The sequence below is a fragment of the Gigantopelta aegis genome, unplaced genomic scaffold (genome assembly GCF_016097555.1).
Source record: "Gigantopelta aegis isolate Gae_Host unplaced genomic scaffold, Gae_host_genome scaffold1924, whole genome shotgun sequence".
NCBI lineage: Eukaryota > Metazoa > Mollusca > Gastropoda > Neomphalida > Peltospiridae > Gigantopelta > Gigantopelta aegis.
In genome coordinates, this window is record NW_024537373.1 from 68,409 (window position 1) to 209,867 (window position 141,459).

At 38.1% G+C, this 141,459-nt stretch overlaps 4 protein-coding genes across 4 annotated transcripts; 2 read left to right on the forward strand and 2 right to left on the reverse strand.

Annotated features, from left to right (window-relative positions):
- The first annotated feature begins 3,091 nt into the window (after positions 1–3,091).
- On the forward strand, positions 3,092–4,782 carry LOC121367220 (adhesion G protein-coupled receptor E2-like). Its single transcript, XM_041491330.1, has one exon. The coding sequence runs from the start codon at positions 3,151–3,153 to the stop codon at positions 4,780–4,782; it is 1,632 nt and encodes a 543-aa protein (XP_041347264.1). The 5' UTR covers positions 3,092–3,150.
- A 6,707-nt stretch (positions 4,783–11,489) lies between these two features.
- On the forward strand, positions 11,490–15,514 carry LOC121367221. Its single transcript, XM_041491331.1, has 2 exons — positions 11,490–12,827; positions 13,598–15,514. The coding sequence occupies exons 1-2, from the start codon at positions 11,490–11,492 to the stop codon at positions 15,197–15,199; spliced, it is 2,940 nt and encodes a 979-aa protein (XP_041347265.1). The 3' UTR covers positions 15,200–15,514.
- Positions 15,515–21,085: 5,571 nt separating this feature from the next.
- Positions 21,086–26,018, reverse strand: LOC121367218 (adhesion G protein-coupled receptor F5-like). Its single transcript, XM_041491328.1, has 2 exons — positions 25,921–26,018; positions 21,086–22,717 (listed from the first exon to the last, which is right to left on the reverse strand). The coding sequence occupies exon 2, from the start codon at positions 22,634–22,636 to the stop codon at positions 21,104–21,106; it is 1,533 nt and encodes a 510-aa protein (XP_041347262.1). The 5' UTR covers positions 22,637–22,717; positions 25,921–26,018; the 3' UTR covers positions 21,086–21,103.
- Positions 26,019–51,177: 25,159 nt separating this feature from the next.
- LOC121367217 (CD109 antigen-like) lies at positions 51,178–120,710 on the reverse strand. Its single transcript, XM_041491326.1, is given in 37 exon segments — positions 51,178–51,519; positions 52,473–52,560; positions 55,373–55,475; positions 56,517–56,664; positions 57,319–57,428; positions 57,931–57,993; positions 58,888–58,919; positions 58,922–59,036; positions 61,268–61,479; positions 62,296–62,473; positions 64,677–64,751; positions 65,471–65,627; positions 66,559–66,640; positions 67,562–67,738; positions 76,083–76,221; positions 77,072–77,200; positions 78,439–78,540; positions 79,547–79,660; positions 81,513–81,630; positions 96,761–96,926; positions 101,469–101,526; positions 103,373–103,540; positions 104,050–104,199; positions 104,851–105,042; positions 105,202–105,264; positions 105,936–106,034; positions 108,649–108,876; positions 109,557–109,784; positions 110,406–110,520; positions 112,970–113,054; positions 113,742–113,781; positions 114,374–114,499; positions 115,107–115,177; positions 115,344–115,497; positions 116,487–116,512; positions 118,379–118,536; positions 120,661–120,710. Coding segments are annotated over 37 exon segments (4,326 nt in total). The 3' UTR covers positions 51,178–51,512.
- Positions 120,711–141,459: the final 20,749 nt, after the last annotated feature.

Sequence of the window (141,459 nt, forward strand, 5' to 3'; positions counted from 1 at the left end):
TCCGTCCGTTAAGCCGTAATTTCAAAGTGCATCTCGAAGAGCTGAGCACTGTTAGAATGTTACATTTTCTGGCAAAAAAGAACAAGAAAAAACTCCCACAAATAAAACAAAAACAATCAACTACAACAATTAAATATGCGAACTGATCTAGTGGTTTTCTAAATGAGTTCCAGGCGCATAGTTGTTTCGGTCATACTGTTTTACATATTTATATTTCAGTATTACTAGACGAGAAATCAAAATATATAGCTAGTTTAGCTTTTTAAAAACAGTTTCTGTCGTAACTTGCTTTGTAGGACTTCAAAGTCTACAACACAATTCAAACTAGTTAGTCAGTTTTTGTTTAGTTGGTATTGGATTATTCGCTCGTTATTTCCATCGAATATTCGAATACCATTTTCGGACCGAATACTGAAGACAGCAGGTCGACTCGCCTCAAAACCAACTCGCCCCTACCAACTGGCCCCAGCGGTTGGTCAACTCGCACCACACTGTTTAGTCAACTCATATCATTACCATATTATTTATCAATATACCAATATTTTAAGCAATAATGTGCATTAAATATTGTTGAATATGCACACCAGTCGGAGTCCAATTCTTTTAAGGAAATAAGTGAAAAATATGACACCAAAGTTGTAGACGTCCATTTTTAATTTTGTCACAATTATTTATGGACATTAAAGTTTGGGGCGAGTTGTTCAAACATTGGGGCTAGTTGACCAAACACTTGTGCGAGTTGGTAGGAGGCGAGTTGGTTTTATGGCGAGTTGACCAGCATTCCACAATTCATGTACACGCGAACGACACACCTGCGCAAATTATCATTGGCTATTTGGTGTCAAATAAAGGTTTATGAACGATTGAGTCGACAAAAAAACCCAGTTGTTTCTAGAGAAAACACAGTGCATGTACTAGGGTAAGCTTACGGGCACTAGATCGCCCGTGTTGTTCTGTTCTGATCATCATTATTTATAGACATCATAAATCCATTATGTACCCCCGCCTGTTACCGACCACGGTCGGGCTGCTGGTGCTCCCTTGCACCTGCCAGTGCAGGCGGTCCCTCCTCCTTCCCATCCCCACCTTTCCTGTCCTGGACAGAGGAGCCGGCCAAGGCCAGCGTTTGTGCCAAGGGCAGGCGTGCGCTACAACAGTTTGCTCTGAATGTGTACATAAAGCCCTGTGACCTGACCTGACCATTATGTACAATGCACTCCTCTGATGCAGGGACTGCATCACAGAAGCCTATTGTACAAATGTTTATGACACAGTTGGTATATATTATTTACAACTATTTTTAATTTGGACACTTCATAACAGTAATCAATAGGATTGCAATCACGAGGTAGTGACGATCGATGGTCGACTAGATCTGTGAATAAAAGCTGTAACACCACAGGGTTCGTGTCATTTCTTACAAGGTTCATCATGATGACATATGCTATAAAAGTAAATTCTGGAATTTCTCTAGGAATGGATTTTCGTATCTTATTATTAGCAGTATCATTATCATGTACACTATGTGGAATTGTTGCTTCTATAAACGACGTCGCTAGATACACCAATGACGTAAGACCAACATCGCTCCAAATGACATCAACGACCAATAATGCCGTCACTGAAAACATTCAGGACTTTAAAGGTCCGATTACGTCACCGTCCTTCATTACTCCAACCCCCTTTCATCCGACAACTTCCATGTCACCTCTAAAAACATCCAGCCCTTGGGATCACATTACAAATTACTTCAATGATTTCGCAAGTCAAGTCGTAGCACTGAATTCAGAGTTTTGTGGACATACGTGCAACTTCAGCCATAACGTCAACACAAACGGCAAAAATGCCAATTGTGATGACTGCAGCTGTAGTGAGAACTGTGAACAAACTGGAGACTGCTGTCCTGATCTTGTTCTTCTTCGCAACCAAACATACCAAACATATCCGGGATGCATAGAAGATAGGCTGCCAGTGACCACCAGTGCCATGTACTATTTAATGGTTAACCGGTGTCCTGACTCCTACAATATGACACATCAAAAGACAGATTGTGAAAAACCATCTTATACAGACTGGTCAAGTGTAGTTCCGCGCACTAACATTACATCAGGCACGTCGTTCAGGAACATCTACTGTGCCCAGTGTCATGGACAGAATAACACCCGCAGCTGGACCACATCAATCACGTGTTCCTCTTTCGACAACACACTACAGGAGGCCACATCACTCTTGGAGCTCTTCAGTGCTACACTGGATAGCAAGGTCTGCAATATTCATTGGGAACCACCGTATAGCGTGTATCCGCAAACATGTAGACAAAGAATGGTAGATGAAGTCATAGGCCATTGTAACGTGACTGGTCTCTGGAAACATTATGACAAGAACATCGCACGTGCCTGTTCCATGTTCTCACACGTGGTATTTGGAACCCATAGGAACATTTTTTGTTACATGTGTAACACCGACATTAGTTGGTATCACATCTTACAGCTGTGGTATTCCGACAGGAACGGGATCATGATGCTGCCTTTAACGGCTCTGATTGATTTTGACAACACTTTAGAATACACACATCGCAGTTACTCAAAAACTACTGATTCGTGGTCAAACATGAACAATAATGGATCGATGATTACATATTTAAAACAGGTTGGTTTTACTACTTATGCTTGTTTCACAAGACGCAAAACATAGCCAGAATAATAAAATTCGACTATAGTGTCTTAATCAATATGCAAGCGTATATACAATGCAAATCTATCTATTACATTTTAATATCAGATTGTAGGTATGATCTGTATTTTAATACCTGAATATATATTTAAAACGCTTGTATTAGTATTTCTATATTACACTTTGGATAACTATTGCACTGCATCACAAGGTATTTTAATGTCATACATTGAACATTTACTTTATTATATCTAACGATGATATGAATTTGTTCTTTAACTCCCCTCAAGTTTACTGCAAAGGGTAGGTGATATTTTGTTTAACTGGGGTTTTTTTTTTTTTGGTCAGAATCCAAATGTAAATAGTCATGTGCTTATCTATTTCATTCTATTTTAGTGTCATAATATATCGGTCTCGTGTGCAGAAGGAAAACAGCTGGTTAACGACCAATGTCACAGTCTGTTCTCTTCGTCCAACATGTACGGGTACCGAGTGTGTTTCCAGACCAACATCACGATCACGAACCCGCTGACATCTTCCTTGGATTTAAATGAATTAGCAGAGAACCACTTCCCTCGATTAAACTATAGAGTAATACGAGTCGCTAACGTAACGTCATATGTTGTAGAAATACAAAACTGTCTTCACAAAATGATGTACGCTGTGGTGCGCTATATTATATTTGTTTATTCGCTGAACTTTCTGAACCGGGATGAATTTGAACAAGAACTCATGGGAGACGAGCTGATACTGACAAACTCTAGCGTGCACGTTCAATACCAAGGAGGATGTAACAGCAGACCAACGCAGCCACTAACAAGAGGTGACGAGTATCACTGTTCTACGCAGTTTGTCCAATTTGTCTTCCCAAAGGAATTGCCGGTAGAAGCATATGGCATGAACATATATCAGCATGCCCGATACATTCAGTTAAGTAAGCAGATCATCTGTCCAAGGGTTGTTCTGAATTCTTCAAAATACATTATCCATCATCGTGACAGCATGTCTAATGGTGGAGAAAATGAGATCTCTACATTTCCCGTTTTAACTCTTTTAAGCACTCAGACTATTCTAAAAGACGGAGATTTCCAAGATCTCGGTAATGGATCTGTCGCCATCTGCGTTAGTGACTACATGAATGCTACTTCCCAGGCGTCTATTCTGTGTAATAACCAACATGGTGTGACAAGTACATTTCTTGGTATCTTTTCCTTTGTCTGTACCTCGGTGTCATTGCTATTTTTAGCATTAACATTTTTAACATATTGTCTGTTTGTAAGTATGCGAACAATAGGTGGCATGTGCAATATGGGACTTGTATTTACATTATTTTCTGCACAAATTGTGCTTGAATTTGGAATGGAGCAAAACCAAGATGTCGTTGGTTGTCAGGTTATTGGGATTTTTATTCACTTTCTTTGGTTGGCGGCAGTGTTTTGGATGAACGCGTGCACGTTTTTGCTTTTTCTCAAGTTATCATTCCCTCTTAAGAGTAGGAATTTCGGTCACAATGTGACGAAAATATTTTGTCTTTCTGCCTTATATGCCAACGGGACTTCTGCGTTAATTGTTTCGTTAAACACAATTGTAAATATTGCGACCCGGGGTGATATTGGCTATGGGGGAAATATTTGTTACCTTAATACCTATTTTTCTCAAATATATTTCTTCAAGATTCCAATAGGAATCATTGTAATTGTAAATATTGGTTTGTTTATCTTCACGGTGTGTAGAATTCGACGCAATGTTTCAGTAAGCAGTACACGAGAGAGTAAGATCAATCTATTTTCGTGTGTTAAGTTATCCGTCATCACTGGACTGGTGTGGCTCTCCTCATATCTGTATGAGATATTCCACATCACAGCGTTTGCCTACATCTTCACACTGCTTGTTGGTGCACAGGGTGTCCTTTTCTTTGTCGCTGTTGTAGTTAACAGAAACGTGCTGTCGCTTTGGACCAGTTTCTTTGTGCGAATGAAGAACGGTGTTTTTAAGGGGCATAAACATTCAGACAGGACTACCTCATCTAAAAACATAACAAGACTCAGTAACATTTCACATAGCGATAGTTATGAACTTACAATAAGACGTTCGAAATCAAGAGTGTAATTCGTCTCGAAAAGGTCATCGTTAAGACATAAGACGTCGACAGACTAAATTAAGATCTGTTGGGAGATAGCTTTTCCTAATTTTTAATGATTATGAATGTACCGAGGAACTGGATAATGCTTTCTAGCTAAGATTTCACTTATGTGTTATGTGTATTCTGCGACATCAAAATATCAAAATTGTCCCATTAAAATAAATATCATTATCAGGTCACTTGCTATGCCAGAGATAGGACTTGGGATATATGTTTCCGAACCTCTTGTTGGATATGGACACGATAATAGAGTTCTACGTCTACGTCAGCGACATTTAAAAGTATTTTGTAACTGGGGAATGAGAAAAGCTGTGTTCCAATTAATTGTCCCATATAGAACCTCGGCATGTTGTCATTCTGAAGCACTGCACAATACATATGTGACTAAAACTGCTAAACACAACATCCCAATCAGCATAGCTGTACATCTGTATATCTGTATGATATAAATACATAATATCACCCCTCATCCTTAAAGTCAATTACAAACAGATTGGGGATTAAGCTCTAAGTTTCAATTGTAGCTGGTATTTTGATATTAGTTCAAATTAAGCTACAGAAATTTACCGGCCAGATGAAACAAATGTTTATGACAACAAACACTGACACATTTATCACAAATTGCAGGATTTGTAGTGTTAACTGTATTATTAAACGTTGGGTGTACTTCGAACATTGAACCAGTGAAATTGTATTTGGTATGGTATAGGCTACTGCCACCTACATGTAGACCTGAACCGAAACTGATTTATGAAAGTTATAATAGATTCTGTATGCCATAATGACCATTTCAAGATCGGGACCCATTTTGAAGGTCACATGTGATTATCCTGGCGGCCATTTTGAATTTTGCCATATGTCAAGCCTATTTTTCTCTATTGTAGGTACTATATAGCCTTCAATCAAATGATTTAAAGGCATACTGTCACGGATTTAAGGAACTTATTTCTCTAAAATTGGATAATAAATAAAAAGTACATCTAGCTATCGCATCACCGTATCTGAACCATGATGGATTGAAATCCATGTCAACCCTCTCAGCAATTGTAGTTTTTGAATTATGGACCATTGCCATAATTCAATTATTTTTACAAAATATCATTAATAAATGGAGTATGGTGGTTATAAAGATGGTTGAATAAAGTTCATTTAGGTATACATCAAATTAGTTTTGTTTAGGTAATACTTTGTTAGACCATTAAATAGGTTAGTGGTCTGTGATAATATGCCTTTAATACAGTTTTAAGTTAGTTTGTCGTGTGACACGTATATTTAATATGTACCGTCCGCCAAGGAGGCTCAATCCTACGAGACAAACACCCCATCGAGCGCTCCACCGACGGAGCTAAAAGTTAAAGTTTGCTTTATTTAACGACACCACTAGAGCACATTGATTAATTAATCATCGGCTATTGGATGTCAAACATTTGGTAAGTGTGACATGTAGTTTTAAAGAGGAAACTCGTTACATTTTGTCCCATTAGTTGCAAGGAATCTTGTATGCGCACTTTCCCACAGACAGAAAAGCATATACCACGGCCATTGATCAGTCGTGATGGACTGGTTGGAACGAGAAAACCCCAATCAGTTGAATGGATCCAACGACGTGCTACCGCCGTAGGCGAGCACTCAACCGACTGAGCTAGATCCCTAGCCCAGGGCCCGTGCTTATAAAACGTTTAGATTCCAGAATGACGTCACACGCATGCAATTTGTATGGTGTAAGATATTAGTGTCTTAGTCTCTATGAAGAGTCTCGAGTCTAGACTCTAAAAGTGTTATAAGCACCAGGTCTGATTCTAGTTGAAGCATGATTTTAGGATCGTACCTAACCGGGATACAATGAAAAACCAAATGGTGCAGAGTAGTAATTATAGGGGTTTTATCAAGTAGACAAAAGGGGCAGTTGTAAACTAAAAAGACACGTTTTTACTTATTTTTCGGGGTGGGGTGCAAATGCCTTCTCGTCCTACGCTAGTTACGGTTATGAATTTCACTTCACATGAAGCTATAAAGGAATGTCACAGAGAAAAACATATCTATCAGTTAAGTAACGGTGAATAAAATATACAAGCGGTAAAATCTGCAAACACACGATACAAAAATACGATAAGAAAACATAGCAACGCATATACATGTATTAGAAAATGATAGAAAACGGTACTGCAAATGTAAATAAAAATTATCCTAAAAAATCTTTAAAATAGTAAATTCAAAAGAAACAATGTCTAGTATTAAAGGTATTTTTACGTATTAAAAAAACAAAACAATATTGTTATAAAGATGAGGCAGGTGATGATGATGATGAAGAAGATGATGAAGATGATGATGATGATGATGATGTCGATGTTGACGACCTAGCTACGGCTGTGGACTCAAATGACTTTTCATTTCATTTTCATTTCAACTTATGTTCGTGTTTATATCTAATTAAGGTTCAGGCATGGGATTTTTAATCCAGATACCGACTCCAAACCCTGAGTGAGTGCTCCGCAAGGCTCAATGGGTAGGTGTAAACCACTTGCACCGACCAGTAATCCATACTATCCTGCCTGTGGGAAGCGCAAACAAAAGATCCCTTGCTGCCTGTCGTAAAAGAGTTGCCTATGAGGCGACAGCGGGTTTCCTCTAAAAACAGTGTCAGAATGACCATATGTTTGACGTGCAATAGCCGATGATAAGATACAAACTCAATGTGCTCTAGTGGCTTCGTTAAATAAAACAAACTTTTGTATATATCTATATAACATGCATGTATATATAAAGTCGTTTTGACCATCTGCATATATGTTCCTCTGATGTTAACGAATGGTGCCCACAAGCGTAAGTAAAGTTCTGAAGGGATGACAGTCCTGACATAATTGGTGCAGATTATTCAAACGGTATTGATGAAATTATTTCCATTTTTGTAATATTCCTTTATCATTTTTATATAAATTTAATTTTGAGGTCGTTTCAGTGAATTTTTTTTTTTGTAATATGATCATATATGTGTTTGTAACTTGGAAGATGAATAAAATTCCATATAAATTGTGGTTTGTGGTTTTTTTAAACTATATTACAGAAATTAACTAATTTTATAGGTTTTATTTATTTCAAAATTTATAAAATGTAATTTCCCATCGCCTCAGTTTAATAACGTTTGTGTTGCCAATGTATATACGGTCAAGATAACTTTTTCTTACATACGGGTTTCCATATTTGCTTTTGATTGTTTTATTTTTAAAAAATTATTTTGTTTTATTTTGCAATCATATCCGTAACGTGAGGTCAATTTCGATGTACAATCTGACAACTTTCGCAAAAATTTTGATGAATGATTGAATGACGAGAATCCGGATTGATGACATGTAACTCGAACTAATACCACTTTTAAAGAGTATATTTAGTCATATAATATCCATCATTGATGCATTTGCTTTAATTTGATACCCAATGTATTTTTCGAGCTGTGGTGTTGTTAAACATCCATTCATTAAATATTTGTTTGAGGTGCAAAGTGTTGTTCTTCACCAGACAGGTAATAGATTGAAATAATTCATATAATATAACTATAATAGTCAATATACGTGAATGTTAACATATGCTTTGATTAACGACACCACTAGAATATTTGGTTAATTATTCGTCTCTTGGATGTCATTTTCAAAGTTAGTTTATGCAAATACATGTAAATGTTGTTTGTTTTTTTGCTTTTTTTTTGCTTGTTTGTTTTGTTGTTTTGTTTTGTTTTGTTTTCTTTGTTTTGTTTTGTTTTATTAAATAAACACTGAACGATACTCTAGTTTACCCATTTTGATCAACATTTGTTTTTCGCTAATGAGTTTTGGCAATGCAAATAGAGAATAATACATCGTGGCCATTAGATATCACTTATCTTACGAATTGTTTTATAACGTTTTTAAACGAGTTGGAAGATAAATGTTTAAACAACGCGTCGTAAGGTAAATGGTATCTAATGTATACGAATGTAGTGTTCCAGTTCTTACATTTTCCGAAAAACTAGGTTTTAAACACATTTAAATGTCTTTTTCTACTACAAATTATTTATAGCCTTTGAGCCTGTAGCTAACTTACACGTCTAATCAATTTCAGGTTAACTTATATTTCACCGAAACAGTTATTCGTGTGTATTTAAATTGTTATTACTCGTATATTTATTATTGTTATGTCTTGTCATAAATAATTAATGGTGTTTTTACCCACGGGTGAGTACAAAACAAATTTAATACTAATATTGAAAAAGACATTTCTACATACACTCCTCGTCCCCAGGGCATGATTATGCGCGGGGTTTAATTTACTACTGACCGTTAAATATGCACGCATAGGAGAGTTGTCATTAACTGCAGTCATCATAATTTGACATTAATCAGTTTGACTCCAGTTGTTAAGAGAATCCCATGAGGTGAGTACAGCATGGTTAATATGATCAATATGGCATGATTTAGCGCTGTGGTAAGGCACTTTATTGATGTTAGGAAGTGGTGTTAGTGCTAATAGTGTCGGGTACCTCCTCTAACATAGGGAATGAATGAATGAATGAATGAATGTTTAACGACACCCCAGCACGAAAAATACATTTGCTATTGGGTGTCAAACTATGGTAATGCAAACTAATAAGGTGATGATCAACATCAATATAACAATTCAAGATTTAAATAAAAACAGTGTAAAGACTGTGCAAAAATACAAATATCACAGATAGATACTGACGTTTACTCAAAATTTCAATTTCTGCTGTATTGGCCATTCTCAAAGAGAATGTTACACCCCTGCACCACGGTGAGGTTACAGCACGCGCAGGGGCGAACATAGGGAAATAAGCATGCTTGACAAACTGATAAAGCAGAAAGGGATCTATTATATGCACTTTTCGATATAATAGAGAGAACAATACATATCACTGTTTTTGATGTGCCAGTCGGTGTGTGTGGGGGGGGGGGGGGGGGGGGGGGGCACTGGTTAGGACGGGACAAACACGAATGTATCGAGGGAGAAGAAAGTTAAAGAAATATGTGTATTTTGTATTCAGTAAGTAAACAAAAATTGTTGCAAGAAATATACTGATAAAAAAAAAAGAAGTTATACAACAATGTTTTAACTCTTAAAAAAAAACTATTTCAGTTGATGATTGTTTTTCGCCAATACTTAGGATAGAGAAGCATGAGAAAGCCCCAAAACCTGACCTGATGTTAATACTACGTATCCAAAAGAGGTTGCGGTAGGAACAATGTTTATCCAGCTTAACAGAACAAGAACATTTTACAGACTTTATAAAATAATGAACTGTATGTAGTTGCATGTTACAACGGCCCACTTCCCGGGGGATATAGAGACAGTAGAAAATAGGCCGGCAGAGGGAGAACAAAACCGAGATGAACAATCAAAAGAGCGTTTGCTCTCTTAATGTGTGTGGTCTTAAATCAAAACTTTAAAGAGCCATAGGTATAATAGGCTTTCATGACACTAATCTTTGATTCGGTTACATACTCAACAATGTACTCGCCGTATCTTATTATTATTATATTTTTTATTAGTTATTGTTTACGAAAATGGAATTGTACTGGAAGTGGAAGTGATCTTTTACTCAAGATTCCTCCTGAAAACACTAATATTTTATCAACTTTTTGAAGCTGATATTCTGCAATTAAGCAAAATGTGGATGAAATTACTATGTGGAGATATTAACGCACGGACTAGAATACTGCCAGCCTTCGTAAACGTCGATGCAGACACACTGCGTGTTATTCAGTTTGATGAAATTGTACAAAAGTATATGCCAGATGTTGAAATATTAAAAAGTTCAGATATAAATTTGGAAAGAACGTTCAGGATGTAAAGACCCACTAATTATGGCTTTACTCGTTTATGAAGTGACATCTGGTTTAGGGCGTGAGATGTAAAGATAGTAGTACAGTCGATTACACTATAGTACATCTAAATGTGAAAATTTTGAGGTGAAGGATTTTAACAGTTTATATTCCGATGTCATTCTTCAAATATATGTGTAGTAATACTCGAGGCGAAAAACAGACAATTCGACACCAGCAGCGCGGAAGTAATTCATCCCAAAAAGTGGAGAAAAGAGTTAAAGGAAGAATTTGTGGTTAATAAATGTTGAACTTGATGATATACAAAATACTCGAACTTGTAACCAACACAGTATTGATAGTATCGTTTAAAGTATTAATTTTATATTTCTGAACAGTGCGAAACGGTAAGATGGTGAGTATATGCAGGTTGAGTTATGTATTTTAAAAATAAGAAATTAAATTTATTTAAAAAAAAAAAAACCTAGGTGCAATTTTAAAAGCACTATTTAAAACTAAATATTTAAAATGTATTTTAAAAATCCCAAGAATTCTCTAAAGATCATTTGTGATTTAAAACGCTTTACTGTTGATTTCCTTTGGGATCATTTAAGTTACCCGGGGCATTCCGTTGTGAATGTCTATTATTATTATTATTATTAATTGTATAGCTGTGTCCTTGTCATTCCCGTCAATTCACAAAGCAGCATGTCAACCGTTTAGAAGCACCTCTGATATATCTTGTTTACAACACATTTACCTTGAAATATTAATACATTAGAGTATACAATCTACTGATTACCCAGTAAGTATGGTTCCAATCACACTTAAAGTTGCCAATATTGCTATATTAGTTGGAAATGATTAACGTTCCACACATCAGCGAACAACACACCACACAGTTTACTTCTGCTGCACAGTTCATCATGATGAACCATGTTTCAAACGTCAACGCTGATATTCCTATTACCATTGCTCATTGTGCCGTTTTATTAGCACTGTTTGCATCATATGAAACATTTGCTGCTGAAGATGCTGCTAAGCATATAGATGATATAAAAACCAATTCACGCCTTGTGGCATCGGCCAATGACAGTGCCATGAACAGAGACCTTCAGAACTATATAAATTCTACAAGTTCTTACACTTCCACCATGACCTTGCCTCAAATATCCCTTCCTGGAAAAGATCCAGTTCCTGGAAAAGATCCACTTCCTGGAAATGATAACATGGATTTTGTTTTAAGACATATGCAACAACCTCTGCCGCGTAGCCTCTGGGATGACGTCAAGGACCTCTTCAACGACTTCGAAAGTGACGTAGTAGCAATAGATTTTCTATACTGTGGACCTACTTGCAGATTCAAAACTGGACTGAAGCGCTCTAGAAAAAAAGGACAATGTGATGACTGCAGCTGTAGTGAGAACTGCCAGCAAAGTGGAGACTGCTGTCCCGATCTTGTTCTTCTGTACAACCAAACCCATCAGAGAGAAAAGTATCCGGGATGCATAGGAGATGAGATACCTTTGACTAAAGACACCAAATCCTACCTGATAATAAATTGGTGTCCTAAGTATTATAACGTGACACATTTAAAAATGGCTTGTGAAGAACCACCATACACAGACTGGTCAAGTGTTGTTCCACACTTTAACATAGACTCGGGCACGTCGTTCAGGAACAGCTACTGTGCCCAGTGTCATGGACAGAACAACACCCGCAGCTGGTCTACGTCAATCTCTTGTTCCTCTTTCGACAACGCACTGCATGAGGCGGATTCACTATTGGTGCTATTCAATGCTACAGTGAAAAGCAAAGTATGTAGCATTCATTTTGCTCCACCGTCTTTGGACACGCAGACTTGCAAAGCAAGGCAGGGTGCTGTTATAGATAGTTGTAATGTCACTGGCAAATGGCGATTTTATGACAAGAACATCGCAAAAGCTTGTTCTATGTTCTCACACGTTGTGAATGGAACATACAGGAATGTGTTCTGTTACTTGTGTAATACAGATCTAGATTGGCATTCAATCTTAAGGCAGACAGTTTCAGATAAAAGCAAGCAAGTGATGACAGCGACTCTGACAGCTCTGATTGATTTTAGCAACACTTTGGAATCCCAGCATCGCGGGTATTCACAGGATGAGATTACGCCAAATCTAAACAGTAGTAAATGGTTGGTTGCATATTTGAAACAGGTTAGTTCTATAATTGTAATGAAATGAATATTATGAATAATAATGTCATAAACTGTATGAATGTTGTGCATTAATTAATTAATAAGTGACTTCGTGTGCAGTCAGTCCTTTATAGAGCATGTGTAATTTATTAAATAAAATAGGTCAGTGCAAGAAATACTTTCGCTGTCCAAAATGTATATTTGATACATTAATTATTATTGATTTATTCTTGATATGTCATTTTGTGTGTGTGTATGTGTGTGTGTGTGTGTGTGTGTGTGTGTGTGTGTGTGTGTGTGTGTGTGTGTGTGTGTGTGTGTGTGTGTGATTTTAAAGTGTTTTTGTTAGCAAATATATAAAAAATATATATAAATTGTGTATTGCAAATTATATCGTTTAAACAATTAATACAATTTGTTTTATTAATTCAAACTTTTCCATGCACATATATAGATGCACCTACGAGTGGCGCATAATAAGGCTATGTTATGCAACACATTTTAATTTGAACTTATCATAATTCTTGTTTCTATCAGTTCAGATATCGATATCGGACTGAGCAGACAATTCCATCAAGATCTATATTAGTATTTAGAATATAAATAAAAATCAGTTCGGGATATTAACATTGGAACGTAAAAACCGCAATATATAGTGGTTCAAATTTAATTTCAGTATTTTAAAATGTATTAAATAGCATGTTAGTATCGGAATCTCGATAATGATATTTGTTATATTTAACTGCATTGTCAGTGCTTTGTTAATGCTATTGTCTTATTGCATTTCAGTGTTCAAATCTGTCAGTCACATGTGCAGAAGGCAAACATCTGGATAAGGACCAATGTCGCAGTGTGTTCTCCTCGTCCAACATGTACGGGTACCGTGTGTGTTTCCAGATCAACATCTCGATCACCAACCAGCTGACATCAACCAGAGATCTACATATGTTGTTTTTTAACCACTACCCTGGAATAAACCGTAGAGTCATACAGCTGACTAACATAACGTCATATGTTCTGCAAATGCAAAACTGCCCTGACAAAACTATGTACGTGGTGGTGCGCTACATGATGTCATTTTTTTCAATGAGTTACCTAAAAAGAGATCAATTTGAAAGAGAACTTATGGGTGACACGATCATAAAGACAAACTCTAGCGTTTATATTAGGTACCAAGAAGGGTGTAATACAGAATCAGTGTCAGCATTAAAGAAAGGCGATGAGCATCACTGTTCTATGCAGTTTCACACGTTTGTCCTCAATGAACGATATCCAACAGGCGATTATGACGTGAAAATACAAAAAGGTGCGAAATACCTTCAGCTGAATAAGCAGCTTGGTTGTCCAAGAGTCATCCTGAATGCTTCACATTATAGTATCAATTACCATAACAGCACGTCTAATACTAATACGAACAAAGTCTTCACATTTCCAGTTTTAGTTCTTCTGAAAACCCGGGCCATACTGAAAGATGAAGATTTCCAGGAGCTGGATAATAGAACTGTTATCGTCTGCCTCGATGACTATATGAACGCTACTTTACAAATGACTGTTCCATGTATCAACGAACGTCTCGTGACGCAGACAACAATTCTTGGTGTTTTGTCCTTTGTTTGTACCTCAGTGTCGTTATTATTTTTAGCCATAACGTTTTTGACATATTGCCTTTTTCCTAGTATGCGAACAATAGGGGGAGTCTGTAACATGGCACTGGTAGCTACAATGTTTGCAGCACAATCATTTTATGAATTTGGAGTGGAGCAAAACGAAGATGTCATTGGTTGTCAAATAATTGGGATGCTCATTCATTTCCTTTGGCTGGCAGCTGTGTTTTGGATGAACGCGTGTACGTTTTTGCTTTTTCTCAAATTATCATTCCCACTTAAATGTAGAAATTTTGGTCACAATCTTATACAAATATTTTCCTTTTCTGCCCTGTATGTCAATGGGTCCTCTGCTGTAATTGTGTGCTTAAATATAATTTTAAACATTGCTTTCCTGGGTGTTACTGGATACGGGGGTAATATCTGTTACCTTAATACAATGTTTTCTACGATATATTTATTTAAGGTCCCAATGGGAATACTGATCATCATAAATATTTGTCTGTTTACCTTTACAATTTGTAGAATACGTCACCATGATTCGGTAACCAGTACACGGGAGAGTAAGATCAATTTATTTTCGTGTATTAAGTTATCCGTCATCACTGGACTGGTGTGGCTGTCATCATATCTGTATGAAATATTCCACATCACAGCGTTTGCCTACATCTTTACAATCCTTGTCGGTTCACAAGGCATCTTTTTCTTTTTCGCTATTGTAATGAATAGGAAATGTACTGTCGCTCTGGAGAAGCTGCCTTTTACGAAAACCAAAAAACGCCATTAAAAAACAAAAAGATCAAAACAATACTTCGTCGTCAAAAGACCAAACGAGTTTGAGTATGATATCACTAAATGATACTAATGAATTTGGAGTACGTCCAAAGTTACAACTTGAGTCTTTGTAGCATAAGGATAAACACTTTTATACGGATCTCGGTACTTGTTAATTTAAGATGATATGGTTTCTGTTAAAGTTTTAAATACCACCTTTACAAATGTTTAAGTAAATAAAACTATTATGACAGTTGCATCGTTTTAAGGATTGACTGTTATTTCTTTTACGTTCATCGAGGTATGAACAAAACAAATCATGCGCAAACTGTCTGAATCGGCGAAGCCGTTCTCACATAAGTTTGCACATGATTGTATTTTAAATCATACCCAGATGAACGTAACAGAAATAACAGACAATACTTATAATTCAATTTGAATCATACAGGCTAATAATAGCATTAAAACGTCATACTTTAGTTTGAATTATGTTTTATCCATAAACGCACAATAAGACAACTTGCCCATATGAAATGACGTCATCAGATATGAAGTAACCTGACGACGTAAATTTTATGTTCATACAAAATGAACAAACTTCCGTTGCTACGTCTGGACTAATGCGATGACGTTACGTTGTAATGGATGTAACAGAAATTTAATTATTTAGATATATCCACTACTCCAAAGGATTTGATTGGCACAAGGACAGCACTGGCCACATCCATTGTAATGATAAAACAATATACCTAATTTATCAGACCACTACAACACCTGAACAGCATATTTAGAATGCGCTAGCCTCTAAAGCGAAATTCAGAACTTCAGCAGTTTTGTATACCTAAAACTTGAGCCCGTATTTTCATATACGTATGTAATATAATTTCAAGTGTCACCTTTGTGACTCGTATGGATCCAATTAAAACACATTGTCACATGAAGATCCTCGTGTTTTGGTGTTGGTTTTTCTGTAACTCTTCTTTTATCTCGTTTGTTTTAATAGTTTTGTTTTATTTTTTCGTTTTTTTTCATTGCTAGATTCCCAAGACTTTGTGGCGGGAACGTATTAGGGTTATTTCTAGAATTGTTTTCCTGCCGTCTGATTTGATATTTTCTGGAAAAAGTTATTGGCCGATTAAGCTGGATTTTTTGGTAGGTAGTTACGTGCATCCGGTGGTGTGTGTTTGGAGGATGGGGTGGGGGGGGGGGGGGGGGGGGGATTGTGTAAAACAAAATGTGTGTATGCTGTGTATATTGGCCTCTATCGCGGAATATGTATAATTAATTATTGTCCGTTATTTCTTTTACGTTCATCGGGGTATGAAATAACAGACAATACTTATAATTAAATTTGAATAATACTTGCTAATAAAAACAATAAAAGTTATTACTTTATTTTGAATTATTTTTGGTCCATAAACAAAACGCTCAATAAAACAACTTGCCCATATGAAATAACGTCATCAGATATGAGGTTCCCTGTCGACATAATTTTTACGTTCATCGATAAATAAACAAACTTCCGGATGACGTTATATTGTAATTAATACAACAGCCATTTAATTATTTTTGATATTGTACGTCAGTTTTTATGAAAATTAAGGTTACAGCTGTTTTAGATTTAATTTCAACTGCCCATCTAAATAAAAGTGTCAACATACTCAATTAAACCACTGCCTGCTTACGAGATAATCGGAATTTCTAATGTTAACAATTTCAGGGATTTTGTTTTTAAAAATCTGAAAGTCAATTTCAATTCAAGAAGTTTTAAAATGACAAAATACACACTTTGGCACTTTTCATTTTTAAAGGTTACAGAAATACATTTGTATGTTAGGATATATATATATATATATATATATATATATATATATATATATATATATATATATATATATATATATATATATATATATTCATTTATCCAATAACTTACCCATGATATCCATGTGATAATTTATTGTATTCACCCGGTTAATAATGGTATGCAAAATGGTATTTAATTGTATATGCAAATTTGCAATATCTCTAGTTGCTGTCAATGGGTCATTTATTTACAATGCTATTTTAGACGTGCTATAGGATAAACAGTATTCGCTACTCATGTTGTTTAATACATATAATATCAATCTCGTCTAGTTACTTGGCATATGTCTCGGCAGAGCCTCGACAAATACCGATTAGCATAGACCATAGACTCGGTTGATATTTTCCATATTAAAAACACTCGTAACGAATCCTCTGTCTGTCGTATATTAGCCAACATATCCAGTGTAATGAAAGTATGTGATTTTTTTCAGATCGCATACTTTCAGAATGTGATAACTTTGCAAATTAGATGTAAATTAATCGAGGTCATGGCACTACGTTTATTGACATTTAAGCAAATGTACTACGGTGAAACTCGATAATTGACGTATGTATTCATAGTCATCATTCAAAAACATTTCAATAGCAACATTACGCTGAAAGCTGTCTAGCGTTCAGAAAATAATTTTTAGAAATGTTAAGCACTAGTTTATTTTTATGTAAGCCTATCAAAATGAGATCATTCAAGTTTAATGTCATATCCATTCAAAAAGACACCACTTCACATATTCTTACGTCATTTGAATATCTAGTAATGGCGGACTGGAATTAAAGTTGCGTGTACAGTTTACAAAAGCTCGTTTGGCTGGTATTTGATAGTTAGTGTGTGTGTGTGCGTGTGTGTGTGTACGCGCGCGCGCGTGCGTGAGTGGAATCCGTTATAACTATATTTACCCTAATAATAATAATAATAATATTATTATTATTATTATTATTATTATTATTATTATTATTATTATTACTATTATTATTATTATGCATTCATACATATACACATAGATATGTCGATATAGACAGACAGACAGACACATTTATTCGTACTTTAAGGTCATGTGACCATAGTACACAACAAATACATTTTACATATACTGTTTAAAAATAAAAAGACATAATCATATTGCATTGCACAATTCAAATATATGATACAAATATTTGGAGACATAACATTTTTGTTTTACATATCTATACACATGATATATGATATGCGTGAATATTTCGGGGATTATACATAATCCCTAAGCTAATCAGACATTACACATATTATCTAAAAATTATATAATCCCTGGTAATACGTATCCCCTGTTATCCCGGTCTAAAACCACACAATATGCTGGACAGGTTTAGTCTGTATACTATTGACAACAGAAGAAGAAGACTCTGTAAAAAAACCCAAAGGTAAAGCATTCATAAACAGAGGTAAAACATTTCAAATGCAAATCGTGAGTTAAAGGCGCAGACCATAGCTTTAACCCTTAAAAGAAATGGCATTAAGTTTAGTTGATGTACAAACCTGTAACTCATTTGGATAAAGTTACAATAGAGTGAAAGAAGAGTCTGTAACGTTAAAACGGAAAATGTCCTTAAAAATAGACTAGAACTTGAATCAATAAACCGCTACTTCTCAATGTTTTGGTATTCGAAACACCAGGATGACGAGAAACACTCCAGTTCTACGGAAATGGATAATCTAACGAATAAAGTATATAAGTAATGTTTGATTTCAATGATCATAAACCGTTCAAATAGTGAAAATTATGCTGTAGACTTCAAAAACTAGGATCTGCCCCTTTAAGAGAACAATCCCTACACTAGGCTGACTGGATGGAGAAAAAAAAGAAAGATGATACAAGAGCTATTTGGTGATATAGCTAAGCAGTGATACATGCGGTCTACTCAGATGTTAGGTAAGAACTGATATAGTTAGTTCATAAAAAGAGCTACTGGACATGGACTCTAGATGTTGTCACTATCAGCGAAAAAACCCACAAAAAAAACATGACGTAGCACACAACAAAGTACATCTCCTTGCCTGGACAGTTTTGTATTTCCAGGACATATGCTGTAATTTTGATGGTTTGTCTCCCCGCGTGTTCCAGGTCATTTAAATGAGAAATATAGTTCATCAATAGATGTTATCTGGTTCGTGATTGTGATGCTTCTCTGGAAACACACTCGGTACCGTACCCGTACCTGTGCGACCGTTATGGAGTTGTTTTCCTTCCGTGCATGACACTGTACATATTCCGACACTACTACCCCCCCCCCCCCCCCCCCACCATAAATGAATGAATGAATGAATGTTTAACGACACCCCAGCACGAAAAATACATCGGCTATTGGGTGTCAAACTATGGTAATGCAAACAAATAAAGTGATGATCAACATCAATATAAGAATTCAAGATTTAAATAAAAACAGTGTAGGGAACTGTGCAAAAATACAAATATCACAGATAGATACTGACTTTTACTCAAATTTTCAATTTTGTGCTGTATTGGCCATTCTCAAAGAGAATGTTACACCCCTGCACAACGGTGAGGTTGCAGCACGCGCAGGGGCCCTCATAAATTAAATAGCATTAGTGAAATACTGACTGAAATGCCAGCAAATATGTATTGTTTTCAGATTCTGACTGTGAAATACAGTAAAGGAAATATTACTGTACTGATATTAAATCCTTTAAAATCAATATCATTAACACAATGTTTTATAAAATATTTTAAAAAGTTTCTTCCAGATTCTGGTATTAAAATACTGGCAATAATCCAATTATCCACAAGGTGAAACCGAGCTACAAGTATTAAAAATAGATATATTTATTCAGAATATAACGTAGCAAGGCTTGTAATGAAGAAATTGTTATGGGTTAAAAGACGAATTCCAGTGTTCTTGAATTCAGTCAGTACTTTGACGAGCAGACAAGCTAGATCTTCACAAAGCCAGTTTTAGAATAATCAAGAGGCCACATTGTGACATTGTGAAGTAAAGAATTTATGAAAACTTTGATGAAAAAACCCCTCTGAAAATAAAAACACCGAAAAGATATGCTGTTCTATTATTATTTTTATTTTTTTAACACTAGAAGTATACTATGCTTACTTAAAGTATCATCGTGAAGCAGCATATTTTGCTTTTTAAACAATGTAAAAGGCATTTAGACACACAATATTTATTAAATTCTGTTTTTACAATCAATGAAAGTTGATTGTTTTTTGGTCTGTGATTTAATTTAGATGTTTTTAACAGCATTTTGGAATTTACAGTTGGTACAAGAGACAGTATCTTTATATTATATACTCTAACTCTAGTACATCCTAATGGTTTCTTTGGTAATACGTTATAACGTGTTCAGCACCATCTACGCAATATTTTAAGACTAGCCATCCTGAGTACTATGGTTGGACAGCGTGAGGGGTCACGGTAGGTTAACTTACTAAGCAAATTCAACAAAAAAAACATGGACTTTAAGTCAGGATGTCAGTACGTTTTCTTTATGTTTTAATTTGGTTGACCAACACGATTTTAATGTTGCTAAACATCAAGAGGAAATACGTTTTAGAGAGTCAATTACCAAGGTCAGATACAACAATTAATATGAGCGAGAATTTCCGTGAAAACGTCAGTTATTATGATTACATTAACTTACTGTGTATGAATGTTCTGTAATCTATGTTAGATATATGGAAAGTCTAGACGAACACAAAAAACTCAGCTTGAAGTAGAAAGAATAATTACAAGTATGCCGTTATTCACATGATGTTCCAACGCCATATAACCGTAAATAAAATGTGTTGAGTGCGTCATTAAATGACCCATTTCCTTTTATTCACATGACGAAACACACTAAACTTAAAAGCAGGTTAAGCTACATTAACTTAACTCTGAAAGATAAAAACGACATACGTACTATGTTCTAAATAATGAATGGTATGCCACCTAAATGTTCTCAGTTAAACTTTGTAAACTATATATACATGCATTAAAAATGTCATTTTACATTCAACAATTAATATATTGAACGCACAGCCAAAGGAAATTCGACACTGAGCTAATCTTTTCTTTTTAAAAAGCAGTAGCACGTCAGGTTCGCAAGGCAATTGTTCCAAAGCGACAATCCCTTTCTGTTAACTACTATAGCAAAAAAGAACAGGACACCCTGTGCTCCAACAAGGACTGTAAATATGTAGGCAAACGCTATCGTGTGGGATATCTCATACAGATATGAGGACAGCCACACCACTCCAGTGAGGACGGATAACTTAACACACGAAAATAAATTGATCTTACTCTCCCGTGTACTGCTTACCGAATCATGGTGACGTATTCTACAGATTGTAAAGGTAAACAAACAAATATTGATGATTATCAGTATTCCCATTGGGACCTTAAAGAAATATATCTTAGAAAACATTGTATTAAGATAACACATATTACCGCCGTATCCAATATCACCTCGGGAAAGAATGTTAAAAATTATGTTTAAGCAAACAATTAAAGCAGACGCCCCGTTAGCATACAGGGCAGAAAGAGGAAATATTTTCATAAGATTGCGACCAACATTTCTACATTTAAGCGGGAATGATAGTTTCAGAAAAAGCAAAAACGTGCACGCGTTCATCCAAAACACAGCTGCCAGCCAAAGAAAATGAATAAAAATCCCAATAATTTGACAACCAACGACATCTTCATTTTGCTCCACTCCAAATTCAAACAAGGATTGTGCTGCGAACATTGTAGCTACAAGTCCCATGTTACAGACCCCGCCTATTGTTCGCATACTAGGAAAAAGGCAATACGTCAGAAACGTCATGGCTAAAAAGAATAACGACACCGAGGTACAAACGAAGGACAAAACACCAAGAATAATTGTCTGCGTCACGACACGTTGATTGTTACACGGAACAGCCATTTGGAAAGTAGCATCCATATAGTCACGGAGACAGACGATAACAATTCCATTATCCATCTCTTGGAAATCTTCATCTTTCAGTATGTTCCGAGTTTTCAAAAGTACTAAAACTGGAAATGTAGAGGCTTTGTTCTCCTTAGTACTGGGTGTGCTATCATGGTAAGTGATACTATAATGTGAAGTATTCAGGACGACTCTTGGGCAACTAAGCTGCTTATTCAGCTGAAGGTATTTTGCACCTGTTTTTATTTTCACGCCATTTCTTGATATTGCAAACGAATAAGTGAAATTAAATTTGTGAAACTGCGTAGAACAGTGATACCCGTCTCCTTTCTTTAATGCTGATACCGATCCTTTACACCCTCCTTGGTACCTAATATGAATGCTAGAGTTTATCATTATAGCCTTGTCATTCATAAGATCTCTTTCCAATTGATCTCTGTTCATGTATCGTATCGAGAAAATGAACATCACGTAACGCACCACAGTGTACATATTTTTGTGAGGACAGTTTTGCATTTCTAGAACATATGATGTTATGTTAGCGAGTTGTATCACTCTATAGTTTATTACAGGGTAGTGGCTAGTTATTGTATGCATTAGATCTCTGGTTGATGTCAGCTGGTTGGTGATGGAGATGTTGGTCTGGAAACACACTCGGTACCCGTACATGTTGGACGAGGAGAACAGACTGTGACATTGATCGTTAACCAGCTGTTTGCCTTCTGCACAGGTCACCGGCAGATTTTGACACTGAAATAGTATTAGCAAAATACTGTAAATGCAGTACAAAGTAATTAAAGTAATATGTAGTAAGTTAAAAATACTTAAACAAAATGTGAACCACTATATACTGTGTTTGTATTTTATCAGTGGTTTGACTTTCGGGTGCTAATGTCCAGAACTGCAACTCTGAACTGTTATAGACAATAATTCCGTGAATATAAATACTTGCTACCATATAAACATTTTTGTGTGTCATAAATGGTTGCACTGATAGATGTTCATCTGAATGCATATTTAAAAACAAATAACCAAATTAATTTCATAAAAGAAATAATTTGCAAATGCATGATTCATCTATATAGTTGGCTACACAAATAATAAACAAACAAAACTTGGGTTATTTTTTATTTGCATTTATTATTATTATTATCGTGCATTTTGATGAACATTTATTAATAAAACTATACAGCATATTTGTTGACCTAGGACTTATAATTGGTGGAAAACAGAGTTTAATGTTTATCCTAATGGTAGTACTAAACCAAATAACTTCCGGCTGGGTCAAAGTTCGAGGTGCACCCAACTTTTGATAGAGAAGTGAACACCACAAGTCCTGTGATTGGTTATAAATGTGAGTGTGTTGGTTGTAAAAAATAATAGTTTCATCTGGGTAAAACAAAAGTGCAATTTTATTTCATCTAGTACCAATGTGTCAAGTAGCCTTGTGCTTGAAACATGTATGGGGTACTTGTAAAAAAAAGGACTCGAATTTTGTGCGAAACTAGGGTAGTCATAGACGCTACCCGTTATCTCAGAAACGAGCAGCTTCACCCCCATTTTTTTCTGATTCACTTTAAGTGTAAGGGGTGGTAGTATTTATATCCGTGGCGTTTATGTCGGTTGATACGTTGCAGGTAGGAGTTTTAGTCACATATGTTACTATTGTCGTCTTCGTGACGTCATCGATTGGCGCACTACGACCTTACAGGAACGTCAACCAAACGAGTTGTGTGATATAAATTAAGATCGATTATGAGTAATACATAGGATATCAAACTAGCTACCGTTTTGTATCATGTGTATGTCTCCCGTGAAATAATTTCCATTGTCATTCACTAAAGCTCGCGACAGCTGAACATTATTTCACTCGGGACATAAACATGATACGAAATGGAAGCTTGTTTAATATCATAGAATAATCACATGCATTGAAATGAATATGAGCAACCATAACTCAAGTATCATTGGTCTAGGGCATTATTGGAGTTACACGCACTCATATTGTAGTCCTGTAGTCATGTTAGTTCTAGGTATTAATTGCCATGGTAGCAATTGACCCCTCCGTATGACGAGTTAACCACGTCTCCCGTCACACGTGATGCAAGGTTAGGTCTCACTACACAGATGCTATATGCCATTGAAACCTATGTTAAACTGCCCAACTTCAAATCCAAATTGCTAATAGAATGGGTTCTCGTTGACACTAATGACATATACCATTTTAAAGGTTTTTTATACCTTTATTTATTTTGGCTCCAAAATTGACAACATTTCCGTCTCAGTTTTTTGCTACATGGCCCACTGTGACAGTACCGTGTGTTTTTAGGCATGGCAGAGTAACCGGATCACTCCGGGCACCTGGTCTTCTTCATACTCATGTGTGCAAAAGTAAATGCATAATATTTCAAAACCTCATGGGCAAAATGCAGCCAGAGGACCTGGCATCTGAAATAACCAGTCCCTTTAATTCCTCTGCAAGTACTAACAGTGAACATGTACACCACAACATGTGTCACAATTAGGAACTATAGTGGACCGTGATGAATGACCTTTCCCCCGGAAGTGAACCGTGTTGTGAGACCTTAGAAAATTTTTCAATAATGGCTGCCGATACGCATAGGTCCATAGCAAAATCAACCGATCTGCCGATTAAGATTTCGCCGTAATGTATTTTGAAATATTGTTGTTTAATTAAAAAGCCGACAAGAGGAGACATTCAAGTGTTTCATTACAGGGTACATTTACGATGACAACGTGATTTAAATCGACGAAACCATTTTTAGTTCAGTAAATGGAAGCACAAGAACCCGGAAGTGACGAACGTCGAATGCAAGCAAAAGATGATTTAAAACATCCTATTCTAACTTTTGTCAGAACTGACAAATTAAAATGTCTTGTTTGTTTCGTTTTTCTTCTTCTTTTGTATCTTAATTTTTGTTGTTGTTGTTGTTCGACTTTTGTATTTATGGAATCCCGATATGCCAAGTGAATAGAAGGCGCGGCGACGACCCGGCCCCGACTTGTTTAAAACCGCGGCGTCTTTATTTTCAGTCGGGTTGCATTAAATGTTTTGTTTGTTTGTTTTTTAAGGGGGGGGGGGGGGGGGCGTGAGCAGTAACATTAAAATACAAGGCGTGGGGGAATGCTATCAATGTATTATAATTTTATGCACGAAAGGTTACAAATCTATAGCAGGACACAGTCGCATGTGCAAAAATTATGCAAGCAGTGGTTTAGATTGTGGGATTCCGACGTTTATGTGGGTGCATTCTTACATAGCTGCACTGCTTGAACCAACCGATATACAGCACTTGCCCTATTTATGAAACCAAAGCCATACACGAAATTAAAAAAAAAAAAAAAGGTGAGTTGGTGGGGACCACATCTTTAGGCCTCCAGTTATGTATACATATTGGCCCGTCTTCGTTCTGATAAGACATATTAGGGTGCCCCATCCCCTCTTTATAAAATCAGGCTGTCCAGCACACCATTTTGAAAAGGTTGGACACAATTGGAAATGAAAATGTAGGACAAAAGTAGGAAAACGTAGAACAAAAGTAGGACTGAAACAGTACGTAGCGACATTATTCATGCTCAAAACACCTTTTTATGTGGTGCTCAGTTTGTACATGTATTTTGTGTTCTATCAAAAATAATGTGAATCTTATGTAACGGTCACGTTATACAGTTATTTCAAATTACTGTACACTATATTAATCAATATACATATTTGTATGGATAGGAATGCGGATGCACAGTAAAACAGAGTTAACATGATTAATTTAAGTTTGCCATAATGTATTATAGATTCTGAAGTTATACATTATAATCATGTTAATCATTGGACAATACGTTGGCTTTGAGGGTGTAATTTTAATATGTTGAGATTATATGATGCCACAAATTGGGAGATATATCTTGCTGCCAAGAAAAATTAAAATATACTTTACACTGCGTAAATTTGACCGCACAAGATCGCTGTATGGGGTGTAGCGTTGTCTTGTTGAACTGTCAATTCTGGACCGTGTTGTTGCATGAACGGCAGCAGTTCCGGTGTCAACACTTGATCACGGTATTGTGCGGCAGTGAGGTTGCCCTGGACGACAATCAATCGGGAACGACCATGGGAACAAAATGAACCCCAGACCATTACGCTGGCGCCACCAAATCTGTCGACCTCCTGAACACAACACTGCGCATAGCGTTCTCGCGGTCTACGCCACACCCGTGCCCTGCCATCAGCAAACCTAAGTGGGAAACGTGACTCGTCACTAAAGACAACGTTATTCCAGCGTCTCTGATTCCATCTAACGTGTCGTCGGGTCCATTCCAGACGTTGACGACGGTGAAATGGCGTGAAAATGGGTCCTTTGTATGGTCTCCTAGCTCGCAGACCAGCAGTCAGCAGTCGATTCCTGACGGTGGATTGTGACACCCGACCCCTGAACAATTGTCTGCTTGTGGACGCGGCCGTCTCGAACCGATTACGGAGATGACGTAATCTGATTTGTCCATCCTCTCGGCGTGACGTCACACGCGGATGTCCTGGCCTCGGACGATCCTCCACTACAACTGTCTGTTGCACACGGGTTCTGAGATTATGAATTGTCTGTCGGCTGCATCCTAGTGTGCGAGCAACTGCCGCAACGGATTGTCCTGCGTGCAGCCTACCCACAGCACGCTCACGTTCTGCATTTGTGAGGCGTGGCATTCAGTCACTAATTTGTCTCCAGAAATTTTAATGTGTTTTCCTGTTAAACAATACACGTGTGAATTGATTTGAAGGCATACGCGTTCACTGTGTTGATCACGTGACCATGTGCACGCTTTAGACGTGCAGAAAGGCAATATGTGCGTTTTCACTCCGCTCCGTCCGTGCAGTATCATCCATTATGTAACGCAAATTTCAACTGATTTCCTCCCATATAATTTACGATAAAAAATATGATTGTACAGTTTCTACTTGCGCTCAGTATATAATTCCCATAACTGATGATTTTTATAATAACACAATGAATATGCACACTTTAACAGCAATTCGTGGCATTCTCAAACAAAAAAGTAAGAAAAACTAAGTATTCTGAAGAAAAAGTAGGAAAAATAGGACAAAGACCAAAAAGTACGAACAAGTAGGATAGCTGGACATTCTGTAAAATAGTTGCCAATTAAGCCAGTACAACAGTGTTTAAATAAATTATAAACTCATGTGTTGTGGCAACAACTGTTGGGAATCAAACTTGAAGTTTCTGGCACCCACAACCCAATCTCACCTACTGTGACACAAAATGTACTCACAAAGCTTTATCTGTTCTAGAGCCATAGGCAGATAAAAAATAGTAATAAATATTATAAGACAACCTATGCCTACAGAACAATAATAATACAAAATAAAAATTTAATGAAAAACACGTACTAGTATATATAAAAAAGAGGCAAAATTATATATATATATATTTTATATATATATATTTTATATATATATATATATATACTCTTCAAAAGAAGAAACGCAAAACCACATTGTCGTAACATTTGGAGAATTGATTTAATTATTGAATGGTGAGTCCGATAATTACCAAATGTTGCAGGATTGTTCACAATTCACTCTAGTCCATTGTGAGTAAGTGATAGGACACACCACCAAGGTCAAGGTCATCTGGAGTCAATACCGGGTGTGGCCTCCGCGTGTGTTGACAACTGCCTGGCACCGCCTGCCCATTGAAGCAACCAGAGTACGGATGACGTCCCGGGGGATGGTGGCCCACTCGGCCTGCAAGGCTGCTGCCAGCTCGGGCAGGGTCTGGGGCTGTGGTTGTCGCTGTCGGAGGCGTCGGTCCAACTCGTCCCATAGATGCTCAATTGGGTTCAAATCCGGTGATGTCGATGGCCAAGGAAGGACATTAATGTTGTTGTTCTGTAGGAAAGCCGTTGTGAGACGTGCTGTGTGACGCCTGGCGTTGTCATGTTGGAACACTGCGTTGGCGTTGGCCATAACTGGAACGATGTGTGGCCGGAGGATCTGGTCAATGTAGCCCTGTGCATTCAGGTTGCCCTGCACGTGGACCAGGTCAGTTCTGCCAGTGTGTGAGATGGCTGCCCACACCATGACGCTACCCCCGCCGAATCTGTCCACTTCCTGCACGCAGTTTGCCGCATAACGTTCACCACGACGCCTATACACGCGACATCTTCCATCATGACGTCGGAGCAGAAATCGGGACTCGTCACTGAACCACACCTGTCTCCATCGCAGTTGAGGCCATTGTCGATGAATCTGGCACCACTGCAGTCGGAGTCGACGGTGTTGTGGTGTTAAGATGACACCTCGAACTGGACGTCTGGCACGAATTCCTACCTCACGTAGGCGGTTCCGTACGGTCTGGTCGGATATCCTGCGCAAACCTGGTATTGCTGCGGCTGTGGAGGTGGCAGTAGTCAATCGTTCCCGAAGGTGGCGTACCCGGATGTAGCGGTCCTGCCCGGGGGTAGTGACCCGTGGTCGACCGGATCTAGGGAGGTCACGTGTTGATCCATGTTGCTGGTAACGGTCCCACAGTCTGGAGATGGTGCTTGGGGACACATGGAATGCCCTGGCAACGGCCGTTCTGGATTCGCCTGCGTCTAGTCGGCCGATGGCATTGTTTCTCTGCGGTTCACTGAGACGTGGCATGTCAACTGTCGGCCAGATACAGAGGCCAGGCAAGCGAACACCGTGCACTTGTATACTGTCGGTGTTCAAGTTGCACGTGCAGACAACGCACGTGCAGTGGTGACATGGTTTGCACGTGGCTGCGTTTTTGCGAATATTCACATTTTGGAACTTTATTGTACAGTAGCTGCGTTTTATCGAATGTAACCGTGGGAATGTGTTTGGGACATGCAATGACCGTATATTCACAAAGCATGAACTGGTAGGAAACATAAAATCGGAGTTATAACCCATTTGTACCCTTTTGCGTTTCTTTTTTTGAAGAGTATATATATATATATATATATATATATATATATATATATATATATATATATATATATATATATATATATAACATGAAACTAAACCACAGATTGCGGTTCGCACAATTTGTTTAATATTTATTATGAGAATACTTCCTAACATTTTCTTTTTTCTCAAAGAGAGGCTCTTTACATATTAATACCCATGCAATCTGGTACAGGTAAATATATTTATTCAAAAATGTATCATTCTGTGGCATCCATCTCCAAATCCTCGAAACTTGTACAGTCAACTGAGCAATTAAGGCTTACATTTTGATGGGTGGTGTCAAACTGAACCCCAAGTCTTGGAAGTCTGAATTACTCCTTAGCAGCAATATGTCAAACACCAAAAAAACTACAAAATATTGTATTAAATGAAATTGTTGGAAGTGTTTCATTTTCAGCAGCAATTTCACCCCCTGCCCCAGTTTTTCTTTCACATATCAGTTGAAACTGTTCTATTATTTCTATCATTATGTTCTCAATAACGAGATGCATTGTAATTTGTTTAATAGTTTGTCTTGAGAATCTCATTTTCGACATCTAATCAATGACTCCACATCCATTAGTCCAGTTGCTGAAATTTATAAAAACAAACATGTTAAGTATTTCACATCCATTTGAAGAAGTACTGTAACTTAATTACATATCGTTGTATTAATTTAAAGTTTAATTTAATTTTAGGAAAACATTGTTTTAACAGGAAACAAAATCAGTGTGACTAAACAAAGTATAAAATTAAAAAGTATAGCAGTAAATTAAGGAAAGTAGTAAACAATGTATTTAACTTTGATGATGTTATTTGATTTGTATTAGAACATTGCACAAAGCTATATATAAGATGACATGTGGAAGAAGAAAAATGCCTATGCTTTGCTAAAATTTGGGGTATAAAATAATGATGAAAAACAAAACTACTGTCTCCAAAAGAAAATCATATTTAGGGTAGGTAATAAAAACAAAACAGATGTAAGTGTCTCATATAGGTGGTTATGGGTTTGAAATATTTTGAAATTAAGGTTAGGACATTACATTTCAAGCACATGACCATTTATAAACAGCAGTTCTTTTACTATCATTTATCTAAACATTAAAAAATATATCTATTAATTTCCAAGATTTTAGGGTACATAAGTTTAACCTCAGTAGCCTCTGGCAGAAACCATTAAGTTGAAGTTGAAAATTCTAAGAATAACAATAAAGGAATAATAAAATGTCTTACCAGTATTTATTATAAATTACCCAAGATTGGTAATTGATCTGCTGTTAGGTGAGGACTTGTTTTAATATATATTATGGTAAAATTGGGTTGTTTTAATTGAGGGGTGGGGTGGAGGGGGACTAATGGATAAGTTAAAGTTTGTTTTGTTTAAAGACACCACTAGAGCACATTGAATTATTAATCATCAGCTATTGGATGTCAAACATGTTGTACTTTTGACATGTATAGTCTAGAGTGCAAACCTGCTACATTAGTAGCCAGGTATCTTTTATATATATACACCACCCAACAGACAGAATAGCACATACTACAGCCTTCGATATACTAGTCGTGATGCACTGGCTTAAATCGAATCAAACCGAGAAACCGTAACCGGTAGATCTGTTCCGATTGCAACAAAATCACAATTATTTTTTCTCTTTTATTTTTTGCTTCAAAACATTTCAGGGTCCCTACATACAATTTGCCTAATTTATAACTTTCCAGACAATACTTCCTTATCCCCATAAAGCTCACAACCATATAGGCTACTCGCTCACCCCCCCCCCCCCCCCCCCACACACACACAAAAACACATACACTCACTCACGCCTACACACATGCAAACAAAAAGAAAATGAAAAAAGCTAAGACTTCCAAACGTTCCAACATGCTTGTTAATACTATCACTAATCCTAAACCTAACTTAAGCCTGAATTAACTGAATGCTGGAACGATCGGAAGTCTTGCCAAAACGTTTATTTTGGCCATTCGTCTGACTGTGCAGTTTAACAACGGATTCTTAACGACAATATATACATCGAAGACTGATTAAATGAGTCAGTAAATTCCATTACATTGGAGGGAAAGTGATTCTTAAACTCTTACCTTCGTAGAATTTATATATCAGTTGAATTTTGATGGATTTCGGCAAAACTTCACTTTCAATACCATGGGACGGTTTCGCAGGAAAACACTGATTTTACGTCAATCGTAGGCTCCGCATAGTTGTCATCGCTGTCAACACATGTCAGCAGAAGTATATGTTTACTGTGATTATAATTCAGTTGGAGGAGACAATTATTTTAACTAATTTTAATGCTAACTATACAAAAACGTTACACATCGAAAACAAATTATGTTGTCTAACCTAATGGCGTCCAAACAAAGTTTGGCCCGCGGTTTTTGAACCGCGAAACATGATTGGTTCAGCGCGGTTGTCAATCACGCCGTACGGAGGGGTCAATTAAGCGCTAATTTGTTACAGTGACATATTTTATTTTAAAAGATAAGCAAGCTATTCATTGTGCTGTTGAGATTTGGTGTAATGTTATCATCTTGTGAATATAACGTGCGATTTAATGTTATCATCTTGTGAATAAACGTGCTGCCGAGCTTGTAAGGTGTTGCTGAAATCAATCAGAGCTGTTAGACTCGCAGTAATAGGTCGCCTGATGTGGTGAGAGAACGCTTCTAAGACCAAAATCCAGTCTAGGTCCGTGTTACACAAGTAACAAAAAATATTCCTGTATGTTCCATTCACAACGTGTGAGAACATGGAACAAGCTTTTTCGATTTTCTTGTCATATGATCGCCATTTACCAGTGACGTTACAACTATATATAACTGCACCCTGCCTTGTTCTGCAAGTCTGCGTGTCCAAAGACGGTTGAGCAAAATTAATGCTACAGACTTTGCTTTTCATTGTAGCATTGAAGAGCTCCAAGGGGGATGTGGCCTCCTGCAGTGTGTTGTCGAAAGAGGAACACGTGATTGATGTGGTCCAGCTGCGGGTGTTGTTTTGTCCATGACACTGGGCACAGTATATGTTCCTGAACGACGCCCCTGACTCTACGTTAAAGTGTGGAACTACACTTGGCCAGTCTTTATATGATGGTTCTTCGCAAGATGTCTTTAAATGTGTCACATTGTAAGACTCAGGACAGTTAAAGATCACCAGGTAAAATTCAGTGTCTTTTACCACTGGGAGCTCGGACTCGATGCATCCTGGAATTTCTGGAACCTGTGTTTTGTTATGCAGGAGAATGAGATCGGGACAGCAGTTACCCGTTTCTTCACATGTGTCGCTACAACTGCATGCATCACAAAACATGTTTGCTGACATTACATCTGCTTTGTAGCTAAAGTTACAACTACGTTCACAAACATCAAAATTGATTGCCACTACTTGACTTTCAAAATCATCAAAATAGTCTGCTACATGATCCCAAGGAGTGGCTATTTTTCCATCTTGTGCACGGGAAGTCGTGGATGATGTTGGATCGGTGTAACTTGAGTTTTGAAAATCTTCAGTCATATCAACGAAATCTTCAGACGTAGAAGTATCTTGAGCAGCCGTGGAAGCCAGAACTAGCACACAAAGGATCGGTGGGTATATGCAATGTCTCATCATGACAGCGCAACTAGGTAAATTATGAGTGTGCCACAGCGATGATTTCAATGTGAAGAGAAAATGGGCTAGTAAGACAGTTATAAACAACAGCTGTGATGTTCGACTGTGGCAGAATAAGTAATTTTAGTTTGGTTGTATGTCGGCAATACCTCGTAGCAGCACAGCACAAGTCCTATATCGTGTGACTGAAATATCCATCTGTGGGAGACCAACTACACAAACACACACTTAACTGTTTAACTCCAATATCCAGTCACAGGTCAACTATATATCGTAGTAACGTTTGGCTCAAAAGTCCCATCATAACATATCAACTACGATTTGCCTGCATGGGTATTAGATTGGTAATTGGCTATACGGTGTCATGTTCTGTGATGTTCTGATTTACCGTTACGCACAAGTTCCTTTAATGCTAACATTATATTGACATGTTGGCTACGCCAAATGTACTTTGTGATTCCATAAAAATGAATTATATCTGTTCGAGTATTCATCACATAGGAGAAGCTGTTAGGAATTTTTTTTGTATTTGTTTTCTGGGTTTTTTGTTTTTTTGGGGTTTTTTGTTGTTGTTGTGTTTTTTGTTTGTTTGTTCTTGTTTTTGTTTTGTTGGCTTTTTAGGGGGGGTGGGTGGGTGGGGGGGTTGTTTGCTAGTACTTGACTCAAAAATTGAGATTGTGTTCTTGGTTCGATCGTAGCAATATGTCAGACCACTCCCCGAGCCAATGGAATTGCGCTGCGTGTTTCAATAAACCACTCTACACCCTAGAAATACAAAAGCAAGTACTAGACCACCCACATCATGATATTACTTGTTACCCGAGACCTTATATTTTATTGGATTTTTTTAAATGTCCAATAAAAGAGCACTGTAGTATCATGTTACGCCTTACATCGTCGTTAAATCAACAAGTTTTGTTTGTGACTGTGTTAGTAATTTATAACATAATACAGTGTATTTTTTTATTTTTCAGTTTCATCATCCTTGGCTCGTTGCCCATATTAGCGGCCATCTTGAACTCATTACAGTTAACTGGTATAAGAGAATGGAACTACTCTTATTGGATTATTTAGCCCTAAGACCATGTGGTATCCCCAAGAATTACTTTTCTGTACCGAATAATAAGGACGTTACTGCCATTTTCTCGATTTCGACCGCTGTATTGGTAACCAGCTTTGAGTTAGGTGACCCGTTTATCAAATCTAAATTTTGATTGCACCAATGCCTTCCTTGACCCTGAAAACCATGAGGTAGTTGCAAGAATTAGTGCCAAGTAATAAGCAAGTTATAACCATTTGCCTAATTCCCAAAATATCAAAATTACAATCTCCATACAATTCCATTTACTGTAGTGGTTTCATTGATTGTCCTTACATAAAAATCAACTAGTAATTGACCTTTGTGTTTTGGACAGCTTTTAATGTAAAGTTGCTGTTGAACATATGTATCAAATGTATCTTCAGGTAAATTTCATTGGATACAACTAGTAGGTTTACTAGGTCCATACACATACGAGACGGGGTGGCTGAGGGTGCAACAACCCTCCCACCCACTCCACCGCCATCTGCTGAAACAAATTCTCAAAATTGTGCGAAAACGATAGAGATTCTCGGATAAAATGAGCTGGCCTGAAACCTTTTCACCATGTTTTGTTTGCCATCATTCTACCCACAATATCAGTTGTAATCCACGTAAAAATGCGCAGTGTTTCGATTGCAACCCTATATACCTATTCGACAGTAATGCTAATATAAATAAGCGTTGTTATCCAGATTCGGGTATTTTCGTTTAATTCGGGCAAAAAGCAGCCTGCCCCCCAACCCCCTACAGCAATGAGATCCCGTACGCCTATGCCTAGGTCAACCACAACTGTCCCGTTCTTTAATAATTGCAGGCGTGATTTTGTTTCCAGCGACAAAAACAATCTGTTATTGTGTAGACATTCGTCGGTGTTGATAACAGGCATCGTCATCGCCTGAGCAATTTACTAAAATGGGTTTCCGTCGAGTATTGTTTATGTGTTTTTCACACCCTGGGGACAAAACAAAAAGAGTGTCGCTTTCCAGTAATACTGTTATTGCCAGTTCCACATCAGCGAATGAATAATAATATCTATTTACACAGGGATTTGTGTAAATGCATTCTACGATGATATTACATTCTGGTCGAATATGTCATCCCGTGCGATTTGTGCACAGCTTGTTTATTTAAAAGAGAGATATAACTAAATTTTGGTTTTAAATTTTAAAAACAAGTAGGACAATAATACCTCCGCACAGTTGTACCAAAATATACATTATTGTTTTGATTGATTTTTTTTTATTGTTTTCTTTTGTTTTTGGTGGGGGTGGTTTTGTTGTTTGTTCTGTTTGGGGTTTTGTCGTTTTGTAGTTGTTGGGTTAGGTGGACCGGTTTTTTTCCACGGGATTTTGGGGGCTCACGTAAAATTTTTTTTTTTTTTGGCGAAACGAAATGATATAACAATGGCTGTTTAAAGATTTCACACCGCCTGAATTGTCAGCTAGGGGGTTGCTGTGGGGGGGGCCACCTACTAAACTGGGGTGACCAACTCGACTTGGGGGTTTGCGCCACCAACATATAACAGCCACCTGTCCTTAACGTCATATAACACACGGCCAATGAATTGTCTTCTTTACTTGACTGTTGTATATATGACACAGCCAAATGGCACTAAGACGTGACCAGGCGGCAATTGGATCTATTATTATTATTATTACCCGGATCTCTGTCTCTTAATAACCGAGGGTTTTCATATTTAGTTGAAACGTACTACCCATGACAATTTGAAAAAAATAAGTCTGTGAAAAATTAATCTAACTAAAATGTTCGTTCACCTGGATTCTTCTAGATGGGTGGATACGCAGAGGGTTCACTTGGATCTCAGTCTAGATGGGTGGATACACAGAGGGTTCACCCGGATCTTTGTCTAGATGGGTGGGTACACAGAGGGTTCACCCGGATCTCTGTCTAGATGGGTGGATACACAGAGGGTTCACCCGGATCTCTGTCTAGATGGGTGATACACAGAAGCTTCACCCGGATCTCTGTCTAGATGGGTGGATACACAGAGGGTTCACCCGGATCTCTGTCTAGATGGGTGGATACACAGAGGGTTAACCTGGATCTCTGTCTAGATGGGTGGATACACAGAGGGTTCATCTGGATCTCTGTCTGCCTAGATGGGTGGATACACATAGGGTTCACCTGGATGTCTATCTAGATGGGTGGATACACATAGGGTTCACCTGGATCTCTGTCTAGGTGGGGGGATACACAGAGGGTTCACCTGGATCGCTGTCTAGATAGGTGGATACACAGAGGGTTCATCTGGATCTCTGTCTGCCTAGATGGGTGGATACACATAGGGTTCACCTGGATGTCTATCTAGATGGGTGGATACACATAGGGTTCACCTGGATCTCTGTCTAGATGGGTGGATACACAGAGGGTTCACCCGGATCTCTGTCTAGATGGGTGGATACACAGAGGATTCACCCTGGATCTCTGTCTAGATGGGTGGATACACAGAGGGTTCACCCGGATCTCTGTCTAGATGGGTGGATACACAGATGGTTCACCCGGATCTCTGTCTAGATGGGTGGATACACAGAGGGTTCACCCGGATCTCTGTCTAGATGGGTGGATACACAGAGGGTTCACCTGGATCTCTGTCTAGATGGGTGGATACACAGCTTTCATCAATCTTAGTAGAGATTGTAAAATGTATTGGCAACGGGAGCAGATTTGGTGTATAGGAACCTGATATTTGAATCACAACTTACTGTGTCACGTGAATAACATAAAGTAACAAATTTAAATCAAACGTATATCAAATTTCATTCAATTCTAAGCAACGAAAACGTGTGTGGACTGTGTGTGTGTGTGTGTGTGTGTGTGTGTGTGTGTGTGTGTGTGTGTGTGTGTTCATTCTATTCATTTCATCTTATTTTCGTGCTTATATCCAATTAAGGTTCAAGCACGCTGTCCTGGTTACACACCTCAGCTATCTGGGCTGTCTGTCCAGGATAGTGGGTTAGTTGGTAGTGGTTAGTGAAAAAGAAGAAGGTGTTGTGGTCTTACACCTACCCTCTCTCTCGCTCGCTCGCTCTCTCTCTGAGTCTGTGTGTGTGTGTGTGTGTGTGTGTGTGTGTGTGTGTGTTGTGTTTGATATCATTTTCACATGTCACGTTTGTGAGTCATATCGAGGCAATTTAAACATAATGATACTTGTTGATATTAACTTTTTGTTGTTGTCGTTTTCATGTTTTGTTGATGTTGTTTTAAACCATTCTTTTTATATTTTTGTTATTGTTTTATTAATATAATATTATATATTTCTTGTAGGGAGCGGGGAATAGTGAAATCACACATAGTTTTTGCACAACTAACGTTTTCTGTATATCTATAACAAAAGCAGATGTCATTAATAAACAAATGCTATATTTTGCACCCAATCACTTACAGAGAGATACCTCCCAATCAAATAGCATTCACGGATTCTTGGGCATCATGGAAGTTGTCTGAATATCATGTACCACTGAACAAGCGCAAATCATTTCTTTTCATCGACATACCCAAGGGCCTGTTCACTATTAACAACAGTACAAAGATGTTAAAGGTGTTGGTGTATATACATATTTATAAACTTACACTTTGATAGCCCGCCTAAATTATGTCGCCAAATGTTTAGTCTTGATCGTTCTCAGACTTTTGTCGAAAGAAAATTATTGAAATATTTTAATCGTCTGTCTCCATCAGCTGGGGACCACGACTGGTACACTAAAGGCCGTGGTATGTGCTATCATGTTTATGGGATGGTGCATATAAAAGATCCCTCGCTGCTAATCGAAAAGCTTAGCCCATGAAGTAGCGACAGCGGGTTTCCTCTCTCAATATATGTGTGGTTCTTAACCATATGTCCGACGCCATATAACCGTAAATAAAATGTGTTGACTGTGTCGTTAAATAAAATATTTCCTTCCATCAGCTGGGGAATGTAACTCAAACGTAACTCAGCGATGTGTCGCAGAATTGATCGCCCTCGATGCACCTAGGGTGATTTGTTTCCTCGTCCCAGCTACTTATCCATGACTGATACAGCAGTGGTCGTAATGTGTACTTTATCATCTATGGGACAGTCCATATAAAATAAACTTTCTTTAGAGGTAAATGTAGCTTGTGTTGCGGCAGTAAGTGTCCTCTTTCTCTCTCTCTCTCTCTCTCTCTCTCTCTCTCTCTCTCTCTCTCTCTCTCTCTCTCTCTCTCTCTCTCTCTGTGTGTGTGTCTCTGTCTCTTTCTTTTATCTGTCTCTCTCTTTGCCTATCTCTGTCTCTCTCTCTCTCTCTCTCTCTCTCTCTCTCTCTCTCTCTCTCTCTCTCTCTCTCTCTCTCTCTCTCTCTCTCTCTCTCTCTCTCTCTCTCTCTCTCTCTCTGTCGCTATGTGTGTGTGTGCGCGCGCGCGTGTGTGTGTGTGTGTATTTACCTATCTAACAAATCTTGAAATAACCATACTATTGTGTAACATACAAAAGAGCCGTAATCTAAAATGTGTTTTAAAATATCTATTTCCTTCCTTCTTCATCTGACAAGGTGGCAAATGTGGAAGAAAAACAAACACTTGGTTTTAATAAAACCTTTATTATTATTTAGGCAAATAAATATTAAATGCAAGAAGACGTAACTAAAAGTAGAAACAAACCATTTTGGTTTCAATAGTTTCCCAAGAGATGTTAAAAAGTGTTATGTGTTTTGTATTGTAGTTTCCCAAGAGATGTTAAAATAATATTTTTTTATTGCATGCTACGTAGATAAATACCGAGATACATTCAGTAATAAACGCTTTCCAAATACAACCAATCAATCGATTTTTAAAATACAATTGTCACAGTGTATCATTTGTTATAAAGTTGCCATTATACATACATTACAATGTTAACAGTAAAGGTTAGTTCATAATCTGATCGCCGATCCACACTTGAAACTGAATTGTAGGTCGACGCGTTGTGAACAGTTTCGCGTTGAACGAACGCACACCAGACGTGTCCTGCAACGCGTTAATTCTCAATTTCTTTACTGACTTTGAGCTAAGAGCTCATCAGTACAAAATAACGATATATACATACAGGTAAACAGTGGTGATGTACGTAAATAGATATAATTATATTATACGAGCTGTGGAGAGTACATAAAATGAACTATTAAATACAGCTATTTCTGAAATGTGTAGCAAGATGTAAATATTTACCTAAATTGTGCATTTGCTTAATATTATGTACAGTAAGCAGTTGACTAAATTTAAAGAGAGAAAGCTTTTTCCAATAATATGGCTTAATAAGTGAAATTATTAAATTGTTATATAATGGACAAATCAATATAAAATGATATTCATCTTCAATTTCATCAGCACATTTAAAACATTTTCTTTCTGATTTATCAATATTGAAACAGGTGCAAATTTACAACAAAAAAAACAAATTACAGGACTGAGCAAATCGACTACTTCTCAACCAGAGTCGGCGGTGAAGTAGCTTAAGTAGTTTAAACATCTGATATTATAATGCCTATTACTAACATTAAACAAGTGCATTCTAATGCATAGGCGTACGGGCTCCAATTTTTTGCATGGGGTAGACTGGCTTTTGCCGGAATTAAACAAAAATGTCCGAATCTGGATAACAACATTTATTTATATTAACATTACTACCAAACACCTACATATGGTTGTAAACGAATCACTACGCATTTTTACACGGATTACAACTAATTTTATGGGTAAAATAATGGAAATAGGTTTCAGGGGCCCATTTCACTAAACATCGTAAGTTTACGTCTGCTACTACAGTTATACCGGTCGTGCGTTTGCACGTGTTTAGCATCAATTTCACGCAGAAAATTACAACATTACGGGAGCTGGAATATTTTAAAGACAAAAGAAAATGAAATATGTGTTCCTCTAACTATATTTGTTGAACTATAATTGTAATAGGAATTGTGGTTTAGTCGTAGATTTACGTTTTCGTGCAAAAATAGGCTTACGATGTTTTGTGAAATTGGGTCCAGGTTAGCACATTTTGCTCAGATATCTCTATCATTTTTGCCCGAATCTGAGGGTTTGCTCCTGCCCCGTCTCGTACGCTTATTTTCTAACGCTTATTATTAAAACTAAATGTGGCTACGTCTGTTCTGTACAAATGTTGCACAGTGAGGCAGTTGGTGTATGCCAATTCTAAAACTTGATACAGTCGATAAAACTGAAATCGCGGTTTAAAACCATACAGTGTTCTTGCTGTGTAATCAACTGTATGTATGTATTATTATATGTCATTCTAAATGTTTAAACGTAGATTTTCTTCTTTGTTTTTAAATGTTTGGTCTTTATTTCAATAAAATACAGTGATACATCCTCCCAAAACAAGTTTTTGTCTTTTTTGTCTTTTACATAAACTGAATACAATTGTCATCACAATAGTATATTACTAAATCTCTGGTTGTCAAACCTGTTATAAACTAAAAGAGATTTTCCCATTTTTAGTTTGACCCAAGTCAATTTTAATGTTGTAAAATGTATACTATCTAAGAATTTACACCCATCTTTTTTTATATAATATTGCACTAATATTGCTAGTTTTATTCGATTGGGATCCATTTCCCATATAACATTAGAAAATTATTTTATATTTAACTTTCTTTCCGAGAAAAGAAAGTGCAATAATGATTCTACTTAAAATTATTTATTTTCTTGTTGGCAACTGTTTTAAACTACATTGTATTCTTCAAAATGTTGCATATTTATAGAAACGTTTACTACCCCTAAAATAGACTAAAATATTCGGTTCCCCTTTCTAGCTTCCATTATGATGGATGAAATAGCTATTTTGTAACTTTTTACCTCCAATCTATATCATTTTCGATTTCGAATCATTTATTTTCAAACCAGAAAAATCTCCATACATGTCTAATATACTTAAATAATTACGTTCTGGGGACCGAGGTGATCCGTCTAAAATAAAGGAGGGTTTTTTTGGAGGTGGGGTGGGGGGAATAGTTTTGTGATAATAAGAGATTTTACAATAGTGATTCTAGCCAAAATTATTTATTTTGTTGTTGGCCACTGTTTTAAAGTACAATGTATTCTTCAAAATGTTGCATATTTATAGAAACGTTTACTACCCCTAAAATAGACTAAAATATTCGGTTCCCCATTCTAGCTACCATTATGATGGATGAAATAGTTCATTTGAAACTTTTTACCTCCAATCTATATCATTTTCGATTTCCAATAATTTATTTTCAAACTAGAAAAATCTGCATACATGTCTAATACACTTAAATAATTACGTTCTGGGGACCGAGGTGATCCGTTTAAAATAAAGATGGTATCATCTGCATACTGAGATAGAAGACACTCTTCCCCATCACTGTCTTCATTTAATATCATTTTAATTTCTGATTCATAATGCTTCAATTTCAACACATATAATAAAAAAATGTATGGTGATACTGGATCGCCTTGTCTACAACCTCTTTCTAATTCAAAACTTTCTAATAAAAACCCACGTTTTCTAACATCCGCGACACCGAATGTTTACACAAGGTTTTGATCTACATTTTTTGTTGAACATTTAAAGATAAAAAATACCAAGAGCTTTATAATAAAAATCACAAGAGACGGAATCAAACGTTTTTTCAAAATCTACCAAAACCAACATACCTGGAATTTATGTTTCTGTGTAGTCCATTATGTCAAATATGAATCAAATAATGTGTTGCATTTTTAAAAAAAACCTGTTTCAGGTTTATTTAATTTCAATATATACAAGTAATAATTCCTAACTTTTGAGTACAAGACCTTTCATTAATATTAATTATAATTATAGTTAAGATATTGAACAATAAAGTTACCTTGATCAATCTAAAGGAACGTTTAAAATTGTAGCTTTCAAACCGTCTGAACTAGAATTTTTGTTATTTGTTTATTCTTAACAAACTCTAAACGTGCTTCACCATACCTAATTTCTCCCTCTAGACCGTCTGCCCCTGTATCTGATAGCTTATTTGATTTAATGTTATTAATGATTCTGATGTCGTGCTCTTGTTTGATGTGTTATGTTTAGAAGATGTCATTTGTTTATTCTTTCCAAATAAGCTCAACCATCGCGACCACACATTTCGGTTCATTACGATAGCGATAAAGAACAGGACTCCTTGTGCCCCGACAAAGAGTGTAAAGATGTAGGCAAAGGCGGTAATCTGGAAGACCTCATACAAATACGAGAACAGCCACACCAGCCCCGTGATGACTGACAGCTTGATACACGCTATTAAATTTATCTTACTCTCCCTAGAACTGCCTATGGAGCCGTGGTGACGAATTCGACAAATAGTGAACACGAATAAACCAACATTTACTATCACTATTACTCCCACCGGAATCTTAAAGAAATATATTTTAGAGAACATGGTATTAAGGTAGCAAATATTACCCCCATAGCCAATATCATCTTGCCAAGCAAAGTTATTAATTATGTTTAGACAAACAATGACAGCAGATGCTCCATTAGCATAGAGGGCAGAAAGAGAAAACAGTTTCGTCCGATTATAAACAAAATTCATGCATTTGAGTGGAAATGATAATTTGAGGAAAACCAAAAACGTGCAAGCGTTCATCCAAAACACAGCTGCTATCCAAAGAAAATGAATAAAAATACCAATAATTATACAACCAACGACATCTTCATTTTGTTCTACTCCAAATTCGAAAACTGTTTGCGCCGCGAATACAGTAGCAATGAGGCCCATATTGCAGACTCCACCGACCGTTCGCATACTAGAAAATGTGCAATACGTTATAAATGTCATAGCTAAAAATAACAACGAAACTAATGTGCACACAAACGAAAAAAGGCCAAGTTGTATTGTTTGTTTCACGAGACCGATGCTGTCTCTGGTGACGTCATCACAGAAAGATGACTTTATAAATGTAGTGTTTAAATAGTCACTGATACAAATGACCACAGAACCGTCTTTCGATTTTTGAAATTTGTCATGTTCCAAAACCGTCTGAGTGCGCAGCACAAATAAACTGGGAAGGTATTTGTTAATACCAGAGTACAACGTGTTGTTGTGGGCAACAATGACGTAATCAGACGAGCTTAACTCAATCCGCGGACATATGAGCTGCCTGTTAAGCTGAATGTACTCGGCACCTGAAGATACATCGACTGCTTTGGTTAATAAAGGGAGCATCAGTGTGAAGACAAACCTGGTAAACTGCGAGGTGCATGAGGAAGGGTGACCATGACGTATAGCTAGCTCTGAGGTGCTGTCACATTCTGCGAGGAACTGGACTTCAGATGTTGTCACTATCAGCTCGTCGTCCATCAATCGTCTCTCGAAGTCATCTCGGTTCGTGGGGAACAATGAATAAACGAACATGACGTAGCGCACAACAACGTACATCTCCTTGTCTGGACAGTTTTGTATTTCCAGGACATACGCTGTTATGTTGGTGGTTTGAAGGAGATCCCCGCGTGTTCTAGGCCAGATAAACGAGAAATATGGTCCATCAATGGATGCTAGCTGGTTCGAGTTTGTGATGTTGCTCTGGAAACACACTCGGTACCCGTACATGTTGGTTGAAGAGATCAAACTGTGGCATTGGTCGTTAACCAGCCGCTTTCCGTCTGTACAGGATACTGACATATTCTGACACTATATAAAATAAAACAAAATAAAATAAAATAAACAGCATAAGTAAATACCGACACTCCAGTAACATAAAATTTATATTCGTAAGATTCCGACTTTGAAATATTGTAAATCATGAACTAGTACTAGCAGTCGCGGATCCAAGGATTTTTAATTCCTTGAGCTGCCAAGTCTTTGAGGTTTTGTTTTGTTTTGGGGTTTTTCACTTAGATAGATACGTGGATCTGCAAGTACGCATAAATGTCATAACCCCCTCCCCTTCATAAAATCCTACACCTGCCATTAAACAGATATTACATAAAATATAAAAATTAAAAGAAATATTATTATCCTGAAATTAAATAAAATAAAATTAAGATTCTGGTACTAAAAACAATAAAATATATCCTATTGTTAACAATCTGGCTTTGAGATACCAGAAAATAAATACCGTTTTTCACAATCTGACATAAAAATGCAATGATATGTCATGAAAATAATAATCGGCAATTTGACACTGAAATACACAGCAAACTTGCCAGTCACTGATTTTGATATTTTGATACACGACTGCCATGATTCAGACTGAATGTCACCAACCTGCTCTAAGTATTCAATCATCGATGTACTGCTGTTGACGTTCGACTCAATGTCTGTGTTAGGTTCGTATTCCATAGTGTTGTCAAAATTAATCAAGGCCGTTAAAGACACGGCAATCATGTTTTTTAATCCGTCGGCGTCTTTCATGTCTAGAAGGTAATTCCATCCATACCGGTTGTTACAGTAGTAGCAGAAAATGTTTCTATAGGTTCCAAACACCACGTGTGAGAACATGGAACAGGCACGCACGAAGTTCTTGTCATAATGTTCCCAGAGACCCGTCACGTTACACTGTCCAATCATTGCACCGACTCTTCGTCTACATCTTTGCCTGTTATAAAAAGGTGGAGAAAACTGTATGCGACAAGGCTTGCTTTTCATTGTAGCATTGAAGAGATCCAAGAGTGAGGTGGCCTCCTGCAGTGTGTTATCGAAAGAGGAACACGTGATTGATGTGGTCCAGCTACGGGTATTGTTCTGTCCATGACACTGGGCACAGTAGATATTTCTGAACGATGTTCCTGATTCAATGTTAGTACATGGAACTACACTCGACCAGTCTGTGTATGATGGACTTTCACAAGATATCTTTAAACGTGTCCCGTTGAAAGACTCGGGACACCAAGAGATCATTGAATAGAACTTCGTGTTTTCTGTCACTGGGAGCTCGGACTCGATGCATCCTGGAATTATTGGAACCTGTGTTTTGTTATGCAGGAGAATGAGATCGGGACAGCAGTTACCCGTTATTCCGCATGTGCCGCTACAACTGCATACATCACAAAATCTGTGTCTTTTGACTACACCAGCTTTGTAGCTAAAGTTACAACTTTGTTGGCAAAAGTCAACGTTGAGTGCCGCTACTTGAGTTTCAAAGTCATCAAAATAATCTGCTACATGATCCCATGGATTTGATATTCTTCTCGTTGATGTAAGCAATGGATTGTTTGAAGTTGATTCGGAATGATTTGAGTTTTGGAAATCTTCAGTCACTGGGAAGAGGGGGGCAGAGTTAGGATCTTCACTGGCAGAGGTATCCTGTGCAGCAGCAATAGCAGTCAGAACAAGCACACAGATAATTGCTGGGTATTTGCAATGTTCCATCATGACAGTGCAACTAGGCAAAAGGTAAGTGTGTCGCAGCAAATATTTCGATGTGAAGAGTTAACAGAGCTCGAACCACGGTAATAAACTACAACTACGGCGTTCCAGTATGGTAACACAAGTATTTGTGAGTTGTACGGTAGCAGTGTCTCGTAGCAGCGCAACACATGTACTAGTGTATGACTGTCCTATCCTATTGTAGCAGATCAACTAAACACTATTAACTGTGTGGCTGGAATATCCAGTCAAAGTAGGACAACTACATATAGTACTTGTGTAGTAATACCGCTTGTCTAAAATTTCCCATCATAACTCGTCAACCATGGTGTGTGATGCTGTGCTATCAGCAATGGTATTGTATCAGTAATTGACCGTCCGTTATATAGGTGTCAGGCTTTGTCGTGTTCCTACTTACTGTTAAGGACAGATGCATTTAATTACCTTGTTGACACCTCTTCAGCTCCTAATGCACTTCGTACTTCGAATTAGACCGGTCCTGTTATTGATAACATATGGGGGAGTGGTGCCAATAGTGTCCCTTTGTTGTTTCTGTATGTCTGGGTTTTTGGAGGGGTGAGAGTTGTTGCTTCATTGTTTTCGTGGGGGTTTTTGTTGGTGTTTTTTGATGTGTTTGTTTGGGGGTTTTGTGGGGTAAGGGTTGTTTTGTGTTTTGTTTGCGTATTTTACGTTTGTTGGGGTTTTGGGTTTTGCGTTGGGTTTTTTGGGGGGGGTTTTGGGTTGTTGTTTTTTTTTTTGGGGGGGGGCGTGTTTGTTGTATTTATGTTTGCTTGTTTTTACGCAAGCCATCCACATACAATACATTTTAATTAAAGCAAGTATAATTAGAAGGGGTCAACAGACTAATCAGACGTATATCTCCCCCACGTCATCAATACTGGAACTGCCACTATATTTAGATATTCACCGTGTGTGTGTGTGTGTGTGTGTGTGTGTGTGTGTGTGTGTGTATGTGTGTGAGTGTGAGTGTGAGTGTGAGTGTGTGTGTGTGTGTTACCTTTTTGCAATGTTTCTTTAATTAATTTGCCTTGGTGGTATACCATTTCTACAGTAGCCTGTGTCATCTGAAAGAGCAAACAGTGTATCTTGATTACACTATTTATACATTCATGTACATATCTGTAGCTATAGGACTATGAAGACACAAACAAAGCAAAACACGTTGCAACATGGATAATTATTACAACTAAACAATGTAAGCTAACATGTGAGAGACGCGCAATTGGCATTGGCCTGTGCTAAATCTCGATTCAATGGGAGTTAACCAGCTTAATGAAATGCATTTCTTTACGAGTCCAAAAATAGATTAACATTGTGTTCGTGATAAAACGTAAAACGTGTATATTAGACATATCATAAAATTATTACTCGCACAGTGGTAAAGCGCTCGCTTGATGCGCGGTCAGTCTAGGATCGATCCGTGTCGGTGGGCCATTGAACTATTTCTCGTTCCAGCCAATGCACTGGTATAACAAAGGCCGTGGTGTGTGCTGTTCTGTCTATGGGATGGTGCATATAAAAGATTCTGAAATAGCCAAATGTTTGATATCCAATAGCCGATGATTAATAAATCAATGTGCTCTAGAGGTGTTGTTAAAATGTTTGCAGGTTTTCGTTTACGGATGAAATGAAGTTGGTTGAGGATATTTGGTATTAGTCGGTCAGGTACAGAAAACTATTTTACTAAGGCTTAATTTAAGCCGCGTTCACATGTCCAAAATTTACTCTCATGAGTAAATATAAGTATATGCATAGTTTACCCACGCGTGCACAAATATATTTGCGAAGCGTTTACATGACTACTGTTTAAAAGAAAGATACACAAAACTAGTTTACTAAGATTAGCTTAAGCCCCGTTCACACGACTAAAATTTACACTCATGAGTAAATATACAGATGTGCATATGATTAATTAATCATCGGCTATTGGATGTCAATCAGTTGGTAATTCTGACTCATAGTCATCAGAGGAAACTCGTTACATTTTTGCTTATGCAGCGAGGGACGTAGTCCGGTGGTAAAGCGTTCGCATGATGCGCGGTCGGTCTGGGATCGATCCCCGTCGGTGGATCCATTGGGCTATTACTGGCTCCAGTCAGTGCACCATCACTGGTATATCAAAGGCCGTGGTATGTGTTATCCTGTCTGTGGGATGGTGCATATAAAAGATCCCTTGCAGCTAATCGAAAAGCGTAGCCCATGAAGTGGCGACAGCGGGTTTCCTCTCTCAATGTCTGCGTGGTCCTTAACCATATGTCTGACGCCATATAACCGTAAATAAAATATGTTGAGTGCGTCGTTAAATAAAATATGTCCTTCCTTCCTTTCTCTTTAAAACCATATGTCAAAATTAACAAATGGTTGACATCGAATAGTCAGTGATTAATAAATCAGTGTGTTCTAGCGGTGTCGTTAAACAAAACAAACTTTAACTATTTTATCCGTCGTCAGTTGTTCGTTTTGTACAAATAACCCTGTCGCGTCTTTTTAGCAAAATGGCTGACCACATTAAAGAAAGAAATGTCTTATTTAACGACGCACTCAACACATTTTATTTACGGATGTATGGCGTCAGACATATGGTTAAGGACCACTCAGATTTTGAGAGGAAACCCGCTGTCGCCACTACATGGGCTACGCTTTCCGATTAGCAGCAAGGGGTCTTTTATTTGCGCTTCCCAGGGGCTCAGTGGTCAGTGCAAGTGGTTTACACCTACCCATTGAGCCTTGAGGAGCACTCAATCAGGGTTTGGAGTCGGTATCTGGATTAAAAATTCCATGCCTCGACTGGGATCCGAACCCAGTACCTACCTGCCTGTAGACCGAAGGCCTAACCACTACGCCACCGAGGCCGGTACCTGACCACATTAATAATGGCGATGATAAACTTTTTCGCTACTGGTTTCAAAAAAGAAGAAGGAACAAGCTGAGAAACACGTTGATTAGACGATAACGATTCAACATATTAGCACGAAGAAGGAAATGTTTTTATTTAATGACGCACTCAACACATTTCATTTATGGTTATATGGCGTCGGACATATAGTGAAGGACCACACAGATATTGAGGGAGGAAAACCGCTGTCGCCACTTCATGGGCTACTCCTTTCGATTAGCAGCAAGGAATATTTTATATGCACCATCCCACAGACAGGATAGCACATACCACTGCATTTGATGTACCAGTCGTGGTGCACTGGCTGGAGCGAGAAATAGCTCATTGAGCCCACCGACGGGGATCTATCCCAAACCGACCGCGCATCAAGCGAACGCTTTACCACTGGGCTACGTCTCGCCCAGACACATTGTTAAGAACCACACATATACTGAGAGGAATCCCGTTGTCGCCACTTCATGGGCTACTCTTTTCGACGAGCAGCAAGGGATATTTTATATGCACCATCTCATAGACAGGATAGCACATACCACGACCTTTGTTGTACCAGTCGTGGTGCACTGGCTGGAAATGAGAAATTGCCCAAGGGGCTGACATATTAGCATGAAATGCAGTGTAGACGAAAAGTGTCACAGATAGGTCAAACGACTAAAACTGGATGCTATAGATTACATCAGTATTTTCGAATGTTAAATGGACACACCCTAGTTTTAGCCATGAAAATGCACTCTAAGTTTAATTAATCTACAAACAAGTAACACATTGGGATAAAGTTACAATCGATTGAAACATGAGTCTGTGACTTTAAAAATGGTGAAATACCCTCGAAAAATAGATTAAACTCGACTTCATAACTGTTACTTCTCAGACGCAAATGCGTTTATAAAAATATGAGAAATGAATTTTGTGATATTAAAAACACCAGGATGACCAAAAACACTTCGAATGTACAGAAATAGATAATATAAACAATACAATTTCAGTAAAGTATGATTTCAGTTATCAAAAACGGCTGTAATAGTAAAAAAAAAAACATTTAGTAGGTCTAAAATAAAGTAAAGTTTATTTTTTTAACGACACCACTAGAGCACATTGATTACTTAATAATCGGCAATTGGGTTTCAAACATTTTGGTAATTCTGACTCGTAATCAATAGAGGAAACACAATACATTTTTCCTCATGCAGCAAGTGTTCTTTTACCAGTTGTGGTACACTGGTTGGAACAAAAAGGATTAGTAGGTCTAGGTCAACCGCATCTGGACCATCCTTCAATAATGCGGAGGTATTTTAATTTCCAGCGACAAAAACAATCTGTTATTTCGTATTAGTAACATATAGTTATTATGGTGAAAGCAATTTACTATAATGACTGACGAATTTCATGATAATATTTTGATGGCTTTCTGTCGATTATTGTTTCAAGGTGAGGATTGTTTAATGGGGTTTTGACACCTGGGGACAAACGAAGTGTCATTTATTAGCGTTTATGCTCCGACAGTTCCACATCAGCGAATGTATCTATTTACACATAGTGTGTGTAAATGTAATGTACCATGATGAATTATTAATTAGCTGAATATGTCCTCCCGTGAGATTTGTGCATAATTTGTTTGTTTTGATTGTTTAAAGAGCATATACATATGGTCCGATAAAAAGAGAGAAAAAACTTTTGTTGAAATTTTATTTTTCGGTTTTAGATATATGATAGGGTTACTAATACTATATGAGTCATAATATTTTGTCAGTTTTCTATAGATTATATACCTGTAACAAAATCATTATATAATTTCATTTTATCAATGGATTTTCCATACGTTGACAAGAATGATTGTGGCGTGTTTTTACATACTAAACATTGCTTTAAATTTGACCATAGAGGTCAGATACCATTGATACGATAGGACAGACATTGAATGGTTCTATTTCATACTCTCAGGTCAGGGCGCATGCTTCCAAACCTTATGTCAAAATAGCAGGGCGTGCTTAAGTTTCTCCAGGTGCATAGTACAGCTGTAGAATGTCTTTAAATGATCATCAAGTCTGTGAGATGCCAGAGTGTGTAAACGAAAACGATGTTTAATAAGCATAAACAGTGTATTCATCACTGATTTATATCTACAATACAAAGTTCAGTAAAAAAGCAATATATATTAAGACAAACAAGGTTACCAATGACTAAGTCCAAGACCAAAGTGTTTAACGTGCACATTCAGAGCAAGCTGTTGTAGCGCACGCCTGTCCTGGGCACAGATGTCGGCCTCGACCGGCTCCTCCGTCTTAGACAGGAAAGGGTTTGGGGGGGGGGGGGGGGGGAGGAGGAGGAGCCGCCTACACTAACAGGTGCAAGGGCGCACCAGCAGTCCGACCGTAGTCGGTAAGAGGCGGAGGGTGGTATGGTGCTATATAATTTGAAATATCCCGTAGGATTAAGCCAAAGGGAAATGGGTGTGCATTTTTGATGAAGGAAATTAGGCGTAATTTTGAACGGTTGGTCTGAATGAAAAGGTATGGAGCTACGTATAGGTTTCGAGTTTTAGTAGACCGAAAGTAGCTCGGTAATTAGAACCTATGGATGTTGAGGTGTCTCCCGAAGTTGTCCATAGAGCCCAAGGTTACCAATTTCGTGCATGTGCTTATATAAAAGTGGATTTGTCAGAATAAGTTACAGGAGAGTTTCAATACAAAATTAATTTACCTCTGGAGTTAAAGAACACTGCATCAATACCAAATTGATAACTGTGTTTTTCTTAGTATATAGAGGATATTCCATGTTGTTGTTTTTGTCAGATATGATTTATATCTCATCTCGTGAAGTTTGCAATCATATCTCACGAGTCGCGCTTGTACGACGAGTGAGATATGATTGCAAACTTCACTCGATGAGATATAAATCATATTTGACTTACAATATGAAATTTTCTATTTATTATATAACTTTTGGCAATTTACCTTTATTTTTAAAATGCCAGCAGCAAACTAGTTCCGGCTGAAGATGACACTTTCTACAGTGACGATAACAAATTTTAGAGTGAAATAATGAAATTTCCAATCTAAAGTGTGTTATCGTCACCGAGTGATTGATAACACTTTTATTTCACTGATATTTTAAGATATTTCCCTAAATGTTATATAATAAATGCGGTTATATCCATTCCAAATACGCACTACCACACAACCCCACCCCGAAACCCCAACCCCATCCCCATTTTGGACTCAACTGGTTTTATGAAAACACTCTTAAGTTTCAAACAAACAACATACTATTACATCTAGTATTTTAAAGTTGTTTTTTATTCTTAAAACCATTGGTAGATTATTGGTAATTGGTTAGATGCTGGAAATAACTATCACAAAATAACAACAAATTACTCATGATTAAAGCATAAATGTTCAGACACAGTACATTGAGAATATGATTCTGTTTTATTATTTCGTCGTTGTTGGGTTTTTATCACACAATGTTCAAGGCACAGGTACACACATACGTCATTCTGATCGCTGTTGTAGTAGATAGAAATACACACATGAACAAGATCAGTCATTAGTTCACCAATTTGAAAATGTTCATCTGAATGGTAGTGATATGAGATACAATTCTTCAGCCGTTAGTGTCTGAAAAGAAAACAGTATAATTTACAATAGTGTACAACCTGTGAATATATACTGAATTACACGTGTAAACCATGTACCGGCCTCGGTGGCGCAGTGGTTATGCCATGGGACTACAGACTGGTAGGTACAGGGTTCGCAGCTCGGTACCGGCTCCATCCCAGAGCGAGTTCTTTAGGGTTCATTGGGTAGGTGTAAGACCACTACACACTCATCTCTGTCACTAACAAACTAACAACTCATGGACAGATAGCTGAGGTATGTGCCCAGGACAGCGTATTTGAACCTTAATTGGATATAAGCACGAAAATAAGTTGAAATGAAAGTAAACCATGTAACTTAGCGCATGCATTATTCACGTTATTCCCACAAACCAATGATATCAAATATTATTACCCATATTATGGTTAAAAATATCTTGGTACATATCAAAGTAATACGTCCCATTAGGACGCCAAGTGGAACGTAACACTTCGTGACGTTATCGGTTGGCGCACTACAACCTTACAGGAACGTGTAAACAAACGAGATGAGTGATATAAATTAAGATCGATAATGAGTAATAAATAGTTTATTAAACTCGCTACCATTTCGTATCATGTTTATGTCCCTCAAGAAAAAAAATTCATTGTCCCTCGCTAAAATTATTCCAAACAAAACCATACTACAAAGTGATAAAGATTGAAAGAAAGTTAGTTGTTTCTTTTATATAAAGTTTGTTTGTTTAACGACACCACTAGACCACATTGGGCCAGTTGTGGTGCACTGGTTGGAACGAGAAATAATCCAATCCTTTTAATGGATCCAATGAGATGGTTCGATCCTGCGATGCACCTCAAGCGTAGAACTCAACCAACTGAGCTAAATCTCGCTTATTTAGACGATCGGAATTGGGCCAAACAAGAAACAATAAGGAATACTGTTGTAAGAAATACATTTAAAGTGAGTGCTCTTACCTCCTGCACTGTTCACACTCAGCACACACGTTGCAGATGTTCGAATCTTTCAGTAGTTGAGACTGGTAGAAGGCGGTCGCTTGGTTAGCTGTAAAATAGTTTCAATTTGACGTTATCATCACATAATGCAATTTCTAAATATTTGGAGTATTCATATCAAAATGCATGTATCGGTCGTCGTACATACACACCATATACGAACACACAACCTTTATAAAATGTAGTATCTCTACCTTAATAATTATTCATACATTTTTGTGTTTAAGAGTATTTCGAACGCATGTGGTTCTTTTTTGGCTATATGCATTTCTTGAACAATTGACTGCACATAGTGTTATGGGCAGTGACCGTCCACCATAAAGACAAAGCACAGACAATATACCGCCACAACATTGTAAAATATTTGTTTAACTCAGATGTGAGTAGACATGGCCTCAGATTACAGTTATCTTCCCATTCGGTTGTCCAAAATCCGGAAATTTGACCGCGCAAGTAGTCTGCTGTTTGACTGTGATTATTTCATGGCAGACAGCTATGAAGTGGCAACTGTTTGACTGAAGTGACAGGGTAGAACATGTAGTTTGTAAACATGTGTAACTTGTTTACATTGAAGACTTGTTTGTGGTAATTCCGGCCCATGCAAACGTAGTGCTTTTTGTGTAAAATGAGTGCACTCAGGCCAGGTTTAGAGGGTGTGTTTGTTTAAACCAATATGCTGGGAGAAAGAGTTGGACAACAGGGGTTGTCCTTTTCAGGGTATGTGTCCCCCAGGCAGGCAAAGGTACATACAAAAATCCACGGGCCTGCTGATATTAATAAAAATGTTATAGCCACTAAAGCTATATAGAAACATATAACGAAATTAATTGTGGTCTGAGGCCACATACGAGATTAACGTGTTACTTAGTTAATCGACCTGGGACCGTGTTGATAAAACTTTTTAGAGTCCAGACTCAATCTCTAATGACGTCGCACACATACAATTTGTATGGCGTTGTCATGACATTACTGTCTCAGACTCTATTAGAGTCTCGAGTCTAGACTCAAAAAGTTTTTATGAGCACCAGGCCATATTTAACAATGAATGAATTAATATTTAACGACACTCCAGTACAAAAATCTACCTCGGCTATTGTGTGTCAAACAAACGTAAAACCAGATTTTTCAAATGATATACATTATTAAATCTAATCCAATAACAATGAAATTATTTAGTGTAATCCTATATAATGACCGGCTTAGCTTATAATCGAATTGGTGGCTTTATTGTGAGTTAAAGCTAATAAAGAAAGAAATGTTTTATTTAACGACGCACTCAACACATTTTATTTACGGTTATATGGCGTCATACATATGGTTAAGGACCACACAGATTTTGAGAGGAAACCCGCTGTCGCCACTACATGGGCCACTCTTTCCGATTAGCAGCAAGGGATCTTTTATTTGCGCTTCCCACGTGCAGGATAGCACACACCATGGCCTTTGTTGAACCAGTTATGGATCACTGGTCGGTGCAAGTGGTTTACACCTACCCATTGAGCCTTGCGGAGCACTCACTCAGAGTTTGGAGTCGGTATCTGGATTACAAATCCCATGCCTCGACTGGGATCCGAACCCAGTACCTACCAGCCTGTAGACCGATGGCCTAACCACGACGCCACCGAGGCCGGTTTAAAGCTAATAATGCCAACAAATGTATACAAAAGTACACACATGGAATAATAAGAATTCTGTAAGTCTTTTACGTTAGTTAATTAGATAAACGAAAGATTCACGCTTCACCAATTCTTCTAAACTTATTTTTGTCAAGATATGCAATTATGTTTTTCTTTAAATAATTGACTCCGTAACTTACCAATGAAATGAAAAATGTTGTTAAATAAATATTTTATCAGTTTTTTGTAAATAATCATATTATGTCTGTTGTTTTATTAAAACTTAAATCTTTAATCGAAATATTATTGAAATTAAATAACGGCCCAAACAATCTGCATACTATTTTTATTGCTTTAAAGATTATTCAGGTTTTGTTTTTATTTGAATAACTGCATTAAATTTACCCAGAAATTAATTATCATTGATGATTCTAAAACCCAAAGTAGCTCGCCGATCTACCATAAGTATGGTATCTCACTCTATGTTCAACTTACTTGGCTCGTAATAATCGTAAGTATGGTATCTCACTCTATGTTCAACTTACTTGGCTCGTAATAATCGTAAGTACGGTATCTCACTCTATGTTCAACTTACTTGGCTCGTAATAATCGTAAGTACGGTAACTCACTCTATGTTCAACTTACTTGGCTCGTAATAATCGTAAGTACGGTATCTCACTCTATGTTCAACTTACTTGGCTCGTAATAATCGTAAGTACGGTAACTCACTCTGCGTTCAACTTACTTGGCTCGTAATAATCGTAAGTACGGTATCTCACTCTGCGTTCAACTTACTTGGCTCGTAATAATCGTAAGCACGGTAACTCACTCTGCGTTCAACTTACTTGGCTCGTAATAATCGTAAGCACGGTATCTCACTCTGTGTTCAACTTACTTGGCTCGTAATAATCGTAAGCACGGTAACTCACTCTGTGTTCAACTTACTTGGCTCGTAATCATCGTAAGCACGGTAACTCACTCTGTGTTCAACTTACTTGGCTCGTAATCATCGTAAGCACGGTAACTCACTCTGTGTTCAACTTACTTGGCTCGTAATCATCGTAAGCACGGTAACTCACTCTGTGTTCAACTTACTTGGCTCGTAATCATCGTAAGCACGGTAACTGACTCTGTGTTCAACTTACTTGGCTCGTAATCATCGTAAGCACAGTAACTGACTCTGTGTTCAACTTACTTGGCTCGTAATCATCGTAAGCACAGTAACTCACTCTGTGTTCAACTTACTTGGCTCGTAATAATCGTACACCCTGACGGGCGCTGGTTGTGACTTGGCGATCAGACCAGTTCTCTGTAGACTGATGGTTAGACATGTTGCTTTCATTCCAATCTGAATAATAGAGGACACAATGTATAGTTTGTACTATAAGAACTATTTTTGCAGGCATTGTATGGAATTGTTAAAGGTGATATCTCAAAGGTGCACAACAAAGTGTTTCCACCAAATTTATTTCTACTTTTTTGCCTTCAACTATATTTCCCACAAATATTACAACCCAGTAATTTAATTTCATAGTAGAAAATCAGTATTTTATTACAAACATTTTAATGGCTGACCAAGGGCAATGCGTGCGTTCATTTGAGGTGAACACACCATAACGTTATGCCAGGCGGATACGTTTGCTGTCTTCGTGCAACTCATCTGTCTCTGACGACCCTAGTCAGTCAACTTGTCAGATGTTTTTGGATTAGTAGATTTCATAAGACTGTTTATAATGTGATGACACAGTAAACTAGTTGCACTGAACGCGACTGCGTTTACACCAACATTACACATGTGATATTCTAAAGTTATTTATTCAACGATTGAGTGTAGGATCGACTAATTTGTAGTTATTTATTACAGATAAATGTCGAAATAGCGAAATATGGCAATTGTAACTACGATATTTCTTCTTTAACGTACACTGGAGACCATTGGTCTTTAAAGATCATTCACGTATAGCAATGCCACTCTGCTGGCATACCTTCAGTACCGTTAGGTGGTCCCATACCTTGTAGTAAAACGGTTATGGAAATGAAAAGTCTCTGTCTGTCTGTTTGTCAATCTCACTCTCTGTGTCTCTGTCTCTCTCTGTGTTTCTCTCTCGCACTCTCACTCACACTCACACTCACACACACACACACACACACACACACACACACACACACACACACACACACACACACACACAAACAAACATACACGCCGACACGTACATTGTGTATGCTCTTGCACATAAACAAATAACATATTCAGTTAATGTCTTAATACAGACAGATTCTTAATAGAGATGGTCGCTGGAGTAGGTTTCGGCTGTTATCATGCTCTTCAGCACTAGTTCCGTCAGTTAAACTGGTATACAGTAACCATTATTATTGAAATCGTTACCTCGTCAAAATACAAGATCACTTTTTTGTCCTCGCTCTCAGTTCTCTTCAGCATTGGAACGTCTCCAATACTCTCGATGTCGGCTTCAAATCCAGACGGCACTCCTATTTCTTCTACCGCCATGCCACTAGCCCCAGCTTTCAACCACCTGCCAAAAATATAGGACTTTTATTAATATTTTGACAACTTGAATGCAAACTAATTAAAGGTGAGGTGATGCAATTCGATGTCAGTGTATTTTTACTGTAACATAAACTTTTAGTGAAAACCAGTTAATGGTGAAGTGATTAACTGTGGTCACAATGTGTTTCAAATATATCACGGACTCAATGACCTTTGTCCCAGACAGCCAGTCAATACTTCTACATCCAATAGAATCAATGTAATCATTATCACCATCATATCAATGTAATCATCATCACCACCATATCAATATATTCATTGATATAATCATCACCGTCATGATCATCATCAACGTCATTGTTCACTATCAATATATTCATCAACCTAATGCATCAATATGGCAGTCATCAATATCTTTATCATTATCATTATTATAATCAACATCAGTATCATCATCATCATCATCGTCGTCATCACTATCAACATTCTCATCAACATCAGCATTATCTTCATCATCAGCATCCTCACAATGAACATTATCATCAACATACTCATCCTCATCAACATTATCATCAACATTATCATCAATATCATCATCATCAACAACATTATCATCAACATCATCATCAACAACAACATCATCATCATCATCAGTAACATCATCACCTCTATGATTTACCTTACACACGTCTTCACACTGAGACTATTGATGGTCTCCTCCAGTAGCTCGACCGTCATCTCAAACGACGGGGCCTCCACCTCGGCATCCGCGTGGAAGAACACCGCCACCTGGTGGGTAGAGAACGGTGTTAGAATCAATAACAGTAACAGTGTACATGTACCGCATAGTTACGTGGTTATTCAGATATTATTGTATTCAGGTACTACATTTATATCGAGTACAAGCATGAAAGATACATCAATCCAGTATGTCAAGTTCGGGTAAATAGTGTATGTATATATATATATATATATATATATATATATATATGTGCGTGCAGCGTGTGTGTGTGTGTGTGTGTGTGTGTGTGTGTGTGTGTGTGTGTGTGTGTGTGTGTGTATATGTGTGTGTGTTTGTGTGCATGCATGTAAACATACATGTATATACTGATATGCATAAAATGCACGTGTGTACATGTATATGGATGCATAAATGTGTGCTTGGTTTTGCTTATTGTGTTTGGGTTTTTTGTTTGCGTGTGTATGTGTGTACATTCTGGACTTATAATAGTTTATAATATGAACTAAATTGTTCAAATCTCACTGAAATCATTCAAGTGCAGCTACTTACATCAACTAGCGCGATGCCATGTCCTGTGGCAGTCACCTGCACGTTGCTTGGAATCGACGGAAGCTGTGGAATTATACAATAAATCGCATAACTATAGTACTACCAGTGTATATATTCACTTATAATAAATTACCTACATTAAGACTCCTATCGTCGAATGTCATTCTTTTATATTTCATTATACTTTCGCTATTCTTTAGTATCCACTTTAAGAAGTGGGTAGTTTTTCCACAAGTGGTGTGTGAGTTTATTGAAACCTATACTGGATTTTCCATTAGTATATAATGCTGGAATATGACATCTTTAGACTTATACTACAGTGGACGGCACTGTATACATATTAACCATACTAAAATACTGTATTCATGAACTGTATTAGAAGACATTTGAGTGAATTTTGGAAGTAAGCAGATTAGGTAACTTAACCTTTTACAATACCAAAGCGGTCCTGTAGTTAATATGATGATGGTCACAAGGGTAAATGAAGGATCTATTTATGGATGATTGCTCGCCACATTTCCCAAGTATAATTGAATGCATTCTACATATGACAATCTATCCTAGATAATCGACAGATATTAAATTCAGACTGACAAAGACATTTATTTAATTGTATACTGTACCCACCACCCTTTTATATTCACCCGTACAACACCAGAGGGGCATTTCACAAAACATCGTTAAGTTTACGTCTGCGACTAGCAGTTATACCGGGCATATAGTTACAAGTGTTTGGCATCTATTGCACTAAGAAAATTACATCATTAAAGAAAATGGAGCATTTTAAGGACAAAAGAAATTGAAATATGTGTATTTCTAGCTATATTTGTTGTACTATAACAGTAATAAGAATTGTGGCTTAGTCGTAGATTTACGTTTACGTACAAAACAAGGCTTACAATGTTTTGTGAAACTGCGTCCTGACCATTTATAACTGCTGGTAAGTGTACCACATACCTCGACCTTCTGCAGGACTAGCGCGTTCCTTGGTTGATGGAGAAGCTGTGTGAGAAACTGCCAGCTTTAAGATGAACCTGGATGTCAAAATTCTTGGCGTACGCCATCTTGGCAAACTGTGACAGAGCCTGCAGTGCCAGCACGGTGTCCTGGAACAAGCAACAGCATTGTGAATTATATTACACTATTTTGCGGTTACATGTGAGGCACTTTCTGCAGCTATTCCCTAATCAGGTCTAGTGCCATTTGTAATAATAGTATTTCTGTCAAACGAGCAATGAAACCATATGACATCACACATTGTTCTGATGCTATTGAGACTGCGGGGGCGGCACTTAGCCCAGTGGTAAAGCGTTCGCTTGATGCGCGGTCGGTCTAGGATCGATCCCCGTCGGTGGACCCATTGGGCTATTTCTCGTTCTAGCCAGTGCTCCACGACTGGTGTAACAAAGGCTGTGGTATGTACTATCCTGTCTGTGGGATGGTGCATATAAAAGATCCCTTACTGCTAATCGAAAAGAGTAGCCCATGAAGTGGCGACAGCGGGTTTCCTCTCTCAATATATGTGTGGTCCTTAACCATATGCCTGACGCCAAATAACCGTAAATAAAATGTACTGAGTGCGTCGTTAAATGAAACATTTCTTTCTTTCTATTGAAACTGCAATGTGTGCATATGTACAACGAATATTTCTCAGCGGCTTAATGTTATTTTCTCTCTTTAATTGTATTATATTTCCTTTTATTTGTTTTTAGGTGCCCCAGACGTCTTTAAAATTAGTATAATAGGCTGTCACCTATTTATATTTACATAATATTGCAATACTGATATTATGTAATTAAATATGGTGCTAATAAGGGGACGGTCCTGGGTTTGCTTCAGTTCTTACATGTTTCCAAATAACAGAACCTCTTTGACGATTACAGGTTCCAGTGTACCAAATCAATTCTTATTGTCGATAATGTTAACGTTTACTAATAAACTGATATAAGCAGCGCATCAACACTCCCGGGCAGAACAAAAATAAAATGTGTGGCCCGTCACATTTAATATATATATATATATATATATATATATATATATATATATATATATATATATATATATATATATATATTTATATATATATAGTATGTTATATATATATATATATATATATTACACCCCATTTAAGAGATTTGATGTATGTTTTTATTAACCACCCTAATTGTTGCTGAAAGCGGTAGTCCCATTTTAGGCGGTACCCCGCCCTGCTTTCCATCTCTAGTTACTGAGTACACTAGGCTTAGCTTTTTTTACTCCGTGAACATTTGTCGGTGCCCCTCTTACTTTGACACGGAACTTTCTTCTTTGGTACAGTGCAACCTATAGTTACATACTAAATACAGTTTTGTTATTGAGAATGTGAGTCTGAGTGTCAGTGTCAGTGTACCCAATGTGTTTCTGATTATCCTACTGTTTGTAACATCTCAAATTTCACTTCACTTCCTTGTACGTACAGATTTATTAGAAGGTAAACTGCAGTTTGCATTACTACAAATATCAGAACAACTAAAATCACTTTATATACACAGACTGCGACTTTAAGCAACAATCTGTATTTGATATGCAATGTGGATTGTCAGAAACACATTGATAAATAGAGGATAATAAACGAGTCACCACTTATTTATTTATGACCCGTGTGAAATAATGTTCAGTTGTCACGAGCTTTACCGAGTGACAAATGAAAATTATTTCACGAGGGACATATATTTAATAATAACTGGTACCGAGTTTCATATTCTGTTTATTAGCCCAGCTATTGTTTTCTCTAAATGTCTTTATTGTCGACACACATGCACGCATGATGTATAGAAACGAGGTAAACCACTATTAACCACTATCGTATTGCTATAATTTTGTATTTTAATAATGTTCACATATAATTTTCAAAAACAAAAGTTCTCTGCTAAAACAATCCATCAAGAATTGCATTAAAATGACATTGTTTATAATAATATAAACACTGAACACAGAGAGCCGTAAAGGCAAACTCTTTGAACTACATAACGTCATTTTGTTTGTGTTTGCCAAATCCTGATGACGTCATAGTTAGTACCGACACGGTCATTGGTTTGTAAGCATCAAATCATCCAATAGTATTGCACGTTACACCAATGCAGAATATTTCTCACTGAGAAAATAATGAAAATATGTTATCTGTTATGAGTGACCGTTGGGGTAATAATCGAACATATATATATATATATATATATATATATATATATATATATATATATATATATATGTTAAAATGTCAGCAAAACTCAAACCAGCCTCTTGAAGATAAGCGACTGTTTCGCAAGGGTAACAGAGACTACTGTAGCGATAGCTGTACCTGTGTCGAGGAGAATCCTCCATGGGGGTTTCTCTGGGCCGTGATCCACTTCATGATGTTCAGTCCTCCAGTGAAGTCGTCCTTCTCGGCGTACGTCAGAAGAACATAGGACGTGATCTCCGTGTCGGCAGCATTCGACTGGTGAGGCGGTTTCCAGTAGGTGTGTGTGGTCGTCTTGGCAACCTCTGCCTGGTGCCAGTACTTGTAGCCATCTGTATGGAGATTGTATACGGACATTATAGAAAGGCGTCGGGAGTGGGGTGGGTGGGGCAACTCTCAAGATAATGCATTGCCCCCCCCCCCCCCCCCCCCCACACACACACCATTGGAAGAAGAATTAATATAGTATTAGACCCTCCATTTGCTGGCATCTTCCGACACGTATGTTGCATAAGTTGATACATTATATGTTATGGAATATTTGAAGTTATTAAACCAGAAATGCGATGACTCGATATGTGTGGCAGTTAGATAACTAAAAATGTGTATTGTAAATTGTTGTTTTACTTTGAAACACAAAGCATAAATCTATCTTGTGTTTGTCAATGCATTTTCGTTGGCGTACTTTGATATTATTACTCATTAAATTCCTCAGCTTTATATCATTTTTATTTATATTTATATTTATATTTATAATATATATATAGCCTCAACATGTTTATTTGTTTACTTCACGACTGGTATATCAAAGGCCGTGGTATGCGCTACCCAATATGTGGGTTGGTGCATATAAAAGATCCCTTGCTACTAATGAAAACAAATGTAGCGGGTTTCTTCTCTAAGACTATCTGTCAAAATTACAAATGTTTGATATCCAATAGCCGATGATGAATAAATCAATGTGCTCTAGTGGTGTCATTAAACAAAAACAAAGTTATTTGTTTACTTGTTTGCATGCTTGAAATATGTCTATTTCTTGTTTGTACCTTATGCCTTGTTAGGAGTACATTTAACAACATCATCACATGTTAACCTACAATATATTTATAACTTGGACAACATTAATAGACCCTGGTTGTTATGGATACCTTTAACAACAGCATCCGACTCGAGTTTGGCAAACACTGTTGGGAAGACCGAGCTCTGGGCCAGTTTGAGAGCGTAGCCGGTGATGGCTAGTGTGTAGTCGTCCTTCATGTTGGAGACCTGGTTCTCCAGATACCCGACTGCCCGAGTCACTGACCGTGTGATTCTGTCCTGCACCCCCTAGAACACGCAACGTAATAGTTACAACATAATAGACATTTGAGTACAGCCTAGTACACACACCACACGTGTTAGAACACAGTATACATTTGAGTACCCCCTAGTATACATTTGAGTACCCCCTAGTACACAATATACGTTCACACGTTACAACCCTAGAACAGACGTAGATTTGAGTACACCCCTAAACAACACATAACATACGTTACAACACAGTAGACATTTGAGCACCCCTAGAACACACAACACACGTTACAACACAGTAGACATGGGAGCACCCCTAGAACACACAACACACGTTACAACACAGTAGACATTGGAGCACCCCTAGAACACACAACACACGTTACAACACAGTAGACATTGGAGCACCCCTAGAACACACAACACACGTTACAACACAATAGACATTGGAGCACCCCTAGAACACACAACACACAACACACGTTACAACACAGTAGACATTTGAGCACCCCTAGAACACACAACACACGTTACAACACACCACACTAGACACACCACACACAATACACACGTTACAACACACCCACACCGTTACACAACACACGTTACAACACAGTAGACTTGGATCGGAGCACCCCTAGACCCCACACACAACACACGTTACACACGTTACAGCACAGTAGACATCACAGTAGGAGCACCCCTAGCACACACAACACACGTTACAACACAGTAGACCTTGGAGCACCCCTAGAACACAGAACACACGTTACAACACAGTAGACCTGGGATCACCCCTAGAACACACAACACACGTTACAACACAGTAGACATGGGAGCACCCCTAGAACACCTAGCACCCCTAGCACACACAACACACGTTACAACACATTATGCATTGGAGCACCCCTAGCACACACAACACACGTTACAGCACAGTAGTTACACAACAGCACAGCACCCCTAGAACACACGACACACGTTACAGCACAGTAGACATCGGAGCACCCCTAGAACACACAACACACGTTACAACACAGTAGACATCGGAGCACACCTAGCACACACAACACACGTTACAACACAGTAGACATCGGAGCACACCTAGAACACACAACACACGTTACAACACAGTAGACATGGGAGCACCCCTAGAACACACAACACACGTTACAACACAGTAGACATCGGAGCACACACACCCCTAGCACACACAACACACAACACAGTTACTAGAAACACACGTTACAAGACAGTAGACCTCGGAGCACACACAGAACTAGAACACACAACACACGTTACAACACACAACACATCGGAACACAGTAGACCTAGCACACACAACACACGTTACAACACAGTACACATCGGAGCAACACCATTATGCATTGGAGCACCCCACACAACACACGTTACAACAGTAGACATTGGAACATCGGAGTTACAACCACGCACCCCTAGAACACACACACACGTTACACACGTTACAACACAGTACACACATCGTTACAGCACAGAGAACACCTAGAACACACAACACACGTTACAGCACACAGTAGCCGGTGAACACACAACAGACCAGGCCTGGAGCACACCTGAACTTACAACACAAAAGTTTTAAGAGTCTAAGACTCGAGACTCTAATAAGAGTCTGAGACACTAATGTCATGACAACGCCATAGAAATTATATGTGTGTGACGTCATTAGAGATTGAGTCTGGACTCTAATACAAGTGTTATAAGCTCGGGCCCTTGTTCTCCAGATACCCGACTGCCCTAGTCACTGACCGCGTGATTCTGTCCTGCACCCACTAGAACACACAACATACTAGTTACAACACAGTAGACATTTGAGTACATGTACCGACTAGTGCACACATCATATTTAGCCTTGTTAAAATACAGTATACAATACCCTGTTTAAACAACACAATAGTTAGAATATAGTAGATGGGTAGCATTTAGTTGAACAGTGCATGTCAGTAATAATAATAATAATAATAAATAACAAGTTTTAAATTAGTGAAAGTTACTTCAAAACACTAAAAGAAAATCTATTAAACAGTGGATACTATGTGTCATACCAGAAAGAGGTAATGTTTTCTGTTCTTACTCTATACGATTTATTAAGATCGTGGTTGAAATTTAGGAGCTAGCTGTTGTTTTAAATTACTGAAGTCTTACTGACTTGGTCGGTCTACTAACTGGCAGGTTCCTACCCATTATCAAGAGTACTTACTCCAGTAAGATCGTCGTTTTCCAGAAGAGAGATGAGAACGAAGGCTGTCAAAGCTGGTCCTGAGGCCGATCCTCCCTGGAAACAATGCATATTATGATGGTTTTACGCATAAATATCAATACTTTCCTGCTTATAATACAAAAACATAAAACATTACAGTCTATTACGTTTGTCAAATCCAAGATAAATCATGTATCTAAGGTTAGAAATGTAAAGGGAGTGGGGTGTGATTTTTTTAAAGTTGCGAATATCGATACTGTAACTTTCAGAAGTGGCTTAGCCTAGTGGTAAAGCGTTTGCTTTGATGCGCGGTTGGTCTAGGATCGATCCCCGTCGGTGGACCCATTGGGCTATTTCTCGTTCCAGCCAGTGCTCCACAACCGGTATAACATCCCACCCTTTTGACCTCAGTATTGCCTTCTTTAGAATGAATGAATGAATGAATGAATGAATGAATTAATTAATTAATGTTTAAGGACACCCCAGCACAACAGTACACATCGGCTATTTGGTTTCACAAATGGTAAGTATATGAAAATATTGCCTTCTTTAGGGGAAAACAGTGATTGGTAGTAATTACCTTTTGCTATATTGTAAGCTTCACAATGCATGTTGGATTAGCCACGACTAAGTTATATTTAATCATTTAGTATGCGTACGCTAGTGGACAAGAAATGCTATATTATTTAACATACCAAAGTAATTATTCGTATGGGAAAAGAAAAATAATATAAATTGCACTACATCTGAAGCATAGGACCACCCTCGAAGTACACATCACTGAACAAACGTACCTGCATGTTCTTGTGGATGACGCGTCCTGGTTCCGGGAATGACCCGTCACTGTTCTGTCTGGCGATCATCCAGTCAATAGCACGGATGAGCACCTCATCATCCACAAAGATGTGAGTTTTAGCCTGGTGGAAGGTTTTTACCACAAACGCCGTCAGCCTGGATTGTAGTAAACAGTATAGTACAGACACAAGGTTGGTTTACATACTAGCAAAAGCCATTCGTTTACAATTCCGATGCAATATAACCATAAATAAAATGTGTAGAGTGCGTCGTTAAATAAAACATTTCCTTCCTTCCTTCGTTTACAAGGGGCGGGACGTAGCCCAGTGGTAAAGCATCGCTTGATGTGCGGTCGGTTTAGAATCGATCCCCGTCAGTGGCCCAATTGGGCTACTTCTCGTTCCAGCCAGTGCTCCACATGTTATGAAACAAAGGCCGTGGTATGTACTGTCCTGTCTGTGGAATGGTGCATATAAAATATCCCTTGCTGCTAATAAAAAAGTAGCCCATGAAGTGGCGACAGCGAGTTTCCTCTCTCTATATCTGTGTAGTCCTTAACCATATGTCTGACACCATATAACCGTAAATAAAATGTTTCGAGTGAGTCGTTAAATAAAACATTTCCTTCCTTCCTTCGTTTACAAGACATATTGCACTACGTGACTACTAACTACTTTCGTGTCTTTCCACATACATGTAATACCATATTCTCTTATTAGTCATTATCTTTTTAAATTATCCACTTTTTATGTCATACTCCTTCAAAAGATACTGACATATCTGGCTGTGAGAATGTGATGATGGTGCTGGTGATGGATGTGGTGATTGCTAGTGGTGGTGATAATGGTGGTGGTTGTGACAATACTGGTGGTTATGTATTGTTATTGACGGTGGTGGTGGTTCTGAAGGTGGTGGTTAACTTTCCATTCATTGTTTATCAGCATTTGGCGGCTGTGGTGGTTGTTAGTGGTGATAGTTGTGATGGTCTTGGTGGTATTGGTATTGGTATTGGTATTGGGGGGGTATTACTTTGAAAATGTCATTCGTCCTATCTGTCAATCAATATACAAGTTCGACACAGACTCACCACATGCTTCCAGATTTGTCTCGATCACCAAAGGCGCTGAAAGAGGCATCTTTATGTTGATAGGTCAGCTCTCGTTGGTAACCTGAAAAAGAACCCGGACCTTACAGTAACCATTGAGATTTTGCTGTAAATCTTTTTTATTAAATGCTAGCTACACATTGTAGTAATGCTACATTAATTAATACAAATATTAATTTAACCAAATATTTATTTGAACATTATCAAGCCATTAATTTGATACCAATGCATGTATAATTATCCAGGAATTACTTAAATTAGTTGTTTGAAGAAATTTCAAAATAATGTTTTTATACACTGCTCTTGGCAATACTGTTCACTGAAATGAATTACTAGCATTGTCCGTATTGTTCTACAGGTTATATTATATATTAAATGCGAAATACATATACATGTCTAATTAATAGAATTTGTTATCTTAAAATCTATTGTTTATTTTCTTAACAACTAAAGGTATTTGGTCCTCTTAAAACAGTGGACGGGATCTTTATCTAAAACATTCGTACTTGAAATAGTTATTTTTCATATCTAGTCATATGAAATTTATAAACGTATCTGGGTACGAGTAAATGCTTATATGTGTAAACATTTGAAGTGTTTTGAATCTTCATTCATATTGGTAACTAACTAGGATGGTGTTTTTTTTTTTAATCTAGTATCATCAAAATTTTGAAGCATGCGCCAAATGGCCATATCAAGACACTATCTTTTAGCTTCTACAGTCTTTAGGACAACCACAAGCAACCCGGATATACAGATATGCATATTAAAAAAATAAAAAAATAAAAATAAAAAAAACCTGTAAGTTTCCGCAAGAACTACCGTGCGATGTTTCTCGAGAAATATGTAGACTACTTTTACTAAACAAAATTCAGACTTATTATGTATATATTTCCTTTTTTTTTAAATAGATGTTTGTTAGAAAATCTATTCATTCCTCTCTATTCACTCTTTATTTACACAAGTTGAAGTGTGTGTTAAAAACCTTTTTCCATGAATCCTAGAGCCTTGTCCGCCACGTCTCCGGACAGCTGATTGGTTGCTTTCAGGTAGTTAGTGACGAAGACGTCTGGCGCGAACCCGAGCATCGTCTGCTCGCCACATCCGGTCGGCATTTTCAGCAGTGTGTCCAGTCCGCTTACAGTGGGACCCATCAAGTCACCTGCGTGGAAAAGAAACGAAAGAAATGTTAGTTTATTGACACCTCAGCATATTTGAAACTGCGAATGTTTTGATGTCTGACATGGTTTTGTTGACACTTGGTCGATAATGAGGGGCGAGACGTAGACCAATGGTAACACGCTCGCTTGATGCGCGGTCGGTTTGAGATCGATCCCGTCAGTTGGCCTATTGGGCTATTTCTCGCTTCAGCCAGTGCACCACGACTGGTACACCAAAGGCCGTGGTAGGTGCTATCCTGTTTATGGGATGTTGCATATAAAACAGTCCTTGCTGCTAATCGAAAAGAGTAGCCCATGAAGTAGCGACAGCAAGTTTTTTCCCTCAATATCTCTGTGGTCCTTAACCATAAGTCCGACGTCATATAATCGTAAATATAGTGTGTTGAGCGCGTCGTTAAATAAACCATTTCTTTCATTTCCTTCCTGGTCGAGAATGAGAGAAGAAACCCGTTGCAATCACACAGACTACTCCTTCCAAAAAGCAGGAAAGGGTCAGTCACATGTAGTTTTTCTGAGATAGAAAATTATATATTATGGTCGTGATCTACTATTTGTGACGCACTGGTTGAGACCGATGAAAAAAGATTTCACTGAGGGCAATACGTCGCAGCTCGGACGAGCGGCTTACCACTGATGCACACCGACTGATGCACACTGACGTTCCACCGGTGTCCAGTCAGGTAAAGATTATCTACGGTTTAACAGAATCTATCAAAATAATCCACGTCTACCATAAACTAGTTTTATTATATATATATATATATATATATATATATATATATATATATATATATATATATATATATATATATATATATATATATACACACAGTCGAACTTGTATATAACAACCACTCAAGAGACCAACAGAAAGTGGCCGTTATGGACAGGTGGCCTTTATATAGAGGTCCCAAAATAATCAATCGAAACCCTAATGCATTTCAAAATGCCGTCAATTTGCGTACGACCCACTCCAAATTGCTCTGTTATCTTTCTAGCACTTAAACGTTCTTTCTCGGACATCCTGATAACTTCTACTCGTTGTTCTAAAGTTAAGGCAGAACGATTTTTTGGTGGCATTTTGTTTGATAGTTTGTTCATAAACGGGCAACGGGCAACGGGAAACTCTATTAACGTGCCCCTATACACAAGGGTTCAGGCACGCCCGTCCCGGATCTAGCCTCTGACTGTTCATAAATAAATAAAACAAAACTGAAATTTACTTTTATTTAATTGGGATGTATTACTTAAGTGACATGTACTACTCATTATTAGTTTTATGTTGCCGCTAATCCGTTGGTACGGTACTTGCATTGGGATTACGTCGCGAACCGCAAACAAAACAATTTTGGTAAACAAAGGTCGCGATTTGCCAAAGCATACCGGCTTAACTAAATCCATTAATGTTTGCCGCTTGGTGCAAACTGCTTGTGAACAACAATCATGACCAGTTAACGGTAGGAACCTCTCAGACACCTTGATTATAAATGCCTTTGATAATACCGCAACAACTTAGATAATGTAATACATTCTGCTTTCGTAGGCTACAGCCAATGAGAAGTCGCCTTGTTATCGAGTAACGATTGAGTAACGAATGCAAATTATACAAGCGCCGGAACCGAACAGCTGTTGACATTTACCAAATTAACAAAAGGATTAAAATAATGCTTAGTATTAGTAAACGTATATTTGTTTACGACAATAACATCATATGATAACATCAAAATAATTTATTATTTTTTGAGTCGAATCAAATCGCCAAACTTTCCGGTCACGTGACACAACAATGGCGGCACTGCAGAAAACGATGGGATTTATCGGGAACTAAATCGCTGAACGATTATATATGGTGGGAAGAATTTGAAAAAAAATGTGGGGGGGGGGGGGGATAGTTTGGCCGCTAATGCAGGTTCAGACCTACGTTTTGCCGAAAAATAGTGGCCGCTGGCCGCGTTGGACAGGTGGCCACTCTAGGGAGGTCAAATAAATAAAGAGATGCGTTGGGGGGTTTCTGGGTGGTCGTTATGGGCAGGTGGCCGTTATATAGAGGTGCCCGTTAGACCAAGTTCGACTGTGTATATATATATATATATATATAGATGTATTGTCACGGGGATTCTATAATTCCCGTAACTGAATAAAACACGATTATCAAAATATCTCTCCTAACTGTATATCTATTAGATCTCTCTGTAACAGGCGGTTAAACCCTAGTATGGCTCGTCTAGGTATGATCAGAGATACGATCTTATATAAAGTATATATTATTATAGCACGTTAGTTCTCTAGAAACACAACAAAAACACAATACACTTTGGAATCTGTATTAATCTACGCTGACAAATGTACAGCCGTAGTAGTTAATAAATAACAACAATAATAACAACCCAGAACTGATCACTTAATTAGTTAATCTCTAGGTGTCTAGTTACACAATATGCGAATCACTTCACCGTGACACAACACCAACACGTGTGATAATTGAGAAACGCTTCCAGGAGAAGTTAATTAATAAAGGAATTACAACACCATTCCTAACTGGTTAATTTTTAATTAACCCTTACTACTCGTTCAGTAACGTGTGATAATTTAGGAACGCTTCCAGGGGAACTTAATTAATAAAGGAATTACAGCTCTATTCCTAACGGGTTAATTTTTAATTAACCCTAACTACTCATTCAGTAACCTTGTAACACAGAATTAATACTGGTACCTATCACAATAAAGACAATAACCTACAGTTTACCTAGGTCTTCTAGGATGACTGGCTAAGCTTTATATTACAAAATACTCGTATAATGTTAGAACAAAAAGTCTACGATTTACTTCGTCAGATGACCGAAGACACTGTCTAAAGAATATTGGTATAATACAGTATTAAAATATTTAAAGTCACATCAATCACATCAAGGTTATACACAGAGCAGAAATGATATTTACCAAAGTCCAAACGGACTAACGTTCCCGGGAAGCTTCCTTTTCGTTCTCCTCGATATCTCTAAAAACTAGCTATTTATTATAAATCAGAATATTGCCTGGGGGTACAAGGCGGTACCTCCCCCTATCATCTGATTTTCACCTCTACTAGAGTCAGTATATTTCTCTCTGATCGTCAGACTTACTGACGCCTTGGTCGCCAAAATCACGGTCGTCGAAACCGCACTAGCAGAGGTATTATGTAACTACTCGCCACATGGCCTCCACAGCTGGACTAAGTGCATATTGGAATGCCCGATCGCGCGAAGTATTACGTAACAAGTTGCCCACCTGGGCAAAGTGCAATTAGAACTGCACACGGCCTTCTAACACAATTAAAATCGCCACAGGCGAAACAAATTTAAGAGCATGTTCCGTCACACACCCCCACCTCAAAAAGGATATTTCCTCTACTCTAGGAATAGGGAAATATACTACATTAAAACAAAAAGGTGCGTTAACCGACGCATACGGGCATTTATAACACATGTAATAATAAGGTGACTACCAGTAATCACACTGAGTTTCTGAGTCCCTGGTATACAAATAAAATATATGTAAACAAAACAGAAATCAAGAATGTCAACACATTATCATAACGTTCAACTTCGGGACATGGCATCAGCGATTACATTGGATGTGCCCTTGATATGTTCGGTGGTAATTGGGTATTCTTGCAGAAGAAGACTCCATCTCAACTCTCTCTGGTTGGAGGCTTTCATTAGGATGGTCCAGTCCGTCTTCGTCTTCTTGGAACAGCACAGCTCCAGCACCCACGTCACTGGCACCCACAGCTAGCTTGAACGGCATTCGGTAGTCTGGTGCTGCCATCACGGGAGACGAGTAGCGCCTCTGCTTGATATGGTTGAATGACTTCTCGCATTCACCTGACCAATGGAACTTCGTTTCCTTCTTTTTCAGCGTCGCACGTTTTCCAGGTTTTCTCCGATAGGCATGCTGTCGAATCGGTGTAGCGTTGGGTTCCAGGCGCACATCCTGGCTTAAGGTATTAGTAACCGTTGGAAGGTTCTGATAAATGGAAACATTGTCTTGTATCAATGTAGTCAGGTTTGCTCGCTGGGGGTTCAAGTCTGCTAGAATCTGGCCGTTGGCCAACTTGATCTCCGCAGTCTTGACGTCATCACAGGAATTTGAGTGTCTCTCAATTTGGACCGGTCTCTCTGGAACTATCGGCAGTCTGTCAAAATAACCTTTTAGCAAATTGATGTGACAATACCTACTTTTCCTAATCCTATCAGGAGTGTTTATCACATACCCTGTCTCATTAACTCGTTTGTGCACAACATAGGGCCCGAAATACCTGTTCTGCACAGAACCCCGTTTAATGGGAAGGTACAGCAGCACTTTATCCCCTGGTTTAAATTCCCGACTCTTAGCCTTCCTATCAAACACTGATTTTATTTTGCTCTGAGCTTGGCTCAGTTGCTTCCTATCCTTTCTATCTCTAACTCTCTTATTCATTAATACTCCCTTGTCCACAGTTAACAAGGTAGTGCGAACTGCCAACAATTTTGGATCAGCCCCCTGCTCTAGAATTAACTCTTGTCTATTACAAGGTAAATCCCCTCTATCAAACACAACTGGTTCAATTCCCCTCTGCGGGAGATCAACAGGTTCCACCACATTTAATTTGTCAGTTGACTTATCTACCATTTTATTGATAACCTCATCCACTCCAATTTCATGGCTCACACGTATCAGACAAATCACAAATATCCTCTAGGTCCCGTGCTAACCTACTGGCCATAGCCATAGTCTTTACACACCCAGGATAACTAATCTCATCAACCTCACTCTCACCTACTGGTAAAGGGCTGTCTTTAATTAACAACTGGTCACATTTCGGCTGACAACACTGACTAGTCAAATCATTACCCAACAAAACTCCTATGTTTTCAACAGGCAAGTCCTTTACAACCCCCATAATGACTGGTCCAGTCACAAACTTCGAACACAAGAAAACATTATGTAACCGGACAACCATTTTTTCTCCAGTAACCGAGCTTAAAGCCAAACTATGTCCTGTATCTGAATTTTCAATACCAGCTAAACACTTTTGCGTTATCAGACTCTGACTACACCCGGTATCTCTATAGATTGATATTGCCTTAGGACACAACTCTTGTTTCACATCACAAACCATACCAGTGGATACATACGGGTTTACTTTCTCTGCCATGGGACTAACCATTAACTCTCTCGCTAACGGAGCTGACCTCACTAAACCGACCACGTGCGCATTATCGCGTTTCCTTTTAAAACAGTCCCCGATAAGATGGTTATCCTTTTTACAGTAACTGCAATGTGGACGAAAAGTTCGTGCATTGGCTGATAATGCAGATCTATCCTTACTTTGCCCACCAGGTGCATTCCTTGCCTGACTAGCTGACCAACTAGATGACTCTCCCGGATAGTTACTTTCCCGGGAAAAACCTGGCTGAAATTTCTTCTTATCACCCTGTTGTAAAGAGGTACCCGGTACTGCCTGAGCTTTGTGTATTAACACGTAATCATCTGCCACTATGCCTGCCTCCTCTATCTTTCTGACATCACGATCCTCTAAATGAATACGTAAGCTAACTGGTAATCCATTTTTAATGTCCTGTAAGATCAACAACTCCCGAAACTCGGTATATGACTCTACCTGATGAGAAATCACCCATTTATCAAACATCCCTGCCTTCTTAGCCACAAACTCACTATAAGACTGACCCTGCGTTTTTCTCAACTCGCTATACCGTAAACGATAATCCTCAGGTCGTAATTCATACGCCCTCAACACTGCCGCCGTAACTAGGTCGTACTGACTTGCTCGCTCATCACTCATTGAATTATAAGCTACACTAGCCTTCCCCTTAAACTTAGACACGGCTAACAATGTCCACTTAGACTGCGGCCAATTTAGCTGCTTAGCGGCTCGTTCAAAAAGTTGGAAAAACATATCTACCTCCTGGTCATCAAATACAGGCACTGATCTATAAGCCTCCGACATGTTAAACCCATTTCCGGCTTCTCGTCTGACTTCTTCAGTATTCAACTTTAACTCATGTTCCACTTTTAATTTTTCTAACTGGAATTCTCTATTCCTTTCTTCTTTCTCTCTATCCCTATCTTCTCTTTCTCTCTCTCTCTCTCTCTATCCCTCTCTTCTCTCTCTCTCTCTCCCTTTCTCTATCGCTCTCTCTCTCTTCTCTATCTAATGCACGTTCGTCTCTTTCTCTCTCTTTCTCTTCTCTTTCGTACTCAAGCTTTTTAAAAGCTAATTGTTGTTCCACACTTAACTCATTTATGTCTATCTCTGGAACAATCTCACTGTCTTCCATAACAGGCCTATCACCAAAAACTTCCTGGATAATAATTGTCTTTATATCACCTAAGGTTTTAGCTGATGTTAAATCAATTTCTCACTCACCCGCGATTTCAACTAACTCGGCCTTACGTGCTCGCTTAATCTCCACTACACTGAGCGTAGGCCTATCCAGCAAATTCTTATCCATGTTTAGATATGACGCACTTATTATTAATTAATTTTCTAGTGAACAACGTTGCTACTTCTAGTTAATTTGTAAAATTAATTTATAAAGCCCCCATTTACAAACAAAACTTTTTTAAATATGCATGTCCCGTTTCAGATCCGGGACGAGCGCCCCAATTTTCTACTCCTGTCACGGGGATTCTATAATTCCCGTAACTGAATAAAACACGATTATCAAAATATCTCTCCTAACTGTATATCTATTAGATCTCTCTGTAACAGGCGGTTAAACCCTAGTATGGCTCGTCTAGGTATGATCAGAGATACGATCTTATATAAAGTATATATTATTATAGCACGTTAGTTCTCTAGAAACACAACAAAAACACAATACACTTTGGAATCTGTATTAATCTACGCTGACAAATGTACAGCCGTAGTAGTTAATTAATAACAACAATAATAACAACCCAGAACTGATCACTTAATTAGTTAATCTCTAGGTGTCTAGTTACACAATATGCGAAACACTTCACCGTGACACAACACCCACACGTGTGATAATTGAGAAACGCTTCCAGGAGAAGTTAATTAATAAAGTAATTACAACACCATTCCTAACTGGTTAATTTTTAATTAACCCTTACTACTCGTTCAGTAACGTGTGATAATTTAGGAACGCTTCCAGGGGAACTTAATTAATAAAGGAATTACAGCTCTATTCCTAACGGGTTAATTTTTAATTAACCCTAACTACTCATTCAGTAACCTTGTAACACAGAATTAATAATGGTACCTATCACAATAAAGACAATAACCTACAGTTTACCTAGGTCTTCTAGGATGACTGGCTAAGCTTTATATTACCAAATACTCGTATAATGTTAGAACAAAAAGTCTACGATTTACTTCGTCAGATGACCGAAGACACTGTCTAAAGAATATTGGTATAATACAGTATTAAAATATTTAAAGTCACATCAATCACATCAAGGTTATACACAGAGCAGAAATGATATTTACCAAAGTCCAAACGGACTAACGTTCCCGGGAAGCTTCCCTTTCGTTCTCCTCGATATCTCTAAAAACTAGCTATTTATTATAAATCAGAATATTGCCTGGGGGTACAAGGCGGTACCTCCCCCTATCATCTGATTTTTCACCTCTACTAGAGTCAGTATATTTCTCTCTGATCGTCAGACTTACTGACGCCTTGGTCGCCAAAATCACGGTCGTCGAAACCGCACTCGCAGAGGTATTACGTAACTACTCGCCACATGGCCTCCACAGCTGGACTTAGTGCATATTGGAATGCCCGATCGCGCGAAGTATTACGTAACAAGTTGCCCACCTGGGCTAAGTGCAATTAGAACTGCACACGGCCTTCTAACACAATTAAAATCGTCACAGGCGAAACAAATTTAAGAGCATGTTCAGTCACATGTATATATATATATATATATATATATATATATATATATATATATATATATATATATATATATATATATATATATATATATATATTAACTTCACTGAAAGTAAATTTCCTGATTATTGTAGTGATATTTATTTTTAAAAGGAAAAAAAAAAAACTTTTGCCTACAGTTATCAGATTCTGTTTTCCATATCAATGTTTGCAATTTCACGTTGTCAGTAATATCTGAGCTGCGTTCATCCAGACCGAGCCGAAAAACGTCCGCTAGACTATTTTATGTGCTTTACAGTAAACCAAATGGCCACGTTGGGAACCAATCAAATAGTTAGCGAACGTTAGCGAAACGTTTGCTGGCTAAACTTGGGGCTGGTTTCATTTACGTGGCTATATTTGACAACGTCATGAACTAACTGACCTATAGCTGTGACGATCGCCTTCTGAGAACCAGCGACGACGTTTTGCGGCAGTGTGAGGGGCACTGTCTTGGAGAAGGTAGAGGACTGTTTCAGGTCAATGAGAATGGGCTGATTGTATTCTTTGGGCACACCTTCAGGCTGCAAATACACAACAATGGTTATTTAAAGTGATATTCCGTGTGACTCACCTGTCCTGGACAGAGGAGCCAGCCGAGGCCGGATCTTGTGCCCAAGACAGGCGTGCGCTAGAACAACTTGCTCTGAATGTGCACGTTAACTTCTTTGGTACTGATATTGGTAATGGTGTGGCTCCAAAATATTTAGATGTGCATTTATTTTGCATTCTACAGAATCCGTAAGGCCCTAAAACATGCATATATACACACTGACACACTAACACAGGTAAAACGTAAAACCACACAAGCAAGCACAACCAGTCACTTAGTTCTATTTTCACAAAGGTGAAACCATTTATTGTCCTTATACATGATTCAAACTATAAATCAGCATTGTTTTACCTAGTTGTTGACACATTTATAAAAGTAAAGATTTGCTCCACACTATAGATATAGGGAATTTTAACGTTTACAACTCTGCATTTGTGGACTATTTATGTCTAAGAACGCATAATTTATCAACCACTTTTTATGGACTACCATAATTATAGGTTTTTAATTAAGTGTGTCATTGTGACCTTGAGCTACACGACCGTTATAATACTGACTATCTGTTTGGACGCTCCATACATACATGTATACATACATACATACATACATACATACATACATACATATAACATGTTTGTACATTCTGTTTAACGGAGTTAAAATATACGAGAATGAACTAAGCTAAAGAAATAACAGACAGGTTCGTGTTCTCATGTTCTCAAATTAATTATTAATTATTCAACATTCTAACATGTTCTTCGTGAAACAATACATATCTTTCCGTGTCACCTGTCCCTAGATGTGGATGGGTGGCGTCTTACCTCCACTAAGAGTTGTCTTCTCACAGCATCCGCGGCGACAGTGGTCCTGGCTGACACTTCAATGTCCATCTTTCCTAGTTTAGATGGAACAATAGGGAAAAACACGTTCTTCGCCTCGCCGGATTTTACCTGGAATGGACGGTAGTAATTTCATATTTTTGTATTATTCTTTAAATATGCAATGATGCAATGGACTTTATTTGTTGGCTATTATTAAATATAGTGGCTTGCATGTTTACACTGTTTTATTGTGTAGGATATATATGCCACAAAATCAAATCCTATAGATGGCAATAGTAACACATGTCAATAAAACTGTTGCGTGTAACTAACAACCAACATACAAATACCATAAAACTCTATTATGGGTATTAGGGTGAAACTTCCCAATATATCAAGAAGCGTGTTACACTACTGTAGTTGTCACATTAAAACAAGATATCATCCTGAGTTTGCTGCATTGTAAGATGTTTCCAACTAAAACATATTTCTACGATTAAACTTTTCTACTATTAAATATATTTTCTTGTTTAGAAAATCAGTGTCTGTATATTCGATGTGTTTCTGGTCGTCTTAATATTTGTAAGAAGCCCAAATTGGATTGTGTCTTCAAATAATTTCGTACGTATGAAAAAACAAAAAACAAATTAGGAAATAAAAAGAAATTTAATCTAGTACAAATAAACAATCAGAAACACGTTTAATGTACAGCCACTAATGCGTTTTATGCAGGGAATTATATATTTGATATGTAATTACAATCGTTAAAAAGTATCTGTTAGTCGATAGCATCTTTAAAATTGCAGCTTGTCCCTTTAATGCCACGCCGTACGAGCCTGTTCCAACCAGTGCACCACAACTGGTCAAAGGCCGCCGTGATATGTGCTTTTCTATCTATGGAAAAGTGCATATAAAAGATCGGGTTTCCCCTGATGACTACGTATCAGAATAAAAAATCTTTGACATCCAATAGCCGATGATTAATTAATCACTGTGTTCTGTTGGAGTCGTGAAACAAAACAAACAGTTAGCGCCGTACGTGTTTCGAGTACAAGAGTACTTGGTATGCTGATGCTACTTCAAATCAACGTGCAGGAATTTACTTGCCATAAACGAACAGTGGGTGGCACGCGTCGTGGGTGGCATGTGTCGTGGGCATATAATGCGCTATTTAAAACTAAGTAACTTTGAATTTTAACTCTATAACTTTGTATATTACAAGAAAGGTGTATAACATGTGCAATATGCATCGATCTTGTAATATAACATAAAATGCTCTTCTAATATACAGTTTATTAAACGTGCATGTAATATACACAATATACAACGTTCATGTTATACTAGGATTCATGAAAGGTTTACTGTACATGAACTGTTTGCATCTGATCTTTGGATTCGGTGCTCTCTTGTCCGTGGCCGTTGACAACGATGTTGAGATAATCAGTTGACTGGGGAATAGACACTGCAACCTGTAAAAAAAAAAAAACTATACATATACCAACTGTCGCGACAAAGTTCCCCAACTCCTGACTTACAACGGATGCGCTCAGATTAACAACTAATGGGTTATACGACGAGATTCGAGTTGTAATAGCGCTCAGACTAGCAACCAACAACTAATGGGTTATACGACGAGATTCGAGTTTTAATAGCGCTCAGACTACCAACCAACAACTAATGGGTTATACGACGAGATTCGAGTTATAATAGCGCTCAGACTAGCAACCAACAACTAATGGGTTATACGACGAGATTCGAGTTGTAAGAGCGCTCAGACTAGCAACCAACAACTAATGGGTTCTACGACGAGATTCGAGTTTTAAGAGCGCTCAGACTAGCAACACTAGACAGACGTAGAAGTTGTGAGAGGAGAAAGTTGGTCAACTTTCTGCTGGCAATTGGTAGTCTGATCCTAGCATTAGATACAATTTATCTAGCAACTCGTTGTTTAAAAACGTTTCTTACACACCCGTTGGGGAGAACACCATGCGTTGTATTTGGTACGCGTGTTAACAATATCAAGACATACGACTGGCTGCTCCTAGGTGATGACCAGATCACCAATGCCATACAGCCAATGAAAAACTACACGATGGAAATCGATTAGACTGTGACGTATAGTTAACCTGACAGCCATGTGTCTGTGGCGTGTAAGTTAGCTACAAGTGCAACGGCTGTAAATAACTTTTAGTCGATAAAGATGTTAAAATTTGCTTCAAACCTGATTTTTTGGGATATGTTAAAAATAGAATAATACATTCGTGTCCTTTAGATACTGTTTATCTCATAACTCGTTCTTTGAAAAAGTATCAAACTCGCTTTCGCTCGTTAGATACATTTTAAAAACAGCCCGTTGTGAGATAAATGGTATCTAACGGCCACTCATGTTTTATTCTCTATTTCCAACTCGCTTTCGCTCGTTAGATACGTTTCTTAAATCTCGGTCACTGCTGTAGTATTGTGTATGTGACTCACGTCGACATCCTGAGCGAGGTAGTTGAATACGATGGCCTGTAGGACGACGTGCTCGCCGCGGGTCACCGAGTACGGAAGGTTCAAACTCACGAAGAAGGGGCGGAACACTTTGATCTGAAAAGAAAAAAAAACATCACAGAATGAGTGGCACAGAAACAACGCAAGCATTGATTTAGGCCTGGATCCACCCCCTAACACCCCCACCACTACCCACTCCATATTTGTGGTCAGGTGTCGTATATAAGTTGAAGAGTCTTGTTTATTAACGGCAGTTGACTATATTACATTAAATGTTAAGTCCCCCCCCTCCCCCAACCCTTCTATTACAAAATCCGCAACTGCAACGTTCATTTGAATAGTGTCGTTAAAGTAAAATTAAAACTATATTAAAGTGAAACTGATAAGCGGTTCTGGATTCCTAAATTTCACAATAATGTATATATTGTATTTATTTATTTTTGTAAATATACACACACACACACACACACACACACACACACACACACACACACACACACACACACACACACACACATACACACACACACACACACACACACACACATACATACATACATACATACATACATACATATATATATATATATATATATATATATATATATATATATATATATATATATATTATTTGAAAATATGTAATATTATAAAGTGTGGTATGTTCTAGGTTATGACTTAAAGACATACTGTCACAGATTTAAGGATCTTATTTCTATAAAAATGTATAATAAATCAAAATTACATTAATTTTAAAGACCAAATCTAGCTATTGAATCACTTTAACTACACCGTGATAGAGTGAAATCCATGTCAACCTTCTCAGCAATGTCAGTTTTTTTAATTATGAACCATTGCCATAATTCAATTATTTTTACAAAATATCATTAATAAGTGGAGTTTGGTGGTTACGTAGATGGTTGAATAAAGTACATTTAAGAACAAATCAAATATTTTTTTTTTTTAAAGTAATACTTTGTTAGGCCAAGTAATAGGTCAGTGGTCTGACTATATGCCTTTAAAATACAGACTAGATCAGGTGACGCAAGTGCAGGACTTTTAGAAGGATGGAGGTGGTTGAGACTTTGGCGAGTAAAGTCAGGGCCGTAGCTAGGATTTTCTGTGGGGGGGGGGGGGGGGGGGCAACTGAGTAGTTAATAGACTAAAATTCCTAAACGATTAAGAAGAGAATTTTCTTCAAGTTTCTATAATTTTTTTCCGGATTCCTGAAAGTTCATAGGGTCATGCTTCCCCGACAAATATATTGAACACAAACGAACATGTGCTTGAACAGGAGGGTCGACCCCCGAATTCCGTTACACCCCCTGCACCCGCTCCTGATCGGCTAGTTTTTCAGATAAAAATATACTTCTTTTTTTTAATGAAAAGTACAACTTGGATAAGATTATCTGTCTTCAAATTTACGTGATTTCATTTTTTATTTAATATCTACTTTCTTATAATGATTTTTATAAATATCAACGAAAGAAAGAAAGAAATGTTTTATTTAACGACGCACTCAACACATTTTATTTACGGTTATATGGCGTCAGATATATGGTTAAGGACCACACAGATTTTGAGAGGAAACCCATTGTCGCAACTACATGGGCTACTCTTCCGATTAGCAGCAAGGGATCTTTTATTTGCGCTTCCCACAGGCAGGATAGCACAAACCATGGCCTGTGTTGAACCAGTTATGGATCACTGGTCGGTGCAAGTGGTTTACACCTACCCATTGAGCCTTGCGGAGCACTCACTCAGGGTTTGGAGTCAGTATCTGGATTAAAAATCCCATGCCTCGACTGGGATCCGAACCCAGTACCTACCAGCCTGTAGACCGATGGCCTACCACGACGCCACCGAGGCCGGTCAAATATCAACGAAAACCGGATTCGGATTCATATATTTGCATTTCGTAGTTGAACACCAGGTTTATTTAGCTTACGTTCGCGGTGCTGGGAGACACTCCAAGGCCCTTGGTTGTGCTCACGGCGAAAGCGCTTGCCACCCATGAGGTGATTGTGTCTGGTACCGTCGTTTTAATCACCGTCCGTCCGTCCGCACTGTAAAACAGACAGACAAGTTGAGATTAGTGCATGTCCGTTTAATGCATAGTGAAAATGATGCATTTGTAAAGGTATTATTCGGTAGAAAAAATGGAAAAATCTTTTAATTTATTAATTCATTAATTTACTAATTAATATATTGTTTTATTTATATTTACTTATTAAATGTTCAAGGAAGGTCCGAACTACGATACAGAACTGTATAAATATTTAAATAATAATAATAATAATATATATATATATATATATATATATATATATATATATATATATATATATATATATATATATATAATTATTATTATTATTATTATTATTAAACATGTTTGTAACAAAAAATAATAATAATAATTGTACATGTATTTAAAACATTGTACTTTGATTTATGAATAAACATATCAAGCATTAAAATGTACTTGTTATCTACTTCAAATTATTGAACACACGTTTTAAAAAAAAGTAATTGCAATCAATGTTTATGTAATAGTATTTAAGGTATTAACTGTTAAGCAACAAATTTAAGTAATATTACGTTAACAATCAACATAAAACTATTGCAGCTATATGCAAGGCTTAAAGCATAACGCTAAGGCACAATTATAGCTAAAGGGAGATAAATGGGGATACTTGAATGCAGGGGAGATAAATACAGATAAGGTAATGCTGGCAGACAGGAAGCTGCAAAAATGTGCTAGAGAAAATGCAGAATAGTTTATGGTTTGGAAATATGTTTATTGACAATTATGTTCCCATTTGACTTTTATTTTTGATTTTTGATTTAAGGTAAATAACTATTGATATCTATGTGATAGTTTGTTTTCGCTGTAGATGATTAATATACACAGTAAAAGGATTGTTACATTAATAAAATATGAAACATTTTGAAATGGCAGGTTTATGTCAAGAATTCTAAAAACAATCTACTATATTACTTTTTTTTTTAAATGTACCGTTTTATAATTGTGTGTGTGTGTGCGTGTGTGTGTGTGTGTGTGTGTGTGTGTGTGTGTGTGTGCAATTTCATAGTTAATCTGAACGACAGAGCAGTTAAGGTAATCAAAACCATATATGTGTACAATACAGAGACAAAGGAATCACTCTCACGTTTCGTCTATAGAATGACTACCACTGCCTGGAATGATATACATCCATCCTACCTTATAGAACTACCATTCCTAAGACTGGATTGGCAAACCTAAACCTGTACAAGACAGAGTTCAGTGTGTATTTAGTTTTAAAGATCCCATATATAAAAGGCATTCACCTTCGCTCGGGTAGTTTGCTCTTTTTAAGAACCCTTTGGTTTCCATTTTTGGGGGAGGGGGCGGGGCAGGCTGATGTTTGCCCGCTTTAACGAAAATGCCCAAATTTGGATAACAACGTCTATTCATATTTGCGTCACTACCAAGCAGCGTTCCAAACAAATCACCAGCTAATTTTTCACAGTATCCATTTTTCACAGTGTTTTACCCTACGTGAAATAAAGAATACTACATGAGTGGCCATTAAATACCATTTATCTTACAACGACACGTTTTTTAAACGAGTTGTATGATAAATGGTATCTAACGAACACGAATGTTGTATTCTATTTCTTACATATCCAGAAAAAAAAAGTTTTAAAATAAATTTAAATACATTTTCCAACAAAAACGTATTTACAGCACTTTCGCTTATAGTTAACTTGTGCGTCACAGACAAGTCAATTTCAGATTAACTTGTACGTCACGGAGGGATCGATTCGACCGTTCTTGGTTGATGGATTTTTTGTGGGGGTTTCTTGTTGGGTTTTTTTTGTTGTTGTTCTTGGTTTTTTGTTGGGTTTTGTTTTTGGCTTTGTTTTGTTTTGGGGTGGGTTTGTTTTGTTTAGTTTTTTTGTTTTTTTAGGTTGTTTGGGTTGGGGTTTTTTTTTGGGGGGGTAGGGTTGGGTTTTTTTGCATTGGATGGTATGGAATTGGTGACTTGGTCATCACCTAGGAACAACCAGTCGTATATGTGTTAACAAGTATGTGCTATCAAAAATAACGAATGACATTCTCACCATTGGGTGTGTAAGAAAGCTGCATTTATGAACATTGTGCGTTTGTGTGTACGTGCGTGCGTGCGAGGGATGTGTATAGAGATGCTAAGTTAATAACTAGAATGGGTTTACGCGTATGTTAGACAACGGAGAGCACCCAGTGGTTCGGTCTATGTATTTACCCTGTCGTTCTGTTAGTCCAGAGCCATGTTTCAGGGAATAGATGCCTTACAGTCGCCACCTCCTGCAGGTTTTCAGAACCGCCAGGGGGCTTCGGCTGGGTGGGGAGCTGCAGTGAATGTCCCACCACACTTCCCAGGGCAGATTCAGGTTCGGAGAATGGAAGAGGTGATTCCAAAGAGGAAATTTATGATCTAGATAACAAAACGACAATTGCCTTAAATTGGGGAGTATATGTATTGGATCTTGATCATGTTCTGAAAACATGAAATAACAGTAGCACTTCATTTGTTTGTTTATAAGGGAAATAAATAAGGCCCAGCCAAGATAGTGACGGCACGCCATGTACTCTTTCTTCAAATAGAGGTGCAGGATCGAACCCCCTCTGTGGATGCATTCAACCGACTGGGTTTTTTCTCGTTCCAACCAGTGCACCACAACGCATGTATGTGCTTTCCTGTCAGTGGAAAAGTGCATATAACAGATCCCTTGTTGCATTAGGAAAAATATAGCGGGTTTCCTCTGATGACTATATGTCAGAATTACTAAATGTTTGATATCCAACAGCCGATGATTAATTAATCAGTGTGCTCTAATGATGTCGTTAAACTAAAACAAGCTTTAACTGTCTTCAAATAATAATTATACAAGTCATCATTATACCTCTGGTGTTTTTTTATCAAAACATTCTACTACCTGATGGAGCATCATAAGATATAGTACAACAGTTCAATTATTTGTTTTACATACAAATAAGAAATATGCACTAATGTGACGCAAGATACTAGCTAGTTCCTTCAAAATGCCATTTAAATAATTATATCACGTTTGTAGGCGAGTTTCCAAATCCCTCCGCAGTCTAACCCATCTACACCCAGTTTGTAGGACAACACAATATAATTATAGAGAATAATAAATGAGTGGCCGTTAGATACCATTTATCTCACAACGAGTTGTTTTAAAACTACATTCCCTGGAATATTTTTATTATTTAAGCATATAAAACAGAAAATCCAATTACGTTTGGCGCATATATGACGCCGGACTCCGCATTGGTTTCACTACGCTGGCTTATCCAGGTCAAAAACAAAGCCATGATTTTGAAAGTGGAAAAACTTTTTTCCCCAACAAGAGATCACGTGAGATTTCGCAATTTTTGAACAAATTTAATTGTCTTGATTGAGGGGTCGTCTCATATCTCCAAAACATATTTATATCCATAGAGGTATGGTACAACGTCTTTCCAGGGGTCGGTGAGTGGGGGATTTGCCTTGACATGTTGACAGTGGCCAGCTGTTGGCATACGCGTTACGTGTAAGGGGGTGTTACTTTACGTAACGCTCTAGGGGTAGAGGAAAACTGTGTTCCGTAATATTTTTGATATATGCTATTTTTATTCATACTTAGACCTAAAAAGGTGTTTTTTATAGGATCGATCCCCATTATAAAAAGACCATGGTATGTCATATATTCTGTGGGATTTTACATACAAATAATCCCTTGCTAAAAAAAATAGCGGGTTTGCATGTAGGGATTTCAGCGGGGTTGGGGTTATAGACGCAAGTTTACATATGCTCCCCAAAAAAATACATTTCAAATTTTTTTTTGGGCAAGTAAGGGTTTCGACCGCCAATACCCTCACCCTGCACATGCACCCGATTCCTCTCTAAGATTATATGTAATTACAAATGTTTTGTTTTATTTACGACGCGCTCAACAATTTCCAAATCCCTTTTCGCAACACACACACGCACACACACACACACACACACACACACAACCCATCTACACCTACGTTTGTCGGAATTAAGAAGTGAAAACGTTCATTGTCTACTTTAGTATATTTTATTTTTAAAATATATACAGATTAATGTGTTATTAGTATACAAACTAAACTACTAACACATAAAATATCAATTCTGAAATAGGAAGGTACCACTGTCGATATTACGTTCAAGATACCATTTAATTTTTTGAGACGAACCCTACAATTTAAAATCGGCAAACACACGTGTTAACTGAAAACAACAGGCTGTCGTTTGTGCTTTGCCGAACTAAAATGACGAATAACATATACGTTTGAGATATCCGTTCATAGTTTGACTCACGCCTTTTTAAACAACGAGCTTGTATTTCACATTTGTATATGATGTTATAATATGGTAACCAGATAATGTAACTTTAAATGTATCTAACCAGCGTTTGATACGTTTTTTAAACAACGAGTTGTGATATAAATGGTATCTAACGGACACGAATGTATTATTCTATTTCTTGCATATCCTCAAAAACCAGGTTTTAAGCAAATTTTAACATCGTTTTCGACTAAAAGTTATATACAGCCGTTGCACTTATAGCTGACAGACATGATTGTCAGGTAAACTATACGTCACAGTCTAATCGATATCCAGCGTGTTGTTTTTCATTGGATATATGGCATTGGTGACCTGATCATCACCTAGGTGCAGCCAGTCGTATGTCTTGAAATTGTTAACACACGTACATGTGTTAATAACCATGTTTAACCATAAAATAACGCATGGTGTTCCCACCAACGGGTGTGTGTGAGAAAGCATGTTCTTGTGTGCTTGGTAGCATAGTGGTTAAGCCTTTGTGAGGGTTTGTATTTCTGGTTGAATGTTAATGTTATATTTCTCAGATTAATGCAGGAGACAGCTACTGTGGAGTTGTTTTGTTAAATTGTTTGTCTTAAATCTCGCTCCACTTTTATGTAATTCATCTTATATTCTACGATTCTGTGGGACAGATTATTGCACAGTGTACACCCATAGTATCTTATATTCTCATTAGTTAATGTTCTTAAATCCATCCACATAAAAAAAAGTAAGATGTTAGTCATTGCATTATACTGATAATACGGATTACCAAAGCTCATTTGACATGTTCGGACACAAATGCACGTAAAGAAAAAAGCAAGGAAGGAGGGAAGGAAGGACAGGAGGAAGGAAATGTTTTATTTAACGACGCACTCAACACATTTTATTTACGAGTATATGGCGTCAGACATAATATGGTTAAGGACCACACAGATATTGAGAGACGAAACCCGCTGTCGCCACTTCAGGGGCTATTATTTTCCATTAGCAACAAAGGATCTTTTATGTGCACCATCCCACAGACAGGATAGTACATACCACGGCCTTTGTTACACCAGTTGTGGAGCACTGGCTGGAACGAGAAATAGCCCAATATGGGCACGTAAAGAAAGTCACGCAGTGAGGTAAGAGTTAACATATAAGTTCATTAACTACCTAGTGGTTCTGCTGACCCACAGCCAGGTTTCTGGAAAGACTGTTCTCACTCGCTGCACTTCCTGTAAGCTATGTCCAGACCCTGCGCCAGTGGCTCCCACACCAGGGGGGATAGCGCCGCCATTTCCCTTAGGTATTGCGCCGAATGCGAAATCACAGAAAGGACAGCCGTTATCTGCACAGTTGACGATAAATAATAATCAAAGTATTTTTCCTACCTGTATCTCTTTTAAAGTGACAGACCCTAGTTTTTAAACACTATGGTGTAATATTTTTTCTTTATCCATTTTTGATATCTGAAACCAAGATTACTTATATTACATTGTTTAGAGTCCCATGTCCATACATCCGAAGTGTCTATTTTCACCCTGGGGTTTGTAATTCCACGAACGGAACTTTTAATAATTTCACGCTGTATCATTGTTTTGAAAATATATAAACATATTAATATTTTCAACTTTATATTTATTGGTAAGTTGTTACATGTTTATGTCGTTGCATGAACTGGACTATATTTAGCCCGCGTATGATTACATGATTTTGAAGGTAAAATGTTTACGAATCATTCTACAATAAACAAACCGTCATTTATAAAATTAATGTTTTGTTACTGAAATTAAATGGGTAAGAAAAAGAATCAATCACCGTTGTGAGGTATAGATAGGGCAATTCCAACCCTCAGAATAACATGTTTTTGTAAGGGCCTTGGTAAACCTCGACCCTCACAAAAATAAAACATTTTGTTCCTCGGGTTGGAATTGCTGTATTTATACCTCACAATGATGATAGATTCTATTAGTATTGTATTGAAACGGCAAGATGCTGTTTGGTACACTACTACCTACACTATGATAATTTAATACAGACAACTGTTGTAGTACAATTAATATCGCCTGGTCAAATCTAAAGCCATGGGATGTTCTCGATGCCTCTAATACAAGTATAATAATTATGTCGCGATTTGAACCCGATGGGATAAGGTCAGAGTTGCCATTGCTTCCGAGTTGCTTTCACATTCCACATGAAATTCCACGTAACAACAGAAGAAAGAAAGAAATGTTTTATTTAACGACGCACTCAACACATTTTATTTACGGTTATATAGCGTCAGACATATGGTTAAGGACCACACAGATTTTGAGAGGAAACCCGCTGTCGCCACTTTATGGGCTACTCTTTCCGATTAGCAGCAAGGGATCTTTTATTTGCGCTTGCCACAGGCAGGATAGCACAAACCATGGCCTTTGTTGAACCAGTTATGGATCACTGGTCGGTGCAAGTGGTTTGCACCTACCCATTGAGCCTTGCGGAACACTCACTCAGGGTTTGGAGTCGGTACCTGGATTAAAAATCCCATGCCTCGACTGGGATCCGAACCCAGTACCTACCAACCTGTTGACCGATGGCCTAACCACGTAACAACAGAAGAAGAAGAAGTTTGTTTTAACGACACTACTAGAACACATTAATTTCTTAATTATCGGCTACCGGATGTCAAACATTTGGTAATTCTAACATATAGTCTTAGAGAGAGGAAACCCGCTACATTTTGTCCATTATTAGCAAGGGATCTTTCATATGCGCCATTCCACAGACAGAATAGCACATACTACGGCCTTTGATATACCAGTCGTGGTGCATTGGCTGGCTAGATAGTTCAATAGACTCACTGACGGGTGTCGATCCTAGACTGATCTCGCATCAGGTGAGCTATGTACCACTGGGCTACGTCCCGTCCCGATTTAATAACAGTGTATCTAACTCTATAATATCTTTATTATGCGGGATATTTGTATTGGCTTGTACTTCTTTGTGTAATGCTTGAAGCAATGGAATAAAGGAGAAAGCAAGGTTGTCCTGTGTTATAAAAAAGAAAGCCTTCCTCACTGAACTCGCTTAGTTCAACTCGGACATACTCAGCTATTTTGTGCAGCCACAGCCACGTTTCAGGAAAGACACTACGAACACGTTCCACTTCCATGGGGTGACCACCAGCCACACCAGGCATATGTCCTGCTTGGGGGATTGGAAGGACACCAGGAAATGGTCCGTAATCTAATCACCAAATGGATATTACAATACAAACTTGTAAATAAAACACACACACTCTCCCTCTTACTCACACACTCACTTTTTCCCGCCCTTTTTCACTCATGTTTTTGCAATCGACTCTTACTTAAAGGATCACATTCGAGTTTATACATTCTGCATTTCAGAAAACACTAGATTCATCTTGCTATCATCGTTGAACTATTATTTTCATCATCTTCATCGCAGTAGTAGTAGTTTAGTAGTAATAGTAGCAGTAATAGTAATAGTAGTAGTAGTAGTAGTAGTAGTAGTAGTTTAGTAGTAATAGTAGTAGTAGTAGTAGTAGTAGTAGTAGTCTGTTATTTAGTAGTAGTAGTAGTAGTAGTAGTAGTAGTAGTAGTAGTAGTAGTAGAAGTAGTAATAGTAGTAGTTGTTGTTGTTGTTCATGTATTATTTATTGATTTTTTTACATTAAAAAAACATATTCTACGATTTAACAGTTAAAATGTGGATGGGTGTTTTGAATTTACATAAATAGCTCGATCTCTGACCTAATATCAGAACTCGGATAGCAGTAAGCGTTCTAAGCGAGATGCAATTTGCGCAAGCCACATTGTATTATTGGAACGTCTTTCTATGTCATTGTTGCAAAATCAGTGATAATCAAGTATATATAATTTATTGTACATGGCAAGGGAAATATCGCAACAAGCCCCTGTACCTGAAACAATGATGGGATTAAACGCCAATATGTACCAAGCGAGTTTTAAACCATATACCTCGTTGACCGGTTTACCCATAGCCATGTTTCTGGGAAATTACTTCGAACATGCTGAACCTCTTTGAGACTGTGAGGGTTACCCTTCTCAATTACTGAGTCTACTACACCAGATCCTTTAAGCACTTCATCAATGGCATAGTATAGAGCTACAATGTAAGGACACTACCCAGTTAAACATCAACAACCAAACAACCACCAACTAACCATCCAAGCGGGCACAGTGTTACGTGCTTCTTGCAACACAACCATTTATCGTGTCGTTATATATTTAATATTAACTGATAACAACTTAAGATGGCTAACTGGAATTTTTCATTGTCGGCCCGTTTTGATTTTTTCCCCAAGGTACGTGTCAAGGGAGATCACATAATATATATACTACTCAAAAGAATTTAAGGGTCAGACGATATTTTCGACATTATTTTCTGAATGTAAGTTATATTTGCTAGACCATAATGTCACGCATGGTATTGTTCCATTTTGACGAAAGTGGGTCTAAGCAACCCATAAATGAATTAAAATCCACTGTCATTGACACTGTCGACTAGTTCTAATGGCGAAAACATGCTTACATTTGCACGTAAATTAGGGCGAAAGCGAAAGGTCTGCTAAGTGCCCATAACTTGCTTTTTCACGAAGCGCTTCATTTGCACGCTTTGCACGTGTATTCCATGTTCCCAATGCTGAATTTCCGTATAATTGGAGCTTGCGTTCGTGTACGGTGCACCCTCCAAATTCGACAATGGTACGACTTCAACTGACTATCGAAGATCGAGGAAGGGCTATTGCTTGGCTTCAGGATGGCAATACGCAAAGAAATGTTGCTCTGAGACTTGGTGTCAGTCAGAGTGTCGTTGGCCGACTGTGGCAACGGTACCAAGCAACGAATTCTGTTCGAAATCGTCCACGTTCGGGAAGACCCCGAAACACTACAACTAGAGAGGACCGCTACATCACCAATATGGCTCTACGTTAACGCACAACCACTGCACGCCGATTACGTGACAATCTGCGGACTGCGACTGGAACTCGAGTGTCTGATCAAACCATACGCAATCGTCTGAGAGCCAATAATCTACGCTGCCGTCGCCAGGCTGTTCGACCACCACTCCTACCACGTCACAGAACGGCCAGACGTCACTGGTGCACACTTCATCTGCGATGGCAACGTGTTCAGTGGGGTCGAGTGATGTTCACTGATGAGTCCAGGTTTAGTCTCCAGTTCAACGACGGTCGGGTTCGTGTCTACAGACGTCCTGGGGAGCGCTTCGCTGACGTTAACGTTAGACAACGTCACCGGTTCGGTGGTGTCAGCGTCATGGTGTGGGGCGGCATCTCTATCCACCACAGGACCCCCCTCTATGTGGTGGATGGCAATCTGAATGGAATCCGCTATCTGAATGAGATTATCCGGCCGTTGGTTCTCCCAGGCCTTCAGCAGATTGGCGGCGGGGCAGTTCTGCAGGATGACAATGCCAGACCCCACCGCGTCAGGGTGGTAACGGACTTTCTCAGACACCAAGGTATCGCCAGGATGGATTGGCCAGCATATTCGCCTGACTTGGCCCCAATAGAGCACGCTTGGGACGAATTAGGCAGGAGAGTTCGGGATAACCATGCCCCTCCGGCCAACCTTCATGATCTGGGTCAACTTCTTATGGCAGAGTGGCAGGCCATTCCCCACGAGTTCTTCAGACGTCTGATCAACAGCATGAGGCAACGATGTGTCGAGTGTATTCGCGCCAGAGGTGGATTCACACACTTTTAAACGAATGTTCTAATGTATAAAATCCATGTTTGACAACCTTCAACTTTGACAGCATGTCATGTGACTTTCTTGTATACAGTGACGTTTGTTTGTGGGTTTTTTGTAAATATGGAACAATAAATGAAATTTTTGGTGTAGTTTACATCATCAATCTAATACACTCTGAAACTTATTTGGTTATACATTTTTGACCCTTAAATTCTTTTGAGTAGTTATATATACATATTCTGATATAGAAATTGAATTGAACTGCATGGAGTAATTAATGGTGATGTGCAACCTTCAAGTCACTGAAACGTTCGGCGTGCCAGTTTATGTCACTCCGAACGTCCCTGCTGGTCGGTGCACACCGCACTGATAATAAGGAAGGAAATGTTTTATTTAACGACGCACTCTACACATTTTATTTATAGTTATATGGCGTCAGACATATGGCTAAGGACCACACAGATATTGAGAGAGGAAACCCGCTGTCGCCACTTCATGGGCTACTCTTTTCGATTAGCAGCAAGGTTTTTTTTATATGCACCATCCCACAGGTATGATAGTACATACCACGGCCTTTGTTACACCAGTTGTGAAGCACTGGCTGGAACGAGAAATAGCCCAATGGGTCCACCGAGGCCATTAACCGCTGAGAAATGCATTACCACATTGTTACTTAACAAGTGTACGTCAAACTGATGACAAGGTAGCAAGTGAACGTCACACTGCTCAACTATTAACAAGTGTACGTCTCACTGCTAACATGTTAACATCTGTACGCCACATTGGTGACATCTTAACAAATGTACGCCATGCTAACAAGTGTACTTCACACTGCTGAAATGTTACAAGTGTACTTCACACTGCTGAAATGTTACAAGTGTACTTCACACTGTTGAAATGTTACAAGTGTACTTCACACTGCTGAAATGTTACAAGTGTACGTCACACTTATATACGTTAACAAATATACGCTACGCTGCTGACATGTTAACAAGTGCACGTCACTGTTGACAACAGGCACGGCGGAGCAGGCTGAATACAAAATATTATTAGTAGTAAATCTTAAGGCAGAGGTGAATTTTACTTGTAGAATGCAGGAAACTGCATTTTAGGACATCTAGTTTTCACAGTTTTACAGGGGAGCATACCCCCCGAAACCCTTAGAAACTTTGTGTTGCGCCCTCGATCTCAGCCCCCCCCCCCCCCCCCAAATGTCTAGTTGCTTCCGCCGTGCTTGGACAAGTGTACATTGTTTGTGTTCGTGTTCGTATAAAGGTTAACAAATTTACGCCGCGCTGCTGGTAAGACAAAATCCATTGATAAACCACGTACGCGCTGATAAATTGGGTCCGGTCTTGAAGCTTGAAAGATGTGTCATGTTCTGGTCTTTCAACAACACAGATGAGGGATATACACGGAAATGCAAGCAAGAAGCATGTAGGTTATCTAGAACACAACCCGGATAGTAACCGCATAACATACCCTGTCACTTTGTGGTGCCATAGCCACGTTTCCGGGAACACATTTCGCACGTGCTCTATCTCCTTTAACTGACTAACTACTGACCCATCGGTATGACCCCTTGCTGGTAGTGGAACGGGACCTCCGGCAAGCGCAATACCGCACATAGGGCATGGGTCGTCTAGTAATGGATTCATATGTGATAGAATTTAAAAACATGCTAGTAGTATGATACAAGCGTAGACACTAAAATATTCCAAATGCTTTACAATGTATACAAACAAAATAATGTGCACAAACATCACGCAGTCACACCCTCATACACGGAAAACACACGGATGCAGAACAAATCCATGAACGCACGCTCGGGTACTAAAAAAATTAAATAATTCCAACGGTGATTTGTTGCATTTAGTCGTTATCGCGAGAGTTTGGTGATGTTGGTGGTTGTGGTGCTGATGATTGGTTGGTTGGTTACTTGATTTTTGTGGGGGTTTTGTGTTGTTTGTTTTTTTCGGTGTTTTACTTGATTTTTTTTTTTGGGGGGTTTTTTTGGGTTGTATTTTGTTTGTTTGTATGTTGTTGTTTTTTGTTGCTGCTTTGGGGTTTTGTTAGGGGGTTGAGTTTGTTTGGTTTCGGGTTTGTTTGGGTTTTTGGGTTTGTTTGTTTTGGGTTTATTTTTGTTGCTGGTTTGTTTTTTTGGGGGGTGTTGTTGATTATTTGTTTGTGAGTTGTTGGGTTGTTGCTTTTTTCAATCAGCATGCTTATACAGAAAGAATATCGATACAAGGGTCCTTTATATCATGGTGCTTGTTATTTAATAACCGGCCTCGGTGGCGTCGTGGTTAGGCTATCGGTCTACAGGCTGGTAGGTACTGGGTTCGGATCCCAGTCGAGACATGGGATTTTTAATCCAGATACCGACTCCAAACCCTGAGTGAGCGCTCCGCAAGGCTCAATGGGTAGGTGTAAACCACTTGCACCGACCAGTGATCCATAACTGGTTCAACAAAGGCCATGGTTTGTTCTATCCTGCCTGTGGGAAGCGCAAATAAAAGATCCCTTGCTGCTAATCGGAAAGAGTAGCCCATGCAGTGGCGACAGCGTGTTTCCTCTCAGAATCTGTGTGGTCCTTAACCATATGTCTGATGCCATATAACTGTAAATAAAATGTGTTGAGTGCGTCATTAAATAAAACATTTCTTTATTTTCTTTTATTTAATACGTCATTTATTGGAGGTTTATTTATATTTTAATATATCTTATATTTTTTACATTTCGTTATTGTGTATATTTAATTCAATGTGTACACATAGTATGAGTATAATATGTGGATTAGATTCATTGACTTTGTTTTTATTGTTAAAAATGCCAATTACGTTTGTATTACAGTTACGAAAAATGCAACAAGAAAGTTGGGTGCAAGCAAGAATGGATGCCTTGTCTTAGAAAACCGCATTGACGAAGGCAACACTTCAGCTCGATCTGTTAAAAGGACTGTTACCCAACAGTTTTCCTAGACCACAGCCAAGTTTCTGGGAAAACACTTCTAGTTCTCTCTACTTCTTTTAAGCCAGAACCTCCGCTATTGTCCTTCAAAACTGCCCCAAACATAGCATTTGGTAGCATATGTCCCTTGAAGAAGATAGGTGGGAATAGTGCTACAAGAATGATACGATGTATATAAATAGCATAGTTCTGGTAAACCAACTGTTTACTACATAAAATCAGTACTGTTCCTTTCTTCACGTCTTTACAATCATTATGTTTTACACTGTGTATCGCTAAACATTCCTTCCACAATCATAGAAAAAACAAATCAGGGTTCAAAACTAATTTTGCATATTAATAGATTTCAGAATGGTGTGCAGCTAGACGTATATATATCTTTCGACGTTTCACCTAAACAATGGCGCGCGTCCAGCACAAACATATTATACTCTTCAAAATAATGTATGGGAAGCTGAAATATTAATGTTAATATCAACTATTAGACCGAACATACGTTTTGACCACAGACATCCTAGTAAAGAACGTTCAGGTCTGTTTATCAACGCACCGAAACACATTCCATAGTTTGCACGTGCATCATGCGTGGGGTGTCATTCTCGATTTTGACCATTTCCAGGAAGGTCGATTAATCACTGTGGAATATTATTTCTGTCAATCGTTTTCATTCTGTTGATCATACAGTTGCTATTGTTTTGTTTTTAGTAATTTTTATTGTTTGAATTTGCGATTTACTGATAACAATTTTCAACTTTCAAATTTCACATCTGACCCCAATCGTCCTTCAAGATCTTTGAAGGTGTATTAGCTATCCCCATAGCTAATATACCTTACAATTTTGACAATTTAAATTCTTATTAGAATCCCCCTACATTTTATGAAGAGTATATATTCAAGTATCAATATATAATTATTCAACTGCTATTAACCCACAATGTACGGTAATTGTTTTTAAAGTTTTCTAAACGGATTTCGTTTGTTTATCGTGAAAACAAGGCAACGGCCATGACAACTTGGGCACTTTGCTGCAATGAAAAATATCTATATAACATTTGGGCTTGTGTTACATACCATTCCATTCCTGTTTTAATTTTTATCTAATGTGTAAAGTGATCAAGAAGAAGATCACTGATTAATTTTCGTTTTTGAAAATCGAAGCGTTATTTTATCCCTGGTTATTTATGTTTTTTAATAAAACATCATGATAAAAAGTCAGAATAAATGGCATGAAAGTATGACAGTAGAGTTGCTGATTGATTGATTCCAACTTATTTTCGTGCTTATATCCAATTAAGGTTCAAGCACGCTGTCCTAGGCACACACCTCGGCTATCTAGGTTGTCTGTGCAGGACAGTGGGTTAGTTGTTAGTTTGTTAGTGGTTAGTGAGAGAGAAGAGGGTGTAGTGGCCTTACACCTACCCATTGAGCCCTTAAGAACTTGCTCTGTGTTGGAGCAGGTACCGGGCTGCGAACCCTGTACCTACCAGCCTTTAGTCCGATGGCTTAACCACTGCGCCACCGAGGCCGGTAGTAAAGTTGCAACATAGTTGTACGTCAGTCGGACTATAATAACACATTCCTTTAATGATCTGCATTAGACATGAAGAAAATCCTATCTGGGTCATGAGAAACGGGCGGGAACTACTTAATCTCATTTTGGAAGTAATCTATGATCACAACATCTACTGGCTTAGGCACGGCGGACATAGGTAGACATTTCGGGGGGGGGGGGGGGGGGGGGGGAATTGAGGGCGCAAAGCAACGTTTCTAGGGGGTTCGGGGGTATGCTCCCCCGTACAATTTTTAAAACTAGATGTCTTGAAATGCAATTTCCTGCATTCTACAAGTAAAATTCATCTCTGCCTTAAGGTTTATTACCAATAATATTTTTGATTCATAATTACTGGGAGACTAGATCTCCCTCAGCAACAGCACCACCACCACCCTACTCCGCCCTAGCTACATGTGCATAACGAATAAGCTTAATGTCTTCGTCGATTAATAATACATAAATTGCAGTTTTGTTAAATCATGCGGTTTTCTTAAAGCGAAAGCGACAACACGGGTGCTATTTCTAGCGTGCACATGTGTATAGTACGAGGGCATTATTTTATTACCCGACAGTTGTGTGTGACCAGAGCCACGTTTCAGGAAATTCGGTCCGAACCCTTTCAACTTCCTTCAGATTACTCTGGCCCTTATCTGACCCGCTGATTTGGTTCCCACCCATACCAGGCAGAGCCATGGGCATGGTCATGGGCATGGCTGTTGGTATGCGAGGATCTGAAACAGCAGTATACACAACGCAGAGCTCTCAAGTTGGAACTTTCGCAAGGAATGAGATTTTGTCCGCCATCGTAAATCCGAATAAACCGGCGCGGGAAATAAGCGCGCTGACAATTGGTCACGGTTCGAGATTCTGACCAATAAACAATGTGGAAACCTATTATATGATTTTAATGCCTTATGATGCTTAACCGGGCCGTCGGCTTGTTTGTCGGTCGAAGAGATCGAATGAACAACAAAAAATATATATGCATTTTTATTGTTGTTTTTTTGTTTTTTTTGCTATAATGTTTAAAATACGTGAGAAATCATATACAGGCGTGAGAGCGTGACGCAGAAAGCGTGAGACTTAACAGCACTGACAACGCTAAACACAAACAGGATATAGAGGCGTAACACTGAGATTTGTGGCTCCATAGGTTGCCTAGGACCAAATCATTCACTCCCGTGTCAACTTTCGAGGTCATCGTTAATATTTATGGAGTAAAAATAACTGCAGCTCTTTATATGGTAATATTATGTGACATTGTTTATTTCTACAGATACTATTATCAACTAATTGTGCATATGCTATCATTAAGGTACTAACAAACTAATAAGACTTAAGCAAGTAAAGGCTGCCATCCCTTGTATACGTTTAGTATTTAACTATTATATAACAGACTATCAACTCTTATTTTTTTACCGTCAAACTCCATTGAATTATTTGATATCGTGTGACCATACTCGTTATCTACGTAACAAGAAAAATGCATTTTTGTTTTCATTTACGTTAACGATAACCATAAGACATACAATTATTAAAACTGTAGGTGAGTTTGTACTGGGATTTATTAAATATGGTGAGGCGATAGTGTAACTTTAAAGAATGAACAAATTGTCACAACAGGTGATACAAGAGAAAGTTACGCAAGGCTATTTTGGGAATTGTCAGCAAGCGGAACTATACATGCACGAGGATCTCAGTTAGTTACCCGACAGTTTTGTGTGCCCAGAGCCAAGTTTCAGTAAAATCAGTCCGAACTCTTTCGACTTCCTTCAGGCTGGACTGGCCACCGTGTGCCCCACCGACCTGAGTCTTAATACCTCCTCCCCCAAATGCCGCCATTGGTAGCATGGCTTCAAGTATCGGTGGAACTACAATACGCATAATGACCTTAAAGTCCGAACCAAATTATTAACAACTACGATAAATTACTCTCCTGCCTTTAATTACCATTACATTTCACCCACATTTTGTCCAGACACAAGTTGTGAAAAAACGACAATTACAGTGACACAGATTCCACTTATGAGACTGTAACGATGTCACCGATATCGACTTCGCTGATATCTCATAGGGCAAAATACATGCAGTTTTCTGCCGTTTGTCATTTTACTTTCTTATGGAATACTCTTCAAGAGGAGTGAAAGCCTCTGAAGTGTATGACGTAATTAATATGAAATCAAGGTGTTCTATGTGATATCTTTAAAAACAAAACAAACTTTAAAAAGTAATAATAATATGGCGTCATCACGTTTGCTTTTATATCATAATACGTTATGACGTTGTTAGATTGAGTCATGTCCTTTCACCCCTCTAGGAGAGTATTCCATAAAAAGGCAAAATGCTTTTTGACTTTGCGATCTCAGCGAAGTCGATATAGGTCACATTCATGTAGTTATCAACTGGTATGTGGAATCTGTGTCACTGTAATGTTTCGGGGTTGTTGTTGAGGGGGGGGTTTGGTGTTTTTGTTTTCAAGATTTCTGTCTGGACAAAATGTAGGTAAAATCCAACGAAAAGCAAATGCAGGAGAGCAATTTATCGTAGTTATTAACCATATGGTTCGGACATTAGCTTACTATCTGTGACACCCAATAGCCGATGTGTATTTCTGTGTTGGGTGTCGTTAAACATTCATTCATTCATTCGGACTTTAGTCGAATCCGAACAACTTATTAAGTGCTAGTGAAATTTCAAACCCTGACAATAATCTTTTGAAAATGTCGATCTTTCTGACAAAGTTAGATAAAGTGGATGGACACCAATAAAACTGTGTTCAGAACGGCGAGTGCTCGCGGATTGTGGCATTTAATTCAACTATGATGCATATTAAATCAATAGCGAGCGACCATCCCAGGGTTGCACAGAGTGGAAACGTTTTGTAGATTTTAAAAATAGTTGTGTTTGTGATCTTCACTGCTCCATTAATATTGGTAGGAAATAAAATTGAAACTTACTTAAATAATTTAAATTGATGGTTGGTACTAAATATGTAACAAATATGTTAGTAAAGAATAAAATCAAACTGGAAATATCGGGGGCAGGGGGGTGTTTGTAATATTCAGGCGCTCCTGTTAAAAAAACATTTCACGATGTGTCGTATTAGTACTGTTACTAAAGTAATCCATCTGCTTAAAATATCCATTGGTAGATCCAATACCATGGTATGTACTATCCTGTCTGTGGTAAAGTGCAAAAGTAGCGACAGCGGTTTCCACTCTTTTTCTTTGTCGACCAAATATCGAAACAACCAAATAGCCGTAGTGTAACATCTGCTGGAGTGTCGTTAAACATAGCCATCGTTCTACCATTGTCACTGCGTAAAACAAAACAAATATGCGGTTCACATATTGGAAATGCGGTTGAGTTGGCGATGAGCTTGTATAAGCTTGACTGAAACCACACTGATAGCATCGGAAGTCCGATAACTCTGAACTGCAATTATCCAGTTGTCTTTCTAGACCACAGCCATGTTTCTGGGAAATCACTTCTAACCTCACTGACCTCTTTCAAAGCGGAAACACCAGTAGCGCCATGTATTCCGTTAACAGATCCAACTGACATCAAAATATGATTTCTAATCGGATCTACAAGGCATGCAGTTTAAAACATTGATCAGTTTAGAATAGCACCGAGACTGGTAGGGCCGAATTCACGAAAGGTAATCATAAGGTAATTCGTAAACGCCTGTAAAATATGACTTGTGCATACGGCTAAACACGTGTTTTCATCGTAACGGTAAAGTGGATACGGGACGTAGCAAAGCGGTAAAACGCTCGCCTGATGCACGGTCAATTTGAGATCGATCCTCATCTGTGGGCCCATTAGGCTATTTTACCGTTCCAGTCAGTGCACCACGACTGATATAATAATATATAAACCCGTGGTTCGTGTTATCCTGTTTGTGGGTGGTGCATATAAAAGATCTCTTTCTGCTAATGAAAAACAAAAATGTTGCGGTTTTCGTCATATAAGACTACATGTCAAACTTATCAAAATGTTTGATATCCAGTATCCGTTGCTTAATAAATGGGTGTGCTCTAGTGGTGTCGTTTAACAGAACAAACTTCTTCTTTTTTTAACTTTCATCGTAAAGTATTGACTATCCACGCATGCTTAAAGATAATGAATCCGATTAAGGGAAAATACCTTTCGTAAATTTGACCCGTTAAAACGTTTTAAACAGTAAATGATAATTATAATACACGTACGTAAAAGGATATATACGAGTATTTATGTTTTATTGTGTATGTCTATATGAACTGAACATTATAAAATAACACATGCCTTTGTCTGGCCAACATTCAAATAGAATATGTTGTGTACATGCATAACACTGGAATAAAGCAATGCTTTAGTACACCAAGAAAAGTACAGTTTCCAAAACGTTTGGCTTTAAACGAATCCACACACATTTACGAATTATCACTTTGTAACACTTTAAAAAGGCTACACTTGAGACTTTCACAACACGTCTCCCATACAAATAACATGTAGCTAAAGTCTGGGGACTGGACATCAGTTTTAAAGATCGTAATAGCTGATTAAATTATAGTATATACTGTTATGCTTAGCTAAATAAGACCTCCCATCACTCCCCTGAGACTAAAGGACAGTCAAAACCGGCCTCGGTGGGGCAGTGATTAAGCCATCGGACTACAGGCTGGTAAGTACAGGGTGCGCAACCCGGTACCGGCTCCAACCCAGAGCGAGTTCTTAAGGGCTCAGTGGGTAGATGTAATGTCACTACACCCTCTTCTCTCTCACTAACCAATTAACAACTAACCCACTGTCCTGGACAGACAGCCCAGAGAGCTGAGGTGTGTACCTAGGACAGCGTGCTTGAACCTTAATTGGAAAACGAAAACAAGTTGAAATGATTAAAGGACAGTCATGTTTAGCTACCTTAGCATATGAATTAATATATTATCAATATGGTAATATCTTGAATGACTCCCCATCATCTAAGTTAAGGGAGCAATTAATCACTATCCTCAATTGTTTTCAAGGCGTTGTCTGTGGTACTATTGTTGGAAACGCGCTTAATTATTCATAATTCCTATAAATGGTTCCATTTTTGGAACCATAATTACATTATTTTAGCTTTAACTCCATAAAATATTTATTGGTGTGTTGCTTTTCATGACGGCATCATATACACGTATACACACAGGCATGCGTACGCACGCATACATACATACATACATGCATGCGTACGCACGCACACACGCATACTATACTACAAGCTGTAATGTGGTATAGACTTTACTCACAGTATTTCTGAACATGCTGAAAGACCATGGCGTCTGTCATAACTTTCACTCCAGCGTTCTGAAATTTAAAAAAAAGAAGAAGTAAAGTCATTAATAATGGCGTTCAGCACAGGTGCCCGAGTACTCTGACGGTAAGCGAGCTAGACGGACATTTAAACAGTTATCACGCTCTTTTACCGTGATAAATGTCCAAATGTCCGTCTATAGTCTGTCCCATTATTCTATAGATAAAACAATATATATGTAAATTCAGCTTGATTTGAAGTAAGAAGAAAAGTAAACGTGTTTTTGATATAAAAATTACTATTTTTGTGTGCAATATACAAATCAGAAATAAATAACTTCTAGTAAATTTCATAGTATGAAAAAAAGGCGTTCCCTGTGGAACAAACTATAGCTCTCTTACCGTCAGAGTACTCGGGCTAAGCTTCTGCAGCAAAATGGGTAATATCAAGTACCGTAACGTTGGTTTTTAAAATCACATATGTCGGGGTTTTCTCAAACTTTCAGTCAAGAGATCGTGAACAATGCTATGTATGATAATATATTAAGTGTTTCTGTATGTGTACGATTCGTTCTTATAAATATTATGTTACGAGGAACGGGGGTGTAGCCCAGTGGTAAAACGCTCGGATGATGCGTGGTCGGTCTGGGGTCATATAAAAGGTTCCTTGCTACTAATGGAATAAAAAAATAGGTTTCCTATCTAAAACTACTCTATATGGCAGAATGATCAAATGTCTGTCATCCAATAGCCGATAATAATATATATATATACTTTAATATATATATATATATATATATGTGTGTGTGTTGTGTGTGTGTGTGTGTGTGTGTGTGTGTGTGTGTGTGTGTGTCCATCTAAATCATGAGATAAAACTCAGCATTATGCCCATCTAAATATTTATATGATTAATGGATGAAACTCTATTTTTTCTTTTCATACTGTGCATACTAATGGTGACTAGTTGCCACGTGATTATGCAAATATAGTGTTTGGTATTCAACAACTTGTATGGATGCAAATGAAAATAAGTAATTCCGGGTTCCTTCGACCCGGCGAAAATACGTGGACAAATAGAAAACTCGGCGCAATCATTTTATCTGAAGCTTGTTTCATTAGAAGTAGTGGAAACTTGTCCTCACGCCCTAAATGCTATCATTATGTCCTGTATTGGAATCATTTATATGCAGGTCGATCGCAGTCCGGCACGCCACTTCAGATAATTAAATTCGACTCTCTAGTACTGTTAGGATCGGCATTTCCTTGTACAGTAAACCATTGCGATTCTCATTTTTGTCAGCAAATAGCATTTTGTTTACCTCAATCTGTACTATGAACGAAAGTACAAAGAACGTGTTGTTTGCTTAAACAATATTTACCTGCTTATGAACATTAAGGTTCAAGCGCGTCCATCTCAAGCCAATTCTCTGGCGTGGTCAGTGCTAGGGCTTGGAACAGAGTACACGTTTTTTTATTAACCGAAATAGGAGGGGAAATAATTTAGAGCGCCAGATAGAAAATGTAGGCTATAACTGAAATGTAAATAATTATTATGATGCCAAATTTAGATCGGGCATGTTCCAAAATTTAAAATATATATATAAACAAATTATTAGTAATATATAATTATAATTGTGTAGGTGCCCTGGAGTGTTGATGGTGGGGTTGGGCTTGACCTCCGTAATCAAAAGTAATATGAGTATTATATTAATGTTGATTATATATTTGATTTCAAAATTAACATATTCAGTGAACAATAGATTTTATAGCCAGAGAGTATAGTTATCTTTGATGTGCCTTTCTTTGCAGACAGATAGATCGTACAACAAAATTCAACGAAATAACTGTAAACTAGAAGTTATATGATTACAATACAGAACTTTTATAATTTGAACTGTACCTGGAAAATCTGATTTGCGTCGCTTCCACCATAGTACACTGGGAACCAGCCGGGCCAGAACGCCATCCGTTTCCTGCGGGCGATGGCGCCTCCAAAAAAGACAGGTCCGCCATATTTTGGGAACTTGTGATTGTGAATCGTGTCATAGGTCTTCAGCTCGTCAATGACCTAAGACAATACACGCGAGAATTAATCAGAAAGTCTTCCAACATGATAACGGATCTGAAGACAATGAGGAAATGTGTGTCTTTAAAATGCGAAATGTGGTGATATTGTTTAGGTCCCATACAGAATTTCTCACACTGTCTTTTATCTAAAAGTTTAGAAACCTTTATCGTCTGTGTGACTTGTTATAGATTTTAAAACATGATTTCAAGATCATTATGGCGTTGTTATATAGCTGCGATTATTCATTCATTCATTCATTCATCCATCCATCCATTCATAAATCAATTCTCGTTCCGATGAAGAATAGCCATTGTTAAACCAACTAGCGCTACCGGATATATTGAGCATTCGGTCCATTTGAATATCACCAGGGCCCCGTTCAAGGAGGCAATCTTAGCGCTAAGATCAGCATAAGTGCACATGGTTGTTATGCACCTGATGTTATGTTAGTGTTAAGATCTCTTCGTGAAATGGGACCCAGTACAATGATGGCTGCTGTGTAAGGGTACCTGAGACTGCGTGATGTCATTGCCTGATTTCAGTAAGAGCACGCTCTGGTCGACCGCTAACAGGTTCACTACAGACTGTGGTTCTGCCGATACCTCAACGTTGACACTCTCACCGGGCTGGGCTGACGTCTTGTCCATCGAGATAGCTACCTACAGAGAAGAGGAAGGTTTGTTTAATAGGTTCACTACAGACTGTAGTTCTGCCAACACCTCAACGTTGACACTCTCTCCGGGCTGGGCTGACGTCTTATCCATCGAGATAGCTACCTACAGAGAAGAGGAAGGTTTGTTTAATAGGTTCACTACAGACTGTAATTCTGCCGACACCTCAACGTTGACACTCTCTCTGGGCTGGGCTGACGTCTTATCCATCGAGATAGATACCTATAGAGAAGAGGAAGGTTTGGTTAACGGTTCACTACAGACTGTAGTTCTGCCGACACCTCAACGTTGACACTCTCTCCGGGCTGGGCTGACGTCTTATCCATCGAGATAGATACGGTTGGTTGATTCCAACATATGCCTTTTTAACTTGGTCTATACACGGTGCCTGATAAACAAAGAGGCCCGAAGAGGTCAGAGCAAGCCTGTAATGCTGGGGGGTGGGGGGGTTGGGGGGGTGGAGGAGTATGACATAAAAGGACAGAAATGACAGGTATCTATCGCAATTGGAGAGACAGGGACTGGGATTTGGTGTTGGACAGTAAAAGAAGTTGAATACATATCGGTAACAAGGTATATAGAAATCAATGTGGGGGATGGAAAGGAGTCGGTGGAAGTAAAACAAATCACTGGCCTTACCTTGTTCTCAAACGCTCCGCCGACATCAAAACTGATGCTGTCTGTGACGATTTCCCCATCTGCTCTTACATAGTACACAACAATCCGGGCGTTGGGCGCCATCTTTGGAGTTACACTAATGCTAAACGGGAAAGTTTTCTGAGAATTTCCATTAATCTTTCCTGTTGCAACGATTGATCCTCTTGACAAAATCTGGAGAACAACAAAAACATTAATTAAAGTGAATTATGTGTACATCTTCATCCTGTGGTTTGTAATAAATGCGATTTAAAATGACAAATTCAGTATCGTGGAAAAGAAACATTAATCAGTACTAAATAGTATTCATTAAAGAGAAAAAAAAACACTTACTTGATACACCAAATATGATACCGGCTGTGTTGCCTTAACTTCAAAGTTGACGTCATTTCCAGCCTGAAATAATAATACTTTTAATGTAATTATTTAGTGTAATAGTGTAACGGAAATTGTTAGTCTTTTAAAAGACAAAATGTACTTAAGAGTAGTGTGTGAATTCATTACTACCAACCAAATACATGCTAGATTAAAATTCAAAGGACAATGATTCATGGGACCGTGTCAAAACTGGGGACGGGACGTAGCCCAGTGGTAAAGCGCTCACTTGATGCGCGGTTGATCAGGGAACGATCCCCTACGATAGGCCCAGTGGGTTATTGCTCGTTCCAGACAGTGCACCACGACTGGTATATCAAAGGCCGTGGTATGTGCTATCCTGTCTGTGGGATGATGCATATACAAGATCCCTTGCTACAATAGAAAAATGTAGCGGGTTTCCTCTCTAAAACTACATGTCAAAATTACCAAATGTTTGTATCCAGTAGCCGATTATTAATAATCCAATGTGCTCTAGTGGTGACGTTAAACAAAACACACTTTTTGTCAAAACTGAATTTTTGATACAATTTTCAAAGTGTTAATTATTTGGTCCTTCAAGTTAACTAAGCATGTCTTTAACCAGAAAGATAATTAGTTCCAAATGTTCAGTCTTAAACATTTGCATTGATTTGTTAATAATAGGAGACAACTATAGACAGGGCGTTATCTATTTTAATTAGTATACTTACTGACAAATGTTGTGATTTGAGGAATAGTTGTATATAGCTCTCACTGGGGGAGTAACTCTTGGACAGCGACTTGAAAGCTGAAACACCGTCGTAGGTTACCTAGAGTTAAAAATACTGTGTTTTTATCATCATACAATATGGTAGCTCAAAGACATGGTTAAGACTGAAAGTACACACAGCGATGTCTTTTCATGTATGGGTTTAAATAATCAATACATCGACACAACACAGATCACATGCACAATGATAACTAGTTTTTCGTTTTTGCTCAAACGAATGTTTTTTATTTCATTGGCCAAAAATTTGACTGCTCGGTGTATTTGGAGCATTTGGAGAAGGGTCCAAAATTAAATATATTAAAGGAACAGACCTTCGGACTATTTAATTTTAAAAAAAAAAAAAGTAATTTCGACATAAAATGTTTAACGCAGATCTAAAATCAAAAGTCCGATCGATATGTCCACGCGAGTGGCCTCGTTAATTTTTCGACGGGGAGGTGATGTTGTTCCTCTCCTCAAATGAGGCACCAGTCTCCTGTAGCTGTGGGTGCTAAGGCAGTGGACCAAACTGGGGTACTGTGACGATCTTCATGATTCTGTGGATGGTGTTGTTATCCATGTCATGGCTGAGGAATCCCTGTCGGTAAAGATCATCTCGGCGCGACGTCACTACTATAGCTTCCACTCCCCGTAGTTTGACCGTGTTGGATGGCGACCTGGTGGCCATCGGGAAAACGTCTTGAAGTTTTCTTCGTAGACCCCGCCTGGCAGTCTGTCGGGGTCCGTGACGTCTCCCACCAAGTACTTAGAGTACTGGCCTTTGATTTTCCGCACTGCCACTCTCCAGTCACCCGAAGTTAGTAGAAGGCCGCGTCTTGGCTGGTTGGTCCTCTCACGGCCTTCCTCTTGACAGCCCCAACATCCAGAGTCGCCGTCGCGAAGTCCCCCGTGGGTGGGGGTCTCGACGCAGAAGAACGACGAGCGGGAACAGGTGACGCTGGTCGCGGTGCACTGGTTGGCTGCTCCACTTCCCGCATCTGAACAGTCGGTCCGGCTTTTGGCGAGTTCCCGTCGATCCGTCCGGTTTGGTCGTGGTGGGGGCGGCGACGCAGACGGGACCGCCACTGGCGGTTGAGCCGCCAGCTTTGTCCCCGCCTGAGCCGCCCCTGGCGCACGTTTCCTTTTCCTAGTTCCCTTCCTCTTGGCTGTAGCCGCGTCGCCATACACCAAGGTCACGGTTGCCCGTGACCCGGTGTACGCGACGCGGTACTCCAACAGCGATCCATAACTAGCGATCAGTCCCCCCAGGTGGGGGGGGGGGGGGTAAGTTGAGAGCGCATGAAACCACGTCTAACTTCATCGCTGGCCAAACTGAGAGAACTGTTTTTATGTCACTGGTTTCATGTATGTTTGGATATGGGTTAAATATATTAAAGGTACAGACCTTAGTTTTTAAACACTACAGCATATTTTTCACTATTAGAGTCCTTTATTTATCACTGAAATCAAACATTACTTATATTTTATTGTTTAGATTATCCATTTCCATAGAACCGAAGTATTTTTTTAAAAACGCACATGCATCTGAGACGTAGCGGTTATTGATTCAAGTTCTAGTCTATTTTTAGGGATATTTCCCGGTTTTAAGATTACAGATTCTTCTTTCACTCCAAATGTGTTACAGGTTTGTGTGTTAACTAAACTCGGTGTCCATTTTTACGTCTTGAAAGTAGGGTCTGCTCCTTTAAAGAGTAAACGTGTTCTACGTCAGTATATGTTTCAACAAATCAGTGTTCTACCAATCAGTATTTGTCAGTATTTCTTTATTCACCAGTATAAAACTATATTGAACAACAAGAGGAACAAGAATCTTTTTATACATTTAGTTTTTTTCGTTATCCGGTTAATTCGGTAAATGGACTGTCAAAATGGGTCTAAAATGTCCTAATTTTAATAGTAAAAAAACCTAAACAATTTTGACTAAAGTACAGAAAACTAAATAAATATTTGCGTTTGTTTTGTTGTTCAGTGTATTACTCAGAGACAAATTCGGGTGAATATAAAATCTGGAATATCCGATATACAGAAGATCCAACAGACGTTTACTGTTTGTATTTTGTTTTAAATGTATTGTTTCTTTCTTTTTTCTTTTGTTTTTGTTGTTGTTGTTGTTGTTTTTTGTTTTGTTTTTTTGTTTGTTTTTTTGTATTAAACATGATTTTGTTGGTGTGTTATACGTATTTAGTACGGTACTGCATTTAAAGGGACAGACGCTAGTTTCAACCCGTGAAAATTAACACGAAGTTTAGTTAATCTACAAACCTGTAACACATTTGGATAAAATTACAATTATGAGAAACATGAGTCTGTGACTTTGAAGTGGTGAATTACCCTCTAAAAATAGACTAAAACTCGACTCCATAACTGTTACTTCTCAGACGTACGTGCGTTTTTTAAAATATGAGAAATAAATTTTGTGATATTATAATCACCAGGATGACCAAAAACACTTCGAATGTATGGAAATTGATAATCTAAACAATAAAATATAAGTAAAGTATGATTTTAGTTATCAAAAACGGCTCTAATAGTCAAACAAATATGACTTAGTCTTTAAAAACTAGAGTATGTCCCTTTAATATATCGTATGGTAGAAATAAAAGAGCAAATATTATTAATTAAATTGCTTATCCTTGGACATACGAGATACTTACGTGTATATTGATGTTGGTGGCATTGCTAGGCATATGAACCTCGATTGGCACTATTCCGCTGTCGGGGACTGACATGTGGGTCTCGGGCATGTCGTAGTTGTGCTGACGAGCGTAGTAATATTTGGGCGTGGTAGTGGGCGGTTTCTCCTCCCACGTGACCCGAGTCTTGATTGACAAGGTCTTGCTGCTGTGTGTGACTGGGCGGCCATCTTGCTGCAGAACTTGAAGCTAAAATAAATTAATAAACGAAATAATAGAAATACAGGCAGGGCGGATCAAGTAGACACTGAGGGAGCTGACTGAGATTGGAGGGGCTGATTGAGATCGAGGACGCAAAGCAAAGTTTCTAGGGAGTTCGTTGGTAAGCTCCCTCGTAAAATTTTGAAAACTTTTGCATTCTAGAAATAAAATTCATCTCTGCCTTAAAGTTTACTACCCATACTATTTTTATTCAGAATTATTGGAGGGGCTACAGACCCCGCCTCCAGCCCCCCTGCTCCGCCGTGCTTGAAATATGGTGACCGAAAGCGTACATTTGGTATCCCTATCCCGTATCTCGGTGAATCTAAGATAGTTTTTGAAGCCATCATTGAAGCAAACATTCCCCAAGTCCCAGACACGGGGATTTTTTTTTTCTGATGCACTATGGGGTGTACTGTATGTGTGTGTGTATGCATGTATGTGTGAATGTATGTATGCGTGTATATGTGAATGTAAGCATGCATGTATTTGTGTGAATGCCGTTCAGCTTACACATTGTGTATGGAATATATATTTATAATGGTATACAGGCGTGTGTGAAATAAAATTACTTGTTACACAGAGAGTACATAGACAGTGTGTGTACAATATTAAAAACACGAAACCAACATGAAACATATACATTACAAGTTTGTAAAACTACTTACGTAGGCGGTGTATGGAAGACCAGGTTTGAACGTGTTGGGGTCTGACGGGAGGAACTTTAACTTTGTGGCTTTCTGGTAGAATTTCACTGAGCTGGCGGTCGCGTTCAGCGTTATTCCGGTCAGACTTTCGGTGACGGCCGCAGTAACGACCAACTTCCGGTTATTAATGCTGTTGGACAACACCTTGATTTGATTCAGAGAGAGGACGATTTTCGTCTGTCCGTCAATCTGTCAAACAAACACAGTTGGCAATTTATTTATAAATGTAATATTTCATTTCTGTTGAGTGAATATCGTAGTCATTATGCTTAAAGTAGTAAATAAAGAGGTATGTATTAGCATAAATGCGTCGGTGGGCCCATTGGGCTATTTCTCGTTCCAGCCAGTGTACCACGACTGGTATTTCAAAGGCCGTGGTATGTGCTATCCTGCCTGTGGGATAATGCATATTAAAGATCCCTTGCTGTAGCGGGTTTCCTCGCTAAGATTATAGGTAGCAATTACCTAATGTTTGACATCTAATAGCCGATGATTAATAAATCAATGTGCTCTAGTGGTGTCGTTAAACAAAACGAACTTTAACTTTTAACAGAAATGTCTTTATAAATAGCAATGTAAACCATTTACGTAACTGTTTTTAAATCATTCAGTAATTGTATTTAAGCCATTCACTGACTGTCAAACGAGGTATTTAATAATATAGATTGTCAAACAAACACATTGTAAATATAATCATACGTGTGTTTGCGCATATTGTGTGTATATGCATGCATTATTCAAATAATTTATTTTTCACTGGTTTTCTGGTGTATCATTCCGCAGTCCTTCTACCAAGTAAAACGTCAGTACCTGGGCGGTGTGTTTGATGAGAGGCTCGTCACCGTGGTAGTTCCAGGGGCGGTAAAAGTAGTCTAGCTTGGCGGTCAAGGTCACGGTTCCCTTCACTGGTTTTCCGTACGTGTATCTAGTTAATTATTACATAACGACACATTGTTATATACTCATCATAGTGTCTAGCAGGTTTTGCTCTTTATACTGTAAAAATATGTTGTCAATATAATCATGTATATTAACTAATAAGCGCATGCATGTATAACTAAATAAATTAATGAAATAAAATTAATAATACATTTCATTACACACCAGTGTAAGATATTGCTCATGTCATAACAATCACCCAATCACTTAGTATCTAACTAAAGTAGTGTCGGAAATAGAATAAAAATAATGTTCGTCAATTATTTCTTTCATATTAAACTGACAAGTAAATATTTTGTAAATATCTATTTAATAATACTCTGCCTAATTTACAATTTACTTATTTTGGCTCTCCTTGATGCACAAGGTGGTGTTTACTCTTGAAATTAAAATAAAGTTGTCAGTAAACAGGATATTTGTGACCTTTATTGGAACAGACTATAACACATTTTGATGATATGTGTCAATTTCATTTACCCATAAACAAACTTTTAATTTAAAACTGCAAGTTAACCGATTATTTTGAATTGCAGCATAAATTATTAATTATGACCAGCATATTTAGTGAATATAAATTCAATATTAGTACATTAGAAATTTACACAATCGTGCAACAACTTAAAGGTGCTATATCATAGTTATATGTGAGTATCTGTTTGTGATAAGACCGGCCTCGGTGGCGTCGTGGTAGGTCATCGGTCTACAGGCTGGTAGGTACTGGGTTCGGATCCCAGTCGAGGCATGGGATTTTTAATCCAGATACCGACTCCAAACCCTGAGTGAGTGCTCCGCAAGGCTCAATGGGTAGGTGTAAACCACTTGCACCGACCAGTGATCCATAACTGGTTCAACAAAGGCCATGGTTTGTGCTATCCTGCCTGTGGGAAGTGCAAATAAAAGATCCCTTGCTGCTAATCGGAAGAGTAGCCCATGTAGTGGCGACAGCGGGTTTCCTCTCAAAATCTGTGTGGTCCTTAACCATATGTCTGACGCCATATAACCGTAAATAAAATGTGTTGAGTGCGTCGTTAAATAAAACATGTCTTTCTTTCTTTCTGTTTGTGATAAAGATTTTCCAATAAAAATGTATTTTCTACTAGTAAATAAAATTATTTCCTATAATCATTTATGGGCATATAGTTAAAGGTGTAGTTTTGAAATGTTAAAGTAAAATGTAATAAAAACATGATTTGCAATAGCTGTCATTATGCAACTTTGAGATAGCACCTTCAATACCAGTATAATAGATCACAAACTCAAAATGGTTCTTGACAGTTTTGCTTAAAAGTTACTTATAAATGTCTACAAATATTTTGCTTTGGAGAGGAATAGGGGTAAACTGTCATCAGAAACAGTCCCTCATATATGGTAACAGCAATGAAATTGACACATGTTGATCAAAATTTATTATAGTCTGTTCCAATAAAGTGCACACATCACCTGTTTACTGACATCTTTATTTTAATTTCAAGAGAAAACGCCACCTTGTACATCAATGAGAGCCAAAACAAGTAAATGCTAAAGTAGGTAGACTATCATGAAATAGATATTTCCATAATATTTACTTGTCTGTTTAATATGTAAGAAATAATCGACGAAAATAATTTTTATTCTATTTCCGACAGTACTATAGTGTAATATTGGCGTGACGTAGATCACTTTCTGACCCAATTCGCAGAAGAAATAACGTAAAGCAGGTCTCGACATCTGTTTACTTCTGCGTTACGGCTTGTTTGCATTTGGTTTGTAATAAATATAATACTAAACTAGCTTGCCTGTCATACCATTTTCATGAAACTCGTGAACAGTGTTGGTATCTGACGAACGAAAGCGAGTCAGATACCAAACCTGTTCACTCATTTCATAAACATGGTTTGACAGGCAAGCTCATTTAGTATTCTATACATATACCGGTACATAACAATTTTAAATATCTTTTAACAGATGAAATTAAGAGGAAAACGTCTCATTTTGAAGTACTTTTATTATTATTATTTCAAATAGGATTTTATTATTAAAGATAATGCTAAAAATTATTTTCTGTAGGGAACCATTTCTTTATTAGACAAGGAATCATTTGTTTCATTAGCACTACTTGGCTACAGTTACACCCTAGACTTCTAGTCTGACTAGGATGGTGCATATAAAAGATCCCTTGATACTAATCGGGTTTCCTCTCCATGACTGTGTCAAAATGACCATATGTTTGACATCCAATAGCCGATGATTAATGAATCAATGTGCTCTAGTGGTGTCGTTAAACAAAACAAACAAACTTCTTCTAGTCTGACTAGGGTTTTGTTTTGTTTTGTTGATTCTGTAAGTAAATTTAATAATTTTCGCAAGTTTATACAAAATATTTTCCATTGCATTCCAGTTCCATTAGTAGCATCACTCATGATTGAAATTGAGGATCTGTGTTACTTTGCACTCACTTTGCTTTCACAGTTGCCGTGACGTCTTTATCTGACGTCAGTGCGTAGGATGGTAATTCCACGGTCACCTCGAACTTTGGTAAAACTAGAAAACAAATATAGCGTAATTAAACGAATGTAACGTGTTTAAAAAAAAAATTAAACCTGTGTCGCGTTTTTTGTAAATTGTTTTCTTTTAGAACTTTTTTTTTTTTTCATTAACATTAGACTTCATTATCTTTGTCTTCGGTTATATTCAACATATTTCCTAAAGAGAAGATACATGCATATGAATGCTGCATGTGCCAACTAGCCGGCACTGTAATCTTTACTTCCTACTAATTAATATTGCCTAGTTTGTTCGCGTTAGGTGATTTCATTAAATAGAACGTGTACTCATCCACCAACCCACGACCGCAATTGTGAATCTTCGTTTACCCCAAGGTATGTCTGCTAGATTCTAAGACGTACTGGAATGTCACTCTTAAAGCGTGAATACAAGACGACCAAGACAGTAGTATACACCCCGTGCCAGATCCTATTTCTAAAGTCATCATATATCTCATGAATCCATTTCTCTCCTGTGACATCTGCTCAAGATCTGACTTGGGTCAGTCGTGTTCTCGGGAGAGGCGTGTAATATAACGGCTGGCTCGGACCATGCACTTAGAGTAATTTGACTTCACTCTGTATCGGTTACAATTGCGTCATCCCCTGGGACATTACAATTATAATATAATAAGATTGAATAATCCTAAGTAGATTGCACAATCATCTGGAGATTTGCACTTACCATATTCGGCAATTGTGAAGATCTGTTCGTGAGAGGCAGTCTGGAAATGAAAGTAGAGATAATCGTATATGACTGATGTAATCTACAAATTGTCATATAATATTAGCCTAGCTTATGCAACCTACTGTAACATACATTATGATGAAGATTTTGGTGTTTATGATGATGATGATATTGTTGATGATGATGATGATAATGATGATGACGACGACGACGATGATGATGATGATAAGGAGTGGGCAGGTGGTTATGACGTGATTGCATAACAATAAACACGATTACGATTGACAACTGCGATGACGTTTATGACGATGACAACAATGAAGACTACCACGACATTGATGATGATGATGATGATGATGATGATGATGATGATGATGATGACGGCGATGGTATGATATTAATGGTAATGGTCAAGGATATATTTGTTCTGCTGGTAATGGTTAGTGGTGGTTGTAGTGTTAGTGCGGACAGATAAGTACATATGCATTAATCGGGGCAAAACTGGAGATTAGACGCAACTGTCGCGTGTTTTGCCCTACACACACCTACCGATTAATGCCGACGCGACTGAGGAGTCTGCCTTAATCGTTAGGTGTGTGCCAAGCATAACAGTCCATGTCGTAACTTACGTCTGCAGTGACTCTAATCTTCCAGTCGCCCATAACAGGTTGCGTGCTCGTTTGAATCTGACTCTCGTAGACTCCACTGGCGTCCTTGACCCCAATCATCTGCTTGATCTTGTTACTCTTCGGGTCCTGCAACAGAACAAGTCGTATAGGATTGATTAGTCCTAAGCGATCACGTCATAACAAAACAAACCATTGTATACAAGAGTGTCATATAGGGAACTTGATTTTGTAAGTTATTGCAACGTATAGGTATTTTGTTAAACAAAAAGACTGATAACTTGTTGTAAACAAAAAGAAAGAAAGAAAAATATAAATAATAATTGGTACTTCTTTTTCGCAGACATTTTGGTAGATTAACACATACTCGTTGCCTTGGTATATGGGCAACTCCATACTCATACACACACATGACAATTAATACATCGAAATAGATAGAAATATAACATAACATTTGCTGCGATGCATACCGTTGAAATATCGCTCAATAGGTCCAGTCAGGCTATCTATCTGGGTGCCTAATGAGTCGTAGATGAATATAGATGGATTTTTATTAAAATATCATATTTGCCTTCCAAACTATTGAAGTAAATATCAGCATGTGCAAGCATATCTTTATAATAATTTGAACAATATAGATGTTGTACCTATATACTTAGGTCATATCATCATTTGATATTGTATTTATCAAGTAACGGTAATTCCACTAAACCACTTGACTATTGTATGTACTTACAAGGATGTCGATCGTCATTGGTCCAGTGTAGACCTTCATGTCTGGGTACATGGCAAACGCTCTGAAGTGAACTGAAATGGAAAGCTATATATTGCTTCATGGGCATGTGTGGGGTAGGGGTATTTGTATATTCTGCAACCGATAACAACAATGACACAATGTTTATGAAACTAATATCACTTAAAGAATGGTTTGGGTGTGTGTAAATGCGCTTGAAAGGTTGCACATTTTTTTTACCTGTTTGACCGGGCTTGTACATGGCTTTGTCGGTCTGTACAAACACGGACATGCTCTTTCTGCTGAACGTCAAAGTGGTTTCGTTGTGGAAAGTCAGACCTCCGGACCCGGATACTTGTAGTATATACTGGCCAGACTTGGCTGTCTGTGGAACCTAGAGATAAAACTAACACCAATCAACATGCATGTAGTTCCTGTAACCTAGTTAGGTAAAACAGTAAGCTGCATGTTCCCGTACGTAATAGGAGGGGGTCATTTAATTCCACCATAATTAAAGACTATTGTAAATTTTTATATTAAATAATAATGTTATATTTCACTAGCTGGCCTCGAATATCATTATATTGCGACAAACGGCCCCAAACACATGCACAAAATGTACAGTTGTGTGTAACTTTGCTCATAAGTAAATTTACTCAGATACGTAAAAGCACAATTAATAAGCGTTGGCATAATATTAATAAAGGTTAAGGTTTTTATTAATAGTACAAAAGGTTGAAATTATTTAAATGAGATTGTGTAGACTATAAGATGGAAAGATTGTTATCAAATGTTTTAAATGAGATTGTGTAGACTATAAGATGGAAAGATTGTTATCAAAGAGGAGTAAGAAGGAATCGGCTCTGAAAGGATGCAGGAGGCGGGACGTAGCCCAGTGATAAAGGGTTCGCTTGATGCGCGGTCGGTCTAGGATCGATCCCCAACAGTGGACCCATTGGGTTATTTCTCGATCCAAACAGTGCACCACGACTGGTATATCAAAAGCCGTGGTATGTGCTATACTGTCTGTGGGATGGTGCATATAAAAGATCCCTTGTTACTAATGGAAAAAAAAATGTAGCGGGGTTCCTCTCTACGACTGTGTCAAAATGACCATATGTTTGGCATCCAATAGCCGATGATTAATCAATCAATGTGCTCTAGTGGTGTCGTGAAACAAAACAAACTGTGTTTAACCTGATTGGCTGCAACATACAGGTGTGATCACTCAGAGTGTTTCAGCCATGTCTTATATAGGCAGAATTCTATGACGTTTATTCAATAGACATTTCACTGTCATGTGGAATCATGTGCAATTCGATTATGGATGACATTCAACGAATTTAAGCGGCTACAGTGACACCGACTTTTACACATGCTTACCTTCAGAGACAGTTCTTGTGGTTGACCTGAAAGAACAAAAGCCATTAGATTTAAAACAATAATATTCATTAAAATGTCTATATACATATCTTATTACATGTGACACAATAAAAAGAAATGCTCAAGGCACTTGTTTAGAGTTATATTAAGGTGCAATGCTAGAATCAGACTGTCAACTGTTATGACGACGTTGGCCAACTCCACGGTTGCATTGTAATTTTCCCAAACTCCCGACTTACGACGGGTGTGTTTAGATTAACAACTAATGGGTTATATGACTGTAATCGATTTGTAAGAACAGACTAGCAACTGGACTGTCGTGAGAGCAGAAAATGGGCTAACGTTGTGCTGACATTTGGTAGTCTGAGCCTAGCATTAAGGCGTATCCATACTGGATACGGCGTGCGCGTCTGTGGTGTTTGTTGCAGCTTCTGATCATTCACACCAGCTGTTTTCTGGCCGCAATTAAGAAGCTTAGTTGCAGTTGCAATGCGTTTTTATATTAAATATATTAAAACAGAGCTGTGTTATGTATTTGTTAAGGGTTTTTTTATGCATCAAAATTTAAAGAGCGTGCGAACCATTATTTTTATAAATTGATTGTTTGGTTTGTTACCATGCAGTAAATATCTTACTACAACTTTATAATAAGCAGTTAGTTGCACTTAACGTTAGTTGCACTTAACTATTATTGTTAAGATATACCATAATATATAATTGGCTTAATATATTATAGACGCATGCGGCCGGTTATTTCATTACGGTTGGCAGCATGCGTTTTGCGAATGCTTCTAATAGAGATAGTGTATATTAAATTTTTTGCCACGCCACGCCGCACCCAGTGTGAATGAGCCCTTAGTTTCGCGCAAAAATGGTATCATAATTAGTGTCAAATCATATATTGCGAGATGGTTTATAAAAATAATGAGGCCTTCAGTGACAAACGATCGTTATTATTCCACGTGTTTGGAATTAAATAATATTCTAATGTGGTTCGTGTTCATGCTTCTGGCCAGTTAAGGGCACTTCAGCTGTCTGGGCTGTATGTCAAGGACAGTGGGTTAGTGATTATTGAAAGAAAAAGTCAGTGTATAGGACTCGTGCCTTTCCAACGAGTTGTTAAATCTCGATTCCTGTCCCGAGTCGGAACCCCGATCTTAACGGAGGCCAGACTCGGGATAGGCGTGTTCGAAACCACAGTGGTATATGGCCTCAGACCACAATTAATTTCGCTATATGTTTCTATATAGCCTTAGTGGCTATAACATTTTTATTAATATCAGCAGGCCCGTGAAGTTTTGTATGTACCTTTGCCTGCATGGGGGACACATACCCTGAAAAGGACAACCCCTGTTGTCCAGCTCTTTCTTCCAGCATATTGGTTTAAACAGACACACCCTCTAAACCAGGCCGGGGTACACCCATTTTACACAAAAAGCACTACTTTTGCATGGGCCTGAATTACCACAAACAAGTCTTCAATGTCAACAAGTTACACATGTTTACAAACTACATGCTGTCCCCTGTCCCTTCAGTCAAACAGTTGCCACTTCATAGCTGTCTAACATGAAATAATCACAGTCAAACAGCAGACTACTTGCGCGGTCAAATTTCCGGATTTTGGACAACCAAATGGGAAGATAACTGTAATCTGAGGCCATATGGACACGTTAAACCACTAGTCAAGTCAATATTATACCTCGCTCGTCGTGAGAGCCGATACAGGGTTGCGAACCAAGTACCTACAAGCCTTTAGGTTCGATGGCTTAATCGCTACACCACCGAGACTACAATGACGTAATTGTACATGCTAATACTTCCGTGAAGTACAGTACACGTGTGTAGGTCACGTCTCTCTACGACAACACTGTGGTGGGGATATTTTTACCTACCCTGGGTTAGGTCAGCACTGGAGGACGCCACTGTCTGTTTATGGCCGTCGACTAGCTGTGCCACGACGTGCACGTTGCCCTGCGACTTGAGGACGTTGACGCTGATGTCGAAGTCCATACCTGGACGTATCGCCGTCGGCGAGAGGACGACATAGGAGCTGGAGAAATGTAAAATATCATCAGTATTACTCAAATCTCTGAAGTTATACCCCTTTAAAGGGACATTCCTGAGTTTGCTGCATTGTAAGATGTTTCCTACTAATAAAATATTTCTACGATTAAACTTACATATTAAAACTATTTTCTTGTTTTTGTTCCATTAGTAGCAAGGGATCTTTTATATGCACCATTATACAGACAGGATAGCACATACCACTACCTTTGATACTCCATTCGTGGTGCAGTGATTGGGACGAGACATAGCCCGATTGGCCCACTGATGGTAATCGATCCCTGACCGACCACGCATCAGGCGAGCTCTTTACCATTGACCTACGACCTGCCCCAAGAAAGAGGACCGTGTCACATGGATTCGCTAAAATTAATGTTTGTGGGTTTTGGGGTTTTTTTTAAGAAGTAAGGACTTGTAAATTTATAGTAACAAAGCCGCAACAGCTAAAAACTATTATTCGCTGCTTCTCAGGTCAGTGCCTTTAAAGGGACATTCCTGAGTTTGCTCCATTGTAAGATGTTTCCGACTAATAAAATATTTCTATAATTAAACTTGCATATTAAATATATTTTCTTGTTTAGAATATCAGTGTCTGTATATTCAGTGTGTTTCTAGTCGTCTTAATATTTCTAAGAAGCCCAAACTGGATTGTGTCTTCAAATAATTTCGTACGTACGAAAAAAAACTATATTTGAGGAAATAAGATGAAATTTAACCTAGTACAAATATTACAATGATCAGAATCACGTTTAATATACAGCCAGTAATATTTTATGCAGAAAAATATATTTGATATGTAATTGCAATCGTTAAAAAGTCTCTGTTAGTCGATAACATCTTAAAAATTGCAGCAAACTCAGGAATGTCCCTTTAATATATTGTATATGAATATACTTGATATAAGGCTATTACTAAGACATACGGAGTCAGTTTTATGTTCTTATGTTCCGTAATACATTTATGCGTCACTTACTCTATCCAGCATCCTGTTACAGGAAGTATACTTATAATACATTCATTGCTAATTTATATATCTCAATGTGTGTTTTCACGCTTGCTAAACTAAATTTAATAATGTACAGAACATAGCATCTGGCATTTTTACATGGAAATAAGTCACAAGATATATTTGGAGTTCAAATGTAAATTTGAATATCCACTTATTAGTGTATAAGTGTTATGATACCACAAGTAATTTGCAATGACAACCTTATAAATATTATGTATTGTTTGCAGGATACGCATTTTAATACGGTACTTGAACCATGCACACAGAGCTATCATGATAAATAAGAATTTTAAACAAAAAGAAAACAGATAATTAGGGGATATTGTGCAGCTGTAAATAATATACGATTTGACAGTAAGAAGATGACACTTATAAATGTATGTATGTATGCATGCATGCATGCATGTATTTATTGATGTATGAATATTTATATATTGTGTGTATGTCGAGGTTGACTATTACATACATAGATATTAACATACTGACGCAGGGGATAATTAAATCCTTTCTGGCCACACAATTTGTCCTATGCCTTGCTGGGACTCGAACCTATGGCACCGAATCGCCCGCAACTTGCAGACTTGCCACGATACGTTCTGAGCTACATGTATGTATGTATGTATGTACTGATGTATGAATATCTATATATTGTATGTATATCGAGGTTGACTGTTACATACCCAGATATATTAACGCACTGGCGCAGGGGATAATTAAATCCTTTCTGGCCACACAATTTGTCCCATGCCGTTGCTAGGACTCAACCTATGGCACCTAATCGCCCGCAAATTGCAAGACTAACCACTATGCGCTCTGAGCTATTGAGAAACCCATAAAAAGGATGCTCTTTAACTCAACCACATGCATGGGGCCTACAATCTACACGGTCGATCCGGCTTACGTGCATGAAACAGTGGGCAGACCTGGCTGCATGTATGTATGTATATATGTATGTATGTATGTATATATGCATGTATGTAGGTAATTGAAAAGGCAACCTGCTCACGAACTAGCCCTGATGGGTATGTTATTTATATATGGACTGGAGTTGATGGATTAAGAAGGGACGTGTTCTACATATTGTCGGACGATTGTACTTACTCCTTGGCCGCAGCTGCAACCACGAGGGCTGCTAGGATATAAAGCTTCATCGTTTCACGTGTCTGGAAAAAACAAAAAACAAGCTATGGTTGTATACACTTTGCTATTACTATAGAAATTATAAAAGTCAGTGTAAAGTTTTTTTTTAAAACAGCATGGCCTGGAACCTAATTCACTAGACTCTCGCAACTTTACAATATCGCAGTGCAATGCAAAAAGACTTGCAAAAAGAATGCTTAGTTGTCTAGCAGAGCCTAAGAGAGCTTTGTGAATTAGGCCCCTGGTATATTTTAGTTATTGGTATTTCTGTAATGTACATGAGCAAAACCTATCGTATTGACAGAATTAGAAAATTACCTCATACGCTTATATCAGGTGAAACGTTCGCTGCGACTGGATGTGGTCCTTTTCAGGGACGGCAGTGGCGTAAGAAGGAGGGGGCCACGGGAGTCATGCCCTCCCCCTCAATCAAATTTGTTTCAAAACTGTATTAAATTTTATAAAATCATACATAAATATATAGTATGGTCCCCTCCCGAAAATAGTCCCCCCCCCCCCCCCATAAAATCCTGGCTACGCCAGTGAGGGACGGGTATATTATGTAACAGTCTATCCCATAAATACCTAGCCGACAAAATACCATACCCATCTCCGCTATAAAAAAATATGTACAATTTAAATTTGGTTACATAGTCTAAAAACACTGCATTTTCGGGACCCTTTGGAATGTTAGAGACGGTTACTCAACCACATCACCCCTTTGGCTCCACGCCTGAATGTATATATCGGCTGATAGCATTCCAGCCCCGACTTCTTCAAGTCTGTCAACAGTGAAGGCGTAAATAAATAACGTGTGTGTACTTGTACTCTCTGAATTTATGAGTGTAAAACAGCCCTTTAGCAATTTGTAACGAAAAATAAATTCGACGATCAAGTAGCTGTCGATCTGAAAATAGTCTCTTTTTTTCTCTCTCTTTTTCTCCGATTGTAAGTCCGTGCCGGGAATGTAATAAATAACGCTCCATCTGAGTAAATTGGGATGTGCAGTTCAGGTTAGCACACCAATATGAATCGGTAGTCGGGCACAGCGCATCCATTACGGCGGACCTTAAAGAACAAGTCAATTTTCAAACTATACGAGCGAGTTGAAGTCATATAGCTAGTCTGATGTGTGATGGGTCAAAACACTGACACCATACCCCACTCCTTCCCATTGATGGGCGGCACGTAGTCCGATGATAAAGCGCTCGTCTGTCGCGCGATCGATCTAGGATATCGATCGATCGCGCGAACAGGCAAGCGCTTTATCATTGAGATCATCTAGAATCGATCCCCGATGTTTCGCCCATTTCGCTCTACAACTAGTGTAACAAAGGTAATGGTATCTACTATCCTGTCTGTGAAATGATGCATGTGACGTTTCTCTTGTTGCTAATCGAAAAGAATAGCCCATTCAACGGAGGCGAGTTTCTTCTCTTATTCTCCGTGGTATCCTTAACCATACGATTGGCGCCATATGACCATAGATAAAATGTTCGTTAAATAAAACGGTTATTCCTTCCCACTGATTAACTGATCCGTTGATTTGTTTTCCTGTTCCACCTTGCTAGCCACAACATATTCTTTATGCACTGGGATATATAGTCCAGTGGTAAAACAATCGCAAAATGTAGATCAGGGTGTTTTTTTTTATTATTCCGCCTTGATCACTATCCCACGACAGTTATGTTAAAGGTTTAATACGCGTACGAGGCGGGGAGGGGAGGCCGCAGGGGTGCAACTGGCCCCTAATGATGTAGCAAACCCTCACCATGACATGGTATTTCCATCATTATATCCACACACAACTGGTGTAACAAAGGCCGTGGTATGTGCTATCCTGTATATGGGATGGTGCAAATAAAAGATCCCTTGCTGCTAATCAAACAGAGTAGCCCATGAAGTGGCGACAGCGGGTTTCCTCCCTCAATATATGTGTGGTCCTTAACCATATGTCCGACGCCATATAACCGTAAATAAAATGTGTTGAGTGCGTCGTTAAACAAAACATTTCCTTTCTTCTATCCACAATATTAGTTATAATTAATGTAAAAATACGTAATGATTCGTCTCCAATTCTATATAGCTATTTGGCAGTAATGCTAATATGAATAAATGATGTTATGCAGATTCTAGAGCTTCGTTTAATTCAGGCAAAACGTAAATACCCCCCCCCCCCCACACACACCACACACACGTCCCCGCCTAACCCCTCCCCTACCCCCACCCCCACCCCCACCCCCCACACACACTACAAAAATGGGAGTACTTACACCTATGAAAGATCTGTCTTTAGGGAACTGCATATAAAAGATTCCTAACTGTTATTAAGTTGCAGTAACCTATACAGCAGCAGCGTTGTTCCTCTCACGGCTATCTGGATAAAGTGTCAAAATAATCACATTTTACACATCTGTGCACCGCTAAATTTAAAGACGGCCACAAATCAGCGGTTTAGTCCCAGTTGAAACACACACAGAGAGACACACACACACACACACACACACACACACACACACACACACCAAATAGCTGCAGTTTAAAATGCGCTGAGGTTAAACAAATATCTCTTTCCTTTCGTACTGGTGAAGTGTGGTTAACTGTGACAACGAGATTTTAGTAGATTCATTGATGCAAATTGGAGGAAATAGTCTATGTGGGGGCAATAGTTTGTTTTAATTTTGTTCATCTACAATTTATATGTCACAAGTACCCTAAACTAAACATCGATCAAACCGTGGGCTAAAGAATTGTCAAATACTTCTTATTTTTTCAAAACAAGCGCTATCGCCTTTCAAAGCTATTTTAGCGTTTATTGAAGTTTTAAAATATTATTCAATAAAGAAAATAATGGTATATAAAGAACGCATCGTTATTTTCTTTACTGAGTCCTTAATAAATCTGTTGTGTACTTAACTTAGCGTGGCCGTTCTTTAGTACCTGGACACTATGACCCAAACCAAAATAAATAGATGCGCAAGCACACACGCGTCCTTCGTGCTTCGAATAATGTATTTATCTGTGGTTATTTAGAAGAAAACCTTTCAGAAATCAGTAATATCATTAGAATGATTGAACTGCTTCAGTTAAGGCAATGGGTAACGCAACGACTGGCTAAAAAAAATGCATTTCGCACTGGATAAGTGAATAAAATGATCAAGGAAAAGGTAAAAAAAATGTTTAACGACACTTCAACACATTTTAAACCTTGGATATTTCGTGACTAACTATTTTGACTTTGGTCGATAGACCAAAAGAGAGGAAACCCGTTTCAGCAAAATTGGCTACTCCTACTGATAACTTAGCAAGGGACCTTTTGTGCGCACGGTTCCATACAGCCGACAGCGAGTTTTCTCTCTATATATATATCTGTGTGGTCTTTAACCATATGTCTGACGCCATATAACCGTAAATAAAATGTGTTGAGTGCGTCGTTAAATAAAACATTCCCTTGTTCCATACAGAGGGGCGGAATGTGACCCAGTGGTAAAGCGTTCACTTGATGCGCGGTCGGTCTGGGATCGATCCCCGTCGGTGGGTCCATTGGGCTATTTCTCGCTCCAGCCAGTGCACCATGACTGGTACATCAAAGGCCGTTGTATGTGCTATCCTGTCTATGCGATGGTTCATATAAAATATCCCTTGCTACTAATGAATCAAAATGTAGCGAGTTTCCTCTTTAAGACTATATGATTAAAAAATCAATGTGCTCTAGTGGTGTCGTTAAACAAAACAAACATACAAACGTTTTGTTCCAAAGACAGAACAGTATATACCGGCCACGCAGTATCGCATGCCTGATTTCAGTGTGATGTTAGCGAAAAATCCACAAAGGAAGGAAATGTTTTATTTGATGATGCATTCAACACATTTTATTTACGGTTATATGGCATCAGGCATATGGTTAAGGACCACACAGATATTGAGAGAGGAAACCCGCTGTCACCACTTCATCAATCTGATTAAAATTAGCTCTACTGGGTCTAGCCAGTAGATCTAACAGCATTGCGTGGACTCCCATGTCCAGGTGACATTTCATCCATAAATAACAATTTAAATATCGACCAATTACACTTCTCCTTTTATAGCGTTATTCGGAAGCATACAAATTCTAAAAATATCGGACGAGACTATTTATGCAATAGGCGAACTTTTTATGGCATACCATCACGGTTTATGTTTTCGTCTTGAAAATAATTTTATATAAAATTTTATATTGCAATTAGTTTCCGGCATACTTCGTAATTCACCCGAATTATTTCGTATATCCTCGGCATAATCCCGATTGTTTTCAAATTCTTTTCAAATCACTGGCATGATTTTGCAAGTAAGGTTTTGATTGGTCGAATGAAAGGTCAGCTGGACATGAGCTCCAACGGGCTGCTGTTAGATCCACATGTAATAGTGGAGCTAATTTTAATTAGATTGCCACTTCATGGGCTACTCTTTTCGATTAGCAGCAAGGGATCTTTTACATGCACCATCCCACAGACAGAATAGTACATACCACGGCCTTTGTTACACCAGTTTTGGAATACTGGCTGGAACGAGAAATAGCCCCATTGTCCCACCGACGGGGATCTATCCCACACCGACAGCGTATCGAGCGAGCGCTGTGCTACAGGGCTACGTACCCCCCTGCCCCCTCCCCACTGCTAGTGATCACCAGAGAATCGATTTATTTAATGAATCCTTTTTCCGCGTTCCACGCCTATACAGCGCCCACGTTGCTCCAAAACCACGCACATGGATACACCGAGCCGTCCAGGCGCCGTACTGAAACGGATCGCATAAAAAGAACGCATAAAAAAATTCGACCACACACACGCCACACGAAAGACAGCGTACACTGAAAGTGGCCTATTAACAGAATTATACTGTTATACAGAAACTAAAACTTTATTACGACTCAGGCCGTTACACAACGGCATATGAGGTTCATGCAATACACGATATAATACAGTGACAAGATGGGGTTTACAGGAGATAATATGGTAATTTGCTAATTACATACTCGCATTATTTTGACAAAATAGTGATAATATATACAAGTAATGCAAGTAGTACCTGTATGATATATAGTATATTAAAGACACGTATGTGAACACTATATACACAATATAAATGAGTTATTAATTCTAATAATAAATAAATAATACACTCAAACATAATTATCCAAAATGCTTTTCTGTTGTTCTTTAGGGTTTATGGCATTTGTCCGTAATTTCTCGTATTAAATTACACAATTTCTTAAGAACACTTATTTTATTATTTGTCATTAAATGTTTAAAAATAAGCATGATAGGTTTAATATAGTAATATGGTTTTAACAATGATTTACGAGAGTTTGCAAAAAAACGTACACATGGATAAATAGTGAAATTCGTCACCAATATCATGGTTAAAAAATTTATTTTCTATATTCTACTGGACACTTAGGACACTCGAGCTATTTCAACGACAGAGACAACTCGTCTTAACAAACGGAAACTTAATGAACCATTAAAGGCAGTGTTCCACAAAATTTTATTAGACGTTTGCAATGAAAAACAAAAAGACCTGCTGAGATTCACATCAGTGAACACGTCATAAAACCATGACATCGTTCTTGTAGATATCTGTTTTAGTATAATACGATTGGCTAGTTAATATAAGGAATAGTATATGAGTAAAAATATATTGATGCAAATGCTTGAAAACAATTGTTCTTCTGTAGGTATACATTATTTTGTGATCGCTAAACTACACAAGACGATTCTCAACGGTTTAATGTTTCGTTAGTAATTAATCAAAAGTCCTTCCCACATGGAAAGCTTTTTTTTCATACTATGGACTTTACTACAAGTTATTTATTTCTGAGCCGATTGTTTTCTAAATTGCACACAAAAATTGTATTTTGTTTTATTGCCAAAACACTGTTTCTGTTTTCTTACATCAAACCAAACTAAAATTATTTGCAAAAAAAAATTCGTAAGAGGGTGGGGCGGATTAGAGATTTCCGTTGAAGTGTTAAAACGATACCATATAACACATTTCAGTTAAAGGAAAAATAATTAAAATTGATTAATAATCATAATACGGAAATATGACTGCTAAGTGTGTCTATGAATGACAGACGAAAGTTTGTAATATATTGGAACCAAGTACGATGTAAATACACGAAAGTCATAATTAAATTAAATTAAATTAAATTTTCAAAATAAATAATCTGGACACCTTACCTTTACCTGAATGGGTAGAGACTCGCACGCTCTGTCCCAGCGATGCCTTATATATCCCTTGGTTCGGCCTTCTTACCCAGATATCACCCGTCGAGAGACCTCAGGGGTTGTCCCACTGAACGCTGACATTGCACACTTATCAAGATGGCAGGTCTTAGCGTCATTGTTGCTACCCGATTGGGTTGCTGGGGTACCGTCCACGGTGGAAGCCTGTAACACGAACGTTGAACCGGTTACCTTATTGAGACAACGAAATACGGTTGTTCGGACATCGGCGAAGGCTACGATTACAATTTTACTGTCCTGATTTAAAGCAATTAGTGTTACTTTAATATGATGATTTAATTGTTTATTAAAGTGTCAAATGACAATATACATAAAATTATACAAAACAAACATAAAATATAGTGCCACCTAGCATAAATAGACTTATTGGACATCTAAAACATTTTGTTACATGAAACTAAAAATAATGTTACGATATAAAACTGTAGAGAAAACTAAATAATATATATATATACTCTTCACAAAAAGTAGGGGAACTCTTAACAAGAATTTACAACTGCCAAAATTGTAAGGTATATTAGCGGTGGGGAATGGTTATATGATAATAGTGAGTTAATTGGACAAACATTACAACCGGCAGTTCAGTATTACGGTAGGTTTTATGACCACCAAAGATCTTGAATGACGATCGAGGTCAGAAGTGAAATTTGAAAGTTGACGTTTTTTATCAGTAAATCGCAAATTCAAACAACAAAAAATGACTAAAAACAAAACAATAGCAACTGTATTATCAACAGAATGGAAAAGATTAACAGAAATAATGTTCCACAGTGATTAATGGACCTTCCTGGAAATTGTCAAATTGGAGAATGACACCCCACGCACGTGTACGGGGAAACTGCCTGATGCCTGTGCAAACTATGGAATGTGTTTCGGTGTGTTGATAAACAGACCTGAACGTTCTTTACTAGGATGTCTGTGGTCAAAACGCCTAATAGTTGATATTAACATTAATATTTAAGGTTCCCCTACTCTTTTTGAAGAGTATATATGCAGGGGACGGGATCTACGTCAGTCGGTAGAGAGCTCGCCTGAGGTGCTCTAGTCGTAGGAACCATTGTTTGACTGGACTTCCCCCTATTACTCTCCCCCCCCCCCTCCAACCAGTGCACCATGGCTGGTTTATCAAAGGCCGTGGTATGTGCTGCTAATAGAAAACTATTGGGATTTCCTCGCTAAGACTAAATATCAGGGGCCCATTTCACCAATTATCGTAAGTTTACGTCTGCTAATAGCAGTTATACCGGTCGTGCTTTTGCACGTGTTTGACATCAATTTCACGAAGAAAATTACATCATTACGGAAGCTGGAGTAATTTAAAGACAAAAGAAAATGAAATATGTGTTCTTCTGACGATATTTGTTGAACTATAAATAGTAATAAGAATTGTGGTTTAGTCGTAGATTTACGTTTACGTGCAAAGCTAGGCTTACGATGTTTTGTGAAATTGGGCCCAGAATTATTAAATGTCTGACATCCAACAGCCGATTATTAATCAGTCAGTGTGCTCTAGCGGTGTCGTTAAACAAAAACAAACATTTTATTAATATATGCATGTTCCGCAAAATGAACGGTAGGGACTAAAAGTATCCGTATGTTTTTTCCAAGTATTCTGAAAGTAATGGATTAAAGTTGTTTATTCGTTTATGGAAGGAAGGAAGGAAATGTTTTATTTAACGACACACTCAACACATTTTATTTACGGTTATATGGCGTCGGACATATGGTTAAGGACCACACAGATATTGAGAGAGGAAGCAAGAGATCTTTTATATGCACCATCCCACAGACAGGATAACACATACCACGGCCTTTGATATACCAGGCTCAGTCGACTACCAAACATACTTTGTGCTAAATATTGCGTACAAAGATGAATTCTTTAAATAAAACGGTAATGGAGACTGCAATTTTTGTTACTTAACGCAGAAGTGGCAATATAAACTGCGGCCGTGTATATAAAACTTTGTTTTGTTTAACACCACTAGAGCACATTAATTAATCATCGGCTATTGGATGTCAAACATTTGGTAATTCTGACATATAGTCATCATAGGAAACACGTTACATTTGTTTTATAATGCAGTAAGATATATTTTATATGCACTTTCTCTCAGACAGGATAGCATATACCACAGCCTTTGATATACGAGTCTTGGAGCAAAGGCTGGAATGAGAAATAGCCCAATGGACCCACCGACAGGGATCGATCCCAAATCGACCGCGCATCAATTGAGCGCTTTACCGCTTGGCTACGTTCCGCCTTCAACTAACAGAGAGAAACGCACGTAACTCTGTAAAACACATTTACTAAAGGTAAACAGGTACTTGTCGTTGGATACTATCTCGTGTTTGTAACCTCAATAAGATAACAAAGTTGACCAACTGGATGAGCCTGTCATGTTGAAATAAATTAATATTGACTGTTTCTGAGTCGTAATAACAGAAAACATCTTGTCCGTTATTCGGTTCTGTGTCAAGGGTTCTGATATATTAGAGACAGGTGGGTTTTTTTGTCTGTGTGAAATACTTCTTTTTGGGGGCGGGACGTAGCCCAGTGGTAAAGCGCTCGCTGGGCCTATTGGGCTATTTCTCGTTCCAGCCAGTGCACCACGACTGGTATATCAAAGGTCGTGGTATGTACTACCCTATCGGTGGGATTGTGCATATAAAAGATCCCTTGCTGCTAATCGAAAAGAGTAGCCCATGAAGTGGCGACACCGGGTTTTCTCTCTCAATATCTGTGTGGTCCTTAACCATATTTCTGACGCCATATAACCGTAAATAAAATGTGTTGAGTGCGTCATTAAATACAATATTTCTTTCTTTCTTGCATCCCCTTGTTAGGTAGTGTTGTTTTGTGAAGTCAGAAATTAGACGGCTTCCGTATAAAATTAAATTGTCTTCGTAGATCTGTTGTAATGTGTCTTTCTTTATTATTAAGGGGTCGAGACGCAGCCCAGTGGTAAAGCGCTCGCTTGATGTGAAGTCGGTTTGGGATCGATCCCCGTTGATGGGCCCATCGGTTTATTTCTCATTCCCGCCTGTGCACCACGACTGGTATATCAAAGGCGGTGGTATGTGCTATTCTGTCTGTGGGAAAGTGCATATAAAAGATCCCTTGCTGCATTAGAAAACAAAATGTAGCGGGTTTCCTCTAATGACTATATGTCAAAATTACCAAATATTTTACATCCAATAGCCGATGATTAATGAATCAATGTGTTCTAGTGGTGCCTTTAAACAAGCTAAAACTTTTTGGTTTCTTTATTATTATGGATCACGATGAAGCTCATTGATGTGATATAGTTCCTAGGATCTATCCCAGTTGGTGGGACCAGTTTTTGGTGGTTGTTTATTGTTTTGTTTTGGAGTTGTTGTTTTTTGTTTTTCTTTTTGTGGTTATTTTTTTTATTGTTATTATTATGTTTCGTTATCTAAACCAGTACCGCGATTTCAATAAGTGTCTCGATGTCTATCGAAAGGCACAGATAAAAGATCCTTTGTGGTAAGAGCAAGGTATATTTTATATGCACTGGTATATCAAAGGCCGTGGTATCTGCTGTCCTGTCTGTTGTGGGATGATGCATATAAAAGATCTCTTACTACTAACGGAAAAATCTGGCGGTTTTGGGATCGATCCCCGTTGATGGACCTATTGCTTTATTTCTCATTCCCGCCTGTGCACCACGACTGGTATATCAAAGGCCGTGGTATGTGCTATCCTGTCTGTGGGATGGTGCATATAAGAGATCTCTTGCTACTAACGGAAACATTTGGCGGGTTTTCTCTATAAGACTATAAGTCCGAATTACCAAATGTTTGACATCCAGTAGCCGATGATCTATAAATCAACGTGCTCTAGTGGTACTGTCGTTAATTTAAGAGGTGAACGCGCCGCCACATTTGATTGGTGACCGCAGATACACGACTGTTTTACTTCCCGGACATGTTGCAGGATGTTGTTCAACACCGGTTGCCGAGACATGCGTAAAATGTTAAAGTGACATTTACACAGTAGCCAAGAGTGATCACGTTTTGCTGCCAGCTACGTTTTGAATAAATAATCACTTCTTACACAAGGGACGGGATGTAGCCGAGTGATAAAGCATTCGCCTGATGCGCGTTCGGTCTAGGATTGATCCCTATGGACTATTTCTCGTTCTAGCCAGTGCACCACGACTGGTATATTATTATCAAAAGCCGTGGTATGTGCTATCCTGTCTGTGGGGTGGTGCATACAAAAGATCCCTTGCTACTAATGGGGAAAATGTAGCGGGTTTCCTCTCTAAGACTATATGTCGAAATGTTTGACATCCAATAGCCTATGATTAATAAATCAATGTTCTCTAGTGGTGTCGTTAAATAATTAAAAAAAACCTTTAAACCACCAGGCCCCTAACTGATGTCAAAACAAGGTGAAGGTCAATTTCAATCTTGATTTAACAAAAACAAATTCTAGCTGCCTATTTGATGTGAGTGTTCGTTACGTGAGTCTTACAACCTTCCATTTCTTGGATCCACGCATCTGACAACAATGCAATGTAAACGTTATTTTCAGGTTAATAACGTTCGAATCCGTTCATGAATTGTTTTAATATTTTGTATACATTTTTTTACCAAGTGACAATCTTTAAACTTCACATATATATGTTCATCTTGTGACACGAAAACAAAATAGAAATTTGTAAAATAATAATAATAATAATAATATTGTAATTATGCAATATGAACTAAATAAAATGGGCTTATGTGGATTGGTTTATGTTTTTACTGATATATGAGATGTCATAGCTTTGTCATTCTAGTTTTCACATTTGACTTTTATTGTTTATTGTTATTGCGCCCGCCTGACATTCAGCCGTCTGTAAGACAAATGGCCTCAGATTATAGTTATTTTCCCATTTGATTCGGAAATTTGTCCGCGCAAGTAGTCTGCTGTTTGACTGTGATTATTTCATGGCACACAGCTATGAAGTGGCAACTATTTGACTGAAGTGACAGGGGAGAGCATGTAGTTTGTAAACATGTGTAACTTGTTGACATTGAAGACTTGTTTGTGGTAATTCCGGCTCATGCAACAATAGTGCTTTTTGTGTAAAATGGGTGTACTCCGGCCAAGTTTAGAGGGTGTGTTTGTTTAAACCAATATGCTGGGAGAAAGAGCTGGACAACAGGGGTTGTCCTTTTCAGGGTATGTGTCCCCCAGGCAGGCAAAGGTACGGGCCTGCCTGATATTAATAAAAATGTTATAGCCACTAACGCTATATTGAAACATACAGCGAAATTATTTGTGGTCTGTGGCCAAATCCCTTTCGTAGACTGGTCCACATTCTTTAGGTTCAGTCACTACTTCAGGCAATAATCCGTTATTATCCTTCCGCTATGGATCATCTCAATACAGCTTAATATAGTCCACTTGGAAATGTGTTTGGTTGATGTGGATCCTTATACGAGTAGAATATATCATTGTTGTGAGAAATAGATACAATGGACACATTTGTTTTTGTTTTTGTTGTTTTGTTGTTGTTGTTGTTGTTGTTGTTGTTGTTGTGTGTGTGTCTGGGAGAGGGGTTGGGGGGGAGTTGTGTTTTGTTTGTTTAGGTTGTTTGTCTTAGGGTGGGGTTTGCTGGGGGGTGTGGTGTGTGTGTGTGTGTGTGTGTGTGTGTGTGTGTGTGTGTGTGTGTGTTGTTTGTTGTTTTTTGGGGGAGGGATAGGGCCGAGGTTTACCGAAGAGGTTTTTTTTAGAACAAAAACCCATTATGTTCCACGTGTTGGAATTGCCGTATCTATACCTCACAAATGTGTTTGATTATTTTTCTTGCCTCCTTAATTCCAAAAGCAAAACATTTGCAAACTAAAAGCAAAATTTTATTCTTGACCCACAGTGACCATTGATTGCAAACTCAATGAACCGTACGTGTCAAAAATAGTCCTCAGTTATATGAAAACGCAAGACAGTTAACAATTTCACCATAAAGTGTTGAATTTTAATTCATTAACATATTTCTTTAAATAAAAGTAATACAACACGAATTGGCAACTTCGCTAATAAGTCGAGTTATCACCGCTGAAAAGTAGTTCCATAAGGGCTTATGTAACATCATCTAGCCATGTAGTCATTCAGATTTATCTAGCTCCATGCAAAATTAAAACTGACTAATTCAGTCCAGTGGGCAAGAAAATTCAGTACAAATTTTAGTATTTTATGTAAGTGTGGCCCTTGCTCTATTTTAGTTTCCCAACTGGCTGAAGATTCTTGAACAAATAAAACTGTTCAACATGTTCATCATAAATTAATTGCATGTAACCCTTGCAATGTTTGTAATATTTAGAAAATAATACAATTATTTGCACATTCACTTTCACATTTATATAATAGATGTCCAAGAATATAAATGGTGTAGTACAATCCTTATCACCGATATGTGAATTTTTTTTATAAAATATTGTTTACTATTGCTACTAATGAAAAGGTTAAGAGGGTTTCTTTTTTCAATGAAGACCACCACGACAATGATGATGATGATGATGATGATGATGATGATGATGATGATGATAATGGTGGTGGTGGAGGTGAGGGCAACGGCGATATAAATGGAAAAATCGAGAGTCAGTGCAATCATGCTGGCCTCGATAATAATCATGTTGGTCACGTTTTATCTTTATTTCCTACTCAAAACTATATTCTGACATCTCACAACAATTGCTTTCACACAGCAGACCATACAGACGTTACTTTACATGTGACGTCATTCTACAAAAACAAATTACTTCGAGGGGGTCAAAAAGGGAAACAACTCTCATTTGTTTTCTGTTTTGCCATTGCCAAACTTCGAAAAATTGTCTAGCCCGAGGCTAGTGGGGTTTTTTAAAAATTGGGTGAATAACAAACACAAATCCAGTAGCCCGACGGGTTGGTGCTTAAACATTAAAAACAAAGGTTTCTGAACTTCACTGTTGAATATTTAAACACTAGTACGAATTTATTATCCATATCTAAAATTAATCTACCTGCAAGTGTACTTTTATTGATGTCTAATTTACACAGTGCTTGCACGTAACTGGTACCCTAGATATTCTTTACAGTAATAAATAGAATGATAGCGTAACGCAACCAGTCGCCAGTCTTTTTTCTTTCTTTTTTAACTTTGAGATGTGTATCTGTTTCCGGGAAAACATGTAAAAACTAGATGTGGTGTCATCATAAAGTCTAGGGACGGCGGGAATCAAGTGCTAACGCCCTATCCAGATTAACATAGAGTCAGCCTAATAAATGTATTATTTTAGTTTTGACAATAATTATTATTCATCTGACATTGTAATGCGCGGGTTACCAAGCGCACTGGCGTCACATCTTCTCCGCGGCATCCTAGCCTCTGTCAGTAGGTAGCGATGACATCCTGGATCACATGCTTACCTGTTTTCTTTACATCACAACATCCGGGATAAACGATATATAAACAAAGTCAACACAGGCGTAGGAAGAGAACTAAGGGTGAATGGTGGAACATAAGGTAAGACTGCCTTCATGATGGAATTGATATTTTGGAAATTATTTTTGTTATGAGGTCATATGTGTATAGTGAAACTCCTCTAAACCGGACACTTACGAGTAGAAAGTAACGAGGCCGGTTTTAATGGATATCCGGTTTAGAGAGATTCTGTTTTGTAATGGTGCACATGTATTTAAAAAGTGGCTGTTAAAAACGTCCGGTTTGGATGTAATTGTTTATTTTTTTGGTTGGTTGGAATTTTTATGGATAGGTGAGAAGGTGGGGGTTTTGGGGAAGTTTTTTGGGTGGAGAGATTTAGTTTCTTTCAATTGTTTCAGTGTTTCTTTTTATTGAAGGAAAAAAAGTGTTGTTGTTTTTTTGTTGTTGTTTTGTTTTTTTTTTTGGGGGGTTTTTTGGGGGGGGGGGTGTTTTGTTGGGGTTTTGGGGGTTGTTTTTTTACACCTCTTCATCTGTGTGCTTACATTACATTCAAACCGATTGATAAAATAGCTGTTACTCTATGTTACACGTATATGTGAGAATGAAATGTGTTGTCAGCTCAGTTTCATTGCACAGTTAGACGGATGGATCGCTATCTTAACTGCAATCTCATATGTAACACATTCTCTGTTATTTTACGTGGTATAAACACTTCTATACACTTTTGTTTTTACCCGTCAAAGCTATAAATACACACGATTATACGTTACTGAATACTAGTAATTATTTTGTCTGGTAACTTTTTCTGGTAAGTTGAAATAATTTTATTTTTTATTAAGTTATATTATTAAAAATAAAATTATCGTAGTCTAGGAACGTGTACACTACCATAATCTAAAATAAAATGCTAAAGACGTAGCAAATTAAAAATATTCCAATTTAACCTCATATGTTGACTGACATTCGATCAAACATAGCATTGTTTTTTTTTTATCCACATATTGCCCAGTCTCTTTGAATTATCTGGGTATGAGTAATTTGCTAGTTTTAGTGGTTGAAATATTAACAATGCTAATTTAGATTAGAATAATGCTAGTGTCAGTATACCAACTGCCAGCAGACGGTTGGCCAACTCGACGGTTGCGTTGCAATTTCCTCCGACTTACGACGGGTCCGCTCAGATTAACAACTAATGGGTTAGACGACGAGAATCGAGTTGTAAGATGGGTGTGTAGTTAAATAAAACATGTCCTTCCTTCGAGTTGTAAGAGCGCTCACACTAGCAACTGCACAGTCGTAGAAGTCGTGACAGCAAAATGTTGGCCAACTTTCTGCTGGCAGTTGGTAGTCTGAGACTAGCATTAGGATTGAGGTCCGGTAAACAGGTTTGTAGTACTAAACAGTCTTACTAAAGGCAAAGATGCTCAGAAATAATTACCCCAAATGAAATGCACTGATGGTAAAACAAATAACAGAGTTAATGTTATTATTAGTTATTGAATATAATTATTTTTTATAAAAAAAGGATCGGCCCCGGTGGTGTCGTGGTTAAAGCATCGGACATAAGGCTAGTAGGTACAGGGTTCGCAGTCTGGTACCGGCTTCCACCCAGAGCGAGTTTTAAGGACCCAATGGGTAGGTGTAAGACCACTACACACTCTTCTCTCTCACTAACAACTAACAACTAACTCACTGTCCTGGACAGACAGCCCAGATAGCTGAGTTGTGTGTGTCCAGAACAGCGTGCTTGAACCTTAATTAAAGATAAGCACGAGGCCGGTAACCTTTTCCAAAGCAGTCCTAGTTTGTCCTGAAATGCATTTTCGCCCAATTAGTGTCGCGAAGCATATAATATCGTTGCTTTACTACGATATAACGTGATCCAAAAATGCATTGACCGGTTTAACAAGTACGTAGATATTAAACAGACTGCAGATATTTTCTTGTTCCATGGCGTAAAATGTTAAGCTGTTTATTGCATTTTATTTTATTTTATGTTATGTTATTTTATTTTGTTACTTGGTTATTTTTACGTTTGTGGGCTATAGTGTATTTATTCATGAGAGTGGCTTCTCTTGGCGGACCACACGAAGTAGAGTTTTAATACTTCAAACTCCAGGTGGCGACTTTGTTAAGTTTTTTCTTGTTGTTTTTTTTTCTTTTCTTTCTTGTTTTTTTTTTTTTTTTTTTTTTTTTTTTTTTTCTGTTTCTTGGTGGGGTTTTTTTTAAAGAAGAAGAATGGCGTCACAGTAGAACGTTAGCAATTGCTTTTTCTGTTTAAAATCTATTCAAGCTTGGGTTCGACCATATAAAAACAATAGTCGTGAATAGCCTGAAATGTTCCACTTACTTCAGTTAATACTTTGAGGGAGTGGTTGTTTATCCATCCCCATGGATCACAATTTGGTTGATATAATATTGTACATAATATCAGGGCATCTATAAAAAAATAAAATTAATCCACTAGCCATGGGATCAGTGATTTAAACATTTACTAGCCACGATTAAAAATTCACTAGCCCTACTTTACGTTTAGTTAATACAATTTTACTAAATAATAGCAATAATCAGATATATCACCTAAAGAGGGAGATAGAGCTTAAAAACTTCACATTTGAGGGTGGGTGGGGTCAGGATGTTCATATTTACAAAATAGACTTAACTGCAACATTTGACCAAAACAAAAATCCCACAATAATTTCATTAGCTATCGGGCATTGCAATAGTAATTATTTACTAGCCCAACATTGAATATCACTATCCTTGGGAGTGGGGCTACCGCAATCTAGAATCCCTTTAATATTTGTATACGTTAACATTATCACCTATGGGGTTTTATTTGGTGTAGTTCAACCTATATGGGTACAGAGAGATTATCTGACTTAACCGACATTATAAACCTTGACGATACTTCAGCCATATCAGTTGGTTGTTATTATACATTATTGTTTCTTAACTACAGAGATACATCTCTAACTGCATGTCAAACTCATGTTTTACGATTTTAATAAGTCCTCTGATCATTCTGGTAACTTGGCACTATCAAAGAAGCCATATGCCAAATATAGACGAACGCATGTTGATTTTCCGTCCACAGAGAAAACTTTGTGGTGTGGATCGTGACTATTTATGACTTTTAAGTACTTAATAAAACCAAAAACAAACACAAATGTGTTGGTTTCTGTTTGTGTATCTCCAAATGATTGTTATATATAAGGGGTATGAAGACCGGGTCGAAGGTTAAATCATGTTTACTCTTTGGTATATACTAGATCGTTATGTATTGTTTTTAAATTTCAAACATAATATCGTGAGCGGCTTAAATTATTAACACTGCGACAGAGAATGTTCGCATTCATTAACTTCATACATAAAGTCTTTGTTCTAGAAAAGTATGTTACTATCAATATCCCCACAACTTCTTTACACTTATCTACTGCTGTTGCACCCTCTCTCTCTCTCTCTCTCTCTCTCTCTCTCTCTCTCTCTCTCTCTCTCTCTCTCTCTCTCTCTCTCTCTCTCTCTCTCTCTCTCTCTCTCTCTCTCTCTCTCTCTCTCTCGCCCTTTCTGTCTTATAAATATCATAGAAAGCATTAACATATTTAAATAGCATATTTTGTTTAGATACTATTGTTTAAATATGTACTTTGTAAGGCAGTGACCACGGGTCCCCAACCTGTTCACTGCCTATGTTCTTGGGGCAATAAATCGTTAATAAAAAAAAGTATGTTACCCCACTCAAATAGGGTATTCACTACCAAATCAAATCCTATAGACAAATCTTTTCCCGGTGTGAGGGCGTTATTGAACTTTACACGTATAGACATTCTTTCTAAAATTATGTTCATGTTTTGTGGACTGTTTGTCTTCTTTTCTTTTTTTTTCTTCTTTTTTTAAAAATAAATATTTATTGTCCCAGATCATATAGCAAGGTCGGGGTTGGGAGCCCCGAATATTGGCGGCCCGTCTTAGTTGTTCAAATTCACCTTCAAACCGTATAGCAGGGCATTCAAACATTTTGGGCCTTAATTTTACGTCCGGACATGAACATTTGGAAATTACTAAATTTTACTCAAAATTCTGCACATCATAAACTTACCCCTCCCCTTTCTGCCTTGGACTAGGTGACTTGTAATGTTAGAGACTAAGTCCAGGATGGATGTGTCTGAATCTTAAGTGTACACTGTTTATAAAGGAATTTTTTATGTTTCTTAATTTATGCTGTGTTGCTTGTGTTTCCATCGTACTGCACTAAATGTGGCAATAAAACAATTGCTTTAGGCGGTACATTGTACAGTGATGTTACACACTTGTAACTATAGTCAAACCCGCTCTACCGGCCACCCGTATTAAGCAACAATCTGTGTTAAGACGCCACATTTGTATTCTCCTAAATGATCTCATATAATATAAACTTGACTTGTATTAAACGGCCGCCTGTCTTAAAAGCGCAGACGCGTTAAAATGAACACTAAGTTTAGTTAATCTACAAACGTCTAACACACATTTGGATAAGGTTATAACAGAGAGAAGCTAAAGTCTGTTATGTTTAAATAGGCAAATACCGTCTAAAAATAATTAAAGCTTGTCTCGATGACGATTACTTCTTAGACAAACGTGCGTTTTTAGAAACTAGGGTCTGTCACTTTAAAAGACCACTTTTTTATACTGCCAGTGGTGACTGCTTAACAAAGGTTCTACTGTATTTTATTAATGACCGCCGGCTGATGTTTTGCGTCATCAGTTGTAATAAGCGATCACGTTGGCACTATACATATATCATTTGCTGCAGTCTAGGGCCGAACCTGGTCTAAAATAATGAGGGGGGCAGCAAAACTGAATCAAGGCACAGCGATACATATAGTCTTCTCCATTTATACAAAAATCGTTTTAAGTAAGAAGGGCCCGTCATCTCTCCCCCCTCCCCACCCCACACCTCCCTCCTCCCTCAACCAGGTATGGACCAGTTGTCCCGAAACTACGTGTCTGAACTACGTCTTGTTTTAATTCTGTCAGCGATTCTTGTCTCGCGGTGCGTAAAAGTCCAGTATTAAATGTTTTTCCTGTCACGGTTGTTACCTAGGCGACATTTACCTGTAAATCTGTATGCCAACAAGGATGTAGTTACGACAACCTCTAGTTGGTGTCTGTGTGACGAAGAATATACCGCTAGGATGGGTCAGTGTGGTTACTAGACCGACTTCTCTTGTTTGTAGGTCTCCACACACAAGATGATTAAGCTGATCCTGTTTACAACACTTGCTGCCGTTGTCCTCGCAAAAAAGTAAGTGTAACGTGTTTAATTTATATACATATTTGATAACATATATCAAGTATATAGACCCATATTTATACAAAAACATGTGTGCTCATGCACGTATATACACGTGTCGAAACACACACGGGCGCCATAGAGGGAGGGATATATATATATATATATATATATATATATATATATATATATATATAGAGAGAGAGAGAGAGAGAGAGAGAGAGAGAGAGAGAGAGAGAGAGAGAGAGAGAGAGAGAGAGAGAGACACACACAGGCAGATACACAGACATAGATAGAGAGAAAAGGGAAAGTGAATGAGGGTGAGGGCAGAAGAGGGACAGAGGGAGAGAGGAGAAAACTAGTTATGTGGATCATGCACTATTATCCATTTTGTTATAAAAATCAAAGTTTATTTTGTTTAACGACGCCACTAGAGCTCATTGATTTAATCATCCGTTATTGGATGTCAAACATTTGGTAATTTTGACATGTAGTCTCAGAGAGGAAACCCGATACTTTTTTTCCATTAGTAGCAAGGGATATTTTATATGAACCATCTCACAGCCAGGATAGCACATACCCCGGCCTTTGATATACTACTCGTGGTGCAATGGCTGGAACGAGAAATAGCCCAATGGGCCCGCCGACGGGCATCGATCGTAAACTGACCGCGCATCAAGCGAGCGCTTTACCACTGGGCTACGCCCCGCCCTCAGTATATATGAAGTATATATTTGGTGAGAAGACCATTAGTTACTTTTAATAACAAGTTCTGTTAACATATATGTGTGATAACAATTTAAAGCCACACGACTGGCTGCTCTTAGGTGATAACCTGGGACCCGTTTAACGAAGCGATCTTAGCCCTTGGATCACCTTAAATGCATACCTACCTAATGCACTTACGTTAATAAGGGCCGTGAATAAGTTTTAGTTGAAAAGACGTTTGAATTTATTTTGTACTTGCCTTTAAATTTTAAGATATGTAAGAAATAAAATACTATATTCGTGTCTGTTAGATACATTTCTCTTACAACTCGTTGTTTAAAAACGTATACAACTCGCTTTCGCTCGTTAGATACGTTTAAAAAAAACTCTTTGTAAGATAAATGGTATCTACCGGCCACGCATGTAGTATTCTATATATACTAGTGGGAAAAAATAACAGTGTAACCTAAAAAATCGGATAAAATTAACACCGCTCAATATTTTAGCCTGATGTTTTGCACAGTTGACCAGTGAACGCACCGCCACACAATCGCTGTATTGACACGTGCCGTTTCGCTTCTTGGACATGGGTCTGTTTTTGACGCTTTTTCCGCCCAACATTTTACTGCTCCAGCTTTTGTCAACTTTGCTACTGTCGGGTCATTGTTTGGCAAAGCAGGTTTTTTCGGTTGAAAGTGGTCGTAGAGCAATGCCCAGGCTAAATGAAAATGACCGCCTTCGCGCAATTGGTATGATCCAGGCTGGTATGCTCCATTGCGCTGTTGCTACGCAATTTGGTGTCCATATAAACACTATTCAGGCTTTGTGGAGACGTTTTCAGCAATATGGTAATGTCAGAGACCGACCACGTGTAGGTCGTCCACGCGTGACGTCACAACAGCAGGACAATCATATTCGACTCGTGCACCTCAGGAATCAATTCCAAATGGCAAGTCTGACAGCGCGGACCATTCCTGGATTGCGTGCCATCAGCCCCAGAACTGTACGGAATCGATTACGTGAACGGTGTATCCGTCCGTGACGTCCGGCTGTCCGT

Excerpts from the sequence above, each read along its gene's own strand:
- LOC121367220 (XM_041491330.1), top strand. The coding sequence starts at position 3,151 with ATGTACGGGTACCGAGTGTGTTTCCAGACCAACATCACGATCACGAAC.
- LOC121367221 (XM_041491331.1), top strand. The coding sequence starts at position 11,490 with ATGATTAACGTTCCACACATCAGCGAACAACACACCACACAGTTTACT. Across the intron at positions 12,828-13,597 it reads TGGTTGCATATTTGAAACAG|TGTTCAAATCTGTCAGTCAC; the intron begins GTTAGTTCTATA and ends ATTGCATTTCAG.
- LOC121367218 (XM_041491328.1), bottom strand. The coding sequence starts at position 22,636 with ATGTACGGGTACCGAGTGTGTTTCCAGACCAACATCTCCATCACCAAC.